The 118,961-nt window shown below is 42.3% G+C and overlaps 4 protein-coding genes across 5 annotated transcripts; 2 read left to right on the top strand and 2 right to left on the bottom strand.

Moving 5' to 3' along the window:
- Window positions 1-3,536: 3,536 nt before the first annotated feature.
- On the bottom strand, window positions 3,537-16,469 carry ppp1r2 (protein phosphatase 1, regulatory (inhibitor) subunit 2). The gene is made up of 6 exons (XM_080473769.1): window positions 16,132-16,469; window positions 9,119-9,226; window positions 8,688-8,765; window positions 7,385-7,509; window positions 6,885-7,052; window positions 3,537-6,756 (listed from the first exon to the last, which is right to left on the bottom strand). Exons 1-6 carry the CDS (start codon window positions 16,245-16,247, stop codon window positions 6,749-6,751), a joined length of 603 nt encoding a protein of 200 aa, XP_080329895.1. The 5' UTR covers window positions 16,248-16,469; the 3' UTR covers window positions 3,537-6,748.
- Window positions 16,470-19,407: 2,938 nt separating this feature from the next.
- Window positions 19,408-62,268, top strand: rnf13 (ring finger protein 13). The gene is made up of 10 exons (XM_080473210.1): window positions 19,408-19,644; window positions 22,375-22,623; window positions 22,823-22,903; window positions 31,731-31,853; window positions 48,541-48,628; window positions 50,511-50,601; window positions 51,271-51,376; window positions 52,061-52,154; window positions 59,240-59,320; window positions 59,748-62,268. Exons 2-10 carry the CDS (start codon window positions 22,510-22,512, stop codon window positions 60,122-60,124), a joined length of 1,155 nt encoding a protein of 384 aa, XP_080329336.1. The 5' UTR covers window positions 19,408-19,644; window positions 22,375-22,509; the 3' UTR covers window positions 60,125-62,268.
- LOC308115618 (profilin-2-like) lies at window positions 61,967-71,698 on the bottom strand. Of its 2 annotated transcripts, none has more exons than XM_080473211.1 (3): window positions 71,358-71,698; window positions 66,318-66,510; window positions 61,967-63,788 (listed from the first exon to the last, which is right to left on the bottom strand). In XM_080473211.1, the coding sequence occupies exons 1-3, from the start codon at window positions 71,484-71,486 to the stop codon at window positions 63,691-63,693; spliced, it is 420 nt and encodes a 139-aa protein (XP_080329337.1). In that variant the 5' UTR covers window positions 71,487-71,698; the 3' UTR covers window positions 61,967-63,690. The 2 variants fall into 2 exon arrangements, with proteins under 2 accessions (XP_080329337.1, XP_080329338.1); XM_080473212.1 differs by lacking the exon at window positions 61,967-63,788 and adding an exon at window positions 63,970-64,212 and having other exon boundaries at window positions 71,358-71,642.
- A 17,780-nt stretch (window positions 71,699-89,478) lies between these two features.
- Window positions 89,479-117,921, top strand: LOC308116188 (TSC22 domain family protein 2-like). Its single transcript, XM_080474220.1, has 3 exons — window positions 89,479-91,394; window positions 117,096-117,147; window positions 117,574-117,921. Exons 1-3 carry the CDS (start codon window positions 89,977-89,979, stop codon window positions 117,868-117,870), a joined length of 1,767 nt encoding a protein of 588 aa, XP_080330346.1. The 5' UTR covers window positions 89,479-89,976; the 3' UTR covers window positions 117,871-117,921.
- The last annotated feature ends 1,040 nt before the right edge of the window (window positions 117,922-118,961 follow it).

Genomic DNA, 118,961 nt, shown 5'->3' with positions numbered 1-118,961 from the left:
ATCATGAAGAAACTTGGGAACCTCTGACTCAAAAGACAGGCCAAACATTATTTATTTATTCATTTATTTATTTATTTTGATAAGGGATTGTCTGTAGATGTTGAGCACAGATCTTATCAAGCAATTGTACAAAGTACAGCACACATTGTCTCCAGTCTTACCCTGGTAAAACAGTTGTAAAACTTGTAATAGCTCTACTAATTGATCTTTTTAAGGTTTTGCATTCAGTGATTACTCTTTGAATGATGTTTCCACATCTATAAATATCTATTGCTACATTAAAAGGTTTAGTCTTTCACTTCGAAAGTGAAACAAACTTAAGTGGAAACATTGTCAGCACATGTCAATACATGTTTGAGTATTGGATATTATTGTAGTATTATACTGATTGTTTTATAGTGGGTGTATAAGGGCCGTCTAAGGCCATTTGTTAGTGTTAGTGTGCCACCTACTGGCAGCAGAATTGAAGTTACTGTTGTGAGAAACAGGGTCAGGCAGTTGGATGTATAGTTGCCATTTGGGTGTAAAAGCGATGGAGGTCCGCTGGAGTTGTGCGTTCCTGTATAATTGACCACGCCTACATAAACAAACTTAATACCCAAATACGACCTGCTTGTTAAAAAAAAACAACCTCGGCAACCCAAAAATAAATAAGTGACATCATAATCCTGAGCATCATTTGCATGTCCTGACCGACACCATGTACCCCTCCTTGACTTTCTTTGTTGATGTTTTTTGATTGTTGCTTCAAAACAAAAAAAACTATCGAGGCACAGAAGAAGACGCCCTGCCCAGATTTACCCCTTTTCAAATTCATCCCTTCTGAAACCTTCCAGCATGTTTAGGCTACAGTTAAAGAGCAGAGTGAAAGGAAATGGAGTTTTGTGACATCAAACCTATTAAAAGCATCCCAAGAAAATGAGACCTGTACTGTCATTACAGGACATGTGTCCACCATTTGGGAAAAAGTCAACAGTCCCATGGTAAGAAGCAAAGACAAAAGATTTGTTTCATTAAGGAGAAGGGGAATTGCTTTCGATGCTCACGGACTGAACACATAATCGGTTAATCTGTGAATTGTGTGATCAACAACATCCCACAAAGCCAGAGCAAACAAATGAGCCACCAGGAGTAATAAAACTAACTCTTCTCCATGTGGCCATACAAGGGCTTGGAAAAAGAAAATTTAAATTGCTGCATCGTCTCCGTAGTTCCTGTGCAGGTCAAGTCAACCACGGGAAGTGTGGTCATACATTCTGCTCATAACATTTCATACAGAAATTAAACATTACAGGGAAAAGTAGTTAATTTCTGTTCAAACTAATGGGAGAGGAAAAGGTTGTTACGGCATACAGTTCGTCTGGGAGTGAAGTATCAGGTCTGGATGTTTGCTTTTATCCCCTGCCAGACGTCCTCACACAGAAGCTAATGCCGGTACTTCAGACTACATCATTTCTGCTGCAGCTATGGAAAGGTATTCTTATTTGTCAAATGTTATTGTCCCCACAATAAAGGCTAATGGTCCATATTGATAGGAATCAAGGCTTCCAAACTATTGGAACCTTAGGAAGCATTCTACAGCTGTGGAGATGGCCAAATTGTATAAAGAAAAGAAAATAGCCCATAAAATTATTATTTTTTTTAACAGTTAATACATTTATCACACTTAAACTCTACTGTTCTTTTTCTGATCATTCCTAATTCACCTTTCCCTGACAGCACACCCCAGAAGTACCTTCAGTCATGATTCAGTGGTGGAAAGTTAGCTCGGTGTACGAGATGCTGAAAAATTTGAAGCTTCAATAAGAAAACATATCTAGTCAAGATCACTACAGCTCCATATCAAATATGAGCCATGTGAGATACTGATTTCTGACTTGTTTAATGACGGAAGACAACAGAAAAGAGAACACACTTTTGGATGATTAAGAACATGCGAACCAAACACAAAAGAATGAAAACAAACCCATGAATTCGCATCCTTGTAATTTTAAGACAGACACACAGTGCAGAATCATGACACAAAGCAAAAATATCTATACAAAAGAAAACCAACGAGCGAAGCCTGCTCACTTTATATACATGTACATAAATACATAGGAGGCACATTCGACAGGTAATAACCACCTTGGAGGTGATCGTGTCAGTCATGTCTTGAGAGAAAACAGGACAACCATCTCGTTCTCTATGCAGTTTTCTTTATAGCTTCTAAATTGATCAAAGTAGTCTTGTTAGAAATCTGTCTTTACACGAACATTCCGCTTTTACCACAATCGTATGGCGCTGCAGTGCCTCTATGTTGTCTTCATTCAATAGTCTGTTTTTGTTGGTGGGTTGAAACACAGAGGGAGTTTTTTACCTCACAAAAAGAGAGAGCGAGAGAGAAAAAAAAGTCACAGAATACAACAAAAAGAAAAAAAAAACTGCGACAGGAAATGAAGAAGTCATTTAGTTGTCATTGTTCTTTTGTATTTCCACAACACAAAGCTCAACACTTCCAATCACAGTGAAGAATTAAAGGGTCGGAGGAAATATAAAGACATCACAACACAACAGAGAATCAAAGTTCCTGCATGCTTTCCATGGTCAGACTTTCCCTCGTGGTGGACTCCAGCTGTCCAGAAGCTCTCGGGCCACAGGAACTTCCAAGTGTGCAAATCCGGATGCACCAGGATCATTGTCCTTTTCCACTGTAGCACTTAAATCAGGTTCCTTTTTTTTTTTTTTTTTTTTCCTTATTTATTTTATTTTTTTTTTTAAGACAAAATAGTGACTTTATTAACACCTGGAGAAACTTCAAACATTACAAAACTCCTTGAAACATTGTCAACAAGCTTCAGTGATTTAACTAACCTAACATCTTCTTTAAAGTCAGTAGCATTAACATCTTTTTCTGTGGCATTCTCAAGCTGCAGCCCACTTAATCCAACAAAGCATTGAACAAAAATGATGGCAAGTCAGACATAATCCAACCATAATATCCTACTTAGGATAAGTCAAACAAAGCTCAGCTGTGAAGACAAATGATCCAAGTGAAAGTAGTGCCTGGTGGGTTTGAGTGGGTTTGAGATCTATACAAGAGTCGGCTGCTGCTCGAGATGGAAACCTGACATGGCTTTATGACAAGACTCTGTCCTGTCTAACAGTAGCACGTGCTCTAATTAAGGGAACTGAGGTATATAAAATAAATAAATGAGGTTTGATGTGGTGTTCTTACGTGGAGAGAGAGAGAGAGAAAGTACATGGGTTGTGGACCAAAATACAACTGGCAATACAACATAAAACACCTTTAGCAAAAAGCCGTTTGTGGTGAGACACTATGGTCACGAATTGAACTCATGTGAATAGAGATCTGCTCCGTCTTGTTGGCTGACACCCATCACCTTGAAAAGCACCACATGACAGAAGACCATCTTCACTTTCTGGTAGATACAGTTAAGAGATCAACGCTTGGTGGTTTTTAGTAATATACTATTATTACCATAGGGTGCTACACATCTTTCCCTTGTATTATTCCAACGCAACAAAGTCGGTATGAAGTGCAATAATCCTGTTTTTATTTGAACTGTATTACTGAGTAAGCCAAGTAACACTGTCAAAAACAAACAAACAAACAAACAAAAGGTCATCATTTTGACCGACACACTAGAGTGGTTACAAAGCCAAACACAAACATCTGAGGAGCAGCTAGTAAGTGTGCCACCGTTACGTCTCGGATATGCCCTTAGGGAGGCTGTGCTGTGGTGGGGCGAGCCCCCGGCTTTCACCACAGACAAGTCTGCTGAAGCAGTCACAAACTGATTTGATGCTTCCTTTCAGGGTCTTAAACACGTATTTTCCAGTGCGACACCAGTTAACAAGGTGGGAGGAGGGTATTCTTGGCAGCAGGAGAGGGGAGAGGAGGGACAACAGTCTTCACCCATGTGGTTTTGGACAGAAAAACCCAGTGTGATTGTGGATTTGTTATTGGTTGTTCGAAGTCACACAGATAGGTGGGTGATAAGGAGGTTATGGGCACTAGTGAGGTTTTTTTTTTTTACATGTGGTGGGAAAGCAGTGTTTGCTGTGGGGCTCAGAGCTGAAAGCAGAGAACAGTGGCACTGTCAGGATCTTAAATGGTTTGACCCCATCAGCAGCATTTAACCTTAACCAACATGAATAATGAAAATATTTTGTTCATGTATTCTTTAAATGGTTTATTGCTGATATGAGCATTAAATACCTGCATGCAAATTTTGTGAGCATGTCAGCATTAGTGGGCACGAGCTAAACACAGGCGGTTTACACTGTTAATCTGTGTAGAGAAGAATTGTCTGAAGAAAATGATGCAACATCAGAGACACCTCTAGTCGTATAAAATGCAATTGAAAGTCGCTGATAGGGACTGCTCAGCAGGAGAACCAAGACCCACCATGCCAATTGCCTTCTAGACTATTGAATGATGGAGAGGTGGCCAATCTGGAGGATGAGGAACACGTTTAGCTGGCAAGTCTAGCCCAACAATGCAGTGAAAGAAGACACCCAGATGAAAATGAATAGAACACTCCATTCACAAAAAGACATGGGACAGTGTCTTTAAACGATTACAATGACCAGTCACATCCAGTCAACCAGATTTTGTGACTTATGGTCCAAATGCAGTAGATTGCATCAAGCAATCTAAAGTTGTTCCTGCTGAGGTGGGTAACTCAAAGGCCACAGCTGGTCCTTTCTCAGTGCACTGATGCCAAACATAAAACAGCTACCGACGGAGGGATGACTGCAAGCAGTTTATCAGTGATGAATCCATTTCGTTTGGGTACAAGACGTGGAGCCTCGCTTCACCCACAGGGTTTCACATGGAGCTCCGTTGCAGAGTCTACACACACACACACATACACACATATCTTCCTGAAGCTGCCTTAGCGCAGTCCTTGCACTGGCTGCACAAGCAGAAGCTCCTCCGGGATCGACAGTTGTGAATGTTAAGCTTTTCATGTTTCCTTCAAACATGTGGAAAACCACCTTCCAGCCACGGCAGGTCTTCACTTGTAATACTACAAGATGCAGGTGGGGGTCATAACCTCACTGTGGGTGGATGTAGAAAGTGTTGATGCGGTACTTTACATTGAGTGCTATGAGATGGAGACTGAAACCTCACCAATAAACCTCGGAGGTGCACTTAGTTCCATTGTTGGAGAAATGAAAACAGACCCAACTATGAAATAACTTGAATACGGTCACGAACTGAGCCCCACAGTAAACGCTGCTATTTAATAACTTTTTGCTGACTGATGCAATAATTGTGTTGTTAGAAATCCCCTTCAGTTCAGTCTGCATTGCCATGGTGTCTTTTGCACTGATTTAAGGCACAGAAGATGTTGTGATGGGACTCACACACAGTTGGCCTTTCATTTCACACTGAGATACAGACTACTGGTTAAAAAAAAAAAGAGATAGAGAACAGTCTGTCGACCCACAAATCTCATTGATATCATTGAACTGCGGCGCTAAAGCCACTGCTCGTTTTTTTTTACACTTAAGTCATGTTTGACTCAACATGCTGTGTTGCGTTGCGTTGTGCGCACCGAGACTGGTGGTCGACTTCACTCAGTTGCCTCCCTCTCCTCAAAGAGTTATGATACGAGAGCACTCATCAAGAAACTCCACAACCACGGTTAGACTGTGCAGAATGCCACTGGGGTTTCATCAAGCCAGACTGACAACTGAAGCCTATCGTTTACCTCACACTGTCAGTTGCCACCTGTGCCCATCACCCGTACGAACCCAACTCCAAATCCCATTTCAAAATGTTCAACAATTCTCGAAAATATTTTCATTTCTGTAGCATTGATATAATCTGACCATAGGTGAGCTATTGCAACAATTTCAAGACCGACTACAATTTGCAAAGGTGAAGACATGAAGGTGAAAACTGAAAAAGTGTTTAAATTGGTCTAACTGTATAAATCTTTGGATTAGAAAAACCATTATATCTGCATATGTACACAATGAAAACTTGACTGCTGCTGGAATTATATAAATTCCAACCTTGACTGTTTTGCATCATCGTCACCAAAGTCAAACAGTCCAACACGTATTCACAATAAAGGCCAATTCATACTTTCCACATTTGCGTGTCCACGCGACGTAAATATCGTCATATACCTCAGTGTGAGGGTCGGTGCGGGCCCCTCTGCAGTCTGCCGCGTACCGCTCAATTGTTGTGACTCAACGCACCGACCGCGCATGTGACAGAGTAACGGACATTAACAATGGATGCCTACTGAGCGCTCGTGCGATGAGATCTGTACAATCCCAATTTAAAAGAAAATAAAGCGAGCCAGATGGCTCAGAACTCCTGGGGTGAAATATTAAAACATTAGGGGAGGAGGAAAACACCGACCACCAGAAGTGAAATTATTTTCGGGATCGTTACTTTACGTTATGGAACGCGTACCGTCGTGAATCCTGAAATGTAGTATGATCGGAACCGTGTGCAAGTCAGAAGCTCTTTGCGGATACGCAATGCGGAAAGTATGGAAGAGCCTGAAGTCTGCTTTCTTATATCTTTTACTCTGGTAACAGAAACAAATCCAGGCAAAGACTTCAACAGGGCCCATAGAAGAGCTCTCACATTAGTAAATACACTCTGATGCACAAGTTGAGGAAATCAATGTCAGTCTTTCAAGGGGCAAATGGCATAATCACAGGTAACCAAAAGTGTTTCCATGACCATGGCATCCATGAAGATTTTGTAGGGGTTGGTTTATTGATCTAAACAGAGAGGGAGACACACACACACACACACACACAAATGAAAACATTCCATTAAAACCACATTTATACATTTATTTATTTTCTATTTATTTATTCGTGCACAGGAAAGGCGAACAAATACACACCTTCCTGGGGTGGGTCCACACTGATCTCTGTCTCCTCCGTCTCTTCGCTCATCTCCTCATCCTCATCGTCGTTTTCTAGCTCGTTGGCGATGAGCTGACGCGCCCGCAATATGTTGAAGCCCTCATCATAGTGCATCTTCCGCAACATTTTAAAATGCCTCTTCTTTTCTGCAGGATCGAGGGAATTTATGTGACTTAAATAGACCAGACAAAGACTTTGTACATTCAGAGTCTATGTCTGTTAAATATAATTCCGGTGCATTAAAGTAATATTAATCCAACTGGTAAATTAAATCTCATTTAGATTGACAAAAGAGTGATTGGTCGGAGTCTAAAAAAGCCACTGTCATGTGACTGAACAGTGTTTTAGACAGACTTAAAAAACTATATAGTTCAACAGAAAATTAAAGTCCTGAAAAAGAATATAGAATCTATGAAACTGTGTAAGTGTACAGATGCAGATGGCACCCTGGTAGAAACGGGAGAGAAACAACTCGTACCTTTTTTCTCAGGCGTCAGCTCCTCGTCCTCTTCCTCTTCTTCTTCCTCCTCCTCCTCCTCCTCCTCCACCTCTTCTTCCTCCTCTTCCATGTGACGAGACTCTGCGTCCTGTACTGCCACCAGCCTTAAAAACAAAACAGACATGCAAATTTTTTTCCTTTCAAGGTACATAATCAATCATTTTTAAAAACAATTGTAATTGGAAAAAAAGAAAAACTGTGGAAAAAGGTTTGCTGCCATGTGACAGCCACAGATGGAGAGAGTGTGACTACTCCAGCGTGAGACAAAAATAAGAAGTACTATTGCCGTCTCTCACACTCACAAAGCTTTACCCATGGCGGACAAAAGGAATAACAGTTTATGGCTGAGTGGATTTTAGTGAATATGTGGGACTGCCCCAGGGGAGCTCCTCATTAACTGTATGACTGCTCACAAACCAACTGGCCTGATTCAGCCACAGAGAAGACTGTCAAGTCCCCGACAGGTTCTAGTCACACCACCAGGATGTCGAGCAAAGGTAGAGGGGAGGGAGAGATTAAAGGGGTCAAAGGAATTACAGACGAGGGAAGTAAATTTGAGAAATGTGAAGCTGGACAAGTGGTTGATAGGAGAAGAGGCTGAGTAGATGTTGGAGATTTGAACAAGGTGACGTAGAAAAAGAGCAGCTGCCTTACTGTCTGGAGGGTTTCGTGTTAAACAATGGAAGGCACTCCATTGTGGAAGCAAACAAAAGCTGCTAATTGACTTGCCAGCCTCGAGCTCATCACGGTCTTCTATGTAGCATGTACCCAGTTAAACAATCTCATCCAAACCCGGCTTCGATGCACTTATGTAAGCATGCTGGCCCATGACAAATACAAGTCCCATTACTATTCAGATCACAGCTCTTAGTGGCAGAACAACATTTCTGAACTTGCTTTTCGAAGCAATGCAGCCAGAGACAATAAAAGAAGTTGGTCATATCTCTGTTTCTCGAATCCCACTGCTTGTTTAGGAGTTACAGGCATTTTATCATCACTTCTACTGTGTTGGTCTGTGGAGACTCAGTTAAAATCTGCATTTTCCCAATACAAGAAACCACATGCAGATATACTACATCTGGATACATGTTGAATGAGTGCAAATGCATGAGCATACGCCAAGTTTCTGTGCATCCATACTGGTCACGTGCATGATCCATCAAGGGTCTGAATATATGAAGATTTCAGGTTTGATTTATCAAAACATACATGTTTCTTTGTGGACCAAAATGAAGCCTAATGCACACATGCTGTCTTTGAAAAGTTTGTGTCCATTTCTTACTTTGACGCCAGGTCTTCTGCTGCTAGTGCAGTTTCGTCGTCTGTGTCACTGAGCACCCCTTCGTCGTCTCCGACCATCCTGAAAAAGAGACGTTAAATGAGCTAAAGGGAAGGGTAAAAAGACAACCTGTGTGGACAACCAGACATACCGACACAAACGTACTTGTAAGCCTCTTTCTAGAGGAGTGAGTGAATATTAATCGGACAAATTACAAGCATTACACTTAAAAATGAACCTGAAGACTGCAATTCAGCTTTTTCATGTGGCCAATCGGTAACGTTAAGCACTGTATTCCTCCTCAATCGTTCATGCGAGACTGTGCACTCTGACGAGTAAAGAATAGTCCATCTTTAGTTTAAACAGATTGAATTGAAGACGGTTAATGTCAGAAACGGCTAAGACATCCACATATTTTGTCTGTGATTTTTAACCTGTTATACGGAGTGTTTGGCTCCTCGATCTTCATGAGGCCATAATCTTTATTTGCTGGATGGTACGTGGCCAGGATGTTCATCTCGTCCCATTTCTGAGATTTCTTCCTAAAAAAAAACAAAAACAAAGAAAGAGGTAGACAAGGGTTAAATGGACACACATTTTATGTGGAACACTGTGGAACTGCCACCTTCACAGCAAACATATTCCTTCAGGGGAGAAGAGCCACCAGATTTGATCTAGGACTGAAAGTGCCCCAGTTTTCACTCATGCTGCTTTATTTTGGGAACCCACGGACAAAAGCCCAAAAATGTCATCTGCGCTGATCGAGCTTCTGACGACTCCCAGGAAGCAACACAAAATTTGTTTTTATGTCAAGGTAATCCATTGTGGATGCGAGTGAAGGGCTGAGTGGGTGGCAATGCTGATCTACAGAGAATGAAAAAGGTCAGAAGTCACTTTTCCAACAGCTGATTTATTTATTCATTTATTTTTTTATCCATCTCACTTGAGCGCGGTTATAATCCCCATGAATAGATTAATTCGTAATGTTTACACCTCAGCATGCTCTGCTGCCAGGTGGGGGTGGTGGTGGTGGTGGTGGTGGGGTAGATCAGCTCTGAATGTGGAATAGTAGAAAGATCATACTTGGTATTATATTTCAAGGTAGCAAATTTACTAGCTTTAACTAGAAAATAAACACAAAAACTAAACATTTCAAATGATACCACTTTTGTTTAGCAACACATTCAAAATTTCATTTTATTTTTTTTAAACTTGCTATAAATCCGCAACTTACAAAGCAAAAAGCCATTAATCATTGTTCACTATGGAGTCATCTAGCTTGTTTAAACTCCTTGCAATCCAGAGCTTCCTCTGCCAAAGCATCGTACATCATCCCTGACCTTGTTCAGGACGGAAAAGGTTGAGCATCACGGGAGACAGGAAGGGGGTGATGCTAAATTTACTGCCTGCAGAGCAACTCTACCTCTGTCCCTGAAACACCTGAGTCATTTAGACGACATCGTCATCATCATGCCTACACTTTCAATGAAAAAGCTATGATTAACCTAACTGCACTGAAGGCAACTGCTAAGAAACGCGTTTCCTTTAACAAAACAAGCAATAGGGGATGTGACGATTTGTGGAGGGATTTCTGACATGTTTTGTAATATATTGTAGGCATACACCATGTTATCATTGAAGACTTGCATAAGCCTTCCCAATAACTGCGTGTGCGTCGCAATGTCAGGTCAGTGATGAATCTGTAGTGCTTCATAGACTTTTTTTGTTATCCGGTTATGCAACAATAACCAGAATTAGATAACCCTGCTCAATTTTTACTAAAATATATTTGAGCCTAAATCCACTTCAGTTTACTCTCATGCAGAATGGATCATCACAATGACTAACAATGATGTTGCACCTGCCTCTGCAAGAGATAAAAAAAAAAAAACAAGGCAGCACCAACTACTAGTACACACTAAATATAGAGCACCTTCGCTTCTTTGATGATGGCTTTCTCTCCAGGGTGGTCAACAGCTGGCGACATAACGCTTCAGGAAAACTCATTAAACAGAGTGACTCATCTCTGAGAGCTGAGCTGTAGTATCGGGTAGCATAGTTAGAGAGGGCAATGAGAAAAGGTCTAGCTCCATGCCCTCTGCTATCACCTAAACCCACCAACACAAAAAGCAGGAGGTTCTTGTTTTACAGTGGAGGCAAAACCACGAACTGCTTCCACCTGGGTATTATTAGGCCAACAGCAGCAAGTATACGAGATCATTTGTGCATGTGTGTTGAGAGTTGTGTGTGCACATGTGGATTTGTATGTGCAGCAATCTGATTGTGGGTATGAGAAATAGCCACACGCAAAAGGCAGAGGCGAAAGTTGGTTTTCAAACAACCCCCCCCCCCCCTTCACTGCTCTACATATCAAGCACCACCAGCAACAAACTCCAAAATATGTAATTGGCCACCTTTTATACCCATAGGAATATACCACTATTGTTCTCGTGGAGATGTTAGTTTTTCACATATGCAATATTTATTTAATCTCTCTATATAGTAATATTTTTAAACATTAATATTTACAAAACCTATCAAAATCACGAAGTGACATTTTCCCTAATTAGTCTAAAAACCATGTCAACACCAAACAAAATCGTCCTCCCCCTTTACACTTCCCCTTGTGGTCAGATCCAGAACCAGCACCTTGAACAGTTTGTTCAAGGTGTAGTTATGATTGTATTGCATTCCCTTAATCAGTACACAGGGAGGCAACGTTAAGAGCTCAGCGACACTCTTAGCAGTTTAACCTTTTGCCAATTCATAATGTATAACAATAATTTTGTTAGCCTTCAAAGTCTCTCAGTTGTCATTATTACAAACAATGCAAGATTTATTTTCTTCAAGGTTAAAAAGTCACATAAATCTAGAAGATTAATTTCAACATGAAAAAAAATAAAAATAGGTCTCATGTTGAAACCATGCCGAAATCAATGTATGTTCGAATAACCGCCATAAGCAAGAAGCGAAAAGCAGTTGATGGAACGGTGCCTGGACAGAAGGCAAAACGCCCCTTTATCCCAAAGAATGTGCCATGCCACTAAAGACATGAAGGGAATCCTCTCCACTACATTCGCACCTTCAATCAATTCACTGGCCAAGACAAGACTGTCACACAGAAAACTCTTCTTCAAAAAAGTAAAAAAGTACACCAAGGCCCAGTTCACACAACAACTTTTAAAGTGAAAATGTATCATATTTAAATTTTTCATTTCAGAAAAGTGTTGCTTTTAGACGGCAACGGCAGAAATGCTGAAAATGATGCAGTTTTCTTGTTGGTCCACTGGTAAATGTTTTTTTCTTTTTTTGCTAATGAGACCACAACTACATGCATGCAGAGAACAATACGCTATAGACATTAACAATGAGAGTACATGGATGTTTGTACTGACAGATAATAATGTTGGATTACTATTCTGGGTGACTCGACTTTAAAACTACCAAATCCCATGAAAATATGGACTGGGAGTCATGACACTCTGGAAGCAAACGTTATTGTCCATCCCCTTGCGTGTGTGCAGAAGAAGTATTTATTGTGGCCGTGGTGCGTATGCACAGTAGCATCCTTTCAGAAAAGTTGCATTTTCACCCCATTCGATGAAGACTGAGTCGGAGTGTTAGAGAAAAGTTCCGCCTTGGGAGCGGTTTAAAAAAAAAAGTTTTCAGTGGCTCCGAGCACTGTTGTGTAAACAGACACCCAAAACACAACGAAAGTTTTCCCATTTTCACTTGACAATGTTGTTGTGTAAACAGGGCTTAAAGTAACAAACTTTTTGTTCATGATCCGCATTTTTTCAAAATGAGCGGTCCAATATATTGGTCTACTTTTTACTCTAAAGCTAAATCCCACACGGTAGTTCGACTTGTGAAAACGTTGGGAAAAGAATGAAGCAAAGAGCTGTGCTTTTCACACAATTAAATTTTTGTTGTCCCGCCTTGTAAGGCCAGTTCACATCCCACAGCTGCCTTCTCTTCGATGACCTCCTGCTTCATCTCTGGCTAACACTTTCTTGCACACATGCAAGTTAGTGTAGAGAGAGCCAAAGATTTATAAGAGTGGGACTGTGAGCTTTACAACAGCGACCCCCACATTTGTGTTGTATCTCTGATGAAACTGATATGTCAGTGTCCTTGAGTGTCGTTCCTCATCTCAAGTTCACCCAAACATTTCCCCCTCATGCAACTTGTTCCAATTCAGGTTCTGAAATGGCAACCATGGAGAACGGACAATCCCTCTGACAAGTTTTCGTCTTCTTGTTTTGCAGTAAACATAAATTCACCCCAGTGAGGGTATTGCTATTGAATACTTCAACTTGCTCAGTCAGGATTGTCAAACTCTGGGTTCAGTCCAGATCACATAGAACAACATTAGATCTCAATTGGGAAAGAATAAATAGAAGTATAAAACCTAAAAATACTGGCAACTCTGAAAAGTTCTATTTGTGCAAAGTTGTGAGTACACTCCGAAAGAAATATTCACATTTTAAATCTATGATAAACAGTATGAAACTACCTTAAAATAAAGTCCATCCATTCACTCATCTTGAGTGCACATTGGGTCACAGTGGAATAGGTGGGAAAAAAGCCAAAGGTGGAGATGACAAAGCACTTTTAGCCTCCTCACCTTGTCTAAAAGCTGCAGCTATTTATCACTATGGACCAGATGTTTGATACCTGCCGATTCTTGCTCAACGCATTTCTCCTCAGAACAGCATTAGCTTCAGTGACAAGAGTAGAGCGGATCCATATCATGAAGGGTAAAACATCCGACTGTTCAAAGTGTTATTGTTCCAATTTGCATTATGAAAAGTCAGTGATTCACTCGCCTGTCACGAGGGACAGTCAGGACAAGGAGTGCACGACAGTGAAGGATAGGTTGAGTTTCAGGGGCGCAACCATGAATTATACATGACTGGGTTTGAGGCCCATACATCACTGTTAACTAAATTACAGCAGGTGATTGCAGAGATAAAGATGAAGCTCCCAAAAGGGTTAAAACCAGATCAAAGCTTTACATCCCCCCCCGTGCTGTAATAAACTTCTGGGAAAATAAATAAATGGGCCCTTGTGTGATACTGCATACACATTTACACTACTGTTTCCCTTCTTCTGCAGTCATCTTGGACCTATGGATATTATTAAATCAATCTTGTATTTCAACCAGGTCGTATTTAATCTGTAAAAATTGTAATATGTTTAAAAAGCATTAAAAAAAAGCAGCACTAATACAACAGTAAACACTAATCGTACATCTTGACAGTCCAAGTTATAACTGGAAATCTATCGTGGGAAAAGTTGCGTTTTCACCGTTTTTACATGGAGAAGGAGAAGAGTGTTCTCAAATAGTTGTGTTTTCAGTGGCTCCGAGCACTAGTGTGTAAACGGACGCCAAAATCTTCCACTTGAAAACTGTGTAAACGAAGCTTTAGAGTGAGCTATGGCTGTGCACCGAAGTGACCTGACTGAGGTTGATCACGAGCACTGCATCTCAAGCACAGTCAAAGTGTCAGGGGTCTAACAGCTTTTACCTATTAAGTCATAACAAAGCTGATTTTGTCGTCAAGCTTGCCAAAGAGAAGTCTTCCAGAATAATAATATATTTGTTCCTTCTTGACAGAACATTGCAGGCAAAAACAGCACAGTGCAACATGACAGCCTCTTGTCATTTCCTCCACTATTGATCATCATATACAGCAACAGAGTAACTATTTTCCTCTTTCTAGATTGAGAAGAGCCAGATGAAGAATTTATTTACAACACATTAGTGTTCAATCAAACTGACTTTGACCGGAATCATGGCTGCCATGATTAAATTAAAATTGTTGTCAGTAATGTTATCAAGATTGTGGGAAGTCAGAAACCACCAAATTCAACAAACTGCTCCACTCCTGAAACACTACAGGTGCACGTGACCAAAACAAGAAGGAACATGGCACTGAAAGGCAAAGAGCACTGTTATTTGGAAGTACTACTCCCAAAGCACAATGATATAAACATTAATTTAAGTGTTCATTTATAACAACTCAAATTGTGATCCCAATATTCAAGTGCATTATTGCATGTTTTACTCATATCATGCTTGTGTGCATCCTGCACCAGCGGCCTCAGATGACCCACAGTGGATTCACCGGAGCAGCGAGAGACAGGTTCACAGAATGAAGCAAACAATGTCGACACATACATCGTGCCAGGAGCAAAAGGTGACAAGAGAGCTGGATTTAGAGGGGACTTGTTTATCCACTTGAGAAATTTGGGGTGGGGTGGGGGGACAAAAACACAATACACTCCCCAGAGATGAAAAATTATGATACGCCTCTTAGTATGTGAAGTTCATAGATGAACTTTGAGGACCGCACAGTGGTCTTGTGCCACAGCGAGAAGGTCGTGGGTTCAAGCACAGCTTTCCGGGACCTTTCTGTGTGGAATTTGCCTCTTCTCCCCTGGTGTGGGTGGGTTTCCTCTCAGTCCAGAAACATGCACGAGAGGCTAAATTGTGATGTTAAATTGTCCCAAGATGTGACTGTGAGGGTGTGTCTGTGTGCCCTGTGATAGACCATATCCTGCGCTCTGGGATCGTCTCCAATAAAGGGAAACATATTCTCTTGAAATCAGACACAGAACTGGCCTGATACATTAAATATACATCGCTGTGGTAAATATGCTTCATTACGATTTGGCTCTCTGATGCTGACAATATCATTTAAGTTCCCCATCACTGGTTTGCACCCTTATTCAGGTGAATGACAGCCTGGGCTAAATGCTCTGTGAGGAATCTCTTAAATCGGTAAAAGTACTGCATGCGAACACATTGGTCTCTCCACTCCATGTTTTAGACGTCTCGATGCTCCTACCTGTCTGAACCTAATGGCCATGTTATCACCAAGCGCTGAAGAAAGCCCAATAAGGTGTGTTTGGGCAAAAAAAAAGACCTAAAACCTGCAGGAGATGCGCCGCCAGGACCAAACGCACTGTATCACAACCCAAAGAGACCTGAGCCTTGAATATGTCCTATTATGGCCATGGATGACTGGGAGCGGTCACTACCACAGCATTTATTCCCCGACATCCCATCCCCATTGTTGTCTGAATCAGCAGTTTAAAGTCGTGGATTGGTGGTGTAGAACCTACAACCCCACAATATGACGTTATATTAATAACGGCTACAGCCACACCTGCCAGGGCTTCGATTAGAGGCTAACCACCGAGACACCGTCGCAGAAGGCACCGTGTTGGTGAACGCAGGCTCGCAGTTAGAATGACTGAAGATTACACCAGGGGGGAGAAACTGGTCCAGAAACTTCCAAAAGGGACATGACCCGGTGCTTGCTGACATTTCCAGCCCGAGAGTTGGCGGGCGGAGGGAAAGGCTAACAAGTGTTTAGCTTTCGCCTAGCTAACCCAACCGGGCGACCAAACATTCAGTGCGGAGCGGCGGACAACTCACCGAGCCTCACTCTCCGACAGCCCCGCGGACTCCTCGCTACTCTCCGGCGGCTGCTCTTCGGGCGGGGGTTTGCTGTTATTTTTTAAAATTCCCTTTATTGGTCGGATAGCTGCCATTCCCACGCCGTCTGGGTTTCTGGGTCCAGTGACTTTGCAGTGTGCGGCGACTCGGTGATACACTGTCGGTTTCGGTGCCAAACATGCACCGCTCAGTCCGGTGCTGGGAAGTGAGGGGTAACAAGAAGGTCGCCGCTCCGTCCCCGAAACGTGTAAACTCTGTGTGGCGGCTCACCAACTGCTAGAGACACAGCGACGTCTTCTATGACGGAGATACTGCTCACAACATATCGCGAGAGTTCGTGTAACGCGAGTTCATTCTGGATGGTGCTGCATTCAAGCACTCGGAAATCTCATCTTCACATAAACGTATTTAGATATCTGTTTTCATTTTTAAAAATCAAAACTGATCTCCTCCTGAAGAATTTTTTTTAAAAATCCCACAACAACTGGGGCAGTTTGCTGTCACCACTGGAGATATTGGTGAATTCCCACCCTTGAGAGTGACCCCCACTTTCTGGTATCCAACCTGAAAGCTCGAGAAAGCTTTATAGCCAGCAATGTACAGCGCCATCTGCAGATGGAATTTGGAAACACGGTAAGAGAAAGTGTGGCTTGACCTCAATTGATTAAAATGTTTTACTGTTGTTTTGTTGTACTGGGACTTTATCAATATGCTGACAATGACACGTGTCTTTAATTTTACAGCAATAGAAATTCATGTGAATGAACTCCCAACGGACTTTTTGTCTTGTCCAACCTCCCATCCTATGTTTGCAGGCAGAGAATGATGCCAAGTTACTTTTGTATTATGTTTTATTACGGAGCTTAGTAGTGTTTTTACACTTTGCATCTAATTCTGATACCTTTCAGAAACTATTTTATTCAAAGCAGACAAGTAGAATGTCACTAAACTAGAAAACTGTAGGTTCTGAGTACAACTTACACAATATAGTGCATCATCAAGTATTTTAGTAATGTTGAAACCAAAACACAGCTATGTTTTTGTTTATGTGTGTGAAGCATGTGTTAATTCTTCATTTGTTTTTATTGTTTCCAAAAATAAGTTGCACTGCAACAGCAAGTGGCACAAAGTTTAGACGAAGACCATAAGGAAGTGTTGCATTTACGTATTTTGAATAGGGGCTGTATTTGGTAGTAATAGTGGAGTTTGCTGCCACTTTGTGGCTGACTTTATACACAGCATCATATCTTACAGACTTCTTCCACGAATCTGGACTGGATGGATGGATGGATGGATGGATGGATGTACACTAAAAAATGTACACTGGAGAGGTTTGGGAAATATAAAGTTAGGGAAACTTGGAAAATACATTCACACCCTCATGGCAAATTTCAGTCACTAATTAACATTTAAATGCATGTTTTTTGAGGGAGTTAATCAAAATACTCAAACACTTAAAACATGTAAAGTCCTTAAATGTTCCTATTGTAATCATAATTCCTAAATCCTGACTCAAACCAATCGTTTCAAAATGGAACAATATTTCACAAGGATATCACATCCAATTTTGCAGTTGACTCCTGGACCAAATATATAAGATCTAATTATCTCTACTAACTTATTTTTTGTTTCATTGATCTCTTCATATATTTGTATTTAATGTCAATACATCCTCACAATTATTTATCATCTTCTATCCATCCATCTTCTATGCCGCTTTTATCCTGTGCAGGATCAACTCTCAAAATGTAAAGTAAATATTTCAGGTTGGAGAAAATATGCACACATTTTTCATTAAAGGCATCACTGGGGCAGCTGTGGCTTGGTTGGTAGAGTAGTCATCTATAAATTTAAAAGATTTCCCACTCCACCCCATAAGTGTCCTTGAGCAAGACACTGAACCCCAAAGTGCTTTCAATGAATGAATGGATCGAGCACCTTGCATGGAAGCTGCCTCCATTGGTGTGTGGATGGGTGAATGCGATTAACAGTGTAAAGCACTTTGGGGACTGCCCAAGCAATGGGATAGCACTTTGTAAGTATAATCCATTTACAGTAAATTGTAAAAACGTTTTAAACAGCAAATCCCACAATATTTCCAGTGTTTATTGATGTTTGAATACTTTTGTCACACATTGGATAATACATTTTGTTGTAATGAGTGTGTCAGACAGAGCCCAGCTGTCACTCAGTATTTTATCATCATATGACAAGCCTAACTTGCATAAAAAAAGTGTTTGTATGATTTTGAAGATAGCAGGAATTTTGTGGAAAATGAGAACACAGTTTGTGCCAATGTTCAAACCAAAACAACAAACCTAAAGCACTTGCATGTTTTAAGTCTCTTCAATTACCCGATTACAATGAGGGGCTTATTTTGAGCTTTCATTGGGAACTTTGTGTTGTTATGATCATTAGATTCAGTTATGGAGAATGTCAGAGACATCTAAAGCATTTTGAACAGAGGAACAGTTGCTCAGCCACAAATCTGGAGTTTGATGCCATCTTTTATCAAGTATATAGTAGATTGATTTTACAGCAGCTGTAAGACCTTTTTGCACTTTGGTAGCAAAGTTCAGATGCAATAAAATACATTTCTTATTCAACTTTACAGAATGAGTCATGACAAGTACAATGTACATTTGCTTGACTCAAACCTTACGCGAATAGCTAAAGAATTCCTGTGTTTAAAACTCATTGAATCAACTGTGATCCCATGCAGCATCTGGGGATAATGCAGAGGACTGAGTGTAATTCAGTCATCTAGTCCAGTATCCATTCCTCGCGTCATGTCAAAATGTACTAGTTATATTCCTGTCTCATACTTCAAGAAATAAATGTATGTACAGAGGCAATCTTGAGCCCCATAAGAAAGGTACCCATTTTCTATAGCAGGTGCTCCGGGCTTAAAAGTGACTGTCAACAGGTTGGGCACGAACAAACAAAACAAAGTGACCACACTGATAAAAGTAATGTTCAACAAGTTTACCGTTTTGAAACATCTCCCTGACCTCCTGCAGCTTGAAAACAGGTGATTGGAGCTGTGCACGTAGTCTATCAGAAAGCACGTCAAGCTGCACATGCAGGTGAACTTAAACTCGGAGAAGCTGCACATGCAGGCAGGCAGAAAGCAGGCGCAGTGAAGCTGTGCATGCAGGCAGACAGTGCCGTCATGTGGATCTGTTTACGTGCGGAGTCACGTCCTGGAGAAATGACTGACAGCTGCTTCGACCAATAGGAGGCCCTAGGTGGAGCGGCGCGTGGAGCGGAAGTTTGCGCTCTCACATGAAAGCAGAAGCTAGCGGAGGAGGATTAAAGTATAACGTTTACGATAAAACTCCGCGACCTGCTGCTCAAAACGACATGAGATACAGCCGACGGCCTCTCCACCCTGCGTGTTTCCCCGCACAGGCACACACCGCAGTTGAGCTATGAGGCTGCCTGCGGCTCGATCTGCGGACGAGATAAACCTGCGAGCGGAGAGATAAAAAGGTAAACACCCAGCAGGAGCTACCTCTGTTAGCCACATGCTAACCGCAGTACAGGACGCGTCGTCTCTGCCTCTCAACGGCTCTAAAGTCACTTAAAAAACACATCCGCTGATTACTGCCTCACTTTGTCGCCTCCGTTACTCCCATGTAGAGGGCTGGTTCCGTCGTAATGTTGGTTTTCTTTACGCGTTTCATTCTGTAGTCGCACTGATTTATAAATAATATATTCATGATTTGATGTATATATCTTTTCTAACGTCTTTGCAGTCACTTGATGATTTGTCATCAACATCTCGGTGCTGTCACGATAGATGTTGCTTTCACTTCCCCGTTGGGTTATTTTCTCATATTCAAATGGAAACTCACATTTCTGAATGTCCTGCCAGTCCAATGTTTTCATTAACAACATTAAAGTCGGTGAATATCTTGACATTACTAAAAAACTTCAGATTTTCTAAACCACATTGATTTAAAAGGTTGCCATATTTGTGGTGACAACTTAGGGGATATTATTATTCGTGGAAATCTATTTGATTGCTTAAAAATGCCAAAGTTTAGCCTTAATAACATTTGTAAGTCGAAAGCCAATGTCAGGTTTAGTGATGGGCAATGTGAAACCCCAATCTCATCCAATATAATAACCCAATGTAAGAAACTTTCATTCCCTTCTCACATACCATATATAAAAGATTGAAAAGACCCTTTAACATATTATTTAAATGTTAGCTATTGAATTAGAAGTTTTGTTTTGTAGGTATACATTTGTTGTTTCTGTAAAAAAAGATTTTCATTTTGGTCGAAGATTTACAATCCAAAGTCCTATTGATTGCGAGATAAAAATAAGGGGAATGTGCAATATATGATTTTTGTAGTTTTCTTTGTTGCTTGTACCCAATAGGCGTCATGTTACCAGTCTTTTCTGGCCAATCTGTCACTGTTTTCCACCTTGTTACAGAGAAAATCATCTGTCTACTGCGAGGGAATTAATGTGTCATTGTGTTTTCTGTTATTGTGATGACTCACTGACAGAAGCAGATGTAAAATGTCTTACTTTTCTACACATGGTACACGGCAAATTTCTGAGATCTTTCATTGTGTATTGAGCAATGAAAAAGAATTAAACCTAACAAAAAACAGAATTCCATGATAGGGAAAATGTTTGATATGGTCAGCAGGCGTATAATTTTGAAGCAGCATTAAAATGGTATTATGTGTAGTTCAATTGCAATGGGGGCCATAAAACTCCAAAACATATACTTTCAATGAACTAAAATGGCATTATAACTATTGAGATGATGAAATGATGATATTTGAAAGCCTTTCAACCAAAGATGAGTTCTCAAAATAGGTTCCATGGCTCCTGAGGCAGACTGTTTCATGAATGAGGAGCGCTAGTTTGAAAAACATTGGCTCCTTCAGTTTATGATCGCCTAATGGTAACAGTCATGAGGTTTCTGTTGGATGAGTTCACTCAGGTTGGCACGCGGACAAAGGATCAGGTGTATTTTATGGAAACAGATCATCAGGGACACGTGCTATTATGAAAACAATGGGATGATACTGACAAAAATAAACATTATTTTGAAGCGTCCAATAGCACACTCTGTGATAGTGAATGTCTGACCACCCATGTTTTGATTTGAGGAGATAAAACTGGAAAGTTTCCTCATTTGATGGGCACTGAAGCACATGTTTAAAAAACAAAACCCTCACCCTGTCACCCTTATGTTCCAATACCCAGATCAACCTTGGGTTCTCTACCAGAAGCCTGTGAGTTTGAGAGTTCTGCGCTGTTTCTAGGACTGTGCTCTTTTGGACTGACATTTCAAAATTTGTTCCTGGGATCTGGGTTCCCGCTCCAAGTGCTCCTACTACTTACTACTGGGATCATGCACATACGTCAATGTACACAATCCCAGCCACCTGGTTGTGTCTCTCCATGTACACTGCTTGCATCTTACACCATCTGTGGCTTCTTTGACTTTGAGGCAGCTTGTGATCCCAGCTGGGTATTTAATGACAGGCAATGCATACACGTGGATAGCTCAGACTTTGTACTTAACATTCAACTTACTTCTGAAGACATGCCTCCTCTCTGGAGGCATTTGGTTGTGGTTGACTTCTTTGTGGCCTATTAGTTTTCATTAGCCTGAAGGATCCAAATGTTCTTGTACTTATCATGGCTATCCTCTGTGTTGCGGAACAGCAGTAGTGACGGTGCCTACCCAACCCTATGTCCTAACCCTATGTCCATTTTCAAAGTAAAACTATTCTCTCTTTGCTGCCCGGGACCAAATGATCCACGGTCTACGGCCCGGTGGCTGGGGACCCCTGGCATAGTGTACCATTTTACTCCAGATGACTAATGCACCTCAAATAAAAATTAACCCTCCCAAAAAACTCCATGGATGTTAGTAATGACACACTGATGTCAGTGACATCAGGCAGCAGGCTGATCCTACTCAAACACCAGCAACACAAATTAATATTATCATAACTGCTTCGGTGAAAATGACCAGAAGTTAGGATTTATAGCGCACAGCACCCAGCTGTAATGATCGGTCAGTTCAAGTAGCCGACCGTAGGTACAGATTATGTCACACATAATCTCGGATAATCATTTTTGATGTTGCATCTTCTCCTGGCTCGAACCCATCAAGCTGCTTGTATAACGTCTGTTTGCATCTTTTTGAAAAACCTGAAACACAAAAAACACTTTTGCCTCTTACAGGTGTGACAAGAGGGGTTCCACCTCACGACAGAGGCTGCATCTATCTGTGTTCGTGTGTGTGTGTGTGTGTGCACGCGTGTATGGTTTTGTATGAGTGAGTGGCATAGCAGCTGGAGGTTGTAACGTGATGCCAAGATGCTGCTGTCCCTGGGAATGCTGATGTTGTCGGCTACGCAGATTTACACCATCTTCACTGTTCAGCTCTTCGCTTTCCTCAACCTCCTGCCCGTAGAGGCTGACATTGCTTCTGTGAGTATGCCCGCTCACAAATGTAATGGTTTGGTATTAAAAGTACACATGATTCTGCTTGAACAATTTAAACATAATATTTCAGTTAAAAGTATCAGGCCCGAGTTTAGTTATTATTATTTTTTTCCTTTACTTTTAGGAACTCCTGTGTGTTTGTTCATTCAGTGAACCTCCAGTAATTAATTGTCTCATCTTTCAGTACTCATTCGACAACAAAACGGAGAACTTTGATGACTTGCCTGCACGCTTTGGCTACAGGCTCCCCAGTGAAGGACTGAAAGTGAGTGCAACCAGGTCACAGACTGACTTTTATGAATTCTGAGTTACTTGTTGGTTGGTATAGTTCAACCATTAATATCTGTATAATAGAGCATGTGGGCTGTCCATAATGTTCCTGTTGTTTTGATGAGAAGAAAAAACAATGTTTTGTAATTCCCATATTGATATTAATAGGAAGAAATGGGATTACATTTATATTTTCAGCTTTGAAAAAATGTATCACAGTATCCATTTAAGTCCTGCATGTCAAATTTTGTTAATCCCTTCAGTATCTTCTGAATTTCTGTTTGAATTTTGTCAGAACCCATATTTTCTCCTTTATAAGTCACACTTTTTGTGTGAAAAAAGTGAAATCTATCAAAATATACTGGTATATGCTAGAATGCTGCTACAGTTTCACTGAAAAACCAAGTATTTCAAGTAAAAAAAGCTACACAACAGAATATAACAAGAAATAAAAACATTTACAACAGAAACAGAGCGGCAGAAGGAGAGTTCAGAGTGTCTGAGAAACTTGTGAGGGACTGGAGAAAAGCAGAGAAACTTGGACAGTGATGAACAACACGAAGGATAAAAAGTACCGACGGCCAAACCTGGAGGTTCAAATTCCTAGATTACTGAAACAACACCTGCTGGCCAAGGATTTCCCATATTCCAGTTGTGTCTGGGAATAGAAATATAAATGTGCCTTGGACACCAGTGCAGCTTATATATGTATTTTTCCTTTTCACTTTTTGACAGATGCAACTTCTACTTGGGCTCGACTTAGACTCTGAAAAGTATATTGACTAAGGCCATGTTTACACGACGACGTGTGAAAAGAAAACTTTCCTCTGCTCGTGTGCGAGTAGATGGCCAATCACAACATGGCGGCCTCCGTAGTTGCACGACCCCCCCCCCCCAGTCCATATTCTAGTTTTATAGTTGAGAGTCACTCCTAATGGCACAAATGTCACGCACTCTCCATTGCTAACGATTATAGTAGAATCTCTCCACACGCGTTTGTTTTCATGAGAAACACAACAGCGGCAACTCGTGGCCTGGCATGCTTTCTGCCGTTGTGGTGCCAACAGACATTTTGCTTGTTTTACAGGGACGGGACGAGCTCGGCTTGGTTAACTCGTTGGCTTGATGACGTCAGTGGAATCAAATTAAATATTGCAAACGGTCTCTTGAAAACCTCATTGACTTGCGTTATAAAAGCAGTTGACAATATGCAACATATAAATAGCATTAAGCTCCTTACACAACTTGATAGACTTTGCTGTGTGCTTTTTTTTTTTTTTTTTTTTTTAGGGAGTGAAAAATGGAATCTTTTTACAAAAAAGAAAGGAAATGTCTCCAAAGTTCTTCTGTAGTTAAAGTTGTCCATGATTGCTTGTCCTTTTCAGACCGATCTTCTGATGTTTGGTGATGTAAAATTAGGGGGTGAAGCTGGTGACTCTGTGTATGTGTATATACACATATATATATATATGTGTGTGTGTACACACACACACACACACACACACACACACACGCACGCACGCACGCGCTTCTTCTTAGCTACTGTCCCTACCAAGTACTATTTATTTTGTGAAAGTCGTTCTTTGTAAATGTGTTTTCAGGCACTTTAAAGTCTACCTCAAGCTCAACTTTACACATAAAAAGTTGAGTCTAATTTCACGCGGCTGCTCTGAAACATTGCTGCTTTGTGTTGACGAGCAGAGTAACCTGTGTTGTTTTGAAGTTTCTGTACGCTGGCCTGCGCAATATTTGCCCCACAAAGCTCTCAAACAGGAGGGATGATTAATGGTCTGCTGTCTAAGCAGGTCATTGTGGCGTTTCCCGCTGTCAAGAATTCGCTTGTTGTACAAAAAAGCCGCTCGCAATCTGGCTCAGCCTGAGCGATAGCTACTTGGTGTCTTGTTCTGTGTTTGTGCTCATGTGCAGGTTAAGTAGTATGTATGACAACCGTTGTAATTTGGACACTTATGTGAATTCGAGGGTGCTGTGTTTAGCGTCATGACCTCATCAAAAACAGCCTGAAAGCTTAATTATGGCGAAGTGATAATATATTGTAGTCATTGAGTTTGGGAAGCTTGGTAACAATTTAACAGTTTTATACCAAAGGCATTCCTCAAGTCGTTGGTGGCGTTAAGTGTGTCAAACCTAGTACGTAGATAAACAATGTGATGCTAATGATCTAATATGTAATCAAAACGTGTGCATCGCAGAAATGGAGCTCCTCTTATAACAGGATCGCTGAAGACAGGCGGTCCATTGCATGAGAAGACCTAAAGCATCCGGCTGTCAGATGTTATATAGAGGCTGGACACTCACTGATGGAGTTTTACTGGTAATGATGAGATCAGTTGAGGGTTTACAGCCTCGGCGGTCTGCAGAGAGTTCCTGCAGAGTGCAGTTTGGTCAGGTGTGTTCCCTCGACCGAGTGCTGCCCTTTTATTTTTTTAATGGGAAAATCTGAAACCCGTTACAAACTCTGAACAACCGACCATTAAACGTCGCGAGCGCCAAGAAATATAATCCATTCAGAATGGGAGAAGTCGCAGCCGCAGTCGGGGAAAAGATCTGTTGAAAATTTCCTCCATTTATTTTTTCCACAGGCGATTGAAGCATTTTTAAAGACTCTGTCAAAACGAGTGTGAGCAGCTCGGACAGATGCAATTAAGCTGTAATATAATCACTGTGCGTGGCTGAGGCGTAACTGTGAGTTGAACTGTAAGAGTGCTGAAGTTGTGCAATACTTAGGCAAACCCCCTGGCATCACAAGACTGCACAAGGCTGTTTGTTTCAAGAGGAATCCCTGCAGGGAACCGGCTCTCAAACAGAGATTTCCCTGTTTTGGAATTGCAGAATCAGAACAGTTCACAGTTTCAGTTCTTGATTTAGAATTTCCATACATCACAGCTGCTTCTTCATGTTTCACTTTGCCAGTGTCGTCTTGCAGAGCGAGGCAAAGTTAATCTCAAGTAAAGAACACACTTTTTAAAGTAACGCCATATTTCTTGAAATCAGATGCACATCTCGGTTTTAAGGAGGAATTCAACTTGGATGAGTGAAGAAGCCATCAGTTCTACTCTGCTAAGTACAAAAATACCCAGAGTTTTGCTTCGTGACTGTTTCTGCTCCACATCGGTCAAGTTCTTGTTTTTCTCTGATAATGTTGATTCAGATTGGAATGTTTAATCCACCAAAGCTAAAGGTACACCCCAAGACCGTGTGCAACGATTAATTAAAAAACATTGCCTCCAACTTTTAAATAAAGGCAAACTAGTTTTATGCATCATGTGCACTCCGATCATTTTATTTATTCCTTTCATAATTTTGGATGCCTCAGGGGTTTGCCAGAGACATCCAGAGGGTCGGGTGGAGCCCGTCGTTCGCCAAATGCCAAGGTCTGTGCTCTGCCCATGTGAGGACCGCGTTTGGCGTCTCAAACGGTCCTCTGCAGGGTGAAAGAGAAAAATGATTGATTTACACCAAACGTCATTATGGAGGGCTCTGTTGATCAAAAATCAAAGATTATACTGAGAGAGGAACCGGGCTCGGCACACTTCCGAAGGATGCACTGTGACATTTCATGTAATGAAAAGTCAATGATCACTTTGTTTCTAAGCACAACGTCAGCCATGACACAGTTTGAGGTTTGAACAGGATGACGCCCTGACAGGAAAATGCATGTCTTTAATGGAATATTCCTTACATTGTTGTGCTTCAGCACCAACAAAAAGGACAAATGCACTCATTAATTTGGCCTTGAGGAGTTTGGATTAGAGATTTCTAAAAAAAAAACAGGATCAGCCTTTGGCAGAATTGTGGGGGACTGTTCAGTCTTTCTTTGCTTCTTCTGTGTGGATCCTTTTCCTGTTGTTGCTCTGGCTGGAGCTCGCTTCCTCATTATTGTAATTGTCATGACTGCTCATTTCTGGACTTATTGTTTGTACTGACTTTGAGCTGTCTGGGTTGATAACTTCTGTCTTTCCTGAACAGAATGGGAAGGTATAAATGACACATTACTTTTGAGATGTGACCACAACATGTTTAGTAAAAGAAAATAGCATTTCTAAGGACCGATAAGGGTTGCCTGTAACTCTGGAGCTGCTGTCTTTAGTGTGTGAATTTTTCTCTGAGCAAATAGGTGAATTAGACTGGTGAAGTAATAAAAGCGTAGTTAAAAAAAAAAAGGTTCCGCTCCATTTGTGGGATGAACAGAAGTCTTTTAGAGCTCAGTGATTATCAGACCAAATTATCTCATGGTCCAGCTTGATTTGTTCGTAGTTTTTCCCTCATGGAAATGGAGGCACAAACATATGGCGTTGTCACTTGCATTATTCCCACGGTCAGGAAAGTGCCCCCACATCCGCATGTATTGGCATTAAATATTTAAAAGCCAGGATGTTTTTCAAGGACCACATGAACGTCCTTGAACTCCGAGAGAGCTGCCTCTCTCTTAGTGCTCTCCATCAAAGGTGCTCTAAACCTGATTGTTCACCCCCTCAACCAAATCATTGGACTCTGTTTTCTGCTGCTGTTGTCAACACAAAGGGGGTGACTCGTTCACAAGGGATCACAAATGATTTCCAGAGTTGCAGTGGTGCTTTGTCATAGATATGCAGCACTTATGTGGTTATTTACTGCACTTGCGTAGGCTCTCGTATGTGGTAACTGGATGGCAACTTTTTAGCATTTAGATGACTCAGACAACCCTGAATAAATGGCTGCTTAGAACGAGTCTTCCTCAAATAGCTGTAGGAATCCCCTCCCTCTCACTTTACAAATGTCAGATCCGTCTGCGTCCAACATTAACCAGCAAAAAATGGAAAGTCTGACATTCCTGTGAACCTCCTGCTGTGATTGGCTGCCTGCTCATTAATGAATGAGGACCCTGGCATTGTGCTTGCCTCATTGGCACTCACTGGTTTTTTTTGGGGTTTTGTAATTTTGGCAGTGTTTTTAACTGTCTTTCTGGAATGTGGTTGAATGGCAACACGTCTTGCACACTACTCTCTGCACACTATAAGCCAACCCTTTACGACGATTAAAAATGGGTCAAACTGTCTTACTGCCTGCTCCCTTCTCTTTCTCTGCTTCCTTAATGAGATTTTTCAGGTGTATTATTGAATTTTTCTGCTCATGTTTCCTCTGCTGCGCGCAACCCAGGAACAAACAGAATTATTTTCCAGATCTATAATCTACCCACCTCTTTTTACTGCGCTGAAGGCTGCATACCATAATGGGAAAAGCCTCAGTAAGAGGGTCATAGATCAGTGCAGCATGGCAATCATTTCTGTGCATGGTCTAAATAGGAATATTGATTAAAGGGCACATACTAAATAAAGCCTCTGAAGTTGTGCCATTGCACATGCATCCTCCCATGGCTTTGCATTCGTCCTGGGATTTTTAAGTGTTCCATGTCGATTTGAGTGGGGAATGTGAACATTGTGTCTGACTGTGAATCACACAGGCTTTAATCTGCTTACAGGAAGCTTCAGTCAATCTAGAATGAGATATTAATAATCCTCCCCCCCCCCCCCCCTCTCTATTTCAAATCGGAGTGAAGCTGCAAACAAGCCCGATAGTGAAAATTTTGTCAACGGGATTAAGAGTAATCACTGTGCAGTTATGTGGAACAGCTGACCAGAGAAACCGCCTCTCATGCTTCAAAGCTGCATCAACAGAATATCCATCGGTTTGTTAGCGCGCAGGCTTCGTGCTGGTACAGAGCAGATCAGTGCATGCCATGAGTACCTTGAAAGTGTCCTCATTAATGTGGACATGTCATCTCATTGCACATAACATAAAAAAAAACTTCTATATCTAAAAAAAAAACAAACATCTGCATTAGTCCTTTTTGTCTCTGTGGTAGAATGAGGGACCCGCAGCTTCTCGTGTGTTATGTTCTAGAGGTTGTCTGTCTCTGAACCTCAAGGAGGAAGGTCATAAATTGCTGATCATGTGTGTTTGTTGGTAGCCTTGAAGTGTGCATTGTTATCACTTTCTGTTGGATTTGTGGCGCCAATTCTTTTTTTCAAAGAAATGCTGTTAAACCTATTATCCCTAACACCCGGTGCTCTCGGATGGGCTTCAACTGAAGACATTCAACATTGTACGCTCAATAAATGTTTTGCTCGTTCTGAATTCTCAGATGCCTGGCAGGTTTTTTTTAATTTTTAATTTTTCCTAGGCCTAGGGATGAACTTGGTTAAAGCCATTAGTGATGTTACATTAGGTTTGAGGAAGCCCGTGCTAATTAGGCTACCAGTTATTGTCATGGGTGATAGTTACTTAAGTCATTAACGTATAAAACGATAAAAAAAGAAAACACATTTCTGATGATCAGAGCAACTGAATTAGTTTTAACTGGGGCAGCGTGGAGAGGTGGGGGTGTTTATGTTTTGACTCTTGACGTAAAGTGTCAAGTCAAGCTGCAGTGGACCATCCACTCTGGCGAGAACGTACATCTCGTAGCCCAGATAGCAGCCGACCCCTCTCACCCCGGGTGTAAAGTTTTTCAGTCCCCCCCCCCCCCCCCCCCCGTCTGGCAAAAGGCTCGGGTCCACCAGGACAGTCACCTCGCACCACCAGAACAACTTCTTCCCCTCTGCAGTGCCTCAACAGTGGCCCAACTTCCCCCAGTTGACGCCCTTATCACCCTCCAGCCCATAACAAAAATTGGCGGCCTGGTACTGTAAAATGTTGCTTTCGATCCTGACAGATAATGCCTTGACAAAGTCAGGAAAACATTGTTTTTACATCACATATTCATAATTACTGGTGCTTATTCTTCATGAACAGATTTTTTCAACAGTAGGTCTGAAAATCACAGTGAATTGGCATCCCACAAAATTACTTATGTCCCATGAATGATTGCAAATCAGCATTTGTTGCAGTCATTTAAGTCCAAATCCAGCCAGGTTTTGATGAGGAGTTTTCTTCGATATTGGACTAGTTTGTAGCGTCGTAGCCTCGAACTGTGTTTTCAGGAACCCTCCTCGCTCGGTTATTTCCTGTTTCCTCCAGTGGCTCTTGTTGCTGCAGTCTGCAGTGCTGGCTGGTGTTTTTGAAGAGGTTTATGCTCGCCAACAGAGGGCACTGTCGTCCCTGATTTCACAGTTCGGAGGCTGAATCTGAGGCAGCGTCACAATGATGTCATGCAGCAGCAGCAGCAGCAAGGCTGGGCTGCACCAGAGGTACCCGGAGGTGACTGTGTCGAGGGCGGCGGGTGACTCCTCACGTTCCTCACGTCTGATGAGAGAATCTCCAGAGTTCCCCGACCCCTTCAGTTTGACCTCCCGCGTCGTGTTGAGTGGTGTTCATGTTAAACTGTCGACAAACACAGAGAGCTATTTGTCAGCAGACCTCTCCTTCCTGCTGCGGCTCAGCCCGACAGATCTGTAAATAAATGTGATGTGTCACTGTGGTCATTTTCCATATGGAGCTCAGCTGCTGTGCTTGAGCAAGGCATTGCGCCCAATGTGTGTGAGTGCGCGTGTGCGTGCGTGCTGGAGGGAAAGTGCTGACGCCTCTTGATTTATTGGCCTGGTTTTTATAAACCACTGGCTTTGTGACACAGAGAGTGAGGTGGAAGAGGATGAAAGTGGCAGTAGACTCCCAAAGTCCCACAGCAGCTCGTGCTTCCTGTCTACCACCCAGCTCTGACACACACACACACACACACACACACACACAGAGGTGTTGGTTACACTTACATGAGAGCAGCAGACGTCTCATCCACTCCGTCTTGTGTCGGTTGCATCTCTTATCATTCCTTACCTGTTCAAGTGCTAACTCTCTTCCTGCTCGCCCTCCCATTTATTCGGATTGCCTTCTTGTATTTCCTGCATAATCCCCTTTAGCTTCCCTATTTGTGTCCTTTGCCGAATCGTTGTGTCAGCCTATCGCTATCACCATCCTCATCACTCACTTCAAAGACTGTGGCAAAAACGGGAAGCAGCGTAGGAAAAAAAAAACAGTCCAGAGTTTTGATTTGAGATCTTTTTGACTGTTTGTCTGTGTTGAGTGAACAAATGTTACCTTGTTAAATGGATGCGTGTTTAACCAGTGTTACATCCGGGACTGCAGCAACTGTTTTCCAGGCATTTTGTCAATTTTTTTTTTTTTTTTCTTTTCTGCGTCCTCCGACTGTATTTTTCATCTTTGGTTGTGATGGATGTTGCCAATTTGAGAGTGAGATGGGTGATGAGATATTGGTGTTGCTGAGATTGGATCCTGTGATTTAATTCTGCAGTGTCCAAGATTGTTAACAGTACACAGACTCCCTGAAATGTGGCAAAACCGTGCAATCGCATCCTGTTAAGAGCGTTTATTTTCTCACAAAGGTTATAGAGATCATTTAAAAAAAATATATATATATTTCTCTGGTATATTTTGTTCCTTTAGCTTTCTCTTGAGGTCACACGCAGTAATGTGCAAAACATTTAGGCAGTTGTGAAACTACTGTGTGTTGCAAAATGGTGGTGGGATTATATGTAATAGTTTAGTGTTTTCTAATTCAACAGCAAAAAAAAGGTGAATGAACAAGTAAGATTGGTATTTGGTGACCCCTTTTCCTCTATGCACACGTCTAAAAGACATTTACATTTGAGGTTGTTCATCAAACCTTGGACAACTCCAGACTCCCAACGTTTTGAGACGGACCCTTGGTGGTGACTAAACTGTCACAACCTCTTGATGGTCACTCAAATATTTCCTTTCAAAGAATATTCTACCTTTTAATGGGGCAAAAGTCTAACTTGTCTGACTACCTCAGGACTGTCATTTGGTGTCTTTCTTTCCCGTCATGTGTATTTGCGTTACCTTCACAGGGCTTCCTGATCGGCGCTCGACCAGAAAATGCATGCGAGCCCATTGAACCTCCCCCGAGGGACAACCTGACGGGGGCCTTCATCGTCCTCATCAAGCGATTTGAGTGCAACTTTGACATCAAGGTACAGTGTCAGTATGTGCTGGTAATATGTAACTGAACTGAATAAAGTTTTCTCATTTGAACAGCAGCTTCTACATGTTAAATCAAAGTTCCTGGTGTAAATTCCGGATTTAGTTTTTACTTGAACTCTAGGGTCAGCCTTTTCGGAATGGAAAAACAGGAAGTAGCCATTTCTGTAAACACCATTTCCTGCATGAGCATCCTTCCCATTATACTGCTGCTCTTTCACTTCCTGCCTTTGCTGCCGCGTTACGCACGAGGTAGAAACGCTCTATTTGACTAACGAGCAAAGTGTTTCAATGTGGAGCGAGTTCTGCACGGCAGAAACGGTCCAAGGCTCCTGGTGACTGACACACGGTTTGTGAGTCTGCACTGTGCGAGTGTAGTTCATGCACAACACTGAAGATCAAGATTAATATTAGTTTTGTAAGACGGACACAGGGCTTTACATTGTGGAGTTTGCATTCCGATGCATTATTCCTCCAATAAGTGTCCTCTCACAAAAGCGCTTGATAGGATAATAGGTGACTCCTAATTGGCTGTTGATATGAGTGTTTGTGTGGGTAATGGAGTCATGACCTGTCCTATGTAAAGCCTACATTTTGCTCTGTGCTAATGAGTAGAGGCTCCACCCCCAACTGACCCTAACTTTGATAAATTGGCTTAATAGGATCCATGGATCGCAAGCCAGAACTATGATTCTGTGGTTGTTTCCCTCTGCTGCCCAGCACGATAAATGTCATTTATTGGAAAGCCGCCACCTCTGAGCCTGGTTCGGCAAAGGTTTCTTCCTATAAAAATGGGAGTTTTCCCCCTTTGCACAGTCGCTTATGCTTGCTCATGTGAAATTGTTGGGTTTTCTCTGTAAAAGTGCCCTGAAATGACTCTGTTTGGCGCTATTGAATCATAACAACTCTTAAAGGATGAAATGAAAGCCGTTATGTGCAGGCTTTACCGAGAGAAAACATTCGCATAACAAGGAATCCTGGAATGTCACAGTAACCCAGACATTTCACAACCAGGAGACGTTATTATTCATTTCATCTTTCATTGTGAGTGACCCTGTGCACCAATTCCAAAGTCTCGCACCTGAGTTAATCTGGGTCATAGACAGCTTTGAATGAAAAGGTTGCTTACTTTATCTGTAATACCATTAGAAAGTGACTATTTATTTTTTGTGTGGAAACGTCTTCGTGGATTTGTAATTTTAGTGTGCAGCTTTTCCTCCTCACGTGCAGACATCCTCCACATACGTCATCCACCAGCACATCAGTGTTTCCCTGTGAGCAGAAACACTTCAAATCAGTGGCGAGATGTTTAGCCCCTCCCACTTTTGCATCTTAAAAACTGACCTTTTACAGAAAACAGGATTCGGTAGTTTGGTCGTAAATGCTCAGTCGTACATGAGTGTTAAACCTCCTGTTGCTTATAATTCAGAGTAAAAGTGAGCCAAGGGAAGGAGTGAGGCGGTCGGGGCAGAAAAGAGAGGATTAAGAGAGTGAGAGCAGTGATGAGTAATGGGCTGAAGGAGAGGAAAGCTTGCAACTTCTTGGCGCCTTTGTTCGGCATCTTTCCCTCTCTTTAATCCACTCTTCTTTTTTTTGAAATTATGGTAGGTTATCCATCCCCTCTATCGCCCTCATTTTGCTTCCCTACGTTGCTCCTTTAGTCATTTATACTCGTATTTCCCGTTTGGTCCTTTTTCCGGCTTTTTTTTTAATGTGCTGTGCTCCCCTCCCTTTCAGCCTCTCGACTCTGTTTTTTCACTGTGATGTAACTCTGGAGCAGACATATAGCCTTATAAGGTCTTAGTGCATCACACGCACAGAAACATGTTGACAGGCAGGCCAGTGAGGTGTTCTCAGGGCTGGAGTGTAACCAGACTCCACTCTGCATTGCTGTGTGTCGGATGGACAGAGACACAATATATACACAGCTCACAGTCTGAGGTTAATCTTCCGGCAACTATTCATCCAGTTGGTAATTAAAACAACAAAACACCATCAGTATGCATTCCTCATGCCGCCAACAATAGTTTCACTTTAAAAGTTGATGCTAACTGTATTTTGATCGGATCGGTTGTCAAGTGATCCGAGAGAGAAGCTGCTTGCTTGTTTTTTGTAATCATCTCCTGTAACCACCAGTTAATCTGGGATACGGTTCTAATTGTTCTTTATGCCTTTTAAGGTTTGAGCGATTTGAAAATGGCCAATGCGGTGAAAATATTTTTTTGACTTAATGTGAAAATGAAGGTGTTAACTGGTAGATGTACTCATTTAGTAATTGGACACATTTGAGGCCAGTACTTGTCTCTTTTTATTGTCGTAATTAAGATTAAATCATCCAGATGGCTGACTCCAGATTCCACATGATGCTTTCTAAACCGGACATTGTCACTCATGAAGATGATGGCTTGGACTTTTAAGTGTGGACCCGTTTGAAACGGAGATAAAAACTGCTGTTGTTGCAGAAATGTATAGACCATACCTATTTTCAGTGAAAATGGCTACTATATGAATTTCTAGGAAGCTTTTGGCCTCCATGTATGCCCAAATCAGAAAATTTGTTCTTCACCACCTCATTAGTAATCCCACACTTATTATCCATTACACCTGTCATCTTTTAAATAAACCTTTTTCTGCTCTGTACTTGGAGCATTTTTGCTTTGTACGACAGAACAGTTGTTTGACAGTGAAGCAGGAAACTTTACCCTCGCTGGAGGGAGTGGAGTATTTCTGGCTTTTTGTTCCCTTCTCCATTTCTCTATCTGCTTTCCAATCTCTCTCTCTCTCGCTCTCTCTCTCTCTCTCTCGCAGTCTCTATGAGGTCTTAATGATCCCTCGAATCTACACACACACACACACACACACACACACACACACACACACACACACACACACACACACACACACACACACACACTGTTGCCAGCATGCAGCTGTCTACCTTGCCGCCCTCCCTCTCTCCTTGAGTCACATACTCCTCCCTCTCTTCCTCTCGCCCTTCCTCCTTCTCAGCCAGGCTCGGTTCCCTCCAGAAGCTGCAGGGAAACAAAGGAATAATAGATTCCATCTTGACTGAGATGAGGCATTTGTGTGCGCGAGCGTGTGTGTGTGTGTCTTTTGGTGTGGTGTGTTTGTGTCCAAGTGTGTCAACCCCAACATGCATGTGGATTTGTGTCATTGCCCTCTGTTTCTCTGGGTCTTCCTGGAGCCTCCCGCAGCTGTAGCATTCTAGCTATCAGCATGGTACAAGTGGCAGCACAGAGTTTTAATGGATCTTCGGCCGTAATGGCCAATAAAGCACATACTCATCCACTTAACCCTCTGCTAAGTGTTGGCACCTCCCCTGTTTGAGTATCGATGTGTGTGTGAGAATGTGCAAGAGTGTGTGTGTGTGTGTGTTGCGATAAGACACGGTGGTGAGAAGGTCGAGTGTCTAGAGAGAGTGTTTGAGATAGAAGGAGGGGGGGGTGAAGAGGGGGATCAAGTGAGAGATGTTCATGGGCATACTGAGAGCCAGCGAGAGGAAAGCATTCCTCAGTGGCTGCTCCTTTTTGAAACTAAATCTCTAGAGATCGAGGGGTTTTGCACTTCCTGTATACTGGGATTCTTTGGGATGGTGGGGGAGCAAGTCAGGGCTGACCTTTGCGACCTTTCGGAAAGGTGGGGGGTGGTGGTGGTGGAGTGGGGGGTGTAGCAGGAAACTCTAGACTCTTTTCCTCCCCTCTCACTTGCACAAATCTTTTTCCGTCTTTTGGTTGCAGAATCCTTTTCAGTCTGTCTGTTGCTGTGCTTGAGTCTAATAACACGCGTGCACACACACACACACACACACACACACACACACACACACACACACACACACAGAGCGGCAGTAGGTCTATATGCGTTGAGATATAATGTTCTAGTTATGTAACATGTATGGAGATATGTCGACCTCTGTGGAACCACGTTGTTCTCTCGTCTTACTTCCATTAGCCGTGTCAGTCTCTCTGGCGCCACCTGTCTGTCAGTGTTTTTAAATTGATTCAATAATTCTGCCTCTTTCACAAAAGGTGCAACATCTAAACCGAACAGCCCTTTTGAAATCTCAGGATTGTTGTGCATCAGTTGTCATAAAGGCATTATAAAAAAGCTTGAGCAAACAAAATGCAGACTGAAAATCTTTAGATTTTATCAGGCAAAACACAAACAAACCGGGACTCCAATAGTTTCCCTCCACTGTAAATTATTAGATGACTTTGGACACAGCGCATTTCTTAGCCTTAGGTATCACTTCAAACACTATCCAGACGCCTGTGCAGGTGAGAACATGAACATGAACAAAAGGAGTGTTCAGGTATATAAAGACAGAGAAGATCAGAACAAGAGAAACTTGATCTTCACTCTGAGGACTCAAGTTGAAAAATGAGTGTGTAAAAGAGACTGAATCAGCATTTCATAACTCAATGAATATCTGTTCACTGCAGTCTTACAGGATCATGTGGGGTGGAAATAACCGTCCACCGTTTGACCCTCTGATGTATGTGACTTTGGTTTAGGACATAATGACTTAATCGCTCAGTTATTAGAATCAGATAATATATTAAGACATTTAAAAGCAATATAATTATTGTATAGTATATATTGCCGGTAAATCAAATGGTATAATACTCTACGTTTAGAATTAAAAATGCTCAATACGCTACTCTTGAGTTAATTAATCACAAAAATACATGTCATTAATTGTGATTTTGGATTTTTCATTGCCCAGTACTAAAATAAACATTTCTCTGCACACATACACCAACATTGGTGAACAAACCCAGGATTTCTTTTTTTGTTTTTTCCCTTGTCTGTTTTTGAATGAAATCTGTGCACAAAAGCAGCCAGTGCCTCTTAAAATCGACAGATTTATGTGTTGGTACACTCTAGTTATGACTGAGTGTAAAACCTGTCTCTCAAAGGGCAAGACAGACTAATCATTCAGTCTGGCATGAAAGCTTTTTGTCCTATTAGGAAACTGTGAACTCTCTGAGACGGGGCAGAGATTCAAATCACTGACAAAACCTTTCGTTTGTTGAAAAACATTTCCTAGAAACATTCACTGCAGCAGTGGACACTCGCATTATTGACTGGAGCTTTAGTATTCATAGGAAACGTTCATCTGAGAAAGTCATTGGAGGAGATAATTCACATTTCTCTTTAGATCGTCTCTACGACTTCACTGTAACTGATTTAGCGAAAGGCTTCAAAAGCTAAATGTTGGCTTTCGCTGACTCGGTACCACTGCATGTCATGTGTCACAACTGAGAGTGAAAATTGTGTGTACATGAGCACATTGTGCATGATTCTTCCAGTTTTCTTGTCTCTTGAAAACCATGCATTTCAGATGCAATCTGTAAGCGGCAGCTGCAGTGATGCTGCTCAGTTGAAAATACCGATACAGTCTTGTACCTTGACCACCAACCAATTGTTTTGAAAGATCCACGCTCAGCACCTTCTTATGGACCGCTTCATCAAATTCAGAATTATTCCCCTTTAGGGCTTTTATATCATTAACTTAATGAATTACTTTTCTTTTGTCAAAAACTTGGCCTTGTTTTTGATTTAGGATGAGCTCCCCCTTAATTCTCGTTGTGTATCAACGTTACCAGTATAGCAACAACCACAGACATGAATGGTACATGGCCAGTAATAAAAAGGAAGGCTTTTTTAATTAATGAAAGTTCAGGATGTTCTTTACAAAATATATCTTTTGTTACGAAAAACTGATTTTAATCATTATTTTATTGTTGTTATTTTTAAATCCAGCTCAAATTCCTAGCTTCCCTATTATATAATCTCTGCTTTAGTTGTCCACATGTCACACACATTTCCACTCCACATTGAGTGTTCTCTGACTGGACGTTGGCCGTGTCCATGACAACTTGCAACGGGCCATCGATTGGCGGCTTACAGCGTGCCTGCTGATGTTCGGTCAAGTGAAGAAAAGCGGCAGAAGGACGAGGGTTAAAGTCTGCCAACTTTCTTGAGGCATGGCCGTATCCGTCCCTATCCACCTCCACTTATCTTCAACAAATAAAACCTATCTGAAAGTGTGTGGATGTTTTGGGAGTGGCTACAGAGCAGGGCCTATAAAAAAAAAAAAAAAACAAAAAAAAAAAAAACATCTGTCTGCTTAGAAAAAGCTTGTGTGACTATTTTTTTTATTTTTTTTTACAAGCTGCAGCCAAAGTTGGTCAGCCTTTGTTGTGGTGGCTGGTAAATTTCCCTCAGCCAACCTCGCGTCCTTCCTGAGCTTCAGAGTAAATACTTTTCATGGATCAGCGTGTTTGTGCTGCGGCGACCTCGCAGCCGAGGGCTGTCGCAACAGATAGAGGTACAGCGTTTCTTCTAAGGAAAAACTCTGGAAGTGCTTGTGGTTTTTTAGCCTGTCAGCAGTGGGCCCTTCTCATATTTACATGGAAATAAACGTTGTCCGCAGCGAAGCAACACTGAAAATGAGATTCAGTCTCGCACTTCAACAAATATGAAACCTGAATAAAAGTAGGGTGCGTCGTATAATAACGTGTCATGTGACCACTGTTTTTTAACTGTGGTGTTTACTTTCTAAATTCACCTCTCAGTAATGTAACTATTCAAGAATTCAGATTTTTCTTTTTAATGTAAACTTTTGCTTTAACAGTGATCAGTGCTTGTTTGTCTGTATTTTTGACATGTTGAGGAATTAGAAACCCTCCTCACAAAATAATGTTGATGGTGCCAAACGATTTAAACTGAATAATTGGCTAAAACAGCCCAACAGTGTAAAGAAAAAATTGTAAGGCATGTTATCTTCATTTTGAATACGTTTTGCAGCTCCAGACAATCTTTATTTTCTTGGGAAATGGCACATTTGGCTGTAAAGGTTTTAAATCTGTGGAGCTCAAACATTCACAACAACATGCACCACCACCCTGCCCTTAATCAAAGTGTGAAGTTAAGACCACCACCTTATTCATGAATGTAGAACACTGAGTTTAGTGTTTCAGTCACCTTAAGGCAGGATGGACAAAGTGAGTAGAACGTACACACACACACACACACACACACACACACACACACACACACACACACACACACACACACACACACACACACACACACACACACACACACACACACACACACACACACACACACACACACACACACACACACACACACACACACACACACACACTCACACTCACACTCACACTCTCTTTATTCTGGACAGACGAAGCTTCCTGCACTTGCTCAGTCAGTCTTATGACAGCGTATGACTATGCCTGACTGAATGTATGACTAGCTCGTGGGTGTGGGTATGTGGGTGTTTGTGCATGAGAGAGGGAGAGGGACAGAATCTTCATGTCTTCTGTGACCTGGTGTTCGCAGTTTGTTGTGGCAACAAACGGTTCATCCTGCTCCCTCTGGCTTCTCAACACACTTGTATTTGTTCACACTCAAATAAAAAAAAAAAAATAGACACAATGCGCAGAAAGCGACCTTTATGTACCTGCATGATTTTACACGAGCCACCCCAACAAATGAATGTCACATTTTAGTTGAGATTTAGGCCCTGTTTACACGACAATCACGTGACAACACCTAATCCGCAAAAAAAAAAAAAAAGGAGTGCGTGTACACTGCAGCAGCGGACACAGAGACAACGATGTAGTTAGTATGCCAGGCCACTGGAGGGCGCTGTTGCTTGATTTTGTAAAGAAACTACACAGACGTGTGCAGAGAACAAAACACTATAAACGTGAAGAAAATGGAGAGTACCCGACATCCGCATGGACTGATGACGCATCGGATGCCATCATGGGTGAGTCTCAACTATTAAACTACTGATCTGGACGATAAAACTAGATTATGGACCGCGAGTCGTACCACTGCGCGGCCGCCATGTTTGTTTACAACTGGATGAGCAGGATGGAGGGGGAGAGATGTGCATGCGCAGTCGCAGGCTCCGTAGCCTCCGGCAGTTTCCGCAAGAGGGATTTGCGGCCGTGAAAGAATCTTTCCACTTTGGGAGCCGGATTAAAAACTTTGCGAATACAGTGCATCCGCAAACTGGTGCCGTGTAAACGGACCCCCCAAAAGTGAAGAAAGTTTTGCTTATACACTCTTAATTCGTTGTCGTGTAAACGGGGCCTTAGTTTGATCCAGAATCAGGCCACGTTCAGAAAGGGCGGTCTGTTACGGTTATCTTTACAACACCTGCACTTCAGACAGAATCCCTTTCACATCTACACAAACGCAACGCATGTTATCAGTGTTCCTGGCCCCTCCCTACGTCCTGCAGTTTTATTGAACCCTTTATCTAACCAGCCGACTGGACCTTGAACCTAAAATCCAACTCTGCATGGTGCAGTGAAACACCAGGGGGGCTGGGGGAGGAACTGAATGTGAACGTGGTTCAGGGAGACAATAAAGACGGGAGGCTGGACTTATTCTGGAGTGAGCGGGGCGGGTTTCTGAGGAAGCAGAGGAGGAGAGTAACAAGGGTGTAGAGGGGAGGAGAAATAAAGACGGAAGAGAAGGGCAGGGAAAAACTTGAGTGGGGGCAGAGAAAAAGAGGAAGTAGAAAGTTAAGGGAGGTGAAGATGGATGAAGAAAGAGGAGCAGCACATCACACAGTGAGACATGAACTATAGACCATAATAAGAACTGCAATTCAGTTCAATTCTTTACTAAGTGAGCCGAAAATCTTTGGCCTATTGTTTAAAGGGAGTCGTCAATACGGTTAAACCATCAATCCTAATAGTTCTCAAATCTGTTTAAAGAGGTAAAATGGCATTGGCTTCACTGAAAAGTGGTTTGCATTTGACCTCTTAACACTGAAACGGATCTGAAATGGGTTGTGCTGCAAAAGCTCATTTACACAAAGCTGAGGTCGAGTCTGATTCATGCAAATTCAAACTGCCAGCTTCAGCAGGCTGCGTGACAGTCTTACAAGCGGAAAAAGTCTGGAAGACAGGGACTTAAAGAAGAGGAGGACGTGGGAGGACAAAAACAGGAAAGGAGCGAGAGGAGAGACCATGTGTTTTAGCTGTAGGACCAGGATGCTGTGCAGTGTTGGCAGGAAATGTATACACAGGAGCAGAGATGCGATAATTATTGACAGAGATGACACACACACACCCACACACTAGTGATTCAGTCGTAGACGTTGATGCTATCTGGCTATACACTATACTCTTATAGAGTCTTATATCTGATAGAAGGAAGCTAAAGCCTCATTGGAGGACAATGTTAATTTCAGAAGTGACCACAGAGGATACACTTCCAGTCTTGATTTAGAAAAAACATATGTGCCACTACATATAAACACTATTAGATCTCTGCAGGTTCATATTTGCCTGCACATAGTTGTAAGTTTGCCAAGCTTTTTTATTTTATTTTTTTTAAACATATTTACATTCAATAACACATTGTCTTGGTCTAATTACAAAAAAACAAAATATCGATGCTTTTAAGTGCCTGAACTTCAACCAAGTAACATTGTCCTCCACTCACTTCACTCAGATTTCCCCTTTTTATCCTGGTGACACCAGTGACTTGTCATCGAGTTTACCAGTAGAAAACGTTTTTGTTTTTTTCCACTTCATGTGCTTTCAACAGAACATTTCTAACTTTATTGAGCGCTGCAGCGCGGATTAAGCCGAAAGATTAGTTGTGCCATGCACTCCTCGTTTTCTATCCAAACAAAGAAGTTCGGCCTCACTGAGTGTGGCCATCTCCTGCTTCACAGTTAACGCACTCACCTTTCCTTACAGTTCCACTCGTTTCCAGTGTCGAACTCTGAATACTGACTGCACTGTCGGCTTTATTATTCCGTCAATTCGAGTCAAACCCTTTGAACAATAATGACGCATTGCACACAACAGTTACAGTACCGTGCATACGTGGTCATAGATTTATTTATTTTTTAGAGACCAATAGTGACCTCAAAACAATATAAAATCAAGCTGAAAGCTGAGATCAAGTCCAGTAAATGTGTAGTGCAGGCTGAGGAGAATTCAAACTTACTGTGAAGGCAGGCGAATGCTGACTGGCGCTACACTTAAAGAAACAGTGCAGAGAGAAAGGGTCTTCTTCTACTACCAATATAATAAGCAATGAGCTTCATCTTCATTTAAGTAACTGCATTGTTGTTTTCATTAGAGTAGTTATTTATTGGCTGATTACTGTGTAAAGTACACACACACACACACACACACAATAAAGTCAGCTGATCCAGAGTGAGGTCATCAGGAGCTCGTCTGCTCCAGCCAACACATGGTGAACAATCACCCAGGACAAGCCAAGTTCTAATTACAGAGTGGTTTTAAACATAGTCATTAATAAACATAAATATCGGCGCATGTCTGCTTTTCATGCGCTTTCATTCATTTAACTATTTGACAAAGCCTTTTTGAAGCTTGTTACGTTTACTGAGCAGAAACCAGAAACATCGGCTTATCAAACGAGTCCAGTCTGCCTTTTAGGAATCCACGTACAGTATAAACCTCCGGCGTGAGCGCTGCAGGACAAGTCTGAATCCGAGCCAGGACGCCGCAGGGTGCCATGAAGGGAAAACAAACCGTAGATGCCTTCCATGCTTCCACTTTGTTTTTGATCCACAGCTCATTATGGCTGAGACAACGAGAGATGGTCATTTGAAAGGCAAGTCATAGTCATTTAGGAAAAGGTCCTTTTTAGATCGGACTGTGTCGTCCTACGGTGGTAGTTCAAGGCAGCTTCTGTGTATACTATTTAGATAAGGTTAAATGGTAAAACTACAAGGTAAAATATCTTTTTTTTGTCGGCCGTTAGTGTTGTCATGCCGGTAGAGAGCAGTGTGCAGATGGTTGGGGTAGCAGCCGGGTCTTTCATTGTGATACTTCACACGGGCCTTTGCATTGTCGACTTTGTAAAACTTGCGGAGGTTTTCACGTCTTGTTTTCTTCCCTCTCTTTTGCCTCAGGAATGTCTTGATTTTCTTAATCTGTGCCCATGCAAACATAAGGTTGAGCCAGCAGCAGAGGTCGAATTCCTCTTCAGATTCCAGGCAGACACACCACAGCGCACACTGGCATCCAGAGCGTCTGCAGACAACATGGCTCCCCAGTATGTCAGTATCAGAAGAGGCCACCACCAAACCTCTTAAGCATTTGTATGCACCCATAAATGGCTTCAAATGGCTTTCTGTCCGATTACTGCTGTATGAATAAAAATGTCCTTGTGTTGTTGTGGACCAGACGCCTATCATGCAACTATCTTTGGCCCAATTTCTTCGTCGCATGATTAATTCAAATGTTGTGTTTTGTTAGTCATGCGGAAGGAGAGCAGGGACTAACTTACTACTTCTGACTGCTGGATAGGACCATTCAGTTTATGTGCATCAGATTGTAGGTCGTTTTCTGATACAAGATTTTTAATATGTTGACTTTGCTGGTCACAGGAGCGATGAACACCTTTTCTACATGCATAATTTAATATTCATCTATCTGGCTGAGACTAAAATAACCCAGAAACTGATGCTGCAGGACCAGGACTATCATAAGATTTTCAGGTCACAACCCCGTCAGCGATGTCAAATCCTGACACCCATTGCCCATAATGCAACCTGGCCACAGACGCCTGGGTCGGAGATATGCTTGTGTTATGCCACCGACAGTTTGTTTAGCCTGAGGTTTCCCAAGCACAGATCAGGAAGAGGATACAGAAGGCTGGCTTCTTCTAACTTTGCAGCTTCACACTTTTCTCTTCCAAACTTTTTGCCATCATCTGCACCAACACACACACACACACACACACACACACACACACACACACACACACACACACACACACACACACACACGTCTGTCAGATTCAGTTCAGCTGACCGCTGTCAACTGGTTATTACATTGCTTCTTGTGTGGAAATGAACTCAAGCTCACAGACAAACCAGAGGGCAGTGCAAGTTGATGCTTCGGACAAAAGCATTGGCGAAATGGATTCAAAACTGCTAAAATACATGTACCTAGTGGTATTCAAGATTTGTGTTTTTTAACTTTTGACAGTGAAGACATTTCTAAACTGTTCACACAAGTCACTTGAGGCGTCTTTATCTCGATGTCCAGATATGCTTGTACACGGTCACACAGTCTTTCCCCGATGGGATTGTCAACTCTGCTGTATTCCAGTTCAGTGTCTTCTATGTTCATTTCACTGGTGGCCTGTGCTACACTGCCCCCGCAGGTGATCAGTGGTGTTACTCCATGCTACGAATGGACTAAGTTATGCATGTCATGAACACAGAAGATGGAGGGAAGGCTCCCTGCATGTCCGTCTGCGTATTTAAAATTCGACATTTGGCTTTAGTCTCAACTAACATCTCTAGCTTCTGTATCTGTTCTTTAGTTATTTGCGTGCAGCCCCTTGTTGCACCGGGATGGGAAGGTATGGGGTAGTGTATTCAAGTGTAGGTTGGTTCGATGGGTACTTTCATTTTTGCATGTCAAGCTTATGTTTGGTTCATACAATTTACAATGAATATTAAGGAAAAAAAAAAAACAAAGAAAAAATCTATATCCTTCCAACTTTCCTTTCTGACACACACACACACACACACACACACACACACACACACACACACACACACACACACACACACACACACAGTATCTTGTATGTGTCATTAATGCAGACGGGCTGCCTCGAGACGCACACAGCCGCCATTGATACCTCCATACAATACACCCTCACAGGCAAGCACATTGGGGCCACAATGCTGTGGCTGCCATACACACAGCTTCACGTATGCTTGTGCATAAAATTACAATGACAAGGGGCAGACAAAAGACATAGCTGTTCAGTGTGAGCGTCCGCACAGGCCACAATACACGCACATCAACGTCCTAAGTGGATTTCCTTGCATCACAGTGCGAGAGCACAATGCTTGTGTAAAGAGGCCTGGCGGAGCTTCGAGGCAGAAGTGCACACACATCTAATGGGGAGGTTAATGCGGGCGTCTCCTCACTTTGGTCTCACAGCATTCATATATTTGACAGGGTGACCCACACCCAACTGATTGTCTCGCACTGCGTTGGACGTGACACAGTCCTGCCCGGGCTCACGTCGTTCCCACTCTCAGTCTGGGAATAGGTGTTAATTGACCACAGTAGGGTGGCACATGTTCTGACTTATAATTAATATCGGCGCTTCCTCAGAGGCTTGGGTAGGAGCGACGCCAAGAGAACGCAAACCTGAGTTGTCTCCGCTGAATTTGCTTATTCATCCCCCATTTCCTTTGCTTGAAAGGAGCAAATGTGTCCTTTAGTTTGGTTTCATTCAGTTTTGTGTTTATCCACAGATTTGGTCTAATATTGGACGAGGTGTATTTATTCTTTTTATAATTCAGGATTGTATGTTAGTTGAAGTTACATTCTTTGAATCTGCTATGACTCATAATATGACCTCTTAGTAATTGTAGCTATACATAATATTAAAGTCACAAAATCGAAAATAAATGAGAACTTTACTTTTGCACAGTTTTCCAATATAACTTCAACTTTCACGAAATGAATTTTCTCTAGTATTACTGTATGTCCTCAAAGGTAATGAGAAGTTTATGTTAGAAGACCTGGGAGCTGCTGGAAAGACTAATGTTTGAGGACAAAGCCTCTCTGGTACTTTTTGATTTTCTCTATGATTGTTTGTCATGAACGGTTTAGGTGTCATTGTTATAAGTGAATATTCCAAATCCTGTCTACTGGGACAGAATCTAAATGACAGAATCAGGTTTCCTATAGGAGTGACGGTATCGGTATCAGTGTGCCGCTGCTTTGCCACGCCACAGGTTTTACGACATGTGGTGCAGATTATCTTTCCAAGTCTCTTCTGAGGAAACGTTTGTTACCCTGCATTTACCTTCGCCTGTGTGAAAACAAGTAATGATTCATTCCAGCGTTATATTGTCACATCCTCTTCCATCCCCCACCGCAGCCTCAACAATAGCCTCACAGGAAACTTTAGCCTCTCTACCATGTCAGAGCTGCAGAGGAGAACAGTTTCCCCCTCACATCCATGACGCAGCACACGCTGCCCTGTGCAGCTGGGAGGTTCGACATGTCACGCTTTACCGCTTTGTGCCTCTGGAACCGTGATCAATGTGAGGCCGTTTGTTCCTGGTTGTCGGCCTGATTCCTGTAAACACGATATGAAGTTTTGCACGGATGGTGACTCTGACTACTTTGAGGATTATTATTTCCCCGATTGTTTAAACTCCGGAGGAACATATGATATATATTTACACTCAGTTTATGAGGTCCCATAATACAGTCGGACATTTTGCCTCACAATTACGCCCATGTTCATTTTTGCTTGAGACGGTAAAATACCGAATCCCGGTTCCTGTTTGGAGGTTTTAGCATTTGACACGTTGAAATTGTCGCCATGTACAGGGTAACCTCTTTAACGTCCATGGGGAGAGCACAGCATGACAAACGACACCTTCACCACTAAACATGAATAGAGTTTTCAAGTCCCGACAAAGACGGAAAGAATACAAGATCTGTAAAGGCGCCGGTTATAGAAGAGCCGTGATTCATTAGATTGTCCCTAATGAAGTGGCTTCGAACTTTATGGAGATCTGAATGGAACATAGGCAAAAACTAATGTCATTTTAAATTTGTTCTGAGAAGGAGAGAAATATGAATTACACTTAAATATTTTGACATTACTGTTTCTTGTGCCTGCCTTAGTGTTTAATTTGATTACTATTACTCTCATTAATTTACTGCCGTTATTTCAGCGAGTAACTAGTCCCGCACCTTTGGGAGCACAGATACAAAAAGTTGGGCTGAAAGTTTGGGAATATGTTGCTCTGACTTTTGTAAACGACTGTTTCTGAATAAATCGCAGAGTATATGCTTCTTTTTTTTTTTTTTTTTAAACTTCTCTTCACCAGAACACACTTTTAAAAAACTAAAACTCAGAATAATTGCTTTCACAATCCCTAATACACTATCAGTCTGTAGAACTATTCCTGTGAGCTGCAGCTTCCAGCCTGTTCTGGTGGCAAAAGCTGTGAAAATTCAGGTGTAATAAAAAAAAAAAAAAGAAAAAAAGAGAGAGAGTACACTTGGAAGCTTCCAGCGAAGTGGGAGTCCACAAAACCTCGTCACCCATCTCTCCTTTTACCTGCTTAAAAATTGAAGTGTGACGTTTCATTTTTGCATTCCTGGTTTTATGCCGACAAATACATTCAGCAAATATTACGTGAACACGAACAACTCCACCATATCGGACATGTTGACCACAGACCAAGTTATTAAAAGGTAGGAACTGCAGATAAACGGTTCCATCTGGCTCACTGGGAGGAGAAATACTGACGCACAAAGACACTGACATCATATTCTGCAATTATTGTATTTAGTGCAACACTTAACTTGATTGCAATAATTGACAACAGTATTGCTTGTCACATTTTTAAGTGAAAAAGCAGATATTGTAAGACATTGTGACAAATGATCTGATTTGGTGTCCCTAAATGTCCCATCAGAACATCAAAAATCAAAGTACAATGATGAAAAAGCAACAACGTCGACAAACTGCTGAAACTCTGCTGGTTGGAAATTAAGACGGGTAATCGCATCTATTGACAGTTTGGCCTCAGAAGAGAGAGAGAGGCTGCGGTTAGAGCAGAAATTCCAACGCAGGAAGACGTTAACATCGTATACGGCAGCACATAGCGTTATTAACACACAGCAGCATCCATGCACATTGCTTCTTTCACTAGACTTGTGCAGCCCCCCCCCCCCCCCCCCCCCCGGTAGCAGACGCTCGCAGTCTGCAGGTTACGCACTGTTGCAGGCATCTGTTTTAATGCTGCGGAGGAGGTGGGCGGCTACACGTCTCTGATTAATGAGTGTTGACATGGTGGCATGTTTATGCAACAGCTTAAACACTTTCAACACCCGCAGACGTGCACGCGGCTTTACTTTTTCTACCTAAATGGAATAGCAAATGCTATCTTAGAGAATTCTTAGTTGGAAATGTGGAGGGGGGGGGGGAAGCGTGCAGCGTGTAACACAAGACGAGCTCACTGCAAAATGATCTCATCTCAAATACACAACCAGCTGTCTGTTTTTTATGTTTAAGCCTTTTTGCTATTGATGCCGATACCAAACCAGTTGAAGTGTTTGTATTCAGACTAATATTTCTTTAATTCTTTCTACAAAAACAATCCATTTGTTGTTACAAGTCGTATTTTGGTATTTTTTGATGCATGATTGTCACAGGTGTGACGTTCCAGGTCACCGTTTTCTTGTTTCTCCTATAAATAAATATATATATATATATATATATATATATATCTGATCCCCAAAGGTTGACCATCAAAATAGATATTTTTCTTTTTCATGTCCGCTCAGCCTCTGAACTTGAATGTTGTGTTTTTCTTGTCCACTGCGATTCTCCTCATGTATCTGACAAAGAATTTGCCGTTCTAAGGGGGATTCGGTTTAAAAGACAAAATGAAGGATCAGTTAGGTCGTTTTGGATGTGTGGCATGTCCCCTCCTGGGGGCGAGTTTGTGTCTCCTTATGTTGTGTTCATTTGGTTCATGTGTCGTTGCTGTTATGACACACTGTTTAGCCTTTTCCTTCCAAATGGGATCAATTAGGGTCTCAATGTTGTGTCTCCTATCAGGTCCTCAATGCCCAGAAGGCCGGCTACAAGGCAGCCATTGTGCACAATGTGGACTCCGATGACTTAATCAGCATGGGATCCAACGACGGTAAGTCGCCACCACGCCTCCGCGGCCCCCCGAGCTTCGGGGGCTAGTTTTACAACCAGACGTGGCTTTAAATTCACAATATTTTCTCAAGGACCGCCGCACCCCTCATCGCTCGATCGCTCCCTTTCCATGACATCGGTCTTCTGACATGCAGGAGTCTAGAGTTTTATCTCAGTCCCGTGTCAGGTGCTGTTCTCACTTCGAGTCAACTCGTGAGGTTTCCTGTGGTCCGAGTAAATGTTCGATCGGTAAATCTCACAGGCTGAAGTCAAACAGTTAATAACGTGACATGTGGACAAGTTTCACTCCCACTTTTGATCAGGGAAGACGTCGGAACCTTTCAGCTAATGAGAAAGAGCAACGCACACCATTCGGTCACACTTCCTGTACACGCAATTCAAAATGATTTCCAGGTTACATTTCAAGTCTCAGTGGTTCCTCGTATTTTCCCGTATCGGATGAGGAGAATAGATCTATATTTTATTGTTTCTTGAATATGATCATTATTCTTCTTGTCCTCTGTTTAGATTTTATTTCTTTGATCTTCTGTTCTTCCAACTTATTCATCCCATTCTTCATCTCTTGTTTTCCTTTCACTCCTTTTTTCTTGTTCATCTTCTCCTTCCTTATTCGGTCCACACCATATATCATCACAAATGTGTCCTTGTCCACATCATCAATAGCGATATTGTAAAAAGCTGGCTGAACAGTAATCTATTAAGCTTTTCCCTGCGCCATTCATTTATTCCATTTCAATTCAACTTTATTTATATAACGTCAAATACAACAAAGTCATTTCAGGGCAGTTTTACAGCGAAAACCCAACAGATCCACATGATCAAGCATAAGCGACTGTGGAAAGGTAAAAGTCCCATTTTTTTATCGGACGAAACCTGCAGAACCAGGTGGCGGCTTTCTGCTGTCCGGGTCAGGATGAGGGGATAGAAGGAAAGGAAAGGAAAGGACAAACGGATAAACGTGACGACGGATCAGGGCAGGAGGCTTCAGACCACAAACTTCAATTGTTCTGTTAGAGATCCTGCAGGGAGGCAGAGAGAGGGAGTTACAATAACAGAAATTTAAATGTGGAATGAATATTAAGTGAAAAGATTGTGCAATTAAGTCATTGAAGAATTTGATTGATTAACTGCTACTGTAATTAAGAAGGAAAAAAGGAAGAACCCAGACATCAACATCATGTAATTATTTGTATTCATCACAAATCACATCGTTGTAACTGTACTCAACAACAATAACAACCCCCCCCCCCCCCATGTTGACCTGGTATTGTAGCGCTCTTCTTCTTCATCATTATTCTTCTCTTCACACAGCTTTTGTGACATATTTTTGATTAAGACGTTTAGATACATTTTTTTGAATGGGTTGAAATGCATTTTTTTCTCAGTTTAGTATAATCGTATTTGCCAAAGTATATTTCCGTTTAATGCCCGCTGGTCTTCGCGGGACAGTTATAGTTTCCCTCTTTGAGGAGTAGTTTTAAAGATTTACATTAATCCTGAGCGACTGCACCGCTCTTGGATTCTGACGCCAAGGTTTATGGAAAAATATGTCTGTCACAGTTTTACTGAATCGGATGTTGACGTTTTTTAACTGACCGACACTCCAGAACTGGAAAAAACACAAGTTAGGTATAGAAAATATGAAATAAAAAAAGAAAAATTTGGTATGTAAATTAAACCAGTGACTGTTTTGTGTAAAAATGACTGTTCGGCTAAATCTAATTGGAATTCAGTCTTTCATTAAGGAGGAAAATATAAAGATTAAAGTGAGATCCAGTATCCTGATCCATTCAAATAGTCTCTCACTGGATTCATGTAAATGCTCCCATGTTGCACTAATCAGTTTCTCTCTCTTTTTCTAGTGGACATTATGAAGCAGATCATTATTCCCTCTGTCTTTATAAGTGAGGAGACGGCCAACTCACTAAAGGACGACTACATGTACGACAAAGGGTAAGTCAGAACCCAAATCTCATTTTTCTGCCCGTCATTATAAATAGTAACCGTTTCCTGCTCAGCTGCTCGCGCAGCACACTCCCCACAATTGTTTCTTTCATCATGAAGAGCGGCCTGTTTTTATTCAGCTGCTTCACTCAGGACTGTGCAGCTTATTTTTTTCTTTACTCTTCCCAGCCTCAGATTGAACTTCTCAGCGTTTTTGCAGTTACACATGCAAACAGGCACTCCGATACGGCGAGCACAGGGTTGGTCTTGTGACGTGTTGTCACTGCTGATCATGATGAAAAGTTTCTATGTTTGCCCCGGGGGTCAGAGATAGTGCTAACGTCCCATCTCTACAGTCAGAGGAACGAACAGCAAACATGACTCTGGCACAGATCAGTGTAGCCTGTGCACAAATAGGTCTGGTCTGGAGGGAGTTTGGATTGAACTTTGACAAATGCCAATAAGTCGAGCCTTTATGGGATCGTCACACTCCAGCTCTTCACAGTGAACAGCACCAAAGGGTATATCCTCAATGTGGCGGTCCATGGCTTGAAGTTGTTAAGCAGCCATAATGCAGCCTCTGTGTGAGTCACTGTAACTCGCATAAACGTCGCCTGTATAAAAGGTTAATGTTTACCATGTGTCTCGCAGCTGACAGCCCTCTGCTTGTTCTTGTAGGGGACATGTGGTGCTCATGCCTGACTTCAGCCTGCCACTGGAATACTACCTGATCCCCTTCCTCATCATTGTGGGAATCTGCCTGATCCTGATTGTTGTTTTTATGGTAGGCACGTTGAACTCATTAATGGAACGGCCATCAGTTCTGTGTCCTTTCAATGTGGAAATGATGTAAACGTGACATTTGACTCTGGTATCTTTACATATTCCCAGTAAAAAAAAAAAACTTGATTGGCACCTAGTAGCTAATTGTGCTGTTTGTTATTCATCATCTAAATCCAGCTCTACTGCTTGAGCAGAAGAGACACACGCGAAGCTTAATCTACATTCTTTTTACATCTGGAATAAGTAAAGACCCTCGATAAGTCATGAAGCATTGAACAGTTCCATTATAATTCCAGATGGTTCCAAATAAAACTCAGAGAAAAAAAAATGTCTTTTGTGAGTCACGCAGCCTTGGACATGTGATCAGGAAATGCAAATATTTTCATTGAGACTTGTTTTGAAGGATTGTTTTCCTCTTCTAGTAGCCGCTTGTCCTGAACTACTAAGTATTACATGGGTTTTTCATCTTAAAAGCACCTCTTTGTTAGGTCCCAGGCATCAGCCTGCAGCTACAAGTCGTGTTGCAGCTTCAGGCTGTGGTTTGTTGTTCAACGTTGTGCTTTTCCTAAAATAACATTGTGGAGACAGAGAACTTTTTATTTTTTTATTTTTTTTTAAGTCTTTGTTCTCATTGTAAAGTTTTCAAAATCATTTTTTTTTCTTCTCTTTTTTCCATTGAAACCAGATCACTAAGTTCGTCCAGGATCGACACAGAGCTCGGAGGAGCCGTCTGCGCAAAGATCAGCTGAAGAAACTTCCGATCCACAAGTACAAGAAAGGTAAGAAAGCAGGGTCAAACCTTTCAGCGTGTTGTGACTGCAACGCTGAAATGCCTCCGACTCATTGTCGAGAAGGAAAATCATGTGTCTGGCTGAATTTAAATGTATTAATTTATTGATTAAAATACAAGTATATCATGTATAATGTATTATCTTGAGATACTCTGTCATAATTGTGGGTGCTAAAGTGTAAGTCTGTGATGAGACCGGTGGAGTCAGAGATCGACACCAAGAATGGCAGAAGCCTCTCGTCCATCTCAGCGTCTCATCACCCGGGACGTGGCGCCCAGAAACCTGAAGGAGCATAGCGAGAGGCCACAAACCCCAATGACTGGAGCCCCCGACGCCCACCCAGAAGGAGCAGGGCAAAGGGGTGGCACCCCCCCCCCCCCCCCCTTCCCCCCCTCCCCATTAAACCCTAATTTATCGGGACGCTCACGTACACTGCTGAGCTGGCTTGTCTTGTGCGCACTTGCAAAATGTTGGTGGTGTCGCGCTCGATACCAGAAATACAACTGACGTAGACGGGAGGACTGTGGAGAAGGCAAACTGACAGACGCGTGTGCACAGACCTGCAAAACGGATTATTTAGGACTTTGGACGTCTGGAATGTTTTTACGAGGGACGATGCCGCGATTATGTGCTGGACTCGGTGGCAGCTTCCTTCTTCAAATATTCAGGACTGTAGGGGATCCTCACCACTTGGCCCCCGGCCTCACGTCGGTGTGTATTTTTAAACACTGAGATTTTTCTTTTTCTTTCTTTTTGAGGGGGTGAAAAACAACAAAAACGTCCCATCTACCGGAGATCCGTTGGAAACAAAATCTCAGCTGTTATAAGCACGTAATGAATATTGACCACGCCGCACCATGAGCATCGTAGTCGAAAGAATAAACCTCCAAACAAAAAGCATCGGAATCTATCCAACGTCATTGCAGCAGATATGTCCACGGTGTCATTTAAAAGAAGGAAAAGAAATGTGGCCCTTGTGACAAAAAAAAGAATCCTGTCAACGTCAGTGGAGGGGGAAAACTTGTGTTCATTTTTGTGACGGATTGTTGTTGTTCCTCCTCTTGTTTACATGACGCAACTGTTTCGGGTCAACGTAGCAGACTCGTGACGGAAAAGGAAGAAGTTCAGTTCAAACCACTTCACATTATGAAAATAGATGTTTTTGGAAGTGCAAAAGATAAGATGATGAGGTGCGTGTATACAGACCTTCAAACCCGCTCGTTAAACTTTTGTCTTGCAGCCGCTCCGTTCAGGGGCCACAGGGGGTCAGCTCCTCTTATAAAGTACAAGTCTATCACTGGCATTCTTTAAAGTAAGGATTTCCTTTCTCATGGATTCTGACAGAAAGTCGGCGACACCTAAAGAACTTTTGTATCCGACAGTTTCACGTTCAGGGAGTGGGAGTGGGAGTCGGCACTCGCGCGTGTTGAGACTGCTTGTGTCAGTCACAATGCATTGCGGGCTGAGTTTTTAAAGGACAAATGATTTCTAATGGTTTCTGTTCTTGTCATGCTGTGAGGAAAATCCATGTCTTCTCTCCAGGATGTGTCCCGTCTTCCTGAAGCAGCTGATCTCAAAGCACTCCAGACACTGGAAGCTCGATGCTGTTCACTCCTGTTTCATGCTATTTGACTTCTCACATGATTCGGCCCCGGACTCCGATGTCATCCCTGCATTACGACACTTCATTCCTTCCCTGGAGCGCTGCACCTTGAAGCTAATCCGATTAATTTGGACCCAATTTTTTTATTTTATTCCCCCCCCCCCCCCCCCCGTTTCATTCAAAGCCCACGGTGGCAGATTAGAGCTGGTTTCTGTTGAGACTGGACACATGACTGACGGTTGGGAATGTGGTCTCCATCGCCGGCAGTCTGCTGCGTAACGATGGGATTGGGAGACGTTTGCAAGAAAGCTCTGCTTTCTCTTCGCGCTCGCTTTGACTGGTTCTACACTCCGTTTAGAAATGGACCGGTCCTTTGATGTGCCGCCTGTCATTCCTCCAGCAGTGGAAGCTCTGCCATCAGCTGTGTCGGGGGAACGCCAGCGAGCTTTGCGGAGAATGGGTGGTGCATGATAAGTGTCCACCTCCCAAAGCTGCTAATTGAGGGATTTCTCTCTCTCTGGTTCGCTCTCTCTCTCTCTCTCTTCTTTGCAAGCTTTCTCCTCCTCCGCCGAGCAGTAACAGATGCATGTGCTGCACACCAGCGGGGGAGAGGGTAGCGAGCGCTGCATTGATAGCTGCTCCCGTCAGGCTCCGCAATTTGCACACCCCCACAGCCGCGTCTGACGCAGGCTTTCCAACCGGGGCAGCGCTGCAGCCAAAGCCGTTGCTGCTGCGAGGGGAGTTCAGATGTCCAGGAAATATCCTTCGGGGCGGTGTCTGCGCTCCTGTCAGCTGAGTCAGAGCGTTTGGTGACACAGGAAGGGGACACCAAATCTCTACCTAATCACCTTTTAAGCCCTGCACTCTGGAGCAATGCTTGCTTGGCAAGAAACCAAGTGTCCTGATTTGAGCATGGGGAGGGCCGTCACGGCGGAACAGGGCTCCTGTTGGCGAGTCGGCTGTGTTGTTTGGTGGTGTTTACTCCAGGTAGGAGTTAGACCCCGGGTGGCAGGATTGTCTTTTAAATGTATGACGACATCGGAGCTCATTTTAGTGACCTGAAGGGAACCTGCGACCAGACGTCTTGCTGTGTCTCCCTGTGCACGTCAACCAAATACTGTGACAGAGGTGTGTGTGTGTGTTCCAACGGTGTTGATCATTTAAATACTATTATTCAGTGATAAGAGAACGGGTTTATTGGGATTCCTCATATACAGAGCACAAAACCTTTGAGACGGCCTCGAGGTTTCATTTACTGCGGCCGACCGTGCGCCGGTGTGTTTTTATATTTATGAACTCCTAAACTTTAGGACGGCAACTCAAAATGATGCTCAGGACTGTGTGTGTGTGTGTGTGTGTGCGTGTGCAGACTGCACAGAGTGGGACCGATGCCTAATGGTGCCCTTGGCCTCAGTTACAGCAGATAACGCTGAGCTTTGGACTCTGGGGGCTTTGAATTGGTGCAGCATTGCTGAGCGGCAGCACAGTGATGCTGCAGTGGTGTCAACTTTAAAGCAGCTGCAAAGATCACACTGTGCGTGCGTAGATAGTTTTTTGTTTTTCGAATAATGGAATGGTCAGTAACGTAAACATTTTAGAGTTGAGGCAGGTGAGCCACTGTCCTGAATTGAACATTACCATACAGTAGTCACTTTATTGTCCCTATAGGGGAAAGTCCTTTTTGTGTTGATGCATGAGAAGAAGTAAGATTTTTATTAATGTACTGTGCTGACTTTTAATGGAGGCTGGAAATGTTTTCCGAAACTCCTTGACTTCTCCTGGATCAGGTGCCCACTCACACACAATCTATCGTAAATGCAGTACTTTACCAGTTCTCTGGTAGCCTGGGCCCAGTTGTCCGTCCCCCGTATACCCAGTGTTCTCACAGAGTGGGGGAATGAGTGGTATTCTCAAAGCTACATTGCCGCTCCCTCAGTGATATTCTATGCGACAAAATCGCAAGCTTTCTCCAGCTCACAACACGAAAGCCAAACTATTTAGGTTTTGACTTTTTCCAAGCACCTCAAGGCCAAACGACCACAAGCGTTGTCTTGTTTGCGAGGCACTGAGGATGTGTCTTACCTTCTTGGTGATCTGTTGGTTGAAGACGGACGCTGCTTTGTCCCAATTTTGATATTCTGTTGGCATTCAGTAACAAAAGCGCTTCTCTCAAAAAGCCCGTAAGAAGCATTTACAGTCTATTTTTGAAGGCCTCTGTACTGTGCCGGTGTGAATCATAGGCCAGATGCCACACGCTGTGATGTCTTTTTCTGGGGAAGTGAAGTCATTTCAGTAGATGTTTGCCAGCCAGCTTTTCCTGCTGCTGTGCCGGCAGGATGCCTCTGTGTCAATGAGAGTATCTGCCCACCGTGTACCTGCACTCACAGTACCAGCGTCTGACATTGGTCATTCAACTAACAGAGGGAAAAAAATAAATAAATATATAGGGACAATAAAATTGAATGAAAAGTAGATTCAGTAAACTAGTTGAGGATAGTTGGTCGATTCTGGTCACAGGAACAGATAAGTGACAGAAGTTTAGCAGTTTTCCTAAAGCAACCAGTAAAAAAAAAAAGAAAAGACATGTTTAACTAAAGGTTGAATAAAACAAAGACCACTAGAGGAGATGGGGAGACTCCTGCATAGACATCACAAACAGGGAAAATGCAGCTGCTGTGCTTTCAGTCTAAATATGTCCGGGTTTTACTTTTCACAGCTGAAATGACCTTGAAGCCTCCAGGTTGGTGTCTGACAGGATCTCTGCGCTTCGTTTTCTTCCTGTTAGTTTGAACCGACAGAGAAAGTAGTCGCCAGTAAACCTCGGCGATACACACCAACGTGCACTAGACAATCTATAATATATAGACACCTTGGGCCAGTGGTGGCGAGTTCGGCCAACAGCAGACTTGCATGTATGGAAATGGATGCAGACGGCCTGAAAGGAATCGCACGCAGCACAAAGAGGGCCTGTATGAATGGCACACAATGCTGTAATGAAAATCCTGGTGCCCGTGTAAATTGGCGCAACAATGCTGGTCTGAAAAGCAGCAGCGTACAACATAAGATCTGTGTCCATTTACAAGGTTGTGTAATGGCAGCTGCCACGGCGTACCGCGCCGCTCTGCCATTAACTCGCAGTTTATTGCACACCCTTGCGTCATCCCCACTTAGACAGTGAGCTTGACGTCTGACGGTGAGTTTTGGCCTTCTGGGCCGCGAGTTTAGCCAGCTGCTGGCGTCCACAGCTGCTGGCGTCCAGCAGCCCTTGCAGTCCAAGCCTTGGAGCACGCAGCAACAGTAAACTGGCGCGAGGACATGAGAAGCTAGTTAGTGAGCCGGGATTTTGACGGGTCCAACCTCTGACCTCTGAACTACAGTCTGACACCCCCCCCCCCAGTCCCTCGACACGTAGCAGCACCAGCAGCTCTCTGACGCCACACTGAAAAGCAGACAGACGCACACTGAGCAGAGCAGCTGCAGCGTCTCAGCCGTTGGTGTGTGAAGTACAGAGGGGCTCTCTCTCTCTCTCTCTCTCTCTCTCTCTCTCTCTCTCTCTCTCTCTCTCTCTCTCTCTCTCTCTCTCTCTCTCTCTCTCTCTCTCTCTCTCTCTCTCTCTCTCTCTCTCTCTCTCTCTCACCCCCCCCCCCCCCCCTCGGTGGTCATCACCTCCGTCTTGTTGGCCCATGCAGTGACGAACTGTGCGGAGAATTTTATTCAGTTACTCGTCCTATCTTACCTCACTTTAGCCGTCTTTCATGCTCTCTCTCTCTCTCTCTCTCTCTCTCTCTCTCTCTCTCTCTCTCTCGCTCGCTCGCTCTGCAACACACATTCGCTGCTCGTCCCGAGTTCAGTGGGACAGCGAGATTCCTCTGAGAGCCAGGACTTCTGGCAGGCGGTGTGATTACCGGGAAAAAATGGCGGCGGGAGGAACTGCTGTGGCTCTCGCTGCCTTTTAACATGTGTGGGATTACCAGCATCTCTGAAGTTTCCAAAACCGGTTTGGTGGTTTGACAGCCGGGAGAAAAAGAAATATATATATATTTTAGCATTTTTGAATTTGAAAGGCGAACCCGACTGAGATTCCAAATTGAACAGTGAACACTGAGCTGAGTGGCTGACTGGACCCGACTGTAAATGATGCTGCGCTGCAGTGAGCTGTGCAGCATATTTTCCCAACCGTGTGCAGAGTCAGGTGGAGGAATCCGGGCCGGATTGTTTTATGAGCGACTCGTGACGTCAGATTTTGAAATAGATCAATGGCGGCGGTAATGGCATGTTTCAGAACGATAATCATCAGTACTGTCCTTTGTTCGCTCTGTGAGGACCTCGGACTTCAGAGCTCCACATTTTTCTGTTTCTCTCAGAATAGTTCGCCCGGTGCCACGGTTCTGCATTTCCTGCATGGCCCCTGACTTAGAAGCACAAGAAAGAAAAGTCCACTGGACAAGAGGAAGATGATATCAGTGTTGATATTTGGAGGTCAGAGACGGCTGGAAGAGGAAGCAGGAGCAAAGTTGCAGGCACCGCCTTTGGTTGAAGTTGCTGACGCTTGGAGAGGAGAGGGGAGGGGAAGAGTGGTGGTGGTCAGGTTGGGGGGTGGGGGGGGGTGTTGATGTGATCCTCATCCTTATACGGTCACATGCAGCCCTGGCACGGATACAGGGAGCCCAGTACGAGGAAAACATGCTCATTTAGAGCTTACATAAACACACGGGCCTCCTTCTTCCCTCCGCCTCCCTCCAGCCCGGCCGGAGGGGGGTGGGGGTGGGGGTGGTGGTGGGGGATGCTGAGGAATTTGATAGGGAGTGCGCCGATGAATTCCTCAGCTTTTTTTTTTTTTTTTTTTTTGGCGCACACAGACTTTCTTGCATAAAGACGTGAAATGCAGCACTGGCACTTCAGAGGTAGCTGGACATTCGGCCTCGGGGACAAATTTGGGCAAAAGCTCAATGAATAGAAGAAGATGTGAGTTGTGGGGCAGTTGGGTTTTTTTTTTTTTTTTTTAATCTGGACCTGACCTCGGCGACCTTCAGCCAACATGTAAACATCCCGTCAGTTTTCTCCAGTCAGCGCGGGACGGAAAACCAGAGAGACCAAAGTGGAAAAGTTCATGTGGTGCAAAACATACGGTCATTTTGAGAATACACTGTTGATACTTTTAAATACTGTATGTTTTATGTGCACGGCTCATACCCTTAACTTTATAAAATCCCAAATATAGAAGTTTAACCATTTTAGAGAAAATTGAGGAAAAAGTGAATTTACCATATTATTGTAGTTCTAGATTGAAATTTAGAATTAAGAATGTTGAGGATCAGCTACCATCTTAAAGCTCTGGGGAGTTGTCCGACTCAAAACGCGTACAAACGTCATAAGCTAACGCTCCGTATGCTCGTAAATAACGATTATTAGCGGACGTCAACTATTTCGGGCTGAATTTGTGAATCTCTTTCCATGTTCTTCGACTCAGGAGATAACTACGATGTTTGCGCCATCTGCCTGGATGAATACGAAGAAGGAGACAAGCTCCGGGTGCTGCCGTGTTCTCATGGTGAGTCTTTCCTGGGGGACGCGGGGGGGGGGGGGGGGGGGGGCGGTGTTCAACGAGTCAAACTACTTGACCAACAACACGCTTGATATCGGAGTCTTTGTTGTTACCAACAGTCGACGGTCTATTGGAAAGTGATTCAAACGTTTGAATATATTATGACTCAAAACTTGCCTTAGAATCGTCTGTCTGGTGTAATAATGAAACGATCTTTTCCTGTGGGAAGCAGTGTGCGGCTAATGTTCGTCTGGACCTACTAAAGTATCAGTCGCCACATTCTTGTACTTTAACCTTTGAGTTGATACACGTTGAAGGCGGAAGGGAAGCCGGCGGATTGTTAAAGACACATTTTAGAAGTTCGCTCATTTTTTCTTTGCACCGCGCGGTTTGGATGCGAGGGCGTTAACCCGGACGTCCTTCCTGTCCCCAGCCTACCACAGTAAGTGTGTGGACCCCTGGCTGACCAAGACCAAGAAGACCTGCCCCGTGTGCAAGCAGAAGGTGGTCCCCTCGCAGGGCGACTCCGACTCCGACTCCGAGGAGGGGGACAGCGGCGCCGACGAGAACGAGGAGGTTTCGGAGAGCACCCCGCTCCTGCGCTCTCTCGCCTCGACCAGCGCCCACTCCTTCGGCACCATGTCGGCGGCGTCGCGCTCGGAGCAGGACCCGGACTCCTCGGAGTACGACGACGACGAGCTGGAGAGCAGCGACAGCGAGGAGGAGGTCACCGTGGAGACCGTGGTGGTGCAGATGCAGCAGCCCTGTTCGGAAGGCCACAGCCACGAACAGGATCTGCCCCGAGCCTGACCGCCACGACCCCCCCCCGACCGGCCGCCTCACCACAAAAACCTTGCAGCTGCAGAGACTCCAGTTGGGGGCGACAGAGAGGTTTTTCTGTTGCTTACAATGTTCATCGTAATTTAATGCTCCGTGAAAGGTCAAATATGTTTTCATGTGACAGGAATATTGTTTTTATTTTTTGCTTTGCAGATGACTGGCGTAGTTTTCTGTTTACTCTCTAAAAGATGACACACACACACACACATTTATCACTTTAACAAAGTTCAATAAAGTACTATGTAAATAAACAATACAGTTTGAAATAAGTGACATCTTAACCTCTATCTTCTATTATACATTGTACATACACATTTATGCCTTGTTTACACACTTCGAACCGCTATGCAGCATCCCTTTTTAAAAGAGTTACTCAACAAGTCGTCACGGAAGCCGCAGCAATATTTCAGTTCTCCTGTAGTCGGATGTTTGAAGGAGCAGCGACGCTCCGGTGTTTTGTGCCACAGTTGATCTGTTACAATGATTAACGTTAAGCTAGAGACCCGAAGCCAAACCAATTTAAAAAAAAAGAAAAGTCCACTTCTGGCGCCGGTGCGAAGAACGAGGCCGTCTGTGGTGAACCTCTCACTTCATTTCAGACGCTTCCCGGTTGGTAGGCCTTGTGATGCACATGAAACTGGCCTGATCTCTTTTAAATACTGTTTCTAGTTAAAAAAAAAAAAAACTTTTTTTTTCCACCAGGGCTTGATTTAGTTTTTCTGTTGCCTTCTCAGTTGTTGTACTTTTGACTGTTTTCCTGCTCATGTACGTCGGTTCTCAGTAAAAAATTCACTTCAATAAAATGAAAAACACATGACAAGGGGGACGCCTCTCTCGATGAGTCATTTAACAAAGTTCAACTGACTGAAATTTAGTGAAAGTTGTGTGAGATTTCTTTAGCAAGTAGCTTCAGTCCTTGTTACTGAGGAAAGTACATGATCACTTTTGAACAAGAAAATAAATCATTGTAATCTTTTCACTTTATCTGAAGTGTTGGTTTGGGGTAGAATATTAAACAGAAAACATAACAGCTGATGTTTATTTCAGGCCGTTACGTCAATGACTGAAAACAAGAAGAGCTACCCCTGTCAAGCAGAGCATACAGTCACTAGCTGGTGCAGATTTAAGAGATTTTTGGTTGAATAATTGTTAAAAAGTAACTCCGGTACACGTGTGCACACACAAATGGGATGTTTTGGGCTACGCTGGGGAATTCCACTACTTCCTGAAATTGATTTCCCCGCCCCCTCCCCATCTAATCTTCAAGAGGAAAAAAAATAAATAATCCGAGCAGGAAATGCTCCCATTTGCAGAGACGTCTCAATGTTTCCTTCCTCCGAGACCGGTGAGACCCGCTGTGGTGACCACTTTGGTCTAATCTCATTTTGGTAAAAGCCACTGGAGAATTTCACCCAGCAAAATATCTGCTTATCATACTTTCCCCCGCCAATGATTTCTCACAACCAAAACAACTTCACAGTAATTCATTAGAATTGTAATTATATCTGCCCTGGTTATCCATGACGACAGCTGCATTTCAAATTTCCAGGACTTTTCCAGGTATTTTTTTTCTATGACTATGCATCACGATCATGTGCTGGAACTAGAAGCGCTACACCAGCCCGTAACGGTTCCAAGAGGAGGCGGACTCAGTCGCTGCCGTAAAAGCAGAGCAGTCGCCGTGTTGCTGCACAAGCAGTTGGAGCCAAATCAAGCCGGTGAACTCATCGTGTGTCAGACCTGCTGCATCTGGAGGACAGAGCCATTTCAAACATTCCCCAGAGTGACAAAAGAGACAGCAAACTGGAATCTGGTTGGAATAAATTTATTTGATCTGTCTGTAAACAAGGTGATAAATCAATTTATGGCATTTTTGCTTGATGCATATGAAATCAGATGCATTAAAGAGACTGTATCTCAGATGTAAGAAAAAAAAAAAAAAAAAGGTGATGAGTAAAGGAACTTAACAAATCGGCAAAACAGGACTTGAAACGGAGTACACATGATCCCACAAGGCCTAAACAGTGGAGCAGAAGCTTTAAAAAAAAAAAAAAAAAGGAAAAAAGAAAAGTAAATGTGCCACTGAAATGACTCTTCAGCAGCCGGTGGGTAAAGTCAGTCTTACAATAGCAACAGATCTCTCTACATTATGGCACAGGATACACAGGTTCTGTAGTTAAGATTCGACAGGACAACCAGAAGCGGCTTTGTGCCAACTAATCCCCCCCCCATCCTCCCGTCTAGTGTCGTTTCTCCTTTAGATTTTGTTTCCCCCCCCCTCAGTTGGACGTTACAGTTAGCAGTGCTGAGTGTGGACAGACCATGTGATACCGCAGAGCTCAGCTGACGAGAAAGAAGGCAATTTATTCCACAGTTTTGTAGTTGTCAACACAGCGTGGGTTTGTACAAATGCAGTTTGTTTTCCTAAAGACTAAAAACCAAAAAACCTTTAGATATTCCCACCCTTTACCTCCCCTGTCATATTTAAATCCCGGTATTACCGTCGGTAACTGTTACACATGATTTAGAGTAATTGTATAAACACCCGAGTTTCAACTACACTTGGTCCTATAAAAAGAAAAAAAAAAAACTAGACACTCTAGGTGGTTAAATGCTGGGATATCAAAAAAATGGCAGCCTTTCAAAAAAAAAAAAAAAAAGGAAAATTAAAGAATATATATATTACAGGAGCTGGCAAACAAAACAGTATTAAGTGCCTGAGCAATTGTTACTGTGGAATGTCCATGGGTGTTTTTAGTGTAGTCGGGGGTGGGGGGGGGTGGTGATGAATGGAGGAGAGGCTGTGAATGAAGCTCATGCCAGATAACCGAGGGAGCCGATCCAACAGCCACGAGCGTACTCCTCGCCAGCGCAGTCAGGACTGAGCAGCGACTCTGAAAAGGTGGTGGGCTCGCCTCCGATACACAAAAGTCTACCGCAAGGTCTGTAGTGTCACCCAATTCAATCAAACAGACACGGGGGTGTGTGTGTGTGGGGGGGGGGAGTTTGGCATGAGAGAGGAGGTCGTCGGGCGAGAGAAGTGGCCTCTCGGACACGTGAGGAAATAAAGAGGAAGACGTTGTTGAGCTTCGTTACTGCTCAGTGCTCCAAAGGCCTCGGCTGTTGGTGGAGGGAGTGTGTACTAATGGCTTCGGGAGAGATTGAAGTGATGGGCTCCGTGACGGGAAATAAAAAGTCTAATTGGCGTAATAACTTTCCACCGTGAGTTTTCACAACATTTTATTTTTGCTGGTCTTGGGTAAGTACAGATTTGTCATGACATCCTGTTAGCAACATGCTCCGTTTTTTTCCGCTATGGATCAACTTAAAGAGTGCTTTAAAGGGTCGTAAGAATACATAGCACAAGTGTGTCGAGGGAAGGGGATGGTGTGGGGGTCAGTGGACAAAAAAAGAAAAAAAAAAAAGAAAGAAACAAATAGAGGAAAATAAAGGGGGGGGGGAACCTAACAACTAGGACTGGAAGTAGTGGGAAATACAACAGGGTGGCAAGGGTGAGCTGCTGGGTACAGGCTGCTTTAGTATCCAGTCTTCCTCAGGTATTCAGCCATGTCATGTACTTTCTTGTTGAGCTGCCCGCCGTGGACACCTTCCTTCCCCATGACAAAAACCAATACTGGAGTACACAAAAGGAAAAACAAAAACAAAATAAATCAACAGGCATGATGACATTAGGGCTGGAAAACAAAATAATGTTCAACTTTCTCAGCTAAGTGACGAGCTACGTCGGGAACCAAGTCTGAACTACGCCCTGTGCTGGAGATGCTCCTGGCGGTAAGTTTAACAGAGTCGTTCAGTGGAGGGTAAGGGACCTGGGCTTGACTGAAACTTGTTTTTTTTTTTATTTCATTTTTTATTTTAAAGAGTTTTGTGGTTTTTGTTTTCCTTTTCTGTTTTTTTTCCCCTCTCCAACTACAACACGTAAGCTACACAAAAACTAAACTAAAACCCTGAATCCCTCAAGTATTTTGCCATCGAGTAAGCCTTCTTATTCAATCCACCTCCATGGACCCCTTCTTTGCCCATTACCAAGACCAAGACTGAAAGAAAAGAGACAGAAGGGACATTTAGAGGGTGCAGAGATCACACAGGTGAAAAGAGACTTGCACAGAGCCGAAGGCAGCAAGCAGACAGGACAGCGACGAGGGAGGACAATGACACAAGCAGAGCGCCTTTAGTTTGAAGGCTCGAAAGCTTTAACACCCACTTTCCTATCAGTGCTGCTGGTGGTTAAACAAATTTATTAAAAAAAAAAAAAAACTGCGCAAAATGAAAGCCGCCTAAAGGGGGCATGCAAAGCTGGCTGTCAGTCTGCACACATGACGACCACGGCACATCCAAAGCAGAGCTGCAGCAGCTTCGCTTCTACAAACGGTCAAAGACTGGGCGCAGGATTAATCTTGGTTAGTCGTAAGAGAAAGAAAATTAGGCACTGCTGCACCAGCATGATATCATCTTACACCAACAATGGCTGAAAGTAAGTTTGAGACTCAGTACAACTGTGGAAACAATTTAACTTTATCCACTTCTTTAGAACATATTACTTGGCTTAACGTTTCAAAGATGGATGGACACAAATGCTCCATTTACTACAGAGATACATTTATTAAATCCTCAGGAGACACCAGCCGATCAGGAACAGTGTCTGGAAACACGTGTCTGATGTGATGATCGACAGTTGCGCTCAGCTAATTTTAAAACCTGTGCCTCTTGCACTACTGCTTTGGCTGGATTATTTCGACCATCTTTCAGATTTAAGAAAGTGTCAATGCAGCCATACCGGGTCAATACCTGGCACATCAAGCGCATGATAAACTATATCATGGCAATAATCCCAAATCAATAAGATGCCTGATTCACACTTTACGTATGTCAGATTGTTTAATATTTGTTACAACATTCACACGGTCGTCAACTCCAACATAAACCGTTTTAACGCCAACTTCAGTGTGTCCGCCTATTCATGGAATGGCACCAAGCCAGCAGCAGAGAAGAAGAAAGTGCCTACAGCCACCACGGCTGCAGAACACATGCAGGTGCGGCATCATGCTGGGGATACCTCTCCTCAATACATGTAGGAGCCTTTAAAAGAGACCGACTTCACCCGAGCAGAGAGGAAGCACGTGAGCAGGGCAGCACACTTATATTTGGACAGTCAGGGTGTTAATCAGGAGGGAGAAAGATGCATAGAGTTTAGGAAGATTTGAGAAAATCCGGGGGTCAAAAGTGAGGCCAGAATGTGGAAAGCAAGAACCCTCGCCACCACCGTCTCACCTGAACGCTTTTAGCAGCATTTCCAGAGGGACGACGACAGCGGCATGAAGACTGGCACAACTCTGAGGCAGATTCCCAAGGATGTTCTACTTAGTCCCTAATTCTAACTATTTTTCTTTTAAGTCTGAAAATGTGAAGGCTGCCATTAGGTTATTCAAATAATGGGGTTTTTTCTAAAGCCATTAAATAATACCTTTAGAATTAGAGTGCGCTGTGGCATCTAAAGGAAATCTGACAGGGCTCCACCTTAATACCTTGCAAGACTAAAACACTGTTTACAGCATCACTGTAAATCAAAGTAAGGGTTAACATACTGCACCTTAATAGGCACTGGAATTTAGACTACCGGTAATGGTGGGACAGTTTGACAAAGCCAATAAAGTTTTGAATTTGAGCCCAATGCTTTTCCAGTATGTCAATTGTGTAAAGACTGCAATAATGAAAAGGTTAAATTCTGAGATTAGGACAGATTTGGATCAGAAAGTAAACATCCATTAAAACTTGAGCTAAATACTCGAGTGCAAAATCTGTACTTATCCTTACTAAGTGCCATTAAACATAAGACGATGCTGAACTGCAAGCCATGAGTGATAATTAACCTTAAAAAACAAAACCCTTTCCTCTTCTACTTGATATAAAATTCTTATTCAGTCCTAAAACGATGAAATACTTCAGCTGAAGCACACTGGTCACCATGATCAGTGTGTCTACACTGAAATCACATATTGAGGAAAGGTGCATTCAACATTGAACCTGCATGCATGCACGACACAGAAGTTTCTAAACTACCTAAACTAATGGCACCAGACTAGAGCAGGCTGCTGTGTTACTACCATAAGAACCACTAACGGTATTAAAACACGATGCTCACCTTTGGCTGCCCTGGCAAGAGAAACATTGTAGGTTGGCTCTCCTCCCTGACTCTTTGTCCGGATGTCCATCGTCCAGTCACCTTCAATTAGGAGGCTGTCTCTGATTACGGAGTATTTCTTATTGCCTAAGGTCAAGCCATTGGTGAAGAATCCCTCTCGCTCCTTCCCCGTCAGCAGGTCAATTTCGTCGGGCTAGAAACAGAAAATGGGAAGTTTTAATGCACAGTATCGACACCAGGTAGAGGCACTAGGAGAACAGAACACTGGGTTTCAGGAGCACTGCTCTAGAGTGTGGGGGTTCGGAGACGTTAACATTAAGTTAAAAGTGTACTCAGTTTCTAGCCTCAGGGCAAGTCTGCTACCTCACAATAACTTGTGTTTCAAGAATGGAGATCAAGAGTTTTTGTGTAATTTCAGCAACCAAATGCAATCTCATGTTTAACAGTCAAAAACTGTCTTGAGTTGCAGCATCTGTCACTCCCTTCTATTGTCGTGTCTGTTGTGATGCTCCTATGGTTGTCTTCAATAAGGCCCGACCAAATGTCGAACTCGAAAGCAACAAGAGCCCCAGTGTCTGTATGTGTGCTGGCATATGGAAGAGTTTAGCTCCACTCATGTAATCCCTCGACATTTATTATGTTCTTCCCGGCATTAGCATACAAACAAATGCAGCGCAGTCATTTTATTACAATGTACATCTATTCAAAATCCACTTCAGGACAGCTTTACAGTTCATTTGAAAAACTCAAAACCTGCCCTTCAGCTCCTGATGTGGTTGCTGTTGGTAAAGGATGCGTTTGGGCACCAAGGGTAGAAAAAACAATGACCGTTTCATCTGAGATCTAAAAAGGTGGCAGCTCAGTGCTCCGAGAACCTCGGTTCTGTTTTTGATCGCGCCATTAGACAGCGCAGCGCCTATTTTGTAGCTTACACAGCATGCAACACTGTGAAGCACCTTGAAGTGTTTCCAAGCACAACTGGTTGCTGAACTGGCATCTTGAGAAGTTAAATTCAAGTGTGATCAGCACAAAAATTCTAAACCGAGGATTCCAATCTGCTCACGAGAGCAGCAAAACTGTTGACCGCAGTCAATCGGAAACAAATTGTTTAATAAAATGTTGAAAAGTATTCCGTTGCCCCTGAATGTTCTCAGGAGTCACATTATCAGTTTGAGGGGTAAAATGTCCTGCCAAAATATCCAAGCACAGATTTAAAGGTTAGCAGACATGATTGTGCCGATTGTTTTTTGTATCGTGACATTTTCAAAAACAGGTGTGGTTACTTTCATTTTTAAAATAACTTTATTCATACAACTGGACACAAGTGCATCCAAATAACTACTGATTTAGTAAATACACATGAACACCACAACCATGATTGTTGTCTATTGAGTGAATCATCACAAAGCTCTGTTAAAAAAAAAACTAAACAAACAGGCCAATCATTACCATCAGGGTACTGTAGCGACAGATCAACTATTCCCACAAAAACTTTGATAATTCTCGTGGTGGAACTGATATTTCCTGCACTGTGGAGGGTGAGGTATTCCCACGACAACATTGGTAATTCATGCAAAATAGACGGGCAAACGTATAAAGCCCTTTCTCCAAATCATCCCTCATTGTGCTCTGTGTACTGCAATGCTCTCGCTTGAAAATGTCATTTGGAAAAAGTACACCCTCCATGAGGTTTTGGAACAGTGAAAATAAGAAATGTCATACAGGGGATTGTGTTGAGGAGGACCCTTCACATCTGATGAGAAGTGTTTTGACCCTCTCAGCCCCCAGCAAACAACTTCCAAGAGTGTAAAGATGATATGGTCCGTTACCCAACTTCACCAGCAGGGTAACCTTAGGGCGTGTTCACATTCCCCAGTGTGATCTGGATCAGAGTTCTCTACAGGGAAAACCCCTTTTGTTTAAGCGTTAACTCTTCCATGAACTCTGAACCTGGCTTAACAAGCGATCTCTGGTCCCTTTGATATGCTACGTCTCGGTTCATTTGCAAATGATCCTTCTAGCAGGCGGGGTGAGAGGAAGGAGTGTAGTGCGCAATGCATAATGGGTAGTGAACAAACAAAGCTAACTGCACAAATCAGAAGCAGACGCAGAAAGAAAAGGTTCGTAAATATCTTGCGGGCAGAAGTGGGGTTGTGAGGAAGTACTGAGAAAGGCGCTCATTGATATCTGGTCTGAATACTATACATCGCAATCGTTTGTGGCTACCCATTAGCAGCCAGCTAACTAGCCTAGCCACCACGGACTTCCACTCTGGACCAATCAATAAGCATGATTCTTCTTTAGTTCCTCTCTGATCCGTGTTTGTTTTGTGCGACAGCACCCTCAAACCAGCAGCTGTTGTAACTGTGTGACATTTTCCAAGCAGTTTGATTCAGTCTCAAAAGTGAATGTGAACGCCACCCGAACCAAATGAATGCAACAAGCAATGTTGAAAACATCAACTCATCATTGAAAATATTGTACTAGGGATAAGAAATTGAGAGGCACGTGTACATGGACAGGTGGAAAGACTTTGAACTTGCTCATAGTGGCAGGTTACAAAACAAAAAGGTGAAGCAACGGAAGTCTAAGGAACACAGCCTGGAAGGTCAGTATTTTTGCACCCCAAAAAAGAAATTGGACACGTTTTCAAAATACACCAATTCTAAAAGCAAACATTTGACCTGATGGTGGCGCTACAGGAAAGGCCACATCACCAAAACCAACAGGCTTCACACTCTTGTGTTGTCAGTAAATGTGAGAAGATTTGGATGAAAGCTTTAAGATAATTTAATTCCAATGAAAAGATTTGACCTCATGGTGGCGCTGGAAGACAGGTCAACTTACTCATTTCCAAGGGTTTAATTCATGTATTCAACAAAAAAACAAAAACAAAGTGCCTGACAACAAACCTGGTCAACAATTTTATGTTAAATAATTTTCTGGAGGCAAACATAAAAAATAAATAAATGTTTGGTGTTAAAATGAACCAGAGAGTAAAAGAGTAAAATTTGATGATGGGAGGGTTGCGTGAACTTCAGGATCTAGTGTTTGGCGTAATATATAAGAGCAGGCTTTAGTTTAAATAATGTATTTTTATAATCGCAAATTTAAATTTAACATTTTGAAAATTAAATAATGCAAAGAGCTTTGTAATGAGGAAACGTTAACTTTGTAATGCATTATTTCAACCCAGATGGCAGAACAGTAGCTGTTCTGGGTTCCAGTCATTCATGGATACACTCCTGCTCAATGGAGCAGACATATCCTCCAAACTTTTGACATCTCAGTCAAGCGTAGCTACAAAACAAACTGAATAGTGGCAATATTCAACATGTGGTGACATTTATTAAAACTGCATTTCAGCACACTGTTGATACAGGATTCATTTGGACCTGTGTGCACAACAGAAGGCGTTGTCCAGAACTGCACAGTCATGGCTCACACACAGCAAGAGGAAAGGAAAAAAAAACAACCTGCAAACATTTCTACTGGCTCCAGTAAGGGGAGCATGGCGGCTGCTAGCGGCATGTCGATTAATCACTACGAGGTTTCAAACCTCAGGTTTGCTTCCCTGGAAGAGAGAGGCTACCTTTCCACACGTTTCCCATGAATTCAGATTCACTGCATGCCGGAAGAGCCGGCTTTGTTTACCATTTCAAATCCCTCCTGCACAGGATTCCCCCTGGACTTCTTTCCAAAAAGGAAAATAAAATTCCACATAATCTCCATTTATTTCTCAGAGGAAGGAGCAGACTGGAATGATCCTGGAGAGGACACTCCCAGGCAGCCTCGGCTTCAAGCGGAACCCCGTTACATTACACAGACCGACACCGTTACATTCTCCATTAACACTGCCGCATCTGTCTCCAACAACAACCAAAAAAAAAGAAAAAGCAGCAAGGAATGATTTACTGCACCCAAAAATGAGCATTAACACCACGTAGAAACAACCAATGCAGTGAGACGTAATACACAGACGTGCCGAGTGAAGACGCCTGGCTGCCCGGGCACACTCCGCCGCGGAATGAATAAGAAACTGGGAATGTTGAACGCCATCTTGGGGATAGAGGGGCGGCAGTGTAGAGCACAGAAGCCGGGTAGGAACAAACCAAAAGCCCCTCTCTCCACCCCCACCAGCTCACGGGCTGCTTTTTTTTTTTTCTCTCTCTCTCTTCTGTACAAGGACGGAGCTGAAGTTAGGCTACGACAGGAGGAGAGATCGAACCAATTCACAATTCAATTTATCTCCAGAACGTTTTAAAGAACCCAGAAGTTATTCAGAAGCCCTGTGTAGGATTCAGGGCAACTTGTAACGGTGAATAAGCAAAATGTGGATATTTCCTGCAGCTTAACGCATATAAATGACACCCGGTCAACATGTGATGGGAGGGTAGCACGAAGACTTACACAAAAGGCTCGAGACGGAATAAAGCTGCATGACGGTGTAGAAACCTGGTAACTTTTGCGCTAAAAAGCCGAAGCGAGGGCTAGCTTCAGCAATGACCGGCCTGATTTCAGCTAGCGGCTAACGGGAACGTCCAGGCGTCTTCTTCACATGTGCCCCGGTTCTCTAGCCGGATTACTCACAGATGCACACAGTACGAGTCCAACTCACGACGAGGAGTTCAATTAACACCGAGAAAAGGAAAACCAGTCAAACCCGGGCTCATTGGACCTAACCGGTATCACGAGCAATGCTACGTTAGCCGCTTTAGCTCGACTTGGCGACAGTCAATGGCTACCACGGGAAGCCAAGTCGCTCTTTTAGAGGAAAATCACATGTTAACCCAGTTTGCGCAGGGCTGCAAAGAAGCCGGGGTGTGTGGATTGAGAAACAGAAAACATGCGAAATAGTTTGAAAAGTAACGGTACACGAGTGGCTCTGCATCCTGTGAGCGACCACCGGATACCATGTGTACCACACCGCTTATCCCCCATTCAACAAGGCCTAGCGGCGAGGGCAGGACGCATGGCACCAAAGTTACAAAGTTATCCTTCCACCACGACTTTATACATCGAGACAAGAAGCGTACTGACCGTAATGGTGGCAAAGGTACCGCCGGTGTACGATGCCCAGACGTATTTGGCGTCTGTGTAGCCAACAATGGCCGAGTCCTGGCAGCAGCCATCAACCATCAGGTTGTCCACGTAGACTTGCCAGGACATGTTTCTGAAATCAGTTCTAAGACGAAAAGAGGACGTCGGCTCAGGTGCGGTTACGATCGTCTCTCAAACGACGGGGAAGCTGAGGCTGCCGTGGGGTGTAATGGGTCTCCTTGCAGACGAACAGACACCGGCGTCCCGGCTTTCTTCTGCCTAAGTAACGGAGAGGAGCTGCTGCAATTGGACAGGCGCTTGGGTGTAGTCCTCACCAAATCACTCCGCGTGGGTCGTTGTTCGCCCTGCCACCTCTTTGGCACTAATACTATCCGGCGGATGAATATCCTGGTTGACCGTGACTGCAGTGAGAAGGGGACTACTTTTTAAAGCGCGTTAAATATTAAACAGTTTACATTTTCTGTTTGGATTTTGTCTTGATTAGATAACTCTCAACTCACTACTTGTAGTATATATATTGACCAGTAATTTCAACAAAGTGTATGTCCTGGATTTTTGTCATGTGAACATGTCAACTGGCTCCATAATATATTAAAAACATTAAAAACATTTCACGTAAAAAAAAAAAAAAATTCATCATCAAAATCCCAAACATTATATATATAGTAATGTTTTTTTAAGCGACCTATAATAGAGTAAGATATGAAATGTGTAGAGTTGTATTTGAATAGAATTGGTTAACCTTACTGAAATACATTTAACTCTGAAAATCTATTAAATAAAATGGAAATGTGCAATACTGAACATGCAAATGCCACACAGAAACACTGCCAAGCCCAGACTCAAGCCAGGAATATACTCGCTGAGAGGCAAAAGTGCTAACCACTAACCTTATAGTTATACTGTACAGCATAGTAGTGTTGATCACGAAGATCAAGAGAGACAACGCTCATGTCTCGTCTCTCACTGACCTCACACAGAAAAACTGTCTCAGTCCTGTTTCCTCCCTGATGGGTCTGATCTGTTGAGCTCTTCACCTGGCTGCATGACTTCACCTGAAGTGACCTGGGATGTCTCCAAATGCTTTGTGACAGGAGACTAGGCCTACGTGGGTTTTTATTACTGTAGATCTCTGATCTGTGCGTGTGATCTAATTTGTGAAGCGCAGCTTATCATTCGGCATGAGCAGTTGCATGTTGCCGGCTCCGAGACAATATCAGGTTCCACTAGAGACCTTACTCAGTGCCACCAGCATCTATTGACTCATACTCAGCCGGGCTTGGGACCATCGGTTGCCAGGTCAGACACTTTCAAATTCATGCTCTTTGTTAACAATCGTTTTTGGAATCAATGGAATCTAGCACTTCTGTTGCTGCAAATATTTTATTCTTCTAATAATTAGAAATGCAATTAGTATTATGGGTGCTATTGTTTTTAACAAGGCCCAGTTGTGATGCATTAAATGTATGGCACCTTTAGCGATGTTGGAGGAGGAAGGTGGAGTTGGGGAGCCTTATAGTGGGGGCTGCTCTCTCGTTAAACATGTACACATTTTAAAAATGCATGTATCTTTTGTATAGTTATTGAAGCTAAAATAAAATGCTTACCTTGATACACAGCTGCAATGATGAAAAGTGAGCGGCACACATTCACTCTTTACACAAATCAGTTCTAATTGTGGATTATTTATTTTAATATTTTAAACATAGGAAAGATTTGAATTCAAATAGAATATGTTGACACCACGTCCAGTGTTACAGATTATATTGGATTTGGTTTTTTTTTACATGACAGATTCTATGAGAGGTATCCATCAAAATGATTCTCCTGCCTTCCCAGCCACACGAGTTACAATCAAAACAAAATCCATGAAATATTAAATGGACTGTCAAATTTGTATTTTATGTATGAGATCTGTCTGTACAAGTGACTTTAAAAAATTTGGTGAAAAAATGCTTTTGTGGGGTTAAATAAGTCTGTTCAAATCTCTCCTGCCTTTGCGGTAGCACCTCGCAGGAACGGCCACAGAAAGTACCACAGTGGCCCTCAGAAATTCCTGCTCTGCAACAATTTACGCTTGGCCCTACTGCTGAAACGTGTATGTGGCAGCGTGACATCATTAGGCCAGGGTGTATCTGTATTTGTGTTTGCTGTCATGGAAACCTCTAATGAGCTCACCACACGAACCTTCTGATCTTGGTATAATTTCTTTCATTTTTGTGTTCTTTATAAGGTCTCCCATCCTTAAGAAAAAGACAGAAAAACACGTGAGAACAGATTGTGAATCACAGTATTTCTGGCTGAGAAGATTCATTTTACATACTGTATATCTGAAAAGTTTCACAGCTACATTTTCTTGCAATACTGTGTACGTCATGTCTTCAACACTTTTCAGGAGATGCTTTTGTATTCCACAGAGCTCTTTTTCATCTCTCAGACTTTCCCCGTGGTTTACTCAACCATGCTCCTACTATTGACCGTGTATATAAAATAAATACAGATAGCGCACATGAGCGGCAGCTCATCGACACCTATTTCACAGAGAGCACGAATGGGCAACTTTTACCACAAACATTAACCTTAATCTCAAACTTATAAAAAAATAAATGAATAACAGAGAGAGTGATTCGCTTAGTGCCTCATGAAAATAAATATATTGGTCAAAAATACTGATTTACTTGTACACGTGAATTTGATTTAATCAATGAATCAATTACGCAACTAGTCTACAGATGAGAGGAGGGTCTAATACGCCCGGACTAATATACAATAAATACAAGGGAATAATATAAAAGGGAAACGTAAAACTTCACTGTCACTAAGAAGCTTCAGCTTGCAGGATGTCATGACGCTGTCCTGCATGGAGAGTCCTTTACTGCAATCACTTAGAGGCTCCGCTGCATGAAACAAAGGTGACATTTTACCTCCATCAACAAAGTTCTCTCTCACCCTGCAAAGGGATGAGAGAAACTAGTTATTCATTGACAAGCCAGACAGAAATGAGCAGCACATGAACCTCCAGTTAGCCACACCCATGTGCCGCTTTCCCATTGGACGTCCACAGTCTCCATGGTCACCTCTGTTTTGTACTTGTGCCTGGTCAAAATAGTAGCACTCATAGCCAAACCACTAAGCCGGCACATGAGTCACAGAGATACTGAAAAAAGCTAACTTGTGTTTGCTTTAGAAAAGCTAAGGGTTCCGGATGAAGCCATTACCATTGTGTACTCTCATTGTAGCAGCTGGATAACCCAGGCAAATTCAACCCAATTCAATTTATTTTTTTTTTTTTTTGCAGAGCAGACACACACCATCTTTACTTTTCACATGAGAATATGTAGTGATCAGCGCTTGTCATAGTTTAAATAGACATTTAAATTTGAGGATGGGGGTATATGCAGACTGGAATCACCACAGCCGTTAAGTGTTTCCCTGTCAGTGGGGAGTCAGTCGCTCCACTGTTGCTGGACACTGGCTCTCATTGGGCCAAGAAGTATCTCAACTCAAACAACAGCACAGGAACCCAAAACTCTGATATTAAAAAGTTACAAAAAAATAAATAAAAAAAAGATCCCTACTGGGAAGCAAAATGTTATTGTAGATGATGCAGCAGTTAAACGGTTCAATTTCAGTACAGTACACTTGCAACATGCCCACCCAAATGTGAATGATGTACTGTTACTGCACTATGGGTCAAATCATCCAAACAAACTAGAAGTGCCCAAAATAGACTTTACAGGTCAGTGAAACAACATGAGCCCCATGAAAGTTCAAGTGTTTGTCCTCTGCCTGTCTGGAGCAGAGTTTAGGGATTTAACAGGTTGTTGGGGACTTTCCACTGAAAAATAAACAATTTCAATACATTTCATTTAAACTGTTTCTGGGCCCACAGACTTCTTTTTATGGCAGATTTCCTTTTCATAAACGAGTCAGGAGTAAAACTGTTGAATTAAAATCTACCTTACCACTATTGTCACTTGTGGGGTTCCTGTTATGGAGGACAAGAGACAAGAGACATCACCAGTGGAGAACAATAAATCAGGATATAGTACAAACGTCAAGGATATCCATCCTCCACCACATTCTGATAATGGACTGCTGAAATAACTTTGGTGTTTCGAGCATGATGAGTGGCAGTGCACAAAGTTCTGCAAGTGCAGTGAGACACTATACTTGCACATGATGATACTTTTGCAAGGGTCAGCTGTGGTCTTGTATACCATGAGCTTCGTCTTCAAAACAGGACTTTAACAGTAAGAAGATACTCCACGGATTCTGCAAACTTATCCAATTTAATAACATTTCTTTTTCCATGTCAGACAAACTATGACTTGAATAACTATAGTAATGTTGACGCCTCCAGTACATTTAAGTTGGTCTCTAAACATTTGATCAATGAATTTATTATTGAGCCCAAGCTTGATTTTATGTTCTTAATGGGAAATTGATTTGAACAAAACAAAAGTGCAGCTCATGGGTCAAATGTGTCAATAATCAAATGTGGACTATACATTTTGTGATCTCTTTCATCACATCTCTACGAGTGAGCAATTTGAGAAATGATCACCATTTTGACTCATCGAAACTTGGTGACAGGGAAAGGATATCTCGGCCTAAATCAACCCTCATTACTAATCCTAAACCACAATGTCTTAAAATCTAATCCATATTACACACAGAGGGTTTGATGCTATTTCCCATTTTTGTCATCTGTGACACTGTAGGTTGTCTGCTTTGTCTTTGTTGAGCCAGAAAAGAAAGAAAGGCAATTGGGTAAAATTCTATAAATCATTAATGACCCGAGATCCTTTTTTTGCCATGCGTGGCACCTCTTGAAAAATACCTATTTTTAACTCACTTGTATGAATATTTTGGTGAGATTTAACATGTTTTACCGAATAGAATACTCCTTGGGACTTTTTTCCCCCCCAAAAAATCCAACAATTGTAGCTCACTCTTTTTGTCATAAGGATGATTCTCAACATGTTGTAAAACTCACTTTTATTAAAGGCTTTTCTTGTTGTTGTCTTCCACAGTACAATTCTTGCAAGTTGCCACGGCTCAATGTAAACGATAGTTTTACATGACGGATACAACATTGTGATGATTTAGAATTAAAAACGAGTTCTCTATCGTCATGCACCACTGGAGCTGCATCCCTGCAGTGCATTAAATATTGAGCAGCAGCAGGTAGCAAAGATGGAGCACGCATGTTGAAAAAGTCTCGTCCCTGCACACCAGGTCCGGTGCTGTCACAGACAAAGGAAATCAATAGTAGCCAAGGCTGGGGAAAGGATGCACACATCCTCATAATCTGAGAGACAAAGTAAAAGCCATTGGTCTCTACAGAAGAGACACGTGATGAGAGTCGCCGGGAAATACACACGCACACGCGCACACACACACACACACACACACACACACACACACACACACACACACACACACACACACACACACACACACACACACACACACACACACACACACACACACACACACACACACACACACACACACACACACACACTTATCTCCAGCAGACTGACCTTAACCTCCATCATTACTTCTTCTTGCCCAACCTTAACATTATTGTAATCCTAATCTTAATCTTGATTTTAAAAACCGGTTCGTAGGTTTGAATTCTCCTTCTCATTAGCCAACTTGATTTTTGACCCATTATTTTCCACAAGTCCATATATCATTAAACAGATTCACTTCTTTCTGACATGAGTGACTCACATGCCGTTTGAATGGAGAAAGTAACAAACATTGAGGCACATAAGGAAACTCATTTCTTTTGATGAACTAAGGTTGTGACAAAGATGGGCTACAAAGTATGTGTCCAACGACTTGAGAATTTAACATATTTATATGAAATATGTAAAATGCTAATCCTAAATTTGTGGCCAAAAATGAGTCCCAGCTGGTTTGAAGTTACTATTTCCTGCTCCTCCTTTGGTTTGTAGGCCTGCCATCCCTCAAGCTTTTCCCTTTAAAATGCTTGTGGAATGTAAATCATCCCAGTTTTACTTTTTCCTCTCCAGTTACACTGGATAAAACATTTCATCAGAATATTTGGATTGAAGGTTTTAACAGAAAGTTTAAGCTAAAAAAAACAAAAAAACAACAACAACAACAACATTGTTTTCCAGCAGCAGGAACACAGTTGTTGCTCTGCAGTATAAGTTACTGTACATGTCTGGAGTGGCATGACAATGTAGGGACTGGTTATAAAGAACCTCTGTTCTGTATGAATCAGTGGTCATGATTCATACAGAGGGATGAAGTGAATCTTGCTCTGGAGTGATATTCTGGTGCTCTGGTCAGTTTTCTTTTCTTTACGTTTTGTTTTTTTACAGAGTCCTTTTGAACTTATAATTATAGCTTTGTACCAAGCTTATTTCTTTTAATAATATCAGAATTATGATGAAACATGACCACAGTATTTCTGACACTGAGACATTTCACTGCAAAGCAATGGATTAAATATATAAAAATTGTAAAGGATGTAGAAAGATGCAGCGGTTCACAGTGATGATGGCTGGAAGAAAATCATTGTCATTATGATTGTAGGTATTGAATTTGGGAATTCAGCACGGACAACCTACACTGCACACACAGTGCATAACTGTTGCCAGTACAGTGGTTTGTTTGATCAACAAGTGTAATTTCATTTCACTTTGTGGTTTTCAGTGATATAAATGGTACACCATGTGATGACTGACGTTGCTGAAATAGTGTCGTTTTACACCATTAAAGTTGCTTTGTGATCTGATAAGTAGCTTCTCAAATGCCCTGAAGAAGCCGCACATGAACTTCCCCTAAATACTAAGGAACCGTCAGAGGATCTTCGTGTGTTTCGATCGCAGGAGCCGTCATCTTGATTGATTTCTGGGCTCTTTGTTTTTCCTCATCTAAAAAGTCACTCTTTGCGGAGTAGTACTTTCAGAAACTTTAGAAACTTTGGAGGTGAGGTCTGTAGTAATGAGCATCTATGTACAGGATTGTATTTCTCCTGCCATATTAAAAAATATATATATATTAACTGTGTGCCTCCTGTTTTTTTTTTGTTTTTTTTCATATATTGCTATTGTGCTTCATTCAAATAGAGGAAATAAATATTTCTTACTGGCTATTATCTCCTTTTGGGTCTTATCTCATTAAACCTGTTGAACCTCCTCCATAGCTGCAGTCTTCCATCATAATATTGCACCTTTTTCCTCATTATTATTGTTACAGTAACCTATTCAGTTCCTTTAGGAGACGTACCCGGGAGGTTAAAGTAACCACAAAGACAATTCCGACCTAATATCATTGAAAAATGAAAAGAGCACAATTTTTTACAAAGATAAAGCATCAAACAACAAAAGCAAGTAATGAACAGATGAACAGAACAGTTAAAGACTTACACCCACTTAGTAGTTGAATTATTGGAGAGAGAACTAGTGACAGCCATCATCATTCTTACGTTTGCGTGACCATCTCAGTTTAACAACTGATGTCCCTTCAGAATTCTCTAAATGTTGGGTTGAGTTTCTGTCCTCTGCAGTGAAGTTGGGCATTAATTTGGTGTTTCATGACGAAGAAATAGCTGCTTGGCCAAACTTTGAGCGACCTTTACCTCAGCCGTTCCTTACTTTCTCCTGTTTTGCTCAGATTAATCTTTTTCTTTCACGTTAATTGCCCGTGTCCTCCAAACTTTTATTCAAAGCTGCTTTTAAACCAAATCATAGTTTCCAGGAAAGACTGACTTTCTATGTTAAATCTCATCATGTATATGTGGCATGCTGAATCACTGTTGCATTTTTTTTTTGTCTGCTTTGTTTATGCCTACTTGTATTCCATCCATCCATCCATCCATCCATCCATCCATCCATCCATCCATCCATCCATCCACCCATTTCTGATTCCACAAAACAAGACAAGGCCAGAAATATCTTACACACTAGCGGCTCTCACTTAAGAGGTGTTAGTTATACATTTTACGGTTTCTGGCATTAAAAATACAAAAACACTTTATCTGTGGGCTCAACTTGGTGTCCTGAATGTACTGAAGTTGCTGATCACACTTTTCATTCCTGCAACTTTTTAGTCTTTTCACAGAATTGATTTCACTGACACAGTGTTGTGGTCGGGGAAGAGAAGCACCCCACATGCTGCGATGAATCAGCTCTCACTTCAAGTGCAGTGAGAAATGTGACCTTTTGCTTCCTATCGGTTCACTTTCAGAGCACCCTTTCAAAGTTTAAAGTTTGTTTTCCATTCGGACGATGAAAAAAGAGAGCACGTGAATTACAAGAGGAAAATATGTGAAAACCAGAACTGAGGTAATATGTTTGTTTTGTTTATTTTAAGGTTCGTTTGGTTACCACAGTCATAAATATATACATATTGATATCTTCAGGCAGGCGTGCGTGCGTGCGTGCGTGCGTGCGTGCGTGCGTGCGTGCGTGTGTGTGTGCACGTGTGTCTGTGTGTGTGTGTGAATCAACCCTGCCCCCACTTTTCCATCTGCAGCTTCACAGATAAACTCTAAGAAAGACAGAGTCAACATTTCAACACTTGGTTTGTTCTTGGACCATCAAACCGTCTGACATGGAAATGTGTTGCAGGTCACAGATGTATGAAGCACTCTCAGTTAGACATGTTGGTATTTCCTACTTGCTGACCACAACCCACATCTACGTGAGTACAGATACATGCAGAGAGAGAGAGAGAGAGAGAGAGAGAGAGAGAGAGAGAGAGAGAGAGAGAGAGAGAGAGAGAGAGAGAGAGAGAGAACCACAACAATCCTCTGCAGAGTACCTGTCATTTGCAAGTCAAAAGATTATAAAATAGGAACTACATTATACAGTAGTACTTTGTGTGCTCGTGTAGGTTTTTGTTACAAAGGCAGGTTTGACTTTGTTCTCCTTTCATTGTTTCAGCTATCTTCTCTCAAGATGTAAACCAGTCATATTATATAATGCTTATCTGAGCTGATATGGTTCTTTGTTATCATTTCCTATTATATTATTATATAGGACTGAGGGATAACCGTCATTGTGTTGGTGTAACAATAATGTTTGTGGTGCTTTCCAAGACAACTTGAATAGCACTAGCACAGGCTGTACACAGTAGGTAAAAAGTTCCAGTAATGATCAGGTGATGATCGACACAATGGTGGTTACACGATAGAGGCTACAGTTTTCTAGGAAATGCAGTTCCTCAGACTATCAGTCCATGTCCTTATGGTGCAGTACCTCTTCCTGAAGAACTATTCTGGGTGTCTGTTGTCCATGCAGAGAGACTGTGCAATCCTCTGCATCCACTCGGTATACACAAAGTCCAAGTTCAGAATCTTGGCTCCCTCAAGCCTCTTTGCAACGTTCACCATCGTTCTGCTTTGCAGCTGCTGTATCACACCGAGCAGTTTTGGCAGAGGATGCAACTGTGGCACTCAAGCTTTCAGGAAGAATATCCTCTGTTGGGCCCTTTTTACAAGGTGGGATGTGTTAAAATGTCTATGTCAGATCCTACACCGCATAAGTGCAAGGAAAGCTGACTGTGTCCACCCTCTCCAGCTCCTCATTGTTGATGCAGAATGCCGTATAGGCGTTGACAGGCAAGTCATTGTCTGCATGCTACTCTGCCAGATGTTGGACCTCCTCTCTGTAACAGTTCTCACTCTGGTCAATAATGAGATCCACCACTGTCTTCTGCAAACTTCCTCATTATGGTGGAGGAATGGATGAGGACACAGTCCTGGATATTGGAGGTGATTAGGAACGGACTGAGCTCAAAGCCTCTGCAATGTTCCTGTGTTCATGATTATGGTGTCAGACGTTTGGCTCTGGATCCTGACATCCTGACATTATGTTGGCCAGGAAGTCCATAATCCAGGAACAAAGTGCGGTGGAGAGTCTGAGGTTGGCGAGTTTACTGACCAGTTTATGAAGGGATGAGGCAAAATGGAGTGTTAGATCTGTTTGCATGGTTCCTCAGACTGGTGACTGTCTACATATGTAGAGATGCTGTTCATCTTCATGTGTGCGAACACTGTCTTCTACTTTATGATTGAGTAGGCCATAGTTTATGAGGGTTGGGACTTCAGATTTTTTAGGCATAGGGAAGATGGTACTGGTATTTCTACAGGTGGGCGCTGCAGCTTGTTGTAGAGGTTGAGAATTTCAGTGAACACTTCAGCCAGCTGGTTAGTGCACATCCTCTGTAGGCAGGCCAGCTGCTGGAGGGTGAGTGTTGTTTTCTCCCCAGTCTGGGGAAATCCCTGCACTTCCCCGGTGTGCACCTTTTCCAAAACATTACTGGCTCTAGTGGTGAAGTTTGTGTGCTTATGAAGTCTGTGTTAATAATGTTTTGATCTTGGAATGTTTGAAGTTCTCTGCCACAATCACCGCTATTCACTGAACTGCACAGCTATGTACTGTAATATTTTCTGCTTTAATGGAAATATTTGTTAACTTTTTTATATAGTAAGTTTTCCACTAATATTCAATATTCATGTCGTACTTTAGATGTTAATCGTGAAATGAATCAACAAACAGGTCTGACACTTGGGGTGTTTATTCTCTGCTCAGTGAGGACATCTTGTGGCTGCAGCTGCTCATCACAGCCTCCAGTTCTCTGCTGAGGCGCTGAGTGGGTCATGAAAGCAGTGGGACACAGATGGCGCTCTGGAGCCGCTGGTTACAAAATGTTAAACCCTCAAACAAAAGACAAAAGACTCAACGCCAGATTAATATATATATATATATATATGGAATGATGGGCCTTTTTATTTGAATGTATAAGTAAATGTTATAGTAAAAAAAGCCTTTGAGCAACCTTTGGTGCTATATATATATATATATATATATATATATATATATATATATATATATATATATATATATACTTATATCATAGTATTCCCCAGCACCAAAGGTTGCTCAAAGGCTTTTTTTACTATAACATTTACTTATACATTCAAATAAAAAGGCCCATCATTCCACATTTAGTTATTTACCTAACTATAATAATAATAATGCATTGCTGAGTGCTATTCTTGACTTTCAAAGACGCTTTACACTGCATTATTCATTCACTCCATACTCGATGGTGGTTAACACAGTTGCCCTGGGGCAGACTGACGGAAGCGAGGCTGCCAATCTGCACCTCACGCCACTCACTCTCACACTGCATACACACAGGCAGTTTGGGGGGTTCAGTGTCTTGGCCAAGGACACTTCAGCATGTAGGCTGGCAGAGATGGGAATTTAACCTGCAACCTTCCAATTGGGAGCCGACCGCTCTCCCGGCTCGGTTACAGCAACGAGGGAACGTGATCTGGGGTTAGACCCTCGTGCAATATTGCAACAACACATCATCAGTAGGGTAAAACTAACCTGTCTCACGACGGTCTAATCCCAGCTCACGTTCCCTATTAGTGGGTGAACAATCCAACGCTTGGTGAATTCTGCTTCACAATGATAGGAAGAGCCGACTTCGAAGGATCAAAAAGTGACGCCGCTATGAACGCTTGGCTGCCATAAACCAGTTATCTCTGGCCATTTCTCCTAATTTCACCATTTCTCCTAATTTCACCATTTCTCCTAAACCAAAGAAAAAGACCCTTTTTAGGTTACTAATGCATCACAGGCAGTGTGGACACTGGCTAATATTAGTTGCATTTGGACATGTTTAACATTGCTGTCAGAACTGAATTTGTCCAAGAATATTGAGACACTTATCCCTTTGGCTAACAGGAGTTTAAAACAATAGAAACAGAGTGGCACCAGAAAGAAGACCAACAGCTACAGATGATACGAAATCAAGCGGCCAAGTTATTGAGCAGGATTGAGAGGGACATTAGTGCTGCAAGTTAAAAAATTACTCGGCTGCTATTTTAATAAAGTAATCAATTATCAAGTCGCTATGACCAAATGAAGCAGTGTTACAATAAGTTGCTACTTTAGAACACTTTTATTGGAACACTGGATCTTATGTTCAATAACGTTGCAATGAAATCACAATCTGATGCCTAAAATAAAAAATAAACTCTATATAATCAAAAAAGAGGATTATGTGGTTTACTTCAGCACAAGTTCGCCTATAAATAGATGCTAAACATTCAAATGACAGGCAGGCCATCATCAGAAAAATCTAAGTTTTTCCCAAAGCAAAATATTGTGTTTGCTTTGTCTGCAGGCTGGAGTGGCATACATGTCACAGGTTTTACTTTCACTGTAGGTATTAAAAATGTCAACATTACCAGCCATGTCTCTGGATATGTGACCTGTGCTGGCCACTAACAATACAACAAGGTTATCCTATTTACACCCGCTGAAAAATATCAAGTCAAAGTAGCACTGCACACCAATGTAATTATTTAGGTTTTTTTTATTTTCCTCTCACTTTTTAACCTATCTTTTTTTCAGTGTTTTGTTCATTTATTATTTACAGTTTGTATCACCTAGTGATGAATAATGTCATGCATTTAGTTGTAACCTGAGGTAAATATTGAAGAAAAAGCACACATTTCAGCCTGTGTTGTACTTTAATCTTGAAGTGTTTTCGTTTCCTTGTTTTTATGCAACGACGAAAACATGAATGAGAAAGATATGTTAAGATTGTTTTGCTTCAAATTTCAGTTTTACCCCAACAAAGTCAGGACAATTCCATAAATGTCACTAATAAATCACGTTTATTTCCTTTTTCCCGGGTGTTACTTTCTATGTAGATGCAAAAACTCTGTTGCGAATTGCCCCACCTTTCACACTTTTTAATTTGCAAAGTATTTATAACTCTCTTGCTTTGTCAAGACTTTTTCTTACATTTAAATTTTTCCACCTGTTTTTTTTTTATTTTTTATACTAATGTGTAGACACTCATGCCAATATCATGTACTAGCATGCCTGTGTGAGCCGTTTGTCTGTTAATACACTTTATCTTACTTAGTACTTAGTCTTTAAGGTCTTTATGAATACAGTACATGTTTAAATGCCATTTTGATGCCTTCACCTGTCCATTACCCTTTCCTCAAGCTTAGCGATGGCTCTGCTGGCACGGGGTCTACTAAAAGACAACATAATACCTCTAAAACCTGGTCATTTGAAAAAAAAAAATACTTTGGTAAGGATTTTGAATAGAGTGAGAAGATGTGTGTAAACAACATGGTCTGTAATTCATGGGTCAGGATTGTATATACTGTATATAGTGTCATCATAGGCGATATCAGCTGTTTTAGCTTAGCATCAAATTACAAAAGAGATTAATTCTGTGGAACATCACTCCTACACAGTATGGAGGGTAAATTTCCAGGACATTGTTCTTGTTAGAGTTTCTAGGGGAAAGCTGAAGATCTCCTCACTATGTCAGTAAAGACTCACCCATAATACTATCCTCACAAACATATAAACTCAACTAAACAAAAATAATAACCCTTAAGTGAAGGTGTGTTTTTTTGGGGGGGGGGGGGGGGGGGGGGGGGGTTTGTCCTTCTCTTTTTCTCCTGTAAAACCGACTCGACACATCTTATGGTTTTCTTCCTGCTGACAGTGAGGACAAGGAATCTGTCCAAGTCTTTCTGCTACTTTTGATTTGATCACGGTGACTTTCATTATGTGCGTCATTATAGCATGGGCTACGTGACCATGTCTAATTAGCCGACAAACAAGCGCTGCTCTATCTCAAGTCAAAGTGTTCACCCCGAGGAAGATTGTCAAGCTTCATGCTTGAAAGGTGCCTCCATCCAGAATGGCCTTCCCTGATGGAAACGTCCTCACGGCCGAGTTTTAATCCATTAAACAAACCTTCTTTTGCATTTGTGTCAACTTAAAAGCTTATGAATGTAACAGCTTAATGACTCATCGGCTCCAGTTCAAAGCCCGAGAAGGTAAATCTTTGTCTTCCCTGGTGATGTTGACAGTATATTGGAATAGTGCACTGAAGCTCCCCTTGTTTCAACAAACAACATTAGTGGGAATTTGTGTCACACAAGCACATTGACTTACTTGCATTAGTCAAAATGCACAAAGGTAGTCTTAACAGATGAGCCAAAAGACTTACGGGGATGTAAGGTTGAACATTCTGGCAGCCTGTGAGATAACAAACATTTTATTTAACTGTGATATAAAAGAGACAGGATTCACCGAACATCAACAAATGTCTGTGTCTATCCCTCGGTTGGTACAAACTCATTCTTCTCTTTTGAATAACACGTCCATATATACAGTCTGACACTGTAGAGATTTTCTAGACTAACATCAAATCCAACATTATATAACATTGTTGCGCAATAGTAAGTCCCCCAGGGGGCTGTGTGTGAAGAAACTCATGAGGTAGTGGAAAAATGATATCCACGTACTCCCCAACACAACAGAGAAGTACCACAGATGAGCTCCAAAAATACACCACACTCAAATTCTGAGCTTGTTCTGTGAATTCTGTATACTTGGAAGTGTCAAGTGGTTTACATTGACTAAACGGTACAGAGCTGCACTTTGAGGTGGGATTTGTACTATTTTTTTTTACTAGTTATTTTTATTAGCAGCTGGACACACTTGAATAAATGTTGCGGGCGGAGACTAACAAGCAAACGGGTGTTTCTGTGGAAATTAAGCAGAACAAACTTGAAACTGTGCACGGGGCTCACGTGCACATTTAATCATGTCACTTTGAGGACGGCCAAGTTGCCCTGAACCAACCCCCTTTTACCCCATCTTCTCTGGAAGCCTTTTTTTTCTACTTAATTTCTTTTTTAGTAAGTGCTGAGCGATGGTTGGTCAATCTGTTTGTTGATTGTGCGCTCTCACACCCCACAATGCATTGCTAAAGGCCAGAGGTCCCCCAGGTTGAGCTGCTGAAAGTGACCACTGGCCAGGTCTCCAGGCTCCCAGAAATACAGACGGCACAACGCCTGTCTTGTTGCTGCGGTGGTACGCTGAAAGTGGACCCAGCATGTCAGACGGCCATGCACCGCGGCACAGCCTGGTAGTCTTCGCCCTCAGACCAGAGTAAATAAACACAACCAGCTACACAAACACTTGAGCTGTCGCTGGGAAAGCCCACGCACGGCCTGCTAATAAAGGAGGGAGCCTAAGTATAGCAGGCTTGCTGGAGCTTGATGTCGCAACACCGTTTTTATACAAAAGCTGTTTTCAGGTCTTTAGAGGTTGATAAACAAATGTTTGGCTTGAAAAAAAACAACAACTTTTTACTGGAGAAACCATCTGAAGGCTTTTGCTGTGTCACCAGACTGTCAGAAGAAATTATTTTGACTAGCTTTCAACACATCTAATCCCTCTTAAACTTAAGTCATGTTTACATAAACTGTCGCTTAATCTTTTGACATTTTATCAGTATTTCTACATAGCTGTTAAAACAGCACAATGCATTGCTGTGTGTGTGTGTGTGTGTGTCGACCCTGCATGTTTTGTGTTGTTTTCCATCCCCTCTGTCCTACTTGAGGACTGTACAAAATTGTTTTTGTCAGGAAGAATCTTGTGAGTTTGCACCCGCCTATTATGTAACAGTAATTCAATGATTATTCAGTCAGGGCAGTCGCAAAATTGGAACGACTGTATTTTCACGTTTGCACTGCTGGGATCATCTTTGTGGTGAATGTTATTTTAGTTAAACTGCAGTCTTTCACTCAGTCCTACATGCACTTCACAGGAGAAATAGGCAAAAGAGGAGATGTACAAATGTTCGTCTGTTTTGACTTACATTTATTTAAAATGCGAAGTTGTTCCACAGCATTGTGCTCTACAAAACTTTAAATACAAATGTTTTTTTGTTTTTTTTTAAATAAGTCTGACCCGAGCAGTCTGTGCTGTGTTGATCACTTGACAATACCGTAACCCCAGTCAATAATGGCTGATAAGCACTATGGCTAGAATTTTACAGATTGAACAAGAAAAGCAATAAACTGTGAATAAACGTATATGTGAGCTCAGAGGCAGTGAATGAGGCCCTTTGTTAAATCGAGTTTTGTGCGGCAATTGAGCGGTTTTCTTCAGAAAACACATTAATTCGTCTCTCCCTAGTTGTGTAAGTCAACACGACATTTCAGCTTTGAAATCTTCATACAGATAAGACTCACAGACTAATGACGCGCACTGATGATTAAGAAGCTCGCAGGTCTGGTTCTGGTTTAAACATGTGAGGAAACTTTAAAAGATATCCCAGCTAAAGTTGCTTAAAGCGCAGGAAACAACATCACCCACCGCCACCACAATTTCTTTCTCCCTAACTTACTTTAATTGCTTTTTTAAAATCACGTGTTTGTCTTGTGACAAACTGCCAAACAGCTGAGCACAAGCCCTTGATTGCATTTATTGGCACAATAACCTCTTTTGCATTAGCTCTCTGTGAATGAACCAGAGGCAGGAAATAAAATGGCATTGATACAGATAAGATAAAACAGCATCGGGTTGATGTTACATTGATGTCTGTGTTGTAAACAGTTGAATGAAGGACATCATCGCTTTGACTGGTGTTGGAGATTGTTAACTCTGTATATCTTTGATACCATAAAGTTAAATGAGAATTGCTGGCGTTTGCAGTTACTGTGGTCAAATTACAAAAGGTGTGAAGTGTGAAATCACATGGGCAGTAGGCATGTACAGAGGGCAAGGAGGGCAAAACAAGGTCCAAATATGACATGTGTGCCAATAACTGTGTATTGTGGAGGCTGGGAAAGATGAGACGGACGAAGGAGTCGAGTTGGCTTTCTTTATTGCCTCCAGCCACATGACAGTTCACCTGTCAAACATCTCTACCTGTGTGTCACAGCACTTCCTCTTTTGACCCTTCCCATCACCAACACGCCCCCGCACGTCACCGACACACCCACTGCATTCTGCTTGGGAGAACCTCCCTCAAGGTGCACACAAGATTACTATTGCAACAACACATCATCAGTAGGGTAAAACTAACCTGTCTCATGATGGTCTAATCCTTGCTCACCTTCCCTAATAGTGGGTGAACAATCCATGTGTATACAGAGACCTCAGACTGATATATATATATATACTGTATATATGACGTGTTTTAAGATGTGACTTGTGACCTCATTTTAGAGGCAGGTCACAGGATGCATGCAGTGGTATTTCTCAAGAAATGTGTCACTGATGTTTCCTTCTCGTGACAACCCAGGAGTGAATCAATGCAAAGATATGAGCAGATAAGTGCAATGGATTGTTATTTGTTTGTTGATTCGCTCTCATTGGGTCATGATAGCCAATCAGGTCCTCATTTCTGGATGTGACTGGATACAACCGCGAGCCAGCAGCCAATAATACAACTTCATTGTTCTAATATCTTTTGTATATATTATTAATTATCAATCACTAGTTTCAGTAGATCACACAACTGTGCCATACCATGTCCATGTAGTTATGCTCATACAATTTTGCTCAGTAGTAACATTTCATTTGTGGCATGATGCCAAGGTTTCCCAGCATTAAGTGATTCACACAAAAAGAACAGTTGTGACTCAGTTGTTCGGAGTCAGTGGTTGCTTTGAACTGCATGTTTACAGAAAAAAAATATGTTATAGGCTATGTTTTTCTATACCAACACACATATTTAACGATGCATTAGATTCCACAACATAATGCAAAACTAATGACGATACAATTTCCACAGTAACACAGACTCTATAGTATTCCATCAAATGCCAAAAAGTTCATCAAAATTACACTGAGAATAAATAATAATAAACTACACCAAAAGAAACAAACAGGCAGGTGCTAATAATAACCAAAAGACACAAAAAAACAACAAAAAAAGGGAAAATTTGGAAAAGAATATCACAAAGTGATACAAAACATCACAAAAATGACCAAAGACCACACACACACACATTGACTTACATTTATCCCCACCAGACTGACCCTAACCCTAATCATTGCTTATTCTTGCCCAACTCTCTCTCTCTCTCTCTCTCTCTCTCTCTCTCTCTCTCTCTCTCTCTCTCTCTCTCTCTCTCTCTCCCCCCTCCCGCTGGACTACATTACCCACAATGCAGCAGTCTCTTGCCATCTTGATAAGCGGCGGTGGTTAGCTGCCAGTCAGCCTGTTAGCTCGTGCTGCTGTGTAGAGCTGTTTCTCTGTCAGCGAGCTGCCAGAAGTGACTTTGTCCAAACTGCGACTGAGACACATTCCACACTCCGACGAGTTTTTTGTGTGTGTGTGATCACTGCTGGATTATGGGGTGTTTCTGGGAAATCGGTGACGTTGTTTACATCACGATGTCGCACGTGCTGGAGCCGAGGAAGGGAAAAACGAGCTAACGTCAGCTAACTTGGCTAAACAGAGAAAGAGAGAGCGAGAGAGAGAGAGAGAGAGAGAGAGAGGGGAGTGGACTGGACTGGACTGGACTGTCGGGGAGACCTGGCCTTTTTCACACTCGAGTACCGCTGGCAGGAGCTACACACCAACTTTGACAAAGGAGTCTTTCCAACTCTTGCTGCCGGGACAGTGCGACGGAGAAAGGCCGGGGGAGGACGCAGTTCCTGCCCCGTGCGGTGTCGGGGGGACGCCCTGGTTGTTACACTTCACAGGGGAGACCAGAAGAGTGTGGAAATGTCCGGTACGTGTCTCTGTCGTGTTCATGAACTGTGATTCGGAGACCTGCTTGGAGTCGTCGGCGCAGATCGCTAACATGTCCAAAATGCCCGTGAAGAAGAAAAGTTGCTTCCAGATCACGAGCGTCACGCACGCTCAGGCAGCTGCCGGCGGGATAACCGACCACACCGACAGCGGAGACCATCCGGACGAGTCTCGGACCAAACTCTGTGTGGAAACCCAAAACGACGCCGGGGACGCACCGGATGGCCAGCTGCCCCACACGCATCCAGTCAGCGGAGGGCTTCCCAACAGTAAAAGTCCTGGCCAGGGCACGCCACACTACGCCCCGGTGTCAGCTGTGTCTCGACCCTCTACACCGAGCTCCATGGCCAGCCCGGGACCTGCTGCCTCCATGGTTCACACACCTCCCACGAGCTCGAGCTGTACTTCCAGGTTTCGGGTCATTAAACTGGACCATGGTACTGGAGAGCCCTTCAGACGTGGTAGGTGGACTTGCACTGATTTCTATGAAAGAGATTCTGATTCAAATCGGACTGTGGACCGCTTAAAACCAACGGTAACCCATAGTCACACGGTGGAGAGGGACAGTGGATTGGGGTCCACCAGTTTCTCTGTCATTACGTGCAGTGCTTCTCCTGTGCAAGGTGTGGATAACGCCTCAGACAGTGGACACTCGGCCTCGATTGAGCTCCCGTCTGAATCTCTGCACAAAGGCTACAGCTTGCATCCTCAAGTTGGGAGCAGAGTAAGTGCCTTCCAGCCCACTGGATTTATAATGTGTGTGTCACACAAACTACAGCCTGTTGCGCCACAAACCTTTTTGTCAGACAGCCTCAACGGTGTGCACCAAGGTGCCTTGCAACAGCAGATTCCCGTTGCTCATCCTGAAGGGCTTTCTCATGGCCAAGCACATTATCATCAGCACCACTTTGGCTCACAAGCTTACCCTCCTTCATCTGTAATCACTTCTTCTGCTGCTCCGGGCGAGCAAGGACAGTGTGGAGAGGAAGATGAAGCCCAGGCCCTCCTGCACCAAGTGGCCCCCATTGCTCCACGAAGCATACAGCAGCAAGTTGTCAGCCAGACTCAGCCTTCAGGAGGGTTAAGCGTTTCTTCTACCACCACTACACCCCACGCCAGTGGCCAGAATGTGCCCGCCACAGTGCCCAAGACAACCAGCAGCCCTCCCAGTGTGCCGAATCAGATGTTTGATATAGGAGGACTTGTCCAGGCCCAGGGTGCTCTTGGAGGAGTTGCAGCTTGCTTCAGTAAACACATCGATGGCTTGAAGAAGATAGATGCCCTACCTCCGAACTGTACTGATGTGATGGCAGTGAAAGATGACATGAGACTGTTCCTCAGCGATGACCTCGGCCTATCCACTCCTGCTGCAAACAGCCTTGTTGGCATTCATATTGCCATGAATGCGGATGAGGACAGGTAAGACTTGATGTCAAACAAGCACCTGAGAGTTTGACTTTTTTTAAATTATTTTTTTAACATTGTTTTGTTAAGCAATACAGTACGACAATTAAAATGTCAGTTTACCATATTGCCATTTTTTTCTTCCATCTGTTTATAAGTGTAAAGTTTAGGAAATGGATTAAAGTGGAGTACTATGAGGAAACAGAGCCAATAGAAAAATGACAATGAATTCGTTATTTATGTGCAAACTTAATAATACTGGGTGGCGACATAGTTCTTCAGACAAACCCTGTTTCCCTCACTTGTTCAAACCTCAATGCAGCCATAGAGGGTTTACCATCTATCGGTTAAGATACAACACTTGCAATAGCTGCTCATTGTTGCCAATGGTTACAATGACTATGCATGTTTACCAGTAACCCCTGTCCTAGTGTGTTGTGCTCACCATCAATACTACACTTCAAGAATGTCACCTGTGTGTTTTTCCTACAGCCCGTGTTTTTTTCTATTGTCTTAATTTAAATCTAGAACATTTTGAAGCTAATTACTGCATACGGAGAAACTTTACAGTGACATCAAAAATGGGTCAGTAGTGTGTGGAAGACAGAAGCAAGCGTTGTGCTGTCACTGGCTTAATGAGAGGAACAGCGACTGTGTGTCGCCTGGTCCCTCTGTGTGAAAAAGGGGGTGACATCGGTGGCTGTCTGTGTCGCTATGGTGATGGTGGCAGCAGGACAGGACATGTCGGAGGTGGAGAGCACACACACACATACACAGCTACACCTGTGGCAATAGCAGGAGGCACGTTGGCGCTCAGTGTGTGGCAGTGATGACACGACCCATCTGAATCAGCGGGAGGATGACTGGCTCGCAGGTCTAGTCATGGCTTTTCATAACAAAAAAATAAATAAAAATCTACTTAATCATCATGGCATTGATATTTTTGTTGTTCTCCAGGCCCATCCCTAATTTTAAATGAGACGGGTCTCGAACTGCTTTAATTGTGAAAAGCTATGAATTGCTATGCCACATTGTGCCAGTAAATCCAGACCGACTCATTTGAGAGAAACGATAGGATTTGTTGAACCATTTTCAAGGTGAACAAATGGAGATGCAGTATTTTAAAACCCTGTTTCTTATTTACCTTTCTGCAGCTTGTCGTCATGCAGGAAGAAACAGTTTTTGGTAAATGCATATCACGTGTCATCATCTTGTTGGTATTTTCTAAATTTATTAAAATGCTACTTGGTGTGTTGGAATGAACGTCTAACGTGGAGATTCCATCACAGTGTAGAGTCTCAGAAACTGACTTGAGTGAAGATATTTGTTTAATGGTGGGGGTTTTTTCAAACCTATTTTGGAAAAAAAAGAGTTTTGTAATGGATAAAATATCAAGTTTTGTGGCGATTATGGTTGAATTTGTTAATTTTTCACAATTCATATGCTATTAAAACTTGCAATAAAACTATTACTAGACAAGTAGCACTGTGCCTTCAGTGTCTCCTCCTCAGTTGACCTGCCTGTCTTATGTTGCTACTTTGGAGGATTGTTGTTGTTAATATGTATATCGTGTGTATTTCTTCTGCTGTAATTTAATACTACGGTGGAAGTGTGTTTGCAATGCACTGCCCCCTGCAGTTTGGGAGCGGGAGCCGTGTGTAGTATAAATGACGCACACATTCTCTCATGCTGATTCCGCATGTCACACTCGCGCGTCAAGCAAAAAACAGCCTTAACTGTGAGCTATTCTTTATTTAGGATTTTGACTTTTCATCCCTTCAATGCTGTGACCTGTCTTAGTTCTTTCTTGAGCTTTTAATGAAACATTTCTTAAGGATTGCGCCCAATTTATTTATGCACATTTAAACATGCCCGTTATATTTTGGTAACACTTTGTGACGGAGTGTGTGGGGCCCAAACGCTAGGCATAAGCATTAAAGGGGTCATATTATGCAAAATGCACTTTCTATTGGTTTTTCAACAGTATTATGCATCCCCATACGTGGAATGATGCCCCAGAAGTGAAGAAAGTCTGTCATCTCCCTGGCTTGTTTCATTTAAAAAGAAAGGGGTGCCCCAACAAACAAATCAGAATCCAAGCCCTATATAGTGTCATTGGGGGTTTGGCCAATCCCAATCAAGGTCGGCCCTCCCTTTGACCCTCCCACAATTAGGCAGGTCTGCTCTGGTACATAGCAGCACAAGACAAAGTACTCCTTCCTCTTCCCAAGATGGGCATGTGTGGGTGGAGCCAGTCCAGCTCACACAGACACAGCAGATTCTGAGTGCAGCTCCTATGATCCAATATTGAATTGGATGAAATGCAAGAAAAGGCTGGATTTGGAGCAATAAACTTTGAATGTAATATTTTTGGACCAACGAGACCCAAAGTGTTTTAAAGCTGTATAATATGACCCCTTTAACTACTATAAGCTATTACTGAAATGCCTTGTTAATGCATGACATTCTTATGTATCTCGGTATAGACCGGAGCGTCATTTTAAGAAACACACCCCTGTGCACCTGGACAAGGATTGTCAGACTTTCACCTTTTGGCAGCACTGTGCTGTTTTGAGTACGAGCTCAGTCCCTCTTGAGGAAACTGTTCCAAGTTTCATTGTTCTGTTTTGAATTATTATTATTATTATAAAGTGGAACAAAGCTTAGTGGGAGTGGAGCTGTGCGATGACAGTGATTTCCCCTCAGCTTGGAATAGTTGGCGTCTGCTCGGAGCACTCTGCACATTCGCCAAATAAAAGTGATGAAACTGCCACAGGGACAAATTGGTATCCTTCAGAAGGGGCTTTTAATTTATACCAATATAGACAAGACAGCCCTCGCCAGTTTCATTTTGAGATGTCAATTATTACAGCTGATTACATGTTGTCGACAGCGATGTCTAAAATATTTAGTAGGACAAAAGTAATCTGCAGCTGATTTTCTTAAAGCAAAATATTTGAATACTTTTGGTTCATATTTCTAAAGCTGTCATTTTGGGTTTGCTGTGCACGAACGCATAGTGCATGGAAACAGTTTCGGTCTTTGTGATATGCTTGTTGCACATGTTGATATTGTGTTAACATATTCGATATATTGTGTATCCCTGAACACCACGCACACTACACATTTTTTTGTTTTTATCTTCAGGCAGTTGTAGTTGCCTAGTCTCTAAACAACCTTTTCTCCTAGCTCAAAATGTTGATTTAACACCTTCGTTGCCAATCACAGCAAGAAAACGCATTTGATTTATTTTTTTTTCCAACCTTTGACACGAGGGATGTCCTGCTGGTGGAAAGCGTTTTGTGCCAGTGATCTTGTCATAGTGCACTGGGCCTGTTCTCAAAGCAGCTGCCAGTAAATATGAATTAACACTAGATTGACTTGCAGCTTAGAAGGAGCTTAGCGGGTGTCTTGGTGGTTAGCCCTTAATGGTTATCAGCTGACTTATGTTGTGTCACAGAAGAATAATTTAACTTGCGAATGGCTCAAAGGTCGAACGGAGAATATTTCCTGTGTATTTCACCCTCAGGGAACCAATTTTCACAGTTTCTTTGTGCTTTCTGAGTATAGCTGTTGACGCATACAATAACATAACATCGACTGAGTCATTCGGCCTGCATTTGTTTTAGTCCAGCAATAAATGTGGGAAGATTTAGATACTGAGTGTTGTCCGGCTGCCTCACGTTTGAGACTGTTCCGTCTTGTTAATGTCACGCCCTTTATCTTTCTTCAATATTTTCAGAGGTGTCACATGTACCGGAGTACATAGGCTCTGCTTCAGTTTGGTCAAAAACAAGACAAAGAAATCTGCCAAAGAACTTTCCTGTTAAATGGATTGTTCAGCTATAAACTGTGATGTAGTATTGGTTAGAAATTCTTTATGTAAGAATAGGATCAAGTAAAAACTGTTTACGAAAGGATTATTTGGAGTCTTGCATTGCTGACTGGTGATTGTCGCCCAATTTTACTTCTTGGCACTTTGACTGTTCGAGCGCAAAGAGGAGGGAGTGAAGATGAGGAGGGATGAAGAATGAGGTTTTGGATAGGCTCCATGTGTGTCTGTTGGTTGTAGTTTTGTTGCTGCAGCACCTGGAAACAAAACAACAGCTATTTTCCACAGATAGCTGACCCGCCTGAACTTTCAGGGGGGGGGGGCGTATTCCAGGAGCTGTGAATGGCTGTGATTGTGGGACGCCCCAGGCTGCAGCGGCGCTGCCGCTGGACTCCTGTTTTGTCTTCTTCAGACGTGACCGGTCCACTTGGTATAACTGAGCTGTTAACACAACTCGCTTCTCCACATCTGGACCGCCGATGCCTTCACATCACCTCGGATTTCTGAGGTTAATAAAGGAAGCTGCTTTTTAAATAAATCCTTGTTTCCTTTTAGCTTGCGGTGGAGTGTTGTGTTGTGCAATCGCCATCATTTTTACGAGCATATAAAACCAAACAGATTTGACTTTTGATAATGTCTCCTCATGGTGTGATTTACTAGTACTCAGCTGGTTTGTTTTGTTCTTTCTTTCATACCAGTACTTTCTACTGGCAGAAACAGGCCCCCCTTTTTGTCCTGGGGTGACTTGTTATACTTTTTCTTGAAAAATAAAGATCTAAGGAGGCCGGTGGTGTGAGGCAAAGTGGTTGAAAAGTTAGCATAGCAGGAGCCACCCTGTTATCTCAGCAAGATGTGGTCCGAGGATCACTTTCAATTAGAGTGGACCTGCCAAAGCAAGTAAACAACCACACTCCTGCCGGCCCACTAGAGCTAAGTCGGTTTGTGCTGCAATTGAATCACCCATGGAGCATGTTGTTGGCTGTTCCCGGAATGAGGACAATGTATGTGAGGTGGTGTATGTGTTGTGTTTTCTAAAAAAAAAAGTCTCGGTAGAGAACAGGTTAGACCCCCCTTTCGAGTGGTGACAGTATGTTAAGTATGTACGCTCCAGCTCATTTCAAAGGAAGTTCTCTGAGTAAAGGGACAGTCTGTTGACAGAGCTGTGTTACCAGTATGTACTTGCTACATGTTGAGGAGGAGCTCAGCAGGGGGTCTGTGTGATGTTCCCTTAGATGTGTCATAACTGAAAGAATGTATCGGTAATGATTTTTGATATAGAAGACGTACCTAGAAAATACATCTTTACTATAGGGTCTAATAGTTACGTAGTGTTTAGCACTATTGCGCCATCCGAAGAATGTCCCCAGTTCAAGTTTGCTGGGGACTCTGAGCCCCTATGAGGAGTTTTTTAGGTACTTCCTGTGCTTGGGTTTTCGCTTGGAAATCCTAACCGGTGATACTAAGTTTCTCATGGGTGTGAATGTGTGTGTGTGATAGTCTATCTTTGTTTTCCCTGTGAAGGACCATTCATACGTCAGTCCAATCCCACTCTTAAATAACAGTAACCATTGAAGATATGAACTGCATTAATACAGAAATGTCTACTTCCTTCCTGACAGAGATAATGCAACATTTCACAATGAGATGCAGAGGCTATATGCAAGACCAGAGTGAATGGAAGCCCCAGAAAACTATTGTCATCAAGAAAAAGCAGCTGTTTAAATAATGAGTAAGAGAAGATGACAGACTGGCCAGTATTTTTTATAGTATTTTATTGTTTAAATGAACTGCTCCCTTTTTGACGTGAAAGTTTAATCAGCAAAAAATACTTGAAAAACCAAGTGTTGGATGTTAACAAGGAGAAAGTATTCTAGTTTTGACTCAAATCTTACATCTATTTAGGTCAGGTGGTTGTAAATTGGTAGAGGAGACTATCTTTTAAAGCCAGGGTTTATTTCTCACTCTGCCCATCATGTGTTGAAGTGTCCTTGGGCAACACACTGACCCCCCCGAGTTTCTCCCAGTATTACATGAGCACCTTGCACGGTAACTGTCATCACCGTTGTGCAAGGGCGTGTGTGTGTCTGTAATTGGTTTTCTGTGATGAATCTTGTAAAGCCCATTTTGGACTACTCGTGTGGTGAAATAGACTAAACAACTGTGGTCCATTTATCGTTTTAGATGACGAAGCAACAAGTTTCAAAAGTAACAATTGGCAATACCCACAAATACAAGAAAATACCGTCACGGATCATTTGAGTCGCTGGCAGTGTTGCAGAGAGAGTTAAAAGTATTTGAATAAAACTTTAAGCTCAAAAAGGTTGGCATAGTCACAATATAAACCTGTGATCTCTGAATGAATGTAAACATCTGAAGTTGGTTTTCGTTGAACATTGACAATAAGAGTATTTTCAATTATTTATTATCGGAGGAAAATACCGTGAACATTCCTATAGTAGCTTAAGTATTTTGTTGCTTTTTCATCTATTATATATTGAAAATGACTTGACATGAAATTCAACCCTGATCTTTTAGGGGAACTGTTTTTTAATGTGGAATAGAAAAAAAATCAAGTAACATACTTAAATAACTCTTTAGCAGAATGTACTGCAAGTCTTTCTGTACAGCCTGTACGCAGTAGTGGTTGGCACATTAGCGTTAAGATTTTGGCTTGTGTGAGAGGTTACGGGTGAAACAAACCTGTTTTTTCCAATTTCTTTAATCCCATTTCTCAGTTTGTTGTTTCTGGCTGTAAGGTTACTGGAAACTTCGATATTCTGATACAACATTTAGGAAGTGAAAAAGAAACGTTTTTCAAAGCCTATTAATAGACTATTTGTAAGTGTCTACAGTGTCGATAACTGAGCAGCCATGTGCAGAACTGGTTACAGATATGACTCTGTGGCTTGCTTTTCTCAGAGATGTTGTACTGATCATGCTAATGAATAAAAGATCTGAGCAGGGAAAGAAGACGGAAGAAAATTCAAATCTTTTGGGGTTAATGCAGTGGCGAGGTGATTCAGCAGTTCCAGCACAATGCCTTTTTGTAGAGAGGCTTTCAAGGCTTACCACAGATCAGAGCTCAGGCTTTAGAAATGGAGGAGAGTCGGCTGGAAGTCTGTGGGATATAAATGTCTTCAGCTCTAAACAAGCAAACCAGTTGCTGTGGAAAATAGGGAGCTGTGTGTCGAGCCTTTCGGGCTCCCAGAGTGAGAAGCAAAGGTTGAACAAGGAGGTTTCAGTGCTTTCAGCCCCCCAGAGCCCAAGATGTCTGCGTACTGAGTAATGAGGATGTGTAGAAAGCATGGCAGGCAGCTGCATTTGAGTCATCATCCTCTCTGTGTGCGCTCCCATTTCAATGGCCTCCGTCGACTGATCTCTCACTAGTGTCTGTGAGTCATCTATTCTCTCTCGCTCTCTCTCTCGCTCTCTCTCTCTCTCTCTCGCTGAGAATGGAGAGTGGCACTCATGTTCCTTGTCTGTCTTCACTGTCAGAGCTTTGTGGTTCTCATGCTTTTCAGTCACTTAAATATATTTTATTCCAAGACCAATTAGTTTGAGAGGTAAAGTATAAACCTGTTGCTTGAAGCACAGTAAGATTGACCAGTTTTTAGGATGTTCTTGTGATTACCACTATTGTAAATAACGCTGAGTTCTCAGTCCATTTTCAGAGGCGGGTCCATGAGTTAATAGGATTGAATGAATTGCCATTATACAGAAATGTAAATTATATATGAATGACTTCAGTGGAAGTTATAGATCCCAGCAAAACTGTGTCTGGTTCAAAGTGTCAGTGTAATTAAAAATGACAAAAAATCCAGGATAGAGTTGTCTAAAAACTAATGTATGAAAACAGAATCCGTGCTGCATAAGTAAATAAATTTAGTATGACAACTTTTATCCAAGAACTGTGGCCTCCATAACCAATCTTTTTAACTTATTGTTCATGACCTCATTTCAGAGGTCTGAACATGAGGTGGCCTTGTTGTGTGGTGTCCTCTAGTACACTGTTAGCTTTCTTTTGGAGTTTGCTATTGTATTAAGTGTCGACTCCAGGTAGCGCTGACCTGGTAATGCTGTATGCTGCTTTGACTTCACGAGTGCGGCTGTGGCATCCTGTGTGTTTGCAGCTGGCACACCAGACAATGCTGCTGGTCCGGATGGGGCCTGTAGTGCTTTTGAAGAAGTATTTGTTAGTAGCTTCAGTTTCCTCAGAAAAGAGTTGAGTTGTTAAGTGAGACACCCAGGAACTTCATCTGCTCCACCACCTCCCTTTGACTGTTGAGCAGTGTGTGTGTGCTGTGATTTTTGTTTTGTCCTGGTTTTAGGAGGTGTTGTTGAGGACCAGGTCTTCTTCTATCACACCACCGAGTGAGGTGATGCAGTTCACATCTGTCGCCGTCTCGTGCTCCTCAGAGAGATGTAGGACTGGTGTGTCATCTGTGAATTTAGTGATGGTGTATGAGGAGGGTTATCTGCTAGTGTTAACTTCTCAAAGCGCAAGTTTTGTAATCTGTCAGTGACTTGATGTTGTTCCACATTCTGTTGGAGATGATAGCGTGGAAGAGATTCTCAATGTGCTTACTGTAATTACACTTTGCATTTCTGATGCGTCTTCAGAGAATCATTCTGTGTTGTGCTCTGTTGCTTTCTCTGTTTGTCTGTCTGTTCACTCTCTGCCTCTGTCTGTCTGATAAATAAATGTCGTCGTTATTCTTCACTGAAATAAATTATTTTTAGTAAAAGTGATGTGACATTTAAGGTTGTTTGGTCGCAGCAGTGGATCTGCGTTTGCACCTGCAGAAAAGCACTATGAAGGCCAACATTAACATTCAGGCAAAGGCAATTATTTTCCTTCTTTGCGTTCATCTGAAAAATAAGCAGATTTTGTCACGTCAGTTTCCTTCTTTGCTTAGACGTCTGCTTTCATTTATTGTAACGCTTCCTCCGTCGTCCTCTTCCTCTTTCATCTTAAGTTCATCCGAAGTCCCTCCTGTACTTTCACACTGAACCTTTATCTGCTTGCCACCTCCGGTGTCTTTTGACAAACAGACTTCTACAAAGACACAGACGTGACTCAACATGGCAGGGTAGACGGGGTTTCAGTTTGACAGCCAGATGGAATGTTGACTAAATGAGGTTAGGCTCATTTTAACTGCGTAAAAACTTCACTAATTAACTCAGTGACACCATTCTGGTTCATGGTTGTGTCCTGCTTTGCATCATACAGGTGTGTCTGCTTATGAAATACAAATTATTTTCATCACTCTTCACTGAGCTTCTTGTGTCACAAGGTTGTGAATCAGACTTTAGTCATTCGATAGTGTTACAAAAACCGATTACATTGAGAGAGAAAAAACATCCTGTAATAACCACAGCCAATCTGATTCTTGGCTTATTGATAGTTGATAGTCTTTTATTATTTTCTAGTCGGGTAGCATTTCAGACAGGTTGACCTCATGGTCAGCACTGTGGTGTGGAGGGATGACCGGTCCCTTTTGAACTTTCACACCATCATGCCTCTGCTCTCATCTGAGTCAGCCTCTATATTTAACATGTTCAAATATTTCACCCACATTCTTATTCACGATCGAGCTGCAAAACATGAACACAGCTGAAAAGCACATGTGAACTGAAGTACTTGAAGGTAACCTAAGTTGTTTAAATTGGATTTTTTTAATTCATGTTTATGGGTTTGCGCCCATTGGCCGTCTTTAAGTAGCGAGAGTTCATCAAGCCATTTTGTTATTTGATTTGAAGCACTGATTTTCATTCATTCTGCTGCCTCTGTTCACCACTCTGTCAATGTGCCACCTCAACCTCTGGTTCAGAAAGAGGTCAGTCCAAAACCTCCATACAAAACAACGGAAAATATTCATTGACCACTTCCTGTGCCATCAGTGAGTGGACTTCAGCTGGGAGGCAGGCGGAAGCTGAGGCCAGGAAGTGCAGTGTATTGACATTTTATCACTGAAATGTTTATTTCTTGTCTGCGAGGTCAACAAACACTGTAAAATAACAGATTTTTTTGAGGGAAAAAATGTTTGAAAGATGTTTTTGTCTTCAATATGCTGAATTAGCTGTACTTGAAATGTGCACATTAAGTTTAGTGGTAGTTTCTGAGCTTATTAAAGCTTAAGACAGGAAAGAAAGCCCCCATACTATTAAATTATAAATATGGTAAATTAATTCACCTCAGGCTAGTAATAAGTAAATATGAATATACAGTCGAGTATAAAAGCAGGAAAGACCTTGGGTCAGATGCAGGAATAGTGTGAATGGGGTTGATGATCACACACAGCATGGTGAAGTTTATTGATTATAAAATGCATACAATTTTAAAAGGAGCCTAACGTTCCCTGTCACCGAAGCCCATAACCTTCTAACATTTTGTATGTTTGAAATAATAAACTTTAAAAAAAGGTTAGTAGTTATACATATAAATTGAACATGCCACTTCATTTATTTCACAGTCTTGAATCATTTCACTTCCCCATGAACTGCTGGCCAAGCTGAAGTGACTGGTGAGTGGCAGGTTAGTGCTCAGAGCAGCTGACTAGCCGAGGCAGAAGCAGACTTGAGGAAAAGTGTGGCAGAGTTCACCAGGCCAGCAGTACTCTTCAGGAGCCAATTCTATGCATTATTTAACCAGTGTCAAGCTGCTGAGCCCGAGCAGATAGGTTGGTGTTTGTAGCTTCGGGCGGATGCCACTAGTTGCCGTTCAGCTGAATGATCCACCCCAGATTGTGAATTATATTGACTCGTGGCTGTGCATGCTAACAAATATGTGTAACTGAAACAGAAATTAACACCTTCTGCTCTGAGAATGCTCATATTGGTGTGACATATTTTCACTTGTCTTTCATTGACTTTACTCGATTGCTCATCTGTGCTGAGGTGACGCTGCCAGACCTGAACTTTGCTCCGAGTCGCTCTCGTTTACTGAGGTTTTATAAGCTGAGCCATAGATGCCCCAACAAATCCCTCTTTGATTTCCTGCATACTGTAGTGTCCCATAGGAGAGTGGGCGGGGCGGTCCCGTCGGCAATGTTTCACCGCACAGCTGGGACTTCTCCTGAGTAGAGTATGGCTGCAGGCTTGATCCCATGCAGAGGGTCACGTCCTTGTTTTGCCACTGAGCCTTTTCCTCTCTCTTCCACAGCATCTCCTGATTACAGCATTATGAAAAGATTTCCTTGGTCAAGTCTTATCCCACCATCCAGTTTTTTTCAGCCCTCGCCGCCCTCACTCACTGCCTTCTGATTAAACATGCTTCCAGTTTGGCTTCAGTGATCTGAATGGAGAGTTGTGTGTGCATGTCATGTAGACAAACATGAGTAGTCGCATGTTTAGGGATCGTCATCAAAGAGCCAGTGCTAGGAAAAGCAAATCCAGGAAAACCAGCCGTGGAAAACCTGCTGTTTGCTCTTGGTTTGGTCTTTTGTGCCTTGCTGATTAAACTCTTGTAGAGCACTGCCCACTTTGTTTTTATTTTATTCTAAAGGAAATGTAATAAGTGTTTACCTTTTGGAAAAAAGGAGCTGGCCTTAATGGACCCCTGAAGGAATTCATAGGGTCAAGCTCATCAGTTAATAAAGCAATCATTCCTATTGGCAGTTTATAGACGGCATGAGGCGTCCAGACAAAATCCCTCCTGAGACTGTTTTTCATCCAATGTTAGTCAGCTTATTATTGTTAACTTGTCAGAACGTTGACAGTTTTATGGCCATTCTTTGTTTTTATAGGTTCATTGTGCATTTTCTTTAACCTTATGAAACTATCATGGTTATGTAATTACATGTCACATGTGGGGCATATTGTATTGACCAAGTATTAAAAAACCTTAGATCTTGGTCTCAGCTGCAGGTAGCTCTGCAAATTTGTGTTTCAATGTTGTTGTTTTTTCAAAAATGAGCAATCACATGTTGTGACAGTAGCAAAGTAAAAAAAAAAAAAGACATTCTGTATTGGTAGAAACTTTGCCTGGCAAATCCCTTTTATAAGCATTCATCTGTTTCTCACATCCGACATGTGCAACCATGCTTCAAGCAGTATGACACCCAGTTTGTTTTTTTTACTTATTTCTGCTGAAAGGTTACTATTTAAAGCTATATTAGTACATTGTTAAGGGTGGCTGCTGCTAGTATGGCATTACAGATGAAAAAGAAATGCAAATAAACTAATCCTGGATGCAACAGAACAATCCATATCTTTGTGTATCAAAATTCTCATTTGATAAATGACATAATGCTATTTTGTGGATTTAAAAGCTCTTCCAGGACACACTGTGTGCACACGAAAGCTTATTTCTTGAGCTAATGCAAAGGGACTCAGGTGAACTGTAAATCTGACTGACAGAAACTCACTTTATGATCAAGTGCGGTCATGTTCCAGATGCATATATTGTGAGATAATTGCTGTCTAAATGAAAGCCTGAAGTGTACACCAGCGCTCCCATCAGTTTCATTTGCCTGTATGACCTAAAGCTGTAGGTCAACCAGGCAAGATGCAATGTTTAAGAACATGCACACATGCTTTGTCCCCCCAGGTATTTGCCTGCAGCTGCAGTGGTAGTGCCAGCTGTTGGTCTCTGCCGAAATACTTACAATGACGGCAAAGGAATGTCTTTATTTACCGTAAATTACCGTAATTTTAATTGATTAGTTTAGCTTTTTATGTTTCTTTTGTCAACCTTTTCAATGAAGTTTTACAACGCTGCTCTTCATGTTTCTTTTAATACCCACATCTTGTTCAAACCTGGCCATGAGACACTTGCCGTGTGTTCTGCTCTCTGCTAAACTACACGGGCTGTTATATTGTCAAAGACCAAACAAACCCAAATGTTGGGTCTTCAGATGGGCCTTGATAGGGTGGTGGACTGAAATCCGATGTCCATTGTGAAAGCTGTGAAAAACAGACTTTTACTGTTTATCCACCGAGGTCACCTGCCTCCATCCTCAGCTCTCCTTATATTAACATTTTTAAAAATCTGAATTGCTCCTGAACTTCTCTTCAGATGTCACAATTATTAGTTTCTGTGATGATAACTCTCTTTGTGTTGAAATGTTCTTCCTCTCCCGATAAAACAAGGTATTTTGACTAACATGGAGTAACAAAGTCACAGCTGCACTCTTTAAGTTTGTGAGCTCTTTAAACTGGCAGTGTCTGAATACCTTATTTGACCTTTAGGAAACCTAAAAGCCCATAGCTGCTGCTGTTGGTGGGGTGGGGCAGAGATAAATCTGTCCATAAAACAGACTCCACAATCGCTAGTACAGTAATTAATGCTTTATCTGACTTTTCTAGTTTGGAAAGTGAATTCCTTTCTCTTGTCTGCTTTAGTTCCTCAATCTTTGTTGATCCTCTGTCGTGTAAAACTGTCCTGTCGATCATTTATCACCTTTGCTTTAAATTTTGCGCAAGAGACCTTGGAAAGGTTCACATCTAGAATGTGGTGGTCTGGTGATGTGAGCGTGAACCTTTGTCTTGTTTAGTTATGCAAGGTCCCCCCCCCCCCCCCCCCAAAAGTAAGACTTGATGGATATGTTCAAACTTTAGTAAATCACACCTCTTGCTTTCCACCTATAAACTTTGTAGTCGTTAATTTTTTTAAAAAATTTTGTGATTATGTTTCATTTGTAATGTTTCTTTCAATAAGTCATTGTATCTGAACAGTGTCAAGAGTAATAAATACAAAGAAACTAAAAACAATACATGCTATTTTTAAGCCATGCCAATTTTTGATAAGCCCAATTAATGCTTTGCCTGACTTCTAAGTGTTAGAATTGCATAAAATGAATAGGTTATATTGTATTTTCAGTCCAAATTAATCTGTATGAGTTTATGTGATTATTCTGAAATTCACTTGTTTAGGGCCGAGGCTTGCAGTCATCCCATATTAAGTTTTTATGAAGGTTTTTTTTTTTTATTATTCAAACCATGTGCCAGCAAATACTTGAATAATTGATCTGGCCTTTACTTGCCATAACTACCTGTGGCATTAGATTTATGGATGTCAATAGGTGACTGTAGAAAAGAAAAAGCACCGCAAATTATGTGGAGATCATTTCTGGTTCATTGTAACCTTTGGCACAGCGTTGTCAAGCTTAGGGGGTGTATCAATGCAAATGAGCTTTCAAACAAGCTTTTTATCCAAGTCTTTAGACAAAGGTGAGGAGGGCTGCTTCCCATTTCCAGTTCTGGTTACCTTTTCTTAACAGTTATTAATAACCGTTGCAAGTCAAAAAAAACTATCATGAGAAGCATGTCATTAGAGTATGAGCAGAAACCAGAGTCCAGGAGAAACCCTATGCAGTTTGTGTGTTTGTTTATGGTCTTTTGGTTGTACCATAAACACATTTCAGCACTACAGTTCATGATGCCAATATATATATATATATATATATATATAGATATTAAAATGTTTCATGCCCACTTTAACAGTCTTAATCATGCAATACGCAAACTGCTACATTCACATGCACATATACTCAAGAAACACACCATTTGACAGAACTGCCGTTTAGGGTTCAACCTCCACTTCCCCAAAGTCATATCTGCATAGAAAGAGGTGAAGACAGCAAATTAATTATTGACCTGCTGTCACCCGAGACCCACTTCTTAGAATTCTGTCTTTCTGTTTGATTTAGTTCTATTTTGAGTTTTTAGATGGACAAACAAGTGAAGACATCCAACAATTAAATATCAATTTCCTGAAGTTTACAAGCACACACTGATTTTTCTCAAACAAATCCAAGGAAAACATTGTCCTGTATTAGTTTTCTGTCTCAATTCATATTTAATTTAGTATACTGAAAGTGCATGATTGAAATAATTCCTTAATCTGTAGATAAACAAGACGGTTATGAGAATATTTTACTGCGAAAGCCTCCAGTGGAGACAGCTGTTTGTTTGTAAACTTAATTGTTATGTAATGTCGACATTGAGGAGCTCAAAATGTTGTGCACCTTCTTATTTTCCACTAACAGCTTGTTGTGCTGCCACGTCTTCATCTCGGTTCTTCACATTTGTACATTCTCATGTCTCCCATGTCTTCCTCCTCTAAAGTTTCTCCTGAACATGTTTGACTTGACAGCAAGAAAATTAGTGCAATTTTAATTCTGACCTTCTTTGTCAGCCCCAATGATTTACCATATTACCTCCACTTCTCTGGTCCAAGGGCATCTTGTAATTGGATACAAAATGGCTGCTATAATATCATTCTTTTGTAAAACACTAGTCTGAGAGACATGAGCCCACTTTAGGTTACATTTAAACTATTCTTACTGCAGATTAATTCTAAACATTCGTTTCACACCAAAAATCACTCCAATGCATTTGTTCATTGACGTAGTTTAGATCACTGATGACTGGCTCTTTATCGTGGCTTAACTGCCCTCTGGACATCTAGACAGTTGTTGTCAAGTAAAATTAATCAGAATTAAAAAAACAGAATGGCAGTGTTATTACTCCCTAAGCTTGAGCAGTGAGCACCCGCTTGACTTCCAAATGTGGAATTGGTGTTTACAGAGTGCAATAGTAACAGTTGGCCATGTGTATGTGTTCATGTGTGAGTGTGGTCGCAGCAGGTAAAAGGCAGAGTGCTCTTGTTTGTTCCTCATCCAGCCTCTTTCCTTCGAGCAGTAGTGAAACGTTATTCAAACCTTTTCTGCTGACCACAAGTAAACCTGTAGAACTTTTTGTCTCAAGGCTTTGTCTCTATTACAAGGCCGGACTTGTTGGTAGTGAAAGTAGGGGAGCTGAGGGTGAGGTGTTGTGGGCAAACTGAGGGCACAAAGAGGTATTCCTGGAAACGATTGCCTTATGAAAACTGTAAAACCTCACTTGGACAGTGTACCTTGTTACTTGTGGTATTTTTGCACATTTCGCACTACAGTGTGGGCATCAAGACATGCTTGGCTGTTTATCGTTCCAACACCACATGTACTGGCTAAAAAGGCAACTTTATTGTTGTGATTGTCCTCAGAGTTAAAATGGATATAAACGATCCCAAAATAAGAAGTAAATGAGGCTCTGTCATTCAACAAAATCAAGCTTTAACCCAGTTTTAAGCAAAAGTGCACCAGCAACTGCAGACAAGGATTCCGATTCCACGAGGAATGGTAGAACAGAATGCAAAAAATGCCCCCAAAACAACTGAGGAGAAAATACCTCTAATTTGCAAAATAAAAATCTTTTAGCTACCAATTCGATCAATCGATTAAATCGATTTTTATTTATCAGTAATTTCAGTTTCAAAAATGGTGTGGGAGCTTTAAGCTTTTCACCTTAAACCTGACACTTTAGATCGTTTGATCCAGTCAACTGACAACTGTTCATGTTGTTCAAATGCACAAATTTATTTTTGTCCAACTCGATTACAAGTTCCACTCAGCATTTGTAAACATTCCTGGAAAGCAATCTGTTGATCTGCTGAATGGATTAATTGTAAGGCTGTGCTTATGGTCCTAAGTAAAGCAGCAGCAGCTCTTTTACTGCCTTTTTTTCCAAAGTGATCAACTTTATGATTATGCACAATAAAGAAAAGACAGATTTATAGTGGGTCTGAGTGCACCTGGCCAGTGCTCCCCAGCTCTGCCACAGAGAGTTATTTGTGCCAAACCAGGTATGTGCCGACGGTTTATGGCTCAGAAACAAACAGCCATTATTGGGGTGAGAAACAGGAGGAGTTTGAAGCCAAATCTCTGCAGAAAGTTGGCTGCTTATCCACTTAGTTACGTTTGTTAAACCCATTTTCAATTCTCTTTTATTAATTGATTCATTTATGTTTTGGATCTGTAAATTACAGCAGGAGTCACAGTCCCGCCATGAACTAAGTAATGTACTCATGGACAAATGCGTGGTAGGTGCTACCAGGGTCTGGGAAATGTCCTCGGATGACCTGGGGCCTTTCTGGTAAATACACATTTTTAGCTATGTCGGGGGGGGCCCTTACTGGAAAGTCACAAATGGCAGAGGCCTGATGCTTGTGACATAACTTGATGATGTACAGTACTGTCATCTCGAACCAAAGCAGACTTCTTAATCACAGGGAGGTTGGTGTTGATGGGTGGTGATCGGAACCATCAAAGACATTCACCTGTTGCATAACAGGCCTCATTTCTCAATGATCGTACTGTATGGTGTCAGCGTTTCCACTTCTTGTCAACTTCAGTGTTGGAAACTGTGCTGACTGTGTTTTCTTCAGTAAAGGTTTGCTCAGCACACATAGGCTTTTCCCACGTCTTATAGCTTGCAACTCAATCAGTTGAAGACGTTCACCCCTGAGACATACCCAGTATAACCACAGGTGTCCAACATTTCCATTGGACCAACAAAGGCTCAAACTCAAGGTGGTGGTGTAACCCTATTCATGATACTACTGGATTTTTTTCCCACTATTGTCTATTACATAGTGTCCCATGGTGACACTTAATGCACTGTATTTTGAGGAAATGGTGGCGGCAAAGCACAACAAGTCAGTGCAGAACACGACACAATTCTTAAACAAATCGAGGTAGAGGGAGATGGATTGTAGACATGGCATCAGTGTAGAAAACAACTGCGTCCACACGACACCATGAAAATGACTCAAAACAGTACATATGGCAGGCCTAAATGTGGCGCTATAACTCTTACCACAGAAATGCATCAAAAACAGAGAAGACATGGAACATGCAAAAATGGAGAAGACATTCATTGATTTCAGCAAACGTCCACACGACAATGCCGAGGCAGCATTTTTAATGTGCCCCACTCTGGAAACCGTTTTTTAAAACAAGCCTGTTTTCTAGCTCCTAATCAGTCGGTTGCACTCAGTGGCCACACTGCTTCAACAGTCACTGGTGGAACACAGAGTATGGAAGGAAGGCTTTCTGTGTTTTCATTTAGGCGAAGCTGCCCTAATAAATATTCATTTTTTGAAAACTGCTGATTAATCAGTTTATGAAATAAAAGAAAAGAATGGAAATGCTTATTATGGAACACTTAAGACTTCTTTCCGTGAATATGACTGTGTTGTTTGACTTATAGTCCGAATCCCCCAAACAATTGCCTTCAGAGTAAGAGGTCAGAAAAGGTTCTCTATCTTTTGGAATCTGTATCCAATTGATTTCTTGGCATTTAGCTTTAAACGGTTATTAAAACCACGCTGTCACTTATCAAATGAAAATGTTGCTGGTTAATGAATATCTCAGTTGAGTAAATGTTGCAGCTCTGAAGTCAGCTGAAATGTTGACTGTGCCAAAATGTTGTTTCCACATTTGGACACTTGGAGACCAAAATATATTTCGTGTTATTGGTGGTAATGTTTTGGATGTATCTATAGCATATTGCAACGGATCATCATCATTAACCCTTTTTTTAAAGCCAGAAATAAGCCACAGTAACCAACTCCAGCTAAGACATTTACTTGGTGAAAATGTGTTTACTGCAATCACTCCAGGTTAGAGAGGTTGCGCCAATAAGGACAAGACCTTTATCCTTTGATAAATGCTTTGGTGAATACAGAGGCTTGTTAATGTAGACGTGCAAGGATTTGTCAGTGCTAAGACTAATACCTTTGGCTCAATGTGGATTAAGACCCCACCAGTTAGTCAAACAAGTAGTAATTTGATATTGACGCTCTTGGTGCATACTAAGGATCTGGTTGTAGTTTCACAGTGATTATTTAAGGTGATGGAGCTCCCGCCTTAGCTCCCCCACCGTGCTTGGCTGTGTAGATTGATGTCTATGTTGCGACTCTGTCATTTCTTCAGGAGCTGCAGAAGTGGCTTGACAGCCACCGATAAACATCCCCACGTTATTTTAGTCCCTCGACAGGCTAAACCTTCCATAAACCACTTAAATGAACAGTGATGGGTAAAGTTCACTCACTGTCTCAGGAATTGAGATCTTATCCTTGCTTGTTTTAAGTCCCTGGGAGATTTAACTGCTTCTCATGCTCCATGTCATCCGGTTACTTCACCAAGATGTCTGCTTTAGCCGTCCGTGTCTTCGGGGACGTCACATAGAGGACAGCTGCTGGACGAGGAGTTGCTTGTGCACCAGTCTGATGATTACGCAACAGATGAGGCTGTGAAAGGGACAATTCCTCTGGTTTGTTTACGAGGAAGTTTGGTGGCAGTGGACACACCTACTCATAACTTTGATTTAGTGCTGGAAAAATAAAACCCTCCAGACTTCGGTCTTTTTGTGTTTAGTCTCTATTGTGTCCGTACAGGCCCCTCAACGCACTCTGCAAACACAGTCTTCAAGAAAACCGAGCAAGTGCAGACAGACACATTAACATATTTCCAGCATCCTATGATTGTCACCGCTGTTTGAAGGTTTACAATACAGTAAATTCTCTTCATAGTGCGAATTCAAGTACGTGTGGGGAGATCCTGGTCTTCTTCATTAAGTGATAAAGAGTCGTCACACTTGTTTCCCCAGTGCATTGCATTGAGGTTATTTGTTGGCTCATGAAAAGTGAGTCGATGCCTCGTTAGATGTGTTTACATGTTGATGCTATATTTAAATTGGTTGGATTGAACCAAATGGCCGTGGGAATGTTTTCGCTTACTGCTTTGAAATATTTCCACGAGGGCTGCAAGGATTATAAAACTTAATCAATAACCTTCTCTGCCTCGAAGCCTCGTTTGAATAAATTTAAAGCTCACATTTCACACGGACTCTTTTTGTATGTGTGTGTGTGTGTGTGACACAACATGCTTACATAACAAGCTGCGTGTCCCCTGCAAAGCGGAAGACGGACGCAGTCTATTGGGCGCGTGTAGTTTTGTTGCGTGCAAACAGAACGGCAGACTTTGTTACTGGGTGATCTGTCTTATTTTCTATTGTATATTTATAAGTGGGCTTTAATTACGCAAAAGTATGTTTTATCCGATTACTCAATCGATGGAATATTCCGCACGGAATACTCGATTACCAAAATATTTGATAGCTTCAGCCCTAATTTCCACAGCACTGACATTACAGCCATTGTATTGAAGATTCTGCTAAAGAGAAGTTCTTACATGGCCATTTACAGAGAGTTTACTGCAGCTGTCATAAAAACATTTAAAAAAAAAAAACGTTCCCCTGAGAGGAACATGCTTAAATCGACTTATACTGCCGACGAAAGCAGGACACACTTAAGTTGATATGTATCAAAACACCAGATTATACAAGAGCCTCTTTAAGTTTTATCTGATTTATTTTAATTGGAAATTCTTGTCTAAAGTTATTTGACTTCCTGGGAGTTTTTTTTTTTTTTTCTTTCTTCGTTATCCTTGTGCGTTGTGGAGCTGCTGTTATGCCTGAATTTCCCCGACAGGAAAACCTTTTCTTCTTGAAAGGGTTAATCATGTGATGACTAAATAATAGTTTCTGATCTTTGTTTTGCTCCTTAGAAACACATGAGACCATTTTCAACGTTCGACACCCCTACGTGTAACTTGCTTATGATCTGGTGTTGTGTCTCTGTGTCTTTTGTTAAAAGAACATCCCTTGATATTTAAATAAGATGCTTTCATAGAAAAAGATTTATTTTTGTTTGGTTGCAGTCCCATAATGAGAAACTGACTATCGACTGGACAGATTTTGAATTGAACAAGCATACATTGTGGCTTGCACAAGTAGCAACACTGCTGAGACTTATTTCCCTAAAAATGTTTATCTCCAGGCAATCCGGAGGCTAATTGAAAGTGTATTTTTTTTTTTTTTTCTTTTGTGGAAATTCCTTTGGACAACTGGTATGTGACGTGATTGATTGAAGCTGATGGGTAAACTTGAGGGACTCGCAGGTTTCTAGGAAAACCAGTCCTCTTGCTACAATGCTGGTTTCTTTGTTTTCATAGTGGCTGATGATCATTGGAGCAAAGTGGTGAGGGGACTGACTTGGCTGGCTGCAGGGTCATGCAGTTGTTGCCTTAATCTAGTGAGTTAAATTGAAAATGCTCCTTCTCTGGACTAAAACAATCAGAATTTTCCCACACATTCAATGCAGATACTGCGATTTTTGCAGACGCTTTATTCGCAAGCAAAGTTTGCACCCGACTTCTTAACAGAGAGTTTGGTGCATTTCTATGTTTCTGGCTTGAATGTGTTTTTTGGGGTTTTCATTGTTGGCCAAACAAAACCAGCCCAGCGTAGGCGTCACTTTTTTCTCGTTCTCTCTACAGCTCACTGTGAATGTAACCGTTTTGTAGCTCAACAGTTAAAAACAAAGAGAGTAAGCCAAGCAGCATTTAACATGATTTTTCATTTGCAGCAAGAGAAAGAGGGGGGAAAAAAAAAAGAAAGAAAGAATCTCATGAAACGTGCTTTGAAACAGCTGCTCAGAGAAAAGTCCGAATTCAAGTGGAGGCCTCTGCTTGATGTGAACTAACATTGAACTCGTCGAGATCATTTTCTGAAGTTTTGACTGAAACTTGCTTTTCAGTCAGCCTGGTGTCGTTACGTCTGCTGACCCCATGTGGTGCTGCAGCTGAACTGCGTCTTCTAAAGCAAACTAAATCTCATGTTTGGATTCAAAAGAGACTTGTGAGCGCAATCATCTGTTGTGCCAGCCCCCCCCCCCCCCCCCCCCCCCCCCCCCCCCCCCCCCCCCCCACCTTACAACCATTGTTTGGAGCTGCGCTCATTAATCTGGAGTGTGGGGGGTCATCGTAGACCTGAGATCTAATTTATTCAGCTGTGTCCCCCCACAGTGAGTGTTTGTATTCTTTGAGATGAAGACGTGTGCCGCTACATCTGTGTCCTAATGGAGAACACATTGGATTTGTGGTGGTATAAATCACCATGTGACAAACTCTTGAGAACGGAGGACCATGCTTTTCTCCTGCACGTGTAGCCGAGGAAGGGAGTTGACCTGCGGCGTGCAGAAAGGTTTCAGCTCGGTGTCAAACAGGAGGCCTGCCGATGAAAGGAACGTTTCTTGTAGCTGCTGTCAAATCCAAATACATTGCGGTTAGGGGGCTTCTAAGCCAGAGCCTTAGCGAGGAGCTGTGCGCTGTCCCAGCATGACGGTGACTCCGACACAGATGTCTGAGTTTGTGTTCCCTGGCCTCGGGGCCGGAGGTGACTGGGGCTGGAATGCGCTGCTCTGTGGTCCTGGAGGCTTTGTTTGGGGGGTGATGAGTGCATCTGTACACCGCTGCAGTCTGCAGGGAAGCCCCATGTTGAGGACAACGCAGCGAGTGGTCCTTATATAAACCACCACATGTCCTCCTACTTGAATAAAATGTACAGTTTGCCGTGTTTTCTTTGGACACAGAGTGGCAATAACTTCAGTCACTCTGGACAGTCTCGCAGACTCTCGGCAAGCTTATTCAACTCAACCTGCGAGTTCCTTGTTTTTTGTTCTTGATAAAAACACATTCCAGCCAAAGCTTGTGCACATCCTTGTCCTTCTCAGTCCCGGATGTGTAAAGGAGCTGTTCAAAGACAGCGATGCCCTCGGCAGATGCTGTTGATTATCAAGACTTTGATCACGTGTGAGCGCCATTTTTGTTGTGCAAGGCATAACTTTTGAGCCGTCATCACCTGTGCGGGGATCTGTCATCATGTACATCAACTATATCCAGCAAGATTTCACATAAGTCTGACTTCGCCTCTCGTTTTCCTTTATTGCTTTGTTATGGCCGCAAAACAATCCACTCCAGCTGATACAGTTGATTACACCTTGAACCGCTTTGAAACATCCACTTTGTTGATCCGACCTGAATCTTAATGTCACCATGACCAATAACGGCAGATAAATGGAAGCTAGATGAAAATAATTGAATGATAGAATAAAATACATTTCGGTCTGATGAGCACATGCAACATTCCTGATATCTTGAGGTTCATTTTCCACAAAGGTCTTTGTTTAACAATGTATTTATCCAGCAGATATAGTGCATTGTCTGTAAATAATAGCATTATGGTTGATACACACACACACACACACACACACACAGTCACACACAGTCACACACAGTCAGATACTTTTTGTTAAAATTTTGTTTGAATCTTAGTTTGTTTTTCAAGGAAAATGTAATGCGGTAGCATTATTCAGACACCAGATAATTCCCAGTGTATTAAGAAATACATGAATGCAAAGTGATTTATTTATTGATGGGAGCATAAAAAACAAAAATTAAGTGAAAGCTTTCCCCAGATCACCCGCAAAATCACTTCTCCTCAGTAGATTGCATTTTTTGATAATTGCTTTTCAAAAGCCATGAGTATTTTTGTCATTTGTCATCATTGCTTTTGGCTTTTTAACTGTGAGCCACTTTGAGCTTCATAGAAGGAGTGGGTGAAGGAACAACTAAAGTGGATGGGAATGTTGTTTATAATCCCAATTATTTGGTGTATTTTTGTTTTGTTAGCTTTACTACTGTAAAGAAATAGATTTTTTCTTTCTGTCCTGTATTGCTTCTGCTGCACTAGTAGAACAGACAGGGTCAATGCGACCTGTCCTCCATGAGAAGCCCTGCCTCGGCCTTCATGAACTGGGTTTAACATTGAACAAATCTTCCTGTGCCTCAAGAGTCATTATGTGTAATTTGGAGTAGACGCTGGGATTGGAATCGTGTAAATTGCGCAAGGGGGCGTCCCGGGGAGGCGCGTGAGGGGGGCGGGGGACCGGAGGAGGAGGAGGAGGGAGAGGGACCGGGCCCCGCCTCCTTATTTTGTGATTGACAGTGGAGCTCACACAGACACAAGTCTTCACCCGGTCCAACGAGAGACACACTCGCTTGACGTGAGAAGCGCACGAGGAGATTTCGTGGAGTCGGAAACATGCGTGGCAAGTTGAGCTACAGTCTGCCCTGCTCACCGGGGACTTCCCCTCCGGCCTCCGGACGCCTGCTGCCTTACAGGAGCAGATGTGTCAGGTAAAGGCACTTTCTGCAAAGTCTACTTTTCATCCTGGCACTCTTCAGTCGTTCTTTCTTTAAACGTGAGTCACGCGTGTGGACGCGGACCGGGTGGGACAGCCTTCGTACTTTTTCCACTCAGAAACTTGGCCCGTTGAGCTCTCGCTGCTCGGACGCAGCTGAGATCGATTAGCTGGTAGTGTTTGTTGATGCACGTCATTTCCTCCCCCCCGGGTCGAGGCTCACCAGGAGCTTGTTGTCTGCTGGTCGCGTGTTTTGTGTGCAGTACGCGCTCCGCTCCGCTCAGTACGTGCGCTCCAGCACAACGTAAACATCCACGGGACCCCGTATTATGACTTACAGCAGCACTGTTTGACTATGCTTAGCACTGTTTAGATTATACATTTGTTATTAAATCCGCATCGAGCAATCCGACCTTCTATAATGTTTTTATTCCACCAATTTTGCCCCAAAGTTGTGGCGTCTGTGTGCGTTTAAATTAACATGCTTTGTGAATATTTAAATGGAAAAATGCTTTGTTTCCCATTCCAGCAGCGACACCAACATTATATAGAGTTAATAGGTCGTTCAAGATAGTCTTTATTTAGGTCTTCCATCAGGTTTGGCGCTTTTCAAGATTTCTTGTTTTCAAAGACCTTTTTTTTTTTTTTTTCAATAAGGCTTTTAACTCGGGTCCAGTTTTTATCCCTTGTAGGATTTTAGAATTTTTATTTCTTGTATTTATTCATCCTTTCTATTTATTTATGCATATACAATGGCATGTGGTGGGGGAGTATCATTTTGTTTTTATTCGGTTTTCACCCCGTAAAGCACTTTTTATAGTACTTTTAGTGCAACAAAATGCAGCTTAAAGTTTGATATTTAGTTTGGTTTGATTCTTTTCGGGGAATTTTCACACTGTGTTCCCTTCACTCCAGCTTCATGGCACAGCTCCGTCTCGTGGGCTCAAAACGTCCTGTGTCCCTCCTGTTTTTCATCCACATCTGAGCTGCCGTGATTGCGCAAGAGGGCAAATAATCTAACCAGGTCCAAATGACTGTGCTTCTGTAACTCCTGAAGAGAAAAGATAACACTTGTCATTGTTCATTTGTAGCAGGGTCCGTTTTGGGTTTGGAATTACAATCTGCCCCTTTTCATGCAATTTTATAGTAAAATAGATGGAAAACAGATGCTGTTGTCCTCAAGTGTCCCGAAGAGACAGAAAATACATTTGTCATCCCTTTGAAATAACCATTGGTTTGTTTTGGAACAAATGAATTAAAAAAAATTCTTTCTGTCGATGTAAACGAATTGAAGGCGGCCTGCTTTCTTACAGAGGGCCCTCGCATCGATGAAATCCTATTTCACATCCAAATCCTCAGATAATGTGCAGAATGACATTTTAGTCTATCTTGATCTAACAGTTTGGAATCACTTTTAGTTTGTCAAGCAGAATCTTTTCAAGGCTAATATATGCAGCCACTCTGATTCAAGCATGACACACTTTATCTACTGCCCCGGACAACTGGTTTTGTTACTGCTCATCAGCCCATTGCTCACTGCATGCGCGTAGATTCACACCTGGTTTAGTTTTCGCCTGTGGGGTTTATTGCAGTGTGTCATTTCTTGATATATTTACCTCCAGGATGTCTTAGTGAGCTCACACACCTTTTTAATAATGTTGCAGTCAGGAAAAGTAAATCTTGTGTCCTCACATCAGTGTATGGTCCACAGTGAGGTCTGTGTTGGAGAATGAAATGTAAGCGTTTATTATTTGTTAGAACCGTATATCAGGAATCATCAGAAAGGCGGTCTTGTTTGAATCGCCTCACATTTCAGCTCCTCTTGGAAATTCTTAAATAAAAAATTAAAAATGTAAATCTCCACAAAGTAAAACACTCCTCAATTAATTTTTTTTGTTTTATTGCATGTTATTAAACTCAAATAGTAGTACTTAGTGGACAGGATTTGTTTGTCCTGGTGAAATGGATGGTGTCAGCTTGTCATGTGGTGGTAACCCTCACTCTTCTCTCCCCGCAGCACATCTTCTGCTAGTGTCGTTGCCATCGACAACAAGATTGAACAGGCAATGGTGAGTTTTCCTCAGATTGAAATATCAGGCAAAACACATTTTGCGAATGACTTGCTTCACGCTGCCGACTCCAGAGATGCACCATGAACCTCAAACGATCATGTATTAACCACTTCTTACAAGTTACAGTGGTCAAGTACTAGACGTAACTATCTTATCAACAGACTCGGTTCACCAGAAGTGTGCGTGCGTCCGTCTGCAAACTTATCAAAACCATTCAGTCTCTCCGTGGCTTATACTCTTTGACAGACAAGTGAACTTCTACAAGTATTTTCAGTTGAACAATACATAAGCACAAGGGATGTGACGCGAGCAGAACACAAACGACTATCAAAGGTTTTGTTAGCGGGTCTTCTTCTGCAGGAGGAAACGGTTTAATTTGTGTGCTAATTGTGAGCTTCCCCCCCCTCCTCGTCTGTCCGTCAGGACCTGGTGAAGAGCCACCTGATGTACGCCGTTCGCGAGGAGGTGGAGGTGCTGAAGGAGCAGATCAAGGAGCTCTATGAGAGGAACTCGATGCTGGAGCGCGAGAACGCCGTGCTGAAGTCTCTGGCCAACTCTGAGCAGCTCAACCAGTTGCCCAGTCAGCGGAGACCCGGCAGCACATCGCCGCCGCCGCTGCAGCACCTCCAACACGAGCTCGTCACAAACGCCAGCGCCCTGCTTGCTCATCAGGGCGGCGGTCAGAGCATTCCTCACCAGCACAACATCACATCTGCGTGATTCCACTTCTCTTTTGATCTGCGCAGACCAACAGTCCCCTCGACCCCCCCCCCCCACCCCCCCCCCCCCCCCCCCCACCCCCCCCCCCCCCCCCCCCCCCCCACCCCCCACGTGACAGGAAAGACTCTTCAGGATGCTCCGTCCGAGGTGGAATTCTGTCCCCGTGTTCGGTCACAGGAGACGGGTGAAGGAAAAAGAGGCGGAGCAGCACAAGCGCCAGTTCACACCAAAAACCTGTATGTTCTTGTGCAAGTAGACGGGGTCCAGGGGCACGGAGAGTTGATGTTTTGTCGAGGCAGCGACTGTCCATCCGGCGTTCGTACCTCCAAGGCTAAAGGATCGGCAGAAGTGTGGTTAGGGGCCCGTCCTCCCCGTGCCGGGGGGCGCCGCCACTCCAACGTGGCGAGGGTCAAGAGCCTCAGCTTTTTTTTTAAATACGCTGCATCAAAAGCTTGTGTTGTTCCCTCAGAGCCGCCTTGTTTGGCATAAACCGTTTTAACTGTTAGTTTGGGTTTAGAATTTGCTTTTATTTATTTCAGGGCTGCTATTGTTATAATGTAACTGAACAATGTAATGGAGATGCTTATTAAAAAGACATATTTGGTAGTCTCCCCGCAGCAATTAGATCTCCACAAGTAGGCAATAAATTAATTGATGGAAGCATTCTTGTCTTTTGACCAAGTGCTAACACTAAAAGCCAAGAGTTGAAATCCAGGTTGAATGTATATTTGTAAAGTTTAAAGTATTAAGAGCTCGGCGCGCTGGTTCAGAATAACGCCTGTTTATGTGATGGATTTTGCTATAAAGAAAGCTATTAATATACTTTGTCAAAACTAGAATCGCTGGGGTTGAGGGTTGGGGATCATAAAAAGCTGTGAAAGTTGTTCGACCTATTTTTATAACCAAAGACAAAGAACCGTGTAGGTCTTTTACTCTTTTTTTTTTTTTTTTTTTTCTCCATTTGAAATTAACTTTTTTTTTTTGTAATCTCCCTTTTTATTTTGTCATTGCTGTTTTCCATGACCTACAGTCAAACCACTTTCTTCATGTCTTTTTGCCAAAGCACTCTTATGGTTCTGTCTGCGGGCGGA

Source organism: Lipophrys pholis, assembly GCF_963383615.2.
Source record: "Lipophrys pholis genome assembly, chromosome: 10".
NCBI lineage: Eukaryota > Metazoa > Chordata > Actinopteri > Blenniiformes > Blenniidae > Lipophrys > Lipophrys pholis.
Note: the sequence above shows the minus strand (reverse complement) of the source record. Positions and strands in the feature narration are given on the sequence as shown.

Coding starts and splice junctions, on each gene's coding strand:
- ppp1r2 (XM_080473769.1), bottom strand. CDS start 16,247: ATGGCAGCTATCCGACCAATAAAGGGAATTTTAAAAAATAACAGCAAA. Junction 9,227..16,131: donor CTGTCGGAGAGTGAGGCTCG/GTGAGTTGTCCG, acceptor GTTTTTTTTTAG/GAAGAAATCTCAGAAATGGG. Junction 7,053..7,384: donor GCTGACGCCTGAGAAAAAAG/GTACGAGTTGTT, acceptor TCGATCCTGCAG/AAAAGAAGAGGCATTTTAAA.
- rnf13 (XM_080473210.1), top strand. CDS start 22,510: ATGCTGCTGTCCCTGGGAATGCTGATGTTGTCGGCTACGCAGATTTAC. Junction 22,624..22,822: donor TAGAGGCTGACATTGCTTCT/GTGAGTATGCCC, acceptor CTCATCTTTCAG/TACTCATTCGACAACAAAAC. Junction 52,155..59,239: donor GATCCACAAGTACAAGAAAG/GTAAGAAAGCAG, acceptor TCTTCGACTCAG/GAGATAACTACGATGTTTGC.
- LOC308115618 (XM_080473211.1), bottom strand. CDS start 71,486: ATGTCCTGGCAAGTCTACGTGGACAACCTGATGGTTGATGGCTGCTGC. Junction 66,511..71,357: donor GTACCTTTGCCACCATTACG/GTCAGTACGCTT, acceptor TTCTGTTTCTAG/CCCGACGAAATTGACCTGCT. Junction 63,789..66,317: donor TCTTGCCAGGGCAGCCAAAG/GTGAGCATCGTG, acceptor TGTGTACTCCAG/TATTGGTTTTTGTCATGGGG.
- LOC308116188 (XM_080474220.1), top strand. CDS start 89,977: ATGAACTGTGATTCGGAGACCTGCTTGGAGTCGTCGGCGCAGATCGCT. Junction 91,395..117,095: donor ATGAATGCGGATGAGGACAG/GTAAGACTTGAT, acceptor CTCTCCCCGCAG/CACATCTTCTGCTAGTGTCG. Junction 117,148..117,573: donor ACAAGATTGAACAGGCAATG/GTGAGTTTTCCT, acceptor TCTGTCCGTCAG/GACCTGGTGAAGAGCCACCT.